Source organism: Biomphalaria glabrata, chromosome 1 (genome assembly GCF_947242115.1).
Source record: "Biomphalaria glabrata chromosome 1, xgBioGlab47.1, whole genome shotgun sequence".
NCBI lineage: Eukaryota > Metazoa > Mollusca > Gastropoda > Planorbidae > Biomphalaria > Biomphalaria glabrata.
In genome coordinates, this window is record NC_074711.1 from 39846437 (window position 1) to 39976262 (window position 129826).

General features: G+C 34.0%; 4 protein-coding genes across 9 annotated transcripts in view; 2 read left to right on the plus strand and 2 right to left on the minus strand.

Moving 5' to 3' along the window:
• The first annotated feature begins 12482 nt into the window (after positions 1–12482).
• LOC106064419 (telomere-associated protein RIF1-like) lies at positions 12483–37743 on the plus strand. Of its 3 annotated transcripts, none has more exons than XM_013222976.2 (33): positions 12483–12668; positions 16091–16244; positions 16905–17063; positions 17261–17399; positions 17678–17769; positions 18352–18538; positions 18910–18999; positions 19677–19809; positions 19957–20108; positions 20262–20316; positions 20808–20960; positions 21613–21720; positions 21910–22067; positions 23110–23199; positions 24051–24124; positions 24239–24416; positions 24648–24743; positions 24961–25104; positions 25741–25971; positions 26056–26250; positions 26846–27048; positions 28069–28183; positions 28289–28483; positions 29265–29347; positions 29475–29558; positions 30218–30275; positions 30394–33129; positions 33360–33491; positions 33572–33646; positions 33981–34141; positions 35075–35244; positions 35642–35713; positions 36078–37743. In XM_013222976.2, exons 2-33 carry the CDS (start codon positions 16156–16158, stop codon positions 36326–36328), a joined length of 6858 nt encoding a protein of 2285 aa, XP_013078430.2. In that variant the 5' UTR covers positions 12483–12668; positions 16091–16155; the 3' UTR covers positions 36329–37743. The 3 variants fall into 3 exon arrangements, with proteins under 3 accessions (XP_013078430.2, XP_055892323.1, XP_055892314.1); XM_056036348.1 differs by having other exon boundaries at positions 33993–34141; XM_056036339.1 differs by having other exon boundaries at positions 16099–16244.
• A 2521-nt stretch (positions 37744–40264) lies between these two features.
• LOC106064420 (uncharacterized) lies at positions 40265–66979 on the plus strand. The gene is made up of 17 exons (XM_013222977.2): positions 40265–40351; positions 48719–48990; positions 49330–49432; positions 50161–50265; positions 50612–50696; positions 54498–54601; positions 55119–55193; positions 55281–55358; positions 55492–55661; positions 59827–60074; positions 60214–60479; positions 61011–61115; positions 61951–62050; positions 62224–62321; positions 63869–63937; positions 64166–64243; positions 64364–66979. Exons 2-17 carry the CDS (start codon positions 48737–48739, stop codon positions 64550–64552), a joined length of 2127 nt encoding a protein of 708 aa, XP_013078431.2. The 5' UTR covers positions 40265–40351; positions 48719–48736; the 3' UTR covers positions 64553–66979.
• A 5952-nt stretch (positions 66980–72931) lies between these two features.
• Positions 72932–75546, minus strand: LOC129927406 (putative leucine-rich repeat-containing protein DDB_G0290503). The gene has a single exon (XM_056036366.1). The coding sequence runs from the start codon at positions 75543–75545 to the stop codon at positions 74451–74453; it is 1095 nt and encodes a 364-aa protein (XP_055892341.1). The 5' UTR covers position 75546; the 3' UTR covers positions 72932–74450.
• Positions 75547–75587: 41 nt separating this feature from the next.
• LOC129927407 (myosin light chain kinase, smooth muscle-like) overlaps positions 75588–129826 on the minus strand; it is a 154786-nt gene continuing 100547 nt past the window's right edge. Inside the window, exons 3-10 of one of the 4 annotated variants that reach the window (XM_056036387.1) lie at positions 113841–113986; positions 92318–92531; positions 85233–85247; positions 83825–83854; positions 81590–81719; positions 79369–79523; positions 78253–78276; positions 75588–77587 (exon numbers count right to left, since the gene is read on the minus strand). In XM_056036387.1, coding sequence (XP_055892362.1) covers positions 77424–77587; positions 78253–78276; positions 79369–79523; positions 81590–81719; positions 83825–83854; positions 85233–85247; positions 92318–92531; positions 113841–113986 — 878 coding nt within the window. In that variant the 3' untranslated portion in view covers positions 75588–77423. The remainder of the gene's footprint in view (positions 77588–78252; positions 78277–79368; positions 79524–81589; positions 81720–83824; positions 83855–85232; positions 85248–92317; positions 92532–113840; positions 113987–129826) is intronic. The other 3 variants (XM_056036377.1, XM_056036394.1, XM_056036400.1) reach the window with 3 other exon arrangements.

Consider the following 129826-nt stretch of genomic DNA (forward strand, 5'->3'; position numbering starts at 1 on the left):
GAGACGATCATAGTTGAAAAAGTTCAACGTACATACTAGATTGCTGAGACGTGCACAGTCTGAAAACGTTACAATACCAGGTATGCTTCTGACAGAGACAATAATGTGAGTTCAAACTGTCATTTTTTTTTATTTATTTTTTTTAACATCTACTTTAGTTTAATAATTTTTTTTCATCAGAACAGAATTTCCAACTTTGCATTCTTAAAATAAAATATAATTTATTTAGAGTAGAGTCAGAACACAAAATCATAGTTTTAAAATATTAAGTAAATTAAGCAAAGCTGTGATCTCTTATAAACATTTGTATATAGACTACACACAATTTAATTATTATTTTTCATCAAATTGCAGGAACTACTACATGTACTTATGCCTATTTGACAATAAAAAACCATAGTCAATGAAATAGTAATACTAGTAAATGAGATAAAAGTAAACTAAATATCATCAATGCTATTGAAGCCTGTTTCATCATGGTCATATTCATCCACGACTCCAATAAATGCAGCAGACAAAATGTTACTTTTACAGCTACTGTTGGCAACATTGTTACTTGTTACTTCAACTGGGGTATAATATTTGATTAATCTGTTTACATGAAACATCTTTGATTTGTTTCCTTTCTTTACTATGTAATTTAAGTCTGATAACCTCTTTTCTATTTTGTACGGGCCTTCCCAATATAATTTGAGCTTATCTCCCTTTTTTGGTTTCAACACTAATACCATTTCTCCTGTATCAAAACTTTTTTTTACAGTGTTTCTATCATATAGTCGTTTTTGTTCTTGCCTCGCTATGTCTTCATTATCACATGCAATCTTAGCTGTACTTTGTAGTCTTTCTTTTAATTCCTCAAGATATTCAAACAAGTTAGTGTAATTAGTGTCAACTTCTTTTTCTTTGGTCATAAGTTTCTTCAAAATTGCCATCGGCCCTCTAATTTTTCTTTCAAATACAAGTTCGTAGGGTGAAAATCCTGTTGTATCGTTGGGCAGTTCTCTTATAGCAATTAATGCTGAGGCTAAGTATTTGTCCCAATCTTTAGATCGTTCAGAACACAGCTTTCTTAATATGCTCTTAAGTGAACCATGTAGGCGTTCTACGCATCCATTCGAGGCCGGGTGGTATAGCGAGGACTTGATTATCTTCACATTGAAGAATTTGCAGACTTCTGTGTATAAATCTGAACCATATTGAGAACCGTTGTCAGAGAGAATGGCCTCTGGAAAACCAATCCTAGTGCAGACCGAATACAAAGCTTCTATCACAGTAGTTGTCTCTATATTTCTCAACGGTACAGCTTCAGGCCATCTGGAGAATGTGTCTATCATAGTTAGGATGTATCTATGTTTACTTTCTGTCATAGGAAGAGGTCCAACCAGGTCTATTGCGATTTTCTTAAAGGGTACACCTTGTCTGTCCATCTTCCCCAGCACTGCTTTACCAGCTCTCCCTGGAACTTTTGCTCTCTGACATGGGTCGCAGCATCTTACTAAGTGTTTTACATCTTTATCAACTCCTGGCCAATAAAATTCAGAGTAGATACGAAGTTTTGTTTTCTTTACAGACATATGCCCTGCCAGTGGTGAGCTGTGTGCGTTTTCCAGTATCAATTTACGTCTGCACTTAGGAACAACTAAAAGATCTTTAACTACTTGAGGTTCTGTAAGGGACGTAACTCTCTTGTAAAGCAAGCTGTTCTTTTTGACAAACGTAATACTAGCTTCTTTAGTCACTTGTGTTGTTTGCTCGTTACATTTTCTCCATAGTGGTGCCAGAGTTTCATCTTCTTTTTGTTCCTTCTCTAGACTCCCTTCTATAATTGTTCCTATGATTGGCGTCTTTACTTGAGTTTCTTCCCTTTCTCTGTCCTTCATTCCTCTCGTCTCTACGGCTGACACAAACAGACCTTTCACATTGCCTATTAACACATCAGCGACCGGCTCAGGAAATAGCACAACGATGAATTCTCCTTTCAGGTAAGGTGTGTCAAGCATTGCTTTTGCGGTTTTGTATCTAAATACTTGCCCGTCTGCCAAGCACAAGGAGCATTTCTCTGGCAAAATATCTTCTTCATTGACAAGTGACTCTCTTACGGCGATAACGCTACAGCCGCTGTCTCTCAGGATCGACGCCTTTCTTCCATTCAGCTTTCCTTTTTCTATGTTTAGCGATCCAATGGACTTGTTCATAATGAAGTTAGCCACACTTTCTGGATTATGGTATATCAGATTGCAAGTCCCTTGTCTTTCAGGCAATTGCACCACGGCACATTCGGCTTGATTGGAGTAGTTCCTTCTAGTATCATTCCTATAGGCCTACCTTCCTTGGTTATTCTGGTACATTCCATTTCCATAGTTGTTTCTTCTGTTGTTAACTTGGTTGCTAAATGTGTAATGTGGCCTATTCCATCGCCCTCTTGCTCTGTTGTAAGAATTGCTATAGCGGGGTCTGATGAAATTTCTTCTGGGCTCATTGTATTCAATGTTTGGCCTGATATAGTTTGCGCTGCTAGGACTGGTTTGGTAGCGGTAATTTTGCCTATTCAAATCTCTTCTGTCACTCACTGCGTTGGCCTGATACATTCTCGATTTCTTGAAAATGCTTTTACTGGCGAAGATTATCTTTCTGTTCTCCAACAAATCAACTAGCTTTTCCAACGACTCAGGTTCTTTATCTAGGATCTCTTCTCTTACCTCCTCGTTTAGGGCACTGAGTATAGAGTCTTTCAATATTAACTCTTCCAGCTGTTCAAAGTTCCGTTCTATTTTCGCCGCCTCGCACCACTGTCGGAAGTTCTTTTGTAATGACACAAAAAATTCTCTTGGGCCATCTTCAATTGGGACAGTCTCATGCCATCTTTTCCTGCAGGCTTCCTCCGTCATTCCCACATAGTCTAAGAGCTCTTTTTTTATCTTCTCGTAGTCAGTGCAGTCCACTAATCTTCTCTGTGTCAGGAATTGCCTTAGTTTAGGTGTTATTTTCTCCTGCAGCTGTGCCACCCAGTCTTCTTCTAGAACCTTGTCTCTCCTAGCTGCCATCTCGAACATGTCGAGGTAACATGGTAGATCTTCTGTTGTCATGGCAGGGAAACCTTTACTCAGTCTTGGTCTCTGGGCCGTGACTCCGGTTGTCGCGCTTGATTGTGTTTTATTTTTTTCCTGGGCAATTAGTAAGTCAAGTTTCTTCATTTCTCTTTCGTGTTCCCTTTCTTTCTCTTTCTCCTGTCTTTCTTTGTCTTTCTCCTGTCTTTCTTTTTCTTTCTCCTGTCTTTCTTTCTCTTTCTCCTGTCTATCTTTCTCTTTTTCCTCCAATTCCAGTTCCTTTAATCTTATCATCTGTTGCAGCTTGGACATTTCTCTTTCCTCCACCCTCTCAGATCTTTCTCTTCTCTGTTTCTCTGCCTCACTCTCCTTTTCCATGTTTTACTTTCTATTCCTTCTAATACACAGCACTCAGTACGTTTGCTACACTAAGTTTACAGAAAATGTTAAAATAACAGTCCTAGTATTTCTTTTACCTTAAATTACTACCTTAAGAATAGTTATAGTTTTCCATTATACATATAATAAGAAAATAAAATCAATCCTAATTTTGAAGAATATTTTTAGTTATACAATAGATTAGGCAAGTAAATGATCAAGACAGAAAAATACAAATTGAAATAATGATCAGATTATTAGATTCAGATAGGAAGTTAGAATACGTTGATTTAAAGACTCTTGCCTTTTTTAAATTGGCAACAATAAAATCAGAATGAAATGACTGAAGCCTTAAATTGAGAGGCTAGTATGACAGCAAAGAAAAAAAGCAGGAAAATATATGATAGTCAAATTGAAACAAATTATAATAGAGCAAGAAAATAGAGGCTAGAGAGTAGAGGGTTCAGCTACACGAGAGGTAACACAAATCACTTAACGTCCACTCCCTGCACGTGATCCAACCTGTCCTCGTGATGCAACTTCGGGCTGTCGCTGTCCTCTCTGTACTGGTACTTCAAACCACCGCCGTTCCTCAGGCCAAATCAAGGGGCATAACACATGAGGAAAAATGTTTTAAAATAGAATGAGTGTCAAATTAACAACAATATAACATGTAGAACAATATTTGTAAGTTTAAGAACATCAATTACATGAGGAAAATGTTTTAAAATAGAATGAGTGTCAAGTTAACAACAATATAACATGTAGAACAATATTTGAAGTTTAAGTACATCAATAACAATTTATAACCGCTATACTTATAAAATTTCTGCGACGAGAGGTCCTGGTTTTCTTTCACAATAGCCCCCAACTGTAAGGGAACTCGGGTGAGTTCTTTACTACACTTACATATGGCTCGATAATCTAGGGTATGATTCTCAATTACACTTGTCAATACTTGCTTAACTCAAATACGAACACTTAGTATACATCAACTCTAACTCCTTATATTCATGAATATCGATAATACTTTAATACTTAATAAAGCACACAATTATATCACTCTTATGAAATACACAAAACACCAGCACCCTACTCAGACCAGGTCAGCTCTCCAACTGCTAGACTGACCGCTAGAAACCTAATTGTGCCCCCTTGAAAATCCCGTGATAAAAACAATTCACACACCAACTAATAAAATAAACAAACACACACACAATCTCACATCTTACACACCCACGCTCTTGACAACCCCCCCCCCCCGCGGAAAAAAAATTATATGTATTTATGTGTGTGTTTGTACATAATCTTTATTACATTCTGACCCTTCATTCTTTCGGAAGACGTTTATTATGCAATAGAATAGGTTCTTCCATGAGTTAGTGGAAAAATTGTAGATTCCCCGCTATTACTAGCAAGGGGGTCTGGGGGAACGCTAGGAGCTCCCTCAGCGCGGGGCGAAGCCCGCAGCCAAGCACTATTTCTGATATTGAAAACCAACAAAATGCATATTCTGAGGTATCTACAGTGCATTTTCCTGCTATTAAAAAGTTTTATTTCAAAAACCTAATGTGCTTTTCTTACTGACTTACACCCTCCCGCGCCGTTCGGCGCATTTGCTGTTAAGCTGTTTCCATAAAATTGTAGATTCCCCACCATTACTAGCAAGGGGGTCTGGGGGAGCGCTAGGAGCTGCCCCAGTGCGGGGCGAAGCCCCGCCGCCAAGCACTATTTCTGGTATTGAAAGCCAACAAAATGCATATTCTGAGGTATCTACAGTGCATTTTCCTGCTATTAAAAAGTTTTATTTCAAAAACCTAATGTGCTATTCTTACTGACTCCCGCGCCGTTCGGAGCATTTGACGTCAAGCTGTTTCCATACAAATCTGTCACTGGTAATGTCTGAAGCCTCATCCCACCCGCCATGAGGACCTCCATGAATGAGTGGCCTCTGACCCTTCATTCTTTCTACTCTAAAATAGGTAGGCTACTTTCTGGAGTTAGTGCTTGCTAGCAAGAGGTCTGGGGAGCGCCGGGAGCTCCGCGAGCGCGTGGCATAGCCCCGCCGCCAAGCACTATTTCCTGTATTGAAAGCTAAAAAAATGCATATTTTGAGGTATCTACAGTGTATTATCCAGCTATTTCAAAAACCTAATCTGCTATTCTTACTGACTTAGACCCTCCCGCGCCGTTCGGCGTATTTGGAGGCAAGATGTTTCCATAAAAATCTGTCACTGGCAATGTCTGAAGCCTTTTCCCACCTGCTCTGAAGACCTCCATGAAAGTGTGGCGCTAAATTGTAATAGGATATCATTGCAACTCTTCTTATGCGCAATTCATTTTGTCGGAGAACATGTCCAGCAAACCTCATGCGTCGCTCTCGCACAATCTTACTAAGGGGTCGACTCCCAGTTCGGCATAGGATTTCCTTGATTTAGACCCGATCTCTATAACTGACTGCAGTTTATTAATGGAGCCCAGCCACTGGTAAAAATGTGTAACCTCTCTTGAATACGCTCTTGGAATTAAGTGACTGTAGTTTGCTTTAGATTTTATATCGAAAAGAGAAGTTTTATCGTCAAAATCATCTGTTGGGGGTTTTCCACCTCAAAATGCTCTGTAAGGGGGATCTTAAACTCAAAACCATCTGGAGGGGGTTTAAACTTTAAAAAAAAAGCCATCTGTAGAAGAGGGGTTTAAACTCAAAACCCCCGATTGGATTGGCTACTCTGAAATAATTTTAGTGTGTAATTTACATTTTTTTTAATATTGAAGAGGTATTTTTTAGCATCAAATCCATCTGAATGGGGGTTTAAACTCAAAACCCCTTTTGGCAACGCTCATAACATTTTGAGTGCGTAATTTGCTTTTTTTTTCTTACACTGAAGATGTATTTTTTATCCTCAAACTCGAACCCCTCTGGTAGAGGTTTTAAACTCGAACCCCCCTGGTAGGGTTTTTTAAACTCGACCCCCCCTGGTAGGGGGTTTTAAACTCAAAACCCCCTGGTATGGGGTTTTAAACTCAAAACCCCTTTGGTTGTGCTGGGGCAAGTGATGGTTTAGTATTAAAATCTCAACTAAAATAAACAAAATCAAAGCAAAAAATCAGTCACTAAATTCCGACTCCCCCCTTCTGGGGGGGGGGGGGAGATTTCTTTTCGGGGGGGCCCCTGGCTACGCCCATGATATATATATATCACCTAAACCTGGTGGTGGCACAAATGGGGATAGTGGTGTGTGTGTGTATAAGAGCGGAGGTGACACAGTCAAGACGGTTCAGAGCCCGGTTCACTACAGTCCGGTGGACTACAGCTCAGTTCAGCGGTGTGGTTCTGTACGGAGCATTACGACGGTTCAGTGCGAGTACTGTCAAGTACAGTTGAGACGACTGGCGTCTTGATCTTGGTCTGCGATCGAGTCCGACACAACGAGCCTAGTGTAAGAAGTCCGTCCTGAACTGTTGAACCCAGTGCAAGCCCGGAACGAGACGGAGAGGCCAGTGCAAGAGTTGATACGGCGGAACGGTGTTATCGGAGAGATATTTGTACAGTGTACGTGTTGCCAATTGTACAGTATTGGCTGTTATTTATTCAACTATTAAAGTGTTACGTTACTTTGGAGCCCTGAGTTGTCAAGTTCTTTAAGTTGGTGGTGTAAGGTGCAGTTTGCAGAGAGCCTGGATAGTGAGATATGTGTATATATAGAGAGAGCTCGGGGGGGGGGGGGCAAATGTCAGAAATGTTCCGATATGTTTGTTTGAGACAAACATCTATAAAAAAGCTAACAAGATCCTCGAAATAAAGAATCACCCTTTGTGTCAGGATTTCGTGATTTTACCATCACAAAAGAGATACAAGACACCGATAGCAAAGACAAACAGACACAAACACTCTTTTGTTCCCCTGGCAATCAAATCATTAAATAAGAATAATCTGGTATAAACTTTGTCACATGTAAATTATGAGTGAGTCTGGTGTGAATATACACTTTTGTTTCTTATAGTTATAATGTTTTTTGTTTGGTGTAGTGCACAAATTGTAAGACAAATTTCCTTACGGATAATAAAGATTATTATTATTATTATTATATATATATATATATATATATATATATATATATATATAACTCTCGAGCCCAACAAGACCATGTTTTTTGACGACAAAATTCGTTTTTGTCAATGTCGCTAGGAGCATTATAAAGATTGATTTCGATCCGAGAATTATATAGGCCTAACTGGGAAGGCGACAAAAATTCATATTTATCTGCCACATCTGCTAAAATGGAGTGATTGTGTCTTGAAAAATGTCCTTCCCACCAGAAGTCAAGAATGTCTCTAATGTTTCAGTGGGCAGTCTCAAATTGACAATTATTTTTTTCTGAAGGTAGACTTGCGCGTCATTTAGAACTATTTCAGCTAATACATGGGCCCAAAACTCATGATAAGTGAGAAAATTTAAAGTTTGCCTAGCAAGTAAAAATCCGCCTGCCTCAGATCTAATAAAAGAATCTTCATCTTTTCTAGTCAATGTGTCCAGAGTTTTTAAAATTTAAAAAAATGTATCCCTAACCATCTTGACGTCTTCTCTAGCGCTCCAGCGTGTTTCAAACAAGCGCTTAATGAAAATACCTGTTATTTTGATGATGACGCCCTAGTGGTGTGTTGAATCCTCATTTTGCTTCCCTTGCATAGCCTACCTACATACTTTTCTCGACAAGATCTAGTTATAGACCTGTTCTGTTGTCACAGATTAATAATAAATAATAATAAAAAAAAGTTAGTTATATATGTCTACCTTGATAAAGACAGTCTCGTTATTATCATTATTAATTAGTAACGTCTACAGTAATGTATTATTAATCTGTGACAACAGAACAAGGCCTACATCTGCATTTAAATCCACGATGGATTCAAAGAGTAATGAAGGTTATCACTGAAAATTAAAAACCATGAGACCAGCAGATCTCACATTGAAAGGAACTTGACGTTTATCTTCAAGTAGGAAACAATATTGACAGCAAGGCTCAAAATTTAATTAAGCAAGAGGGAAAAAGTATAGAGACTACCTGAAAAGAATCTTTGACATCCTCAGACATCGCGAATAAAGTTCCTCATATAAACCAGTGCATTTAAAAATGAAGGAGCAGCATGTAGGCCTACCATGTAGGCCTATAGGCACCTATTAGTGCTTCAGAAGATAGTGGGCATATAAAAGTGAGTTACATTCAGAGATTCAAATAAATTTTTTAAATTTGATTCTAAATGATCTATCGCTTACATACATTTAATTTAAGAAAGAATATAGAGAGGAATGAGAAAACGATAATTAATATTGAATGGTGCTACAACGGCCCAACAGACTAACGGATATATGAAGGTGATCGGGATTAGCAAAGTAGCAAAATAAATACATTTTTCATGTTACATTTTAAATTCAGTAGTTTGTGTTTGTTTGTATGTGTTAAAAAACTTTCTTCTATTTATTGGCTATAAGACTAGGAACCTAATACATAGCCTACTGGAGGGAAGTTTGATGCCACTTACCTCGTGATACCCCGTGCTGCCCGCTCATTGGTTAACATAAGTTTTCACTGTACATTTTTCTAATTAAAAAAACAACAACACATTTATATTATAGAATCTTATTTGAAATAAATACTGACTTATTCCATGTGCTTGATACATTTAATTAAACTAAGAATTTAAAACACGTCTTTTTTTGCTTTCAAATTCCAATTCTAGCTTAGGCCTTTCTTGTGACATTGTTGATCTTATATAATTTTTTAGCAGTTTTAATTTTGAAGATGACCGTTCGACGCTAGTCACCGACACAGGAAGAGTTACAGGTAATCGCATAAGGCCTTATATACAATTATTTTAACAAGTTAAGGATAAATTATTATTTTTACAGTAGAGCCTACATCTATGGGACCTATTTCAGGCTTTTATTAAATTTCTGTTGCTATTAATTCTTCAATAAGTTACTTTCCATTTATATCTGATTGCTTTTCCGTAGGATCAGCTAGTTTTAATTATAATTTGGAACAATGATTCTGCAAATATTTTGGTATAAAATTTATATAAAATTTCAAAACATTTAGGCTATGTTTTTTAAACATCTCAAATTAGTCCTTTATACATAGGCCTATATTTTATATCAAGTATGGGTCTATGGGATACTTCATAATAGGCCTAATGTTCCTAATCTAACGCGTTTTTTTTTTAATATTCTGTGTACGTGTTTATAACAGATGCCAGTTCTCTTGCTTCCAGGATAATAGAGTGTTTAATGGTATATGTTCGCTTATCTCCTCTTGTAATAATTTATGCAACGAATAGTGTTTTTACCAAATATTACTTTCCCATAAAATAATTTAGGCTGCTGTAACAATATGCTATGTTGGCGATATAATGGCGATGTTGCTTGGATCTATATATTTTGCCATATAACAACAGAACAATTAAATGTTAAAATTCTGGTGTTTATTACAAAGACAATTCGAAGCTGTCATTTTTTAAAATAAGCTATTAATTTTTTTTTTAAGTTAACCGTGGAATAATTTGTGTCCGCCCTGAAATTAGTAAGCCTGCATGTAATGCACACATTGCACACTTAGGTCTAGAAGTTGCGGCCCTCAATACAAACACTGTTCACAAAGGAGGTTGTACAAAAAAAATTGTCATTGTTCTGTTCTTTATTGGCCGGTTTGTATGTGTTGAACTTCGCTTGAACCAAAAGATTTTATACACCAAGAAGGATGTATGCTGAATAATATGCAAATCCATTAAGCTTTAACATTAGAGAGTGGTAGCAACGTAATATAGAACAAAATATTGTTTACAATATCAACAATTAATTAAAAGAATTTCGATTTGTAACTAATTATTAACTCAAATTGCGTAATTATCGATGCCCCAAAATCACCCGTCAACCTTAGGGGTTGGGGGTGGTTGTGAAGCGATGAGCGGGAAATCATCTCTATCCCATCTCCCCTGAATCCAGTGATGTCTATATTATATAATTACTCTTAAGCCAGAGCATATTTTCCTCCGCATTGTCATGAGTGCCATTGTTTCCGTTTTTCCAGCTTTTCATTTGTATCACGAAAATGCAGTTAGAAATAGTAATAGTAACAGTTGCATGATGGTATTGTTTATAACGTCACCTGTGCTAATATGTTTATATTGCGATATTGTTTGTTGTGAATGTTTTGTGAGAAAGTAGGATGTGACGGAAATAAAAAAGATAGTCTTCTATGTCTACTTGTATAAACACAAAGTATCCGTTATTATTATTGTTCTTATTAATTAATGTCTACAGTATTTTATTTATTTATTTGTGACAACAGAACATCACCAATAGCTGATAGCCAAAGGATAGATTATACGTTAAATTTAAATGTTCATAATTAAGCTCGCTATTAAAGATTGCCTAATTTTTCGGTGCCTAATTTTCCGACTTGTCAAAAAGAGCCCAATTTACCGGTGCTTAAATCTCTGGGTGCCTACATTTCCGCGTGCCCAAATGTCAAAGTGCTTAAATCACCGGTGCGACAAAGTGCGGACGGTTATCGATGGACTTGCAATAAATGTCGCATGCGAAAATCAATGCGACACGGCTCTTTTCTTATGGGCAGCTATTAAAGCATAAAACAAATAATTATCCTGACCTATTGTTGGGCATGAGACAAGACACAACATGAAATGTCACGAGAAGCCTGACAAATAGATAAATCAATCTTTACAGATTGGTGCAATTTCTTGCGCTAGGAATGTGCACAATGGTCAATGGAACGAAACTCGTGCTCAAAACATTGAGAACTTGTGGATAGTGTGAAACGCAAATTAAAACGCAAAATAAAAAGGCCATTTGGAACAAGTAGTGCGCGCACATTGTTTCAGAGTTGTTTGCAGGAGTTTCAATGGTATGCGCGATGAAGATATGTTTTCTAGTAGGCCTATGCTTGAAACAACGTACTGCTGATAATTAGGCTACCCAAGTCTGCCAGCGGTAGATTTAAATTATTTCCCCATCTGAATCTATCTTCGGTGTTAGCTTCGATCACTGGTATCAAATGAAAGCTGGTGTAATTAATCTATAGTCACGAGTTCTCAAAAACAAATTTCAGATTTACATTAAATTTTGTACACTTAATGTATAGAAATCAGTTTTGCTTTAAAGCTGACGTGCTAACCTTAAAGTCACTCTAATTGATAAAAAGTTTGTACACGTTATTTCTCTCACACCCATTCTCGGATTAAGATGAAACTTTACACAATTATTTATTGTAATTGAGAAAAAAATAATCAATAAAAAACAACAACAATTATTTAATAAATTATTGGTAATTAATTATTTGTTAGTTATCAAAAAGGGGATTAAATAATACTTTTTAGAGATGTGGGAGTATTATATACATGGGCAGTATGTATAAAGTTATCCCTTTTATTATGTTTTGTGTTCGTCCTCCCCTCCCCTTACCCCCCCCCCCCCACTTCCCATTCCCGGATCAAGTTACAATTTTGCATAATTATTCATAGTCTTATCATATCTTATAAAATACAGACGTTGCACAAAAAAAAAAAAAAAGAATTAAGATGACTATAAATGAATCAATAAAAAAATTGACCAATTAATTAATTAATTTGTGGTAATTAATTAATTAATTAAGTGTTATATAGAAAAAAGGAGTTGATTCGTGTAGTCCATTCTGGTCATGCCTTTAGCGGTTATTCCCCTTATATAAGCTGTGTTTTAATGTTTTAAAGGAATATTTTGTAAAAAATATTTAGCTTGTTTTTACATTTAAACTAAGATAATAAATCAATAATATTTATCTATTAAACAACCATTTTAGCGTTTTATTTGATATGATCGAAAAAAACAACTGTTTTGACAGTTTGAAGATTTCTGTACAATGTTATAATTTGAAATGCTAAATTGAAGATCAAAAACATTAGATTTAGATTATTGAATGTGTTGTAGCAGACTATCTGGCATAGACATTGTTTTGATTTTTTTTTAATGCTAGCCACTTAGATATATAAAAACAAATCTGGCCACGTTTATTTCGCGCGAAAGAGGCTGATATACATGGATATTGTTTTCATTAGAAATCTATGAAAATTAGATCTATCTAGAATAGATCTCTAGATCTAGACTATATCATAGAGTCTAATCTATGAACTGTTAAAATATACAAAGGCGATCTAAAAATCAATTTTTGATGCCCAAAGGCCAAGGTATCTAAATTATAAATATCCTAGATAATAGATAAATTTAGATCTAGATAGTTAAGATAGTTATACTGTTATATGGTAGATTCTTATAACTGAACACCGACTTTCGGGAACTAGGTCAATTTTTTATTTTATTTTTTTATTTGGTGAAGGTTTAACTTACAAAAAAACTGAAAGCAGATTCTTATTCTGCAACTAAAGGACTATAAAAATAGCTGTGTTCCTTTGTATTACCACCCATAGTCAAGATTTTATTTTTAAATAAATTAGGTCACTTCATGCTCCTATTTTGAACGCAGTTTTTGGGCTTTCTCCTTTAGTTGAACAGTGAGCACCGGTGTTGAACACCACTATGTAATTGCTAATAAATTATATCGGAGTTACTTAAAAATTATTTAGATTATAGTAAAAGAAGTAGATTCAATTTTGCAATATGTATTTATAGTCTATTTCCTCATATACTCTCTCTATTTCTCTCTTTATATATATATTATATATATATATATCGTGTATAGTTTATTTATTTCAATACCTATATAATCTATGTGTAGAAACAGACAGCAATAAATTTATATAGATTATAGAGCTATAAATTAATTATTTTAATTTAATAAACATGATATTTTCTACTAGGCTACTTGTATTTTCTCTCTGTCTTTCTTTTAACTCCCATCCAAGGACCCTCTTCTTGTTTTCATAATTTGGATGTTCGTTTTGTGACACCTTAACATCCCCTCCCTCCCATAGATGCTTATAATTCTTTTCATGACTCTCTCCCCCTTCCCTCCACTGCCTGTTGGATAGTTTGTGACACTACTCGCTGAGTGTATACCTCTCCTTACCGCCAGCTTATCTTGCGTGATCACATGCAGTGGGCATGGTCTCTGGCTTCAAATTAGCAGCCCACACTTTTTCTTTCATTCATAAGTTATATATTCTAGATATCTCTATCTAGGTCATGTTTATTCATTGAAAAAATCATAGATTTATTAATCCCAATAATATTTCTTAATACGATTTTGCTGTGTTCAAAAAGGAGAATGAGCTGAATTCATTATTATTTGTTTGGACACCCCCTTTTTTAATTTTATTTAACAGCTAACGGTATAAATGTGATTGGAATGTCTTTCTAAAGATGTTTGAAAGCTTATTTTGATATGCCCATCAGCCTACGATCAAACAGGCTCATGATATAGCCTTCATCCCTTATATGGGTATGAATTGCCGGGGGAGGTTAAAACAACAGCTTAACATACATGGTTACCGAGAATCTAAATAACTGCCATCTGCTTTGGAAAAACGAAACAAAATTACCAGAACTTATCTAAAATTGGACATGCTCAGTCCCGAATCGTCGATTTTAGCTCCAAACATAAAAACAAATGAATTACAAACAAAAAAAAGCGACCCGTTTAGAAAGGAGAATCCGATGGGGTGTTCAAACTATAAGAGCCTCCTCTAGATCTAGATTCTAGTAGATAGTCTACAAAGTTAACAGAGAATTTAGACTTTCAGACTTAACTTAGTCATTTAGACGAGTCTACTAGATCTAGATTATTTTATTCATATTGTACTAACTTACTAAGCCTTAGATTAGGATAAGATTAATAAGATCATAAAAAGATTGTCACTGATCATTGTGATTGATTATAAAAATTATAATTGATTAATTACAAGTACGTCTTAGTCTTAGTACACAAATAACACAGTTTGTGAGTTACTCACTGTACAGAAATGATAATTTCAATTTGATAATTATAGTTATAGTCTATGTCTGTAGAGTCTAGTACTAGTAACTAGACTAGTAGTAGTGTAGACTGTACATTAGATTAGTCTAGAACTGTGACTGTCAACTGATCTTCTGACTTTAGATTCTAATATGATTAATAATTAATCATTTTCATCTCTATTAAGTACTATTAACTAGATCTAGAAATAATCTAGATTTATATTAGATTTTAGATTATAATTAGATTTAAGATGATTTAAGTCTAGAGTCTAGATATCTAGTAACTAGTAGATCTACTCACACTCACTCTAGAATACGTCTAGTCTAGTCTAGAGTTAGAGTCTAGATCAGTAGCTCTGAGTAACTCTAAACTCTACTCTAAACTAAAGTCTAAAGTAACTCTACTTACTGAAGTAACTCTACTTACTGCTACTCTACTTAAATATTTCTTATAACTGTCTACTTAGATACTAAGATAGTACTATCATCTAATCTACTATCTAGATTGAACCTAGATACGATCTATCTTATCTATGATCTTGAGTCTTGAATGTCGAGACAATCTAGGCTAGCATTAGAATGTCTAGTTGATAGATTATCAACATAGAATAGTTTAAATAGAGAATCGATCTAATATATATATATTTTATATATATATATTATTTTATAATTAATATAATTTATAGATCTAGATCTAAAATCCGACATTATTCTAATAGAAAGCTCTAGTCACTCTAGACTTTAGACAGTCTAGACCACTAGTCAATAAAAATAGATATAATTTTTATAATAATATATAAAATAAATAATTTTATTTATAAAGCGCTGTTAACAAACAAAATGTAGGCTCAAGGCACTCTAATAACATTACAAAAATGACAAACTAATCTAAAAAAGTTTTAAACAGATAGGTCTTAATGTTCTTCTTGAAAGTGTTATAATATTTTATATACTATAATACTAGTCTATACTATAAAAAAAAGATTAATTAATATTGTTATATTTTTTATTATTAATTATTATAATTTTAAATTTATATTATTAGTATTAGATATTATGGGCTGCAATTATAAATATTTATCTAGATCTAGATAGAAATAGATCTATTATTAAAAATATAGATCTATCTGTTATTATTCTATAGTCATTTTCGTATGACGAACAAGCCCTTCTGTTAAAATTAGCCTTATTTTTAAAGCTATAATGGAACCAGTGGTTAGCCTAAAGTTACTATTTATGAAAAAAGTACTTCTACTGGCACTTTTCTTTAAAAATAACAACCGACATTTTGAATAAACGGATGTTTTATATTCCTTTTTTTAGAATCGCACTATGAATTGATAACAAATCAACTGTCATTTGATTGAGAAACATTTTAAGTTCAGTCAAAATTTGTTGACTGCACAAGTGGGAATTTCAAATTAGCAGAAGTATTAAGTCTTGAATCATAAAAATTAAATTAATATTACTCTTACTCTTAAGTTTTAACTTGTATTAAAAGCTTGAATTTTTCAAAATAATGGACATTATTTTTAATCATTTTTATCAAACATCATTAGCTGGATTTTAAACATTTCTGAGGGCCGGAGTTGACCCGCGGCTGTAGTTTGCCCATAACTGGTCTAGATCTAGGACTGTGATATAGTGTGTAGATAGAACAAAATAGTCATAATTTTTAATTTTAAGTTGTTGTCAGTGTTTTAGGTCTGTGTGAAAATAAAGTCAAGCAGTTTGTTGGGCGAGATTTGGACTTTCTTCAAAATGTCATTAAGTGATATAATTCAAAAAGTTACTAGCTGTAACAGTACAGATATTGAAGCCAAAAATGCAGCATATAAAACACTTTATGGGTAAGTTGAAAAGAATTGTTAAACTCTCAGCCTACTATGAACAAACAAGACTGATAGAGACTGATATACTTTATATATATATATATATATATATATATATATATATAACTATTGTTAATTGCATTGCTGATATATTTGAATATTGATAGTAAAATTCAGCTTCAATGAGCATTTCAATACATCTGTGCCTTTCAGAATCTACACATCTTTTTTTTTCAAAGCTTATATCAACTCCCTCTGTCAGTCTTCCTGTCAGACAAAAAGTTTGTACACATTATTTTTCCCACCCCCAATTTCTGGTTAAGCTGGAATTTTGCACAATTATTTCTTTTACCTGACAACACAAAAAATCAATTAAAAAATTAACTAATTAGTTAATTAACTATTGGTAATTAATTATTTTGTTTGGTATCTTGAACAAGGGAAAGAAATCATACTTATGGTGGTATAAGTTGAAGAAGTCCCCTTGAGGTCTCTTGAACCCTTAGTGAACATTAATTTCATTTAAAAAACAAAATTGTCTTTACTCAGACTCTGCCATATTATACATGATGAGCAACTAATTAATTTTTTTTAAAAATAAAATTTATTTATGTTTTAAATTCTCAGATATCAAGGGTCATTGCCACATTTAATCAGTTTATCATTTTTAAATTCTAGATATTTAAAGAGTGATAGTCTTAAAAAAGGAGAACTGCAGGCAAATGCTACTCAGATTGTTTCTGCTGCTACGAAGGATGTTTTACTCAGTGATTCTGACACAGTCATGATGGTTTTGGAAGTGTTGCTGAAATGCCTTACAGAGTTGAATTTGCAAAGGTATACATGTGTAATATAATATATTATTAATTTTTTTTTTTGCAATTGTATCACATTTTCCAAGACTTAAGTTTTATAAATATTAGCATTATTTTTGCTGGATTAAACAAAAGTTAATTTTGTCTTAGAATTTGTTAACTAAGAATTTTGCTCTTGTACAAAAATTTATCAAATTCACAATTTTTTGTGTGTAAAAGACCTGGTGGGCTTGATTTGTCTCAAGTTTTGCAAGTCCTGCTTGATAGAGCTCGGAAGTATATATCACCAGAGGTTACTATTCTTCTGTTAAGATGTTTGAATCAACAAATATTCTTATCTGATCAGATAATTACTGAGGTAAGCAGAGATGTATTTTTAACATTTGTATTCATTCAACTTTAATACTTAGTCTGCTCATTTCAGCTTTTAAAGCCAAGTTGTTTTTTTTTTTTTTTACCTTTTTAAACAGATGGCTTTAGAGGTCAACTAGTTCAGAGCAAAATTTGCAGCATTTGAATTGACTGCTTCTGAAATCTTAAATATAAGAAGAAAAGCAATACTTAATGATATCCATGGCTACTTACTTTAATGACTTTATAAAGTAATGCAATTGTTTCCTTGTTTGATTTATTCAGATATTAGCAATATTAAATGAAACAGAGGAGAAAAATCTAACTACATTACAGTTTGCCTTACTTGTTGAGGAGGCTGTTGAACTAATATATAGGTCAGATTTTTTTCTTCTTCTATTTCTTTTAGTTTTAAAATGATTTATAATAGTGCTGGAATATTTTGTTTATTCATAGATCTATGACATAAACAGTAACCTAGAATACAATCCAAAATTTAATTATGAGTTAAGTTTATTGTTTAATAAATATAAAAACTTTATTATCCTGAAGGAAATTTATTAAAATAGTGCATTATACATAACGATTTTCCACTTCTAAAAATGAGACGGTTGTCAAAATTTGAGACATTGAATTTGATTTTGTGGATTGATTTCATTTGCTTTTAATCTAGTGAAACAAATTTAAATAATATATTAGGTCAAAAGAAATAGTTGTTATGGTGGTACTTTTTTTGAAAATATAGAAAAACTGGAAGAAACACACTGATTTATATTCCTTATAATGTGGATTGAGAAAAATTTATTCAGATTTCTAAATTGAAAAAAAACAACATGAAATTTCTACTTTTTTAAATTGATTGAAATTGGTTTATCTGACTTTATCAATCTGTGAGTCACATCACAATTTGTACCTGTAGAATTTGATAGTAATAAATAAATAAATTATTCTTATTTCAGTCTTGAAAAGCAAAATGGTGATATTTTGAGAGTTACAGCATCATCTTGGGCTTATTATACCATTCCAGCTTTGGGAAGTCCTTCAAATGAATTAAGAGAAAAGGCATTTTCTTTAATTAATAAATACCTGGACAGTCTTATGGATTTTACACCATTAAGCAAGCGCATAATAAAATGTTTGAACATAGTAAGTAATGAACAGTTTAAATTATTCTTACATTGAAATATTTAGTCAAAACTAGCAAGTAACATTAAAAAAAAAAGACAATTCCTTCTTTGTACAGCTGACCAACCTTTGTAAGAATGTTTATTTTCCTCTTGACAACTTATTAGTGATTTAAAAAGAAAATAGAACATCTTTTATCCCAGAGTTTTCCTTGTGTGGTCTGTCAGCTAGTAATTTTTTTCTCTAAGATATACATTAACTCAAATTTTGAGAAAGATCATTATTAGTTGTTTTTGAGATTTTGTCTTCCCAGATTCCACCCATGAATTTGCAAGCTATTAAGAGAAATTATAAATATAGAAGGTTAACAACTCTTTCTCCTGCATCAATAGGGCATGGCTGTGTCATTGAAGAAGTTGATGTTGAAGGATCCTCTGTATGTAATCAATGTTTGGATTCTACTGATAAAACTTGTTGGAAAGGTAAGTTCTTATTTTTCCCCTTTTTTTTCCTTTAAAATATTTAACATTGTTTCTTAAATTATTGCAAGTTTTTAAACTCTGTATAAAAAGACATATATTTCAAGATATATACTTCAATATTTTTTTTTTTTTACAAAGCTTATATATCAACTCACTTTATCTGTCTGGTTAAAAGTTTGTAAGTATTATTTCTTCGGCACCCAATCTCGGATCAAACTAAAATTTTTGCACGCTTATTTCTTTTACCTGACAATACAAGAATCAATCAAAAAAATTATACAGCTAATTAAGTATTGGTACTTAAGTATATCAAAGTATTTTTATGTTTTTCTTGTTATGTACTAGCTGCAGGTGGAAAAAAAAATGTCCATAGCTAAACTGAGTTTCTGCTATGACCAATGTCATGTAAGATTAGAAAAATATGAACAGCTCATAAAATTTAAACGCAAGTGGAGTCTGTATGTTTTGGTGTAAATAACTGACTTTTCTTGCCAACTGTAAATTAGTTTTCTTCCATTGGAGGATCTGTAAGATTCATAATCAGTACAATTTATTACACTTATTATTTAATCCATATATGTATGTTTTTTACACTGTTTAGTCTTTTTTTAAATTAGAAATCTGTTATCATTGATTTCCCTACATAATATTTTTTGCCTTTATTCTTTCTTGTCTAGGAAATCCATAAAGGCTCAACTATTAATGCTATGCTAGAAATAATAGAGATTGGCTTTAAAAGTTCTCCAGAAATACGTTTAAAAGCATTTGTGGCATGGAGGAGCCTCATTGATAATTTTGCTTTGGATGAAAGTATGTTTAATCTTTAATTATTTCATAGGAAATAGAATAGCTTTTTTGCTTTTATGCAGTCTGCTTGTTTTTTTTCTCTTAGTTTTCACTTGTGCTGCATCAAACCTCCTTTCATTCTAAATTTTTCATGTTTTTCACTTTTACCAGAGGTGATCTCAGATCCCAAACGTATAAACCTTTTAATGCTGGTTTTGAAAATTGACAATGCGAAAAGGGTAGATGTTGCTAAAGAAAAACTTTTAACTTGGTGGCATTTTGCAATTTGCCTAGGATCTCGGCTGTTAACAAGTATTGAGCAAGTAAGTGGAGTATTAGATTTTTTTTTAAAGAAAATGATTTCAATTATTTTAAAAACTAATAATTTGCTCTCTTTTTTTTATTAATGGTTTAGAAATTTTAAATATAATTTTGTGTATAGGCAAGAGATGAAATCTAGTAAATTTATTTTTCAGATTGTATATCCATTAGTTCAGTTTTGCACAGGGATTAGCAGCAATGCCAAATTAGGTTTGAATCTTTAAAAATTTTTTTTTTTTAAAATCAAATGAAAAGTGTTTAAAAAAAAAAAAATAAAGCTTATATTAACTTTTTCTGTCTGTCTGGGTGAATTCTTTTAAACACTTTTTTCTCCCTTTTTCCATTCTTGGATCAAGTTGAAATTTTGCACAATTATTCATTGTCAATGACTATGAATGAATCAATTAAAAAACAAACCAATTAGCTTATCAGTGATTGGTAATTAATTAATTTTGTTTTATATTATAAAAAGGAGATAAACCCTGCAATGTTGACAGTGATGCTCTCTGTTCATATATATATATATATATATATATATATATATATATATATATATATATATATATATATATATATATATATATATATAAGCTTTTTTTTTGTTAAAAGTGTTTTATAATATTTTGATTGTTTCATTATATAAATTTGATGAGCCTACATTAAATATTTTTGTCACATCTTAAACTTTTTTTTATTTTCAGGGTCATCCAACTCCAATAAACTATCATCACCCAAATCTGGTAATCTTGTAACAGTATTTCCTGCTATTCAAAAGTTAGGACTTGAGGTTCTTGCTCATATACTTGGAAAAATGGAGACTCAGTCAACAGTTGAACAATATCAGTGGACGTTAGGTATGAATATTGTTTTTGCTTATATTTTTCAACATTTCTATTATTCAAGCACAAAAAAATTATAGAAACTCAAGATTCTTCTTTTAGTATCAGTTGTCTAATTCTTTCAAAAAAGTATTAATGATGACCCAGTGATGGATAGGAAAGTCTGCAAGTTGATTGGAATATACATAAGTTAAATAATGTAAAAAGTCATTTTAAACCATTTTTTTAGCTTTAATTTTTACAGTAATTTAGATATTTTTCTTATGCAGAAAGTTTAATAAGGAACCATTTCTTAAATAGTCAAACATTGGTATATCAAATGTGATATTTTGAATTTTTTATTATTTGTATGTTTTTCTTATTTGCTCAAGCTATGATTACAAATCAGTTTTTTTCTTTTAGTAAGTCATCTCGAAGATAAGCTTATTTAATTTTTAGGGTTAAAAAAAACTGGCTACATTCATTTTTAAAAATTCCTATAACATGTGGGTTATTTACACAAAAATATGGTAATTCTCTATTTTTATCTATTTTTATTGCTTTTATGAAAATGTGTAATTCAATATAATATTATCAAAAAGTATCATTCCAAGGCTTATCAGCACATATTTTAAACAAAATTTTTTTTTTTTTAATCTGGATATTTATATATACATATATTTATCAGAGGCCCCAAAGTTTTATGATGCGACATCACTAAATTTTGTGAGACATGCTCCATTCATATTATCCAGTCTTCAAGATTTGTTAGATTCAATTGGACAAGAAGCAGATCGTAAGATATACATCTTTAAATTAAATTAGAAACATTTAAATGCTTTTTATTGTTAATATCTGCTTTAAATAAAGCAGATTAAAATGTGTCAGCATTGAACATATAAATTATAAATAAATTTTAGAAAAGCAAAAAGTTTTTAACATTTTCAAATTCGCTAAATTGTATGTAATGTGTTTCTATTTTCAGAATCACTTTTGTTGTACATTTGGACTAATTTAAGTTTCCACATCAAAACTGCTTTAGAAACTAATTCTTCACCAAAGAGTAGAGAAGTTTTCAGCAACTTTTTGAATGTTTTGCATTCTGTTGTGCACCAAGAGAAGGTCAAAGGTGAAACTGTCTTGGTAAATACATGCTTTTTAAAACAACAATTATAAATTTAGATATATCAAAATTAAATATCAATATCACACTACAATGGATCCCTGGACACATTGGCATCATGGGAAATGAAAAGGCAGATAAACTATCAAAGGCAGGATCATCTATGGAACAACCAGATAGACCTGTTAACTACCTCACCCTACGGTTAATGTTAGTCAACAATCACAAAGAGGAGTGGCTCAACCAATGGGTATCAGGAAACACAGGCAGAGTCATGTATAAAGAAATGACTATGCCTAACAAACTGGACAGTATTAACTTCCTCCTCTGCAAAGAGCAATCTACAATCTTCCAACTAAGAACAGGACACACCACACCTCTGTTAAATTACCATCTGAACAAAATAAATTCCACACAACTCCCCCTATGTAGACACTGCGCCCACCCTTATGAAACTGTAAACCATATCCTCTTTGAATGCCCCTTCCTAATCCACCTTAGGCAGACCCTACTTCCACTACAGCCAAACATAACCAACACCATGTATGGCAGTGCTGAAGAAAACAGCACACTATTTTTCCTTGGCACTGTCTGCAAAAGAGCTCACAGCTCAGCAGCAAAAAGCTGGCTAGAAGAAGAAGAAAAAGAATAAATTTAGATGGAAAAAAAATCTTTATTGTGTATTTATACTTCACTATGCATACTTTTTTAATAGCACTTAAGAATAGCTTAGAAGCCATGACTGACATAACCCAGTAGGATCATTGTGGTATTAAATTAAGACCTATTATTCTTATTACAAATGTCTATTATGCAGTGAAGTGTCAGGGGGACAAATCTTTCATTACTTAGAATTCATTTTATATATTTTTATTTTTGTAAAATTGGCTAAGTTCATAAATATAGTTTGAGCATTATTTTTGTGATGGACATGAAATTGAAAAGATTACTTTTTTCTGTATATTACATAATGTAATGATTACATTTATTTGTTACTAGATGTTTGGATAAAAATTTATATCAAAGTAATTAATTTGATTCAATTTAATTTTTTATTTACAGAAATTTATCACCAAAATCTGTGATTATTTCCCTCAAAAAGTTTTGTCTGCAACTTCCTACAATATTGTTGGTAAAGGCGCTACATTAAAAGTATGTAGACTGACATTTTATTGTTAGTTTTTTAAAAGTGTGGGCTGTGTGGCGATAACCGCTTGGCTGCCTATCAAGGTGAAGTTCATATCTGACCAGCTGATGTGCTTACTAAAAGCAGCATGCAAATCTTCCTCTAGATACACCCCCCCCCCCCCTCATGGGTTCACAAAAGACACTGGACCAGAGCATACTGGACCCCCCCTCATGGGTCCACAAAAGACATTGGACCAGAGCACACTGATTCCTCCTCCTCTCCCCCCCCCCCCCCCTTTTTCCCTTCATGGGTCCACAAAGGACATTGGACCAGAGCACACTGAGCTTGCTTTGATAGCATGAAAGTTTTACTGTACAAAAATATTGACAAAAATTTGTGATAGCTGAAATGATTGTCACTGCAATTAAGTTTCTTAAAATTTAGTCTAGACTGTATGAGGTACTGTTTGTCTAAATAATATTCAGCATTTTAAACAGAAACCAGACATGCTTACAGTATTTCAAAAGAACATCTGTCATTTGCTTTAGAAATGTTATGTTGCTCCTTTTTATTAAAACCTTAATGATTATAATGTGTTTTAATAAAATGAAATTAATGTTACCAACACAGCTTGCAATTTCAGCCACTAATCTTGTCAATTGCTGAAACTTAAACCACTAAAAGCAGGAGCTTAGGTTTTGATGTCTAGCCCAAATGTGCTAATCCATGACAAATTATTGGGACAAAGTTCAATGCAATATCCACATTATAATTTTGAAGTAATTATTATAAACTTAGTTGTTGGGAACCTGGAAACTATTAATTAAAAAAATATTCTAATGATTCACATCTTTTTGTGTGTGTGTCTTTCCAGGCCTGTCCTGCACAACTTCTTATAGAGATTCTATTGACTCCATCCATCTTCAACACTTTTAAGTCCCAGTCAAAGTAAGTTATTAAATACTATTCACACAAACAGTACAGCAAATGAATTTATTTTGTTCAATCTAATATGCAGAATGTTGTTTCAAACCATTTTGTTTTATTCATTTGTGGTGTTAGTTGCATCACTCTGTTCAGCAAGCTGATGAGTGATGGAGCCAGAAACACTCAAGGGGCCTTGCACTACATACAAAGTATAGCTGAGATGTTAACAGCACAGGCTGCACTATTACAGCAAGAATTGCTTGGCAAACTCTGGATTGAACTGGCCCAAATATTGCATAATCATCTTATTGAGGTAATATGACTTACAAATAATTGGCTTTGCTTAGTGCCTGTTTAAATGTTACACTTAACTTGCTTTATTCATTAGCTATGGCCAATGTTTTGATATAGTGCATCACACAAAGATGAACAATATAAAATTACTATTTAATGTTCTCTGCTTCTTTGATTTTGAGATTTACTTAAATTGTTTTTAACTAATATCATATACATGATTTAAATTTATCCCACCAATTACTTACAGACTAATGAGGTGAATCAGGGTGATGCTTTGGATCATAATTTTAATTGTATGTATGCTATCCTTGTTCTGCCATTCAAGCATCAACTAGCAGATGGGGTAAGTTATGGATTAACTTTTAGTGCTTATTTATTTCCCCCCACTTTCTGGATTTCATTTGTCTTATAAGTAATCACCTTCTTTTTTGAAGTAACGTCTGTATTATATAAGATATAAGATAAGAAGTAAACTAAAAAAAAAAAAGATGATTTAGAAAATATGTATTCACTTTTTTCTTTTGATTCATTTATTCTTTATTAAATTTTGTCCTCTGCAGAATCAGAGCAAAACATTAACAAAAGTCTGGAAAGAACTGTACCAAACATTTGCACGGCTGTCAGCTCTTGTACCAACAGCAGAAGCAAACATTTGTATGGAGCAGATGTGTTATATGTTAACAGCCTTTTCATCATCTGTTACGGTAATTGCTACTTGTGATTTCCTTTTATTTGTTAACAGTATAAATTTTGAATAGTCTTTAAAGTATCCCAAAACAGATTAAGACAGATATAAGTGAAGCCATATGTAACGTTTTGCATGCTTTATAATGTTCACATTCTTGGTAGAAAATGAGCATAATCTCTTTTCCTATTCAACTTTCTACAACTATGTCATTTTGTGTGAAATTCTTTAAAATAAATTATGGTTTTAAAAACGTATATGTATGTGTATATGTATGTATGTATGTATCTATCTATATATATATATAATATTTATGTATGTATGTATCTATCTATATATATACTCATTCATTCTTTAAATTTTAACTTTTTTTCATGTTCATGAAACAATAAGCAATTTACACGTTCAAAGCAAAAGCATTCCATTTTCCCATATTGGTCTTAAATTTTTGTTTTCAAGTATCCCCACTTTATTGAATTTCCTAGTTAAGAGTTTGGATGCTTGTGCCATATTTAAAAAAAACAACCTGAAAGTTAAAGATTTCAGAGGTCCGCTGTCACTACTGAAAGGGAGAGTTAAGGGTAAAGCTTCTTTGATATATTGTAATGCATTTAAAAAATGTTTAATTTTGTGCCATGTTCTCTTTTCTTGTTAGACTTTGTCAGAATTGGATTTCTGGGTAACAACTTGCTGTCAAATGATGGAATTAGCTGACTTCACTTTATTCTCAAACAAACAGCTTCTTAGTTCTGGAGTCTTCGGTGCCTCACTGCATACTAAGAGAAAAATCCGCCCTTTAGGTCATTTCCATTCTATTATAGTCAATCTGGCTGAACTTCAGACCAAAACTATTGAGCTTGTGTCATCACATAAAGGATCAGTGAAGGTAAGGCTTTTAATAGAATTAGTTTTTTGATTTGAGGCATGTATTGAAATTAAATTTTTAAACTTTTTTTTTTTTTATTTTCAGAATGTAAACTTTAAGAATCTTGTCAGTAGCATTTTTGATGCACAGTTTGAAACATACTCTACACTTTTTAGTCGTATTGATGGAAACAGCTTTATTCAGCAGTGCTTTGAATTTTTAGCAAAGCCATTATCAGAATTGTTCAAGTATTTTTCTCTGGACATCTCCAAGAGTTTTCAAACTACTTGTGCTACAAAAGTAAACTTTGCTACATTTAAAGACATTTTTTTTTATATCTTACTTGTTATAGTAGATAAAACACATTAAAAGATCAAATTTTTGTTATGAGATGTAAGTATGGGTGAAATTTGATGGCACAAATAGTGATACTTGGGGGAGGGGTGTCTAAATAACATTTATTTCTGACATTTCATGGAAATGTTTGGTTCATTCTGGTCATCTACAGAGTTCTCCAAAAAGTAGTGTTTAGAGTTAGGCCATGTCTTGAGCATACTCAATTGAATTGTCACAGAGTATTTAATTCATCAGTTCAGTTAGCCTTTCTGTATATTATGGCAGTAATGACCCCTGACCAGATAATACAGATAAGACTTAAAAAAGGGGCATCCAATAGCAGTAAGTGGGTTATTATTAATTTTGGTCTTTTCAAAGACCAAATTACATTTCCAAGTCACTGACACTTTTGCTTGTCCAAGTTCTGTTAGACAATGCACAAATCTGTTCCTCTTATAAACATTCATTTTTTCCTTTTAAAATATATTTTTATAATTGATTAACTTTTATATAAAACACTTGCTGATTTTGGAAATACATTTATCTTTTTCTGCACTAGCTGGAAAAACTTTGGCGTGAACTAGGTCTTTGTTTAACATCACGCTATTCAGGCCCTCTGGATACTGAGTTCTTATCAACAATGGCTCAACTATTACAAGTCAATTTCATGCACACAAATTGCACAATTCAAAATGAGGCTGTTGCCTTATGGAATTCTACTTTTGGCAATTTATCTTCTCTTACTTACCCTGATAGTCTTAAGTAAGTTTTTTTTTTAAATCTTGCAATATTTTATACTAATAGGAAGAAAAACATTGTAATGATGCACATTTTATGACTAGATATTTAATAATCATTATATTAAGAGTTAATATATAATTCAAAACTGTTCATCAACACCTTGTCATGTTCTTTTTGGAATACAGGGCTTCTATAAAAACTTGCCATTTCCACTAGCCTGTTTTTTTTTCAGTTTCCCTAAGCTTTTTTTTTTCCCTCAACACTGTGTTATAGATCCTTCTCAGCATTATTTGCTTTTGGCAAGCTTAGTCCTAAAGTTGATAACTTTCTTATGGCTAATTCAGTTACCCCAGTCTAGAAAATAAGGCATTTGCTTTGAGCCTGAAGCATTTTATGTGATCATGAAGATGAGCTTTAATCTATAGCCCATGTAACACAGATGAAGATTGTTTCTCTCTTATTTTCTAAGCCTTTTTTTTTTCTACTAGCATTTTAGGTATTGAAATTATGCAGCAAAGATCCTTAGAATTATTTGGCTTCTATGTGTTCTCATTACCAGTAAGAGAAAAGTGGCTTCTTGGAGGTGTCTCTGTTACACAGTCTTTCTTTGAGCTCAACAAACAAGTTCTGCATGCAACCATTTCCATACAACTTAGGTGCCTCCACCAGCACAACTTTTCAATATGAACTAATGTATCTACTGTTAGGCATTCCTCAGAACATCATTATTTTTTAGTAGTCCTACTATTATTATACCTTTAAAAGAACACAGGCACCATTGGTAAATGTGTTTGAGTATATTTAAATGTTAAACATTCAGGACTCAACAGTGCTATCTGAAAACTGATGCCTGATATGCATGGATTTTTTCTGGCAACAAAAAACACAACACATTTTGGCAAATTCTCATGTGATGTCAGTAATAGAATAATATTTAAAAAAATATATTTTGTTATGCAGATGATTTGTTAGGCTTATCTGACATTAAGTTTCTGTTTTGATATGTTAATGTTAATTTGTATTGTCACTTTGTGTCTGCAGCTCTGTGTTGACCAAAATAAAAGAAAAAAAGACCATTAAACTCTTAGGACACGGGTGGATTCCATGTGATGAAAATGCAGTTATAGCAGAGACTCCTTTTAGTGAAATGAATATGGTAATTACAAACCTGTATCTGATAGATAAAATATTTAGAGACTCAATTTCAGTTGTCAATTCAATTACACCTTTTTTTTTCAATTACACCTTTTTTTTTCTTCAGGATGAACTCCCAATTCCCACGATTATGCCGTCTCCCAAACAGCAGAAAGGAAGTCTTCTAAATAAAGATCTTTCTCCTGCACGAGTGTCATCACCAAACTCTAAAGCTTCCCCTGTCAGAGTGGTCAACCACAAGAATCTAAATTTATTGTCATCTGCTAAAAAGAATATAGCCTTGGAGTTCATGTCAGAAGATGTGAGTATATATTTCTAATGGCTTAACAGAGATGACTGCTAGCACACATATTTATGTATTAAAATGCATGAGTATTCATTTCTATGATACATGCAAAGTAGAAATTAAATTATTTTTTTTTATCTCATAGTCAGTGAGGTTTTATGGTTAGTTTTAATTTTTACAACCTTTATGGTCCTGCTGTGTTATTCAGGTAACAATGTATCTCCTTTTCCTTTCCCCCTCTATCAGGTGATCAAGATATTTACATAATTTTTTACCCCACTTGGCCCATTTCTGCCATGTGATGTCTCACCCATTTCTGTAGTCCTTTCATCTCAATATAGGCTGTGATGGTAAAGTGCTGGGGTTATGAACTAAGTGGTCTCAAGTGTAAATCCTAGTGAAGATTTTGATTTTTTAACTTCAGAAATTTCAGCATGCCCTGAGTTTACCCATTTCTGGCAACTTGAAATGAGTAATGGAAATTGAAGTGGCTAATAGTTGTACTGGTCACGATACCCATAGAATCAGATGAGATATACAATATCTGCCCATGGATCACAAGTTCTGCTTTCTTTTAACTGCTAACCATTCACTTATGCAGCATTTTGTCCTTCCACTTTGTTGGAGTAACACTCCACATCTCTTTCTAGTTGGAATACACTCCTCTTTCAGATGAAATAATAGTTAACATTTTCAAAACTTCTAGTGTGGTGACATGGTTTAATACATTTTTGTTTCATGTGTGTTGGACTTAGTTTTTACTTTTTTAATCTATCATTATTAAACAATTCTTCAGGATTTTGTTGTCATTAATTCACCTTCAACAAAGAAGAAGAGAGTATTAACAGAGCATCAGAAAGAGGTTCTTAAAGAAAAACGGTATGCCAAAAGAAGAAATTATCATCCTTTAAACTAATAAGCTATACTTATATTAAGAAGAGCTATGTACTTTGATATTATTATTTTTTAAATACTTTTAATTTTTCTTTTTTCCTTTCTGCTACAGTGTACTTCCAGCCATGTATAATAACTTGGATGCCTCTCAAGATATCTCTCTAGGAGCACATTTTATTACAGACACACAGCATGAGTAAGACAAATTTTTCAGTCATTTCTTTTGTTTTTAGTAGATTGAGCACAAACCAACCGCTTAAATTATCCAAAAAAGAAAAACACTATGAAATATAGTTTACATACGCTTATTAATTTTAAAAATATTTTGTTTTCGTCAAGTCCAATTAAGAAAGAATGCAGTATTTCACATGGCTCCAGCTATGATATGTGATATCCACAGTTGATTTCTCTTTTAGTTGTCATCCCTGGTAGCTTTCCTTTAAGCCTTGAAAATTTTGATCCTGCAACCTTTGTAATAGTTCTCCTGCCTCTTTTTCAAAAGTCATTTGCTTCAGGTGTTTTACTGTATATCAGTGAAGGCTAGCTGAAAACCAAGTTGTTCTGCAAAATGGTTCTGTTGGGGGGGGGGGGGGGGGGTCTCACGTACACTAGTCACTATCATACTTAAATCTCTCCAAAAAAAAAGATCACAGCTGTTGAATAATAATTAGTTAATTTTCCAGAACATTATTATTTGTAGTAGTCTTATAATCTTATAAAAGTAATATCAATTATCAAATTGTTTATTTACCTATCTAGTTGCCATACGCCACTACAATCATATCTGATCATATCATTTTAAATAATTAAACTAAAGAAACATTAAAGCTATTTGTTTTGTTGTTCTGATTTAAGCACTGAGTCAACGGTTGATAATTTGACTGACAAATCAACTACACAGTCAGACCAACAGGTATGCTATAAGTTCTTTGCCTTATGGAAAAAAAAATTATTTGCTTGAAGCATATTTAAAAATTTTTTTTTTTTTATAAATTTGTCATTGAAATAGCATTTATTTGTTTTTTTTCTAGGATGCCAAAGCAACTTTCCATGAATCTACAGTGAATAAATCAAACTCTGTTTCGAGGAGATCATCAGTGCGTATTAAAGATATCAACAACTTTGCTGCTCTTTCTTCTGAGATAAATCAAGAAAAGTCATCCAGTGATAATTTAGATTCAAAAATTCAGAAAGAAACTAAAAGAGGTGCATTCAAGAAATCAGCTCAAGATAAGAAAGAAAGTCTCTTGAAAGTTGAGATTGAAGCTAATCCAGAATTAAATTCTGAAGATTCTGGAAAGAAAGCAGAAATCAGTTCATCATTTGGAATACTAAAGTTGGAAACTAAAAATTCAAACGAAAGTGGAATTAGTCTTAGTCAGGATTCCAGTCTGTCAGTCATTTCTAAACCAGATCTCAAGACTTCATTGAGAAAAGTTCAAAGTCAAGATGAAAGTAAGTCAGATGACTTAAAAAACAGTGAGGTTGAAAAAATTAAGCCTCCTCGTAGGGTGCCATTAAAAAAAATTAGTGAACTCAACAACAAGACAGAGAAGGTTGCCTTGGAAAATGATAATGATGAATCACCAACCAAATCTACAAGAAGGTCAGCCAAATCTAAATCTTTCAATACCCCACACAGTGCGAGAAAGCTTTTTTCAGATTCCAAGCATGATTCATTAGCTGACTGCAGTCATGGTACAGAAGTAACAGAAAAAGTGGCAGCTCCTACAAATGAAATGGAATCCTCCCAGGGTTTCAGCACAGACACAGCTATTAACTTAAAGGAACAGGTGAGTGTTGAAAGCCCTGAAGATTTACCCTGTGTGATACCAGAAAGTGAAAATCTTTTCTCCAGCAGTCTAGAAGCTAATAATTTTTCTTTAGAACTGATGCCGACTTTGATGTCACCTTCTGAAATGGTTCCCAATATTAGCAAAGATGTGAAGTCTTCAGTGGAAGAGAGCAGTACAACATCAAGTGGGGATGATAGTGGTAAATTGGTTTCTAGTTCTGAGTCTTCCTTCAACCCATCACAGTCAACTCTGACAGAAGATAACAGCTTTAAGCAAATCAGAAAAAGAAAGAGCCAGGTACCAAAAAAATATTCGCCAGAAGGAAATTTAGAGAGACGAGGACGCAGAAAAAGGATTAGCCTTGATGTAAAAGATCTATCTAGTCAGAGTGTTCTTTCAGAAACTAAAAAAGTAAAAAGGAAAGAGGTTTTAATGAATGCACCCGAAATTTCTAAATCAAAAGCTGTGATTCAACCTGATGAGCAATTAGATGATGCCAAGAAAGACTCAGAAACAGTTTTTACTAAGTTAATTGATGATATTTCTCCCAAAATTGGGGAAGTCACTCCTGATGTCAAATCGCCTAGTGTTGCTAATCCTACCCAAAGGCGATATACAGCTGTGAAACGAAAAGGAAGACTGTCCAAAAGACTAGCAAGAGAGTCTACATCACATAGTCTGCATGGATTAGAATCTGTTGCAAGTGACAATTCAGAATCTGATGAATTGTTGACAAAATCTGATATAAAAAGAAAAAAAAATTCCAAAGAAAGCTCACCATACAGGATTAAACGAAAATACACCAGAAAATCAGTTTCTCCAAAGCTGCAACAAATGATGAAACTCAAGCTAAGGGCAGCAAGGCGCCTTACATCTGCAGCTGAATCTACTTCTCCTCCAAAAAAAAGAAAGCTTAATGCAGACCAATTGGATTTAAGTGATGATGATGCACCACTCATTGTGACAAAAAGAGCTTTGCAAGCTAATCAGAAGACAGAAAAGAACTGCTGCTTAGTGAATCCAATGCAAGGACCTAGTACAAGCATGAACTCAAGTTTTAAATCTCAGCTGATTGATGACGCTTTGACTAATGCATTGTCTCAGATCTCAGCTTCTGTTAAAAACACCAGTGCTCATGCTGGCACAGATTTATCACACTCAGCTACATCCAGTAACCAAGTGTCCCCAAATCTTGTTCCAACACTTGAACATTCTGCCACATCTATCAAACAAATTTCTGTGTCACCCTCTGCTGTAGATACTATTTCAACATCTCCTAATATTGCCCCATTAGTAGAACATTCTGGGACATCTATTAATCAAAATTTATCTGAATCTTTAACCACTGCAAATGAAGGGACAAACCAGCCTGATATTGATCTTGCTTCTTTACCCCTTGAAAGTAAATATACAAAAACAAATGAAATGTCAGCTGTAACTGACAAGACTGACATTCTAAAAGATTCAACAGAAAATGTAATCAAACATCAAGAAATAACTAATACTTCCTATGAGATTCAGGTTCCATTCGACTCTACAGTTGCTGTGAAACAAAGTAAAGAAAATTCATTCTCTTCACCTATCTTAAAAGAAAATTCAGAAAAAGAGGATGCAGTTAGTCTCATAGATATTGTGTTGCCTTCAGAATCTGTCCCTGAGTCCAAGCATGATGTGAAAAAGGAAAGTGTTAGTGCATGTGATGTAGAAATGCAGGAGAGTAACTCATGGGAGAATGAATTAGACTCTAACATAACCGTTTCAGACTGTAGCAGTAAAAATGAACCAGTGACTAATATTGAAAACACTGTCACAACTACTGAATTCAGCCATCGTGATCCTAATTTGAAGTCAATGAAGATTAATAACTCAATGACAGAAGTGGAACTACCAGTTCATAGCTGGTCACCTTCCAAATCTCCCAACTGCAGTATTCTCAAAAAGTCTATCACAGAAACACCACCTTCTGCACAAGTAAGTACTGCTCAGATAATTTATTAACTCATTGATACTTGGCCCAAATTATTTATTTATACAAGTATATGTAGACCAGATTAAGCCTATAATTGCACTGCTTAACCTACTTTTGTATCTGTCAAGAATTTTTAAGGCAATGAAGCAGTGCTTTGTTTACTTTTTGGTCATCTAGTCTATATATAGACTTTTTTGTTTTTAAATATTTTTTTTAACCCAATTGTCACCAGAACCGAAGAGTTTCTTTTGCTGAGCCTGTTGTAAGTGGTTCAAGTCCTGTTGGAGAAAAATATCACATAGAAAGGTTGTGTAACTCAACTCCTCGAGAGGGTTCCAAAGCAAGAACTTCACTATTCTCTAGGGTAAGAAATGATGTGAATATAATAATTTGAATTACACTATCTTTAAAAAAAATTCTTTTACATTTTTTAAATTATCACAGCAATTAATGCGGTCATTAGGAAGTAAAAGAAAATTTGAAGCATCTCCAAGGAAATTAACCTGGGACAAAAACTTGGTAAGTTGCACATAAAGTTCTCTTTTGTTTTGCTTATTTAAAAACCTTTTTTGTAACACTTATGATTAGTTCACCATCACTACACCAACTTAGTAGCATAACCTAAGTACTTTGGTACTATTATTATTAAATACTATATTATTATGGGTACAAATTGTTATGTCACCAAAGTTGATCTTAATCTATAAGCAAAAGAATGTGAACCTGCACCTACATTTTTTGTTTTTTTCAAAACTTATGACTGGTTTTCTTCTGAAATTTAAATTTAGACAATTTTTAATGCTTTAGAAATGTTATTTTTATTCTGCCTAATATTATACCTCTGTAACTCGAGGATTCAACCAAGAATGTAGAGTCAAACAGCCAGTCTCAAACAGCTCTGTACAAGGCTACTCAGGAATCTCAACTTAACAACACAGCACCAATATTTCCAGATTTGGTAGATTGTAAGAAGCCATTGGATGACATACTGCCACAACTCACTTCTTCTTTTTGGTATGTCCATTATATGCTTTGTGAGAAGTAGCCTTAAAATATCAAGATTCTTATTCTAGAATCTAGATGCTATTGCTAACCTAATGGTTGCAAAAATTTTGTATGAATGATAAAATTGTTAATTGCAATTTAAATGTCAAGTCTGTCAAAAAGAGGTTTGAACACACATTTTTATTTTCATAAAAGCTATATTATTGGTTTGATTGTCTGTAAAAATAGATGTCATATGTAATTGTCATTCAAGATAAGTCTGTATTTGAAGAAAAAATATAGATACATAAAAAAAAATATTATTATATAAATAAATCCATTTATATATTTTATCAATTCCAAAGCAAGAAATGTGTCACATCTTTTTGGTTCTGACTAATTGTGTACCTTTTTTTTAAAAATAGTTTTTGTATAGTACATCTTTCATGATATCTCTTTTGTGGACATGAAAAGGGGGTAGGGGGTATCTTAAATTGGGATGTTTAATATTGTTTGATGTATTGTTTATTTTTGACCTAATAATTAAAAAAAAACACACATAAACTTTTAACTACATTTAGCACTTATCTTGATTATAACAGTAGATATAAATAGTAGGCATTAAGTAAGTTAGAGGCTGTGGCTCCTCGATTTACAAGTTTTTGGCTTCAGTCTGCAAATGTATGCAGCCACCCAATTTTCAGGCCCTTCAAAAACGCAAAAAGATCTTGCCTAGATTTGATAGAATAAGGTAAGACTTAAAAGTCTGAATGAAAGAATATAGCATATTACAGTTGAAGCGTAGAAAGTATTAACCAGGGACCAATTTTTCCAATTTTATGTGTCTCTTTGCTAATACTGTTTGCAGTTTGTGACAGTAAAAAAAAACATTTGGAGTTCTTCCTCGTCTTCTTCATACTTATGAGGAAGAAATGAAAAGTGTGTTGAATAAATTTTTTTTAGGTACAGAGGCCTTTGTCAGTTGATGAAAGGAAGGAACTTGAATACAATTGGAGATTTATGCAGCCTTACAGAATTACAAATAAACCAACTACCTTTCCGCACACCTAAAGTTCAAACAGTGAAGACAACTCTAACAGCATACATGAATCATCATGGATTAAGTAAAACCAGTAAGACTATTGAATCATTTTACTATTTAGATTTGTTTCTCTTGTTAGAGCTATTGTTAAAATTACTATGAAATGAATCATCATATTTTAAATTAACTAATGCTTTCCTGAATAAAGCTTCATTTATTTTGAAAATGAAAAAAAAATATTCGTTTAATTCAATTGCAGCTGTTACTTAGGTCTTGCTAAGGGAAAAAAATGGACATATTATGCATTACAAAAGATCTTAGAACTTTATTGTTATGGTTCATACCAAAAATTTAATTTAGACTTCATTCATCATCCTTTTGATTTACAAATATTAGATAAAAGGAAAAAAATATATTTTTGCTTTTTCAAAATTTAGTATTTCACTGTTTAAACATAAAACCTTTACATTAATTTTTTCTTTCTCAAGAATCAGTTCCATTAGAAGATATTGAGAAAGATACTTCTCAGGATGCAGCCAAATGTCTGAGCAGTTCTTCTGGTAAGTGTAAAAATAAATAAATAAATATACAAGTTTTCTAGATTATGTAAAATTAATACATTAAAAATCTATTTCATACCTAATTGTCCTTCCTTCCTTTTAATTATCATTTAAATGGTTTCAGTTATTTTAATCAAACCCATGTAACAAACTCAATTCCTCCATTCAATACCGGTACTTATATTTGCTGGGAAAACAAAACAGCCTGATAAACCAATCTTTTTGTTCACTAAGCTTGTAAATTCTAATGAAGGCACTGGGGAAATTCGATAAAAATTTTTATAACTTAAAAATCCTACACAATTTTTCTTAGTTTCGTATTAAGTGTTTAGAAAGTTTTTTAATAAATTATCTGATGTTTCAGATACTTGTACAACTTCTGCAGTAATGAATGAAGATGAAAGTATTCCACCAGTTCCAGAGATTGAGGCTGACAGTAAACGTAATCAAGAGTCGCAATCTCCATTGTTAGCTGGTTGTCACAAAATTCTTACTGAGTCTCGTGAATCTGCTCTGAGATCTTTGACGACAAGTGAACTTTTTGAAATTCAAACAATAATTCATGAACTCATGGTAAATGTTAGTAAGGAGATTAAACATCGATTAGTGAATTAAATGAGAGCTAGAACAAAGTAACTGCAAATGTGTACATTTTTTAGTTTTATTATGCTGGTGGTGCTGTTAGCGTGAGAATTTCAATGAACAATTTGGGTGTGAAGCAGGACTTTTTGGTGTCACTGTTCTAGCACCATGGTTATTATTGTGGCTCTTGTTATTATCGTGGTTCTGTTTTGGCGCTGGATATTTTTTTAGACAGACCTTTGAACTCTGGCTTTTTTTTCTCAAAAGATTGATTCATTAGATTACGTGTGTATGGGATTAATTTATAATATTAATAATTATTTTGTTACAATAATTTTTTATACTTCAATTACTATATTTTAGCTTTTTATAAATATAAATTTTTAAAAGGTCTCCCATAATAGATAACGCTGAATTCTTTAGTACTTTATATATCTGAATCTTTTTTAAAAAAAATATCACACCCCAGAATGTATTACCCTTCTGTGTCTTTTATTTGGTATTTTTACCTCCTCTTACCATTTACAAACAGAAATTATCCCCCACTCCTGCCTTTGCAACTTTCATGGGATGATCAATCTACTCCAAATAGCTAAATGTTGATCTGTAATTTTACCCCATCTTGATTTATGAATCACTTACATCACTTCTAACTTTCATATGCTATATTTCACATGTATCTTGGAAGGTGGGGCAAACATAATGTTAATTAAGTTAATACTTAAAAATAAAAAGGGAGATAGCTCAGTAAATCATATAAGAAATTAATTGTTTTCAAACTTAAAAGTATTTTTTTCAACACATTAGAATGGGTTGGCGAAAGAAACCAAAAAATGTGTTGTATGCGTTTTTCTTTATGCTGTATTACCAAGGGCCAGAACAGTGAAATAGTTTTCAAGAGGAAGTGACAATTGTTTAAATGTCTGTTGTTTATTGGGTTTATTGATCTTGTACATATTTATTAATTTGTTTAGTTTTACATGAAAAGTTTTATGTAATGAGTCTTTAATTTCCACACATTAAAAAAACAAAGATGATTTTGTCAATAGAAATAATATGCTAAAAATATCAATAATGAATTTTAAACATGTCTGTTATGTATGTCAAGCATGTGTATTAATAATTTCTGATGCCACCTCACATATTTTTTTGTTTGTGAGTCTGACTTTGCAATGAGTTTCAACTTTCATTTGTCAACATTGTAAGATAATTGTGCTTCATATACAACTTGTATTTGCAATTAGTACAGTATTTTAAAGTTGAATACTTTTATGTACTCCAATGTTTTTATTCCAACTGTATTTTGTCAAATGTCATGTGTTGTTGTAATGTATTTATTATATCTCTTGTTTTTTAAAGTTTTAGTTGATTGTTTACATGTAACTTTTTTTTTCTTCTCGTTTAGTATTTCTAAACTGGAATAAAATTAATACATTTTTGTTTTTAAATTGTATTTCTTATCTAATATATAAAGCAGAAAGTAAGGCATATGTATGTATGTCCCGCACAGAAATCAAAACCATTTGACCAATCTTGATAAAACTTGGCATAAATGTTCCTTAAATCATGGCGGAGACTGTAGTGTTAGTTCAATGTCCCTCCCACAACTGGAAGGCCCTAAAAATGCTAAATTTATCTCTATTTAAAAAACAACTTATTAACTAATCGAGTAAATCCGTTTTACAGTATTTTATATTTGATATGAGTATGTCAGCTAAACTTTTATTTGTATGACAAAATCTAAAAAATGAGAAGGGAACATTCACAATGTTAGACATAGATTGAAATCCAATCCACTAGATCATTAATACCCAAACTAAGACCTGCAGGTCGCTGCTAGTTTATCACATATATTCTACTTGATAGGCACCCCTAGAAATGAGATCTTAAAGAGGTACCCCTAGAGATTTGATCTTATTAGTGAACTTAACATGTTTATGTCTGTGATGCTGTGGAAACTAGTTGCTTGATATTTAAGTCCAGTTTGAACAAATAAATATAGGATTATCATAAGATCTATTATTTAAAAAAAAAGAAAAATGTATGTGTTCATAATAAATTCTGAAAAATTTTTAAAAAATTGGCATTTGCATAATGCTCATTTTTTACTTTGACATTCATCCAAATATAAAGTTTTTGTCAACTCCTAGAGTGTTGAAAAAACAACATTAAACAAATCATCATCATCATCAAACTCCATTAGAGTGAGGGCTTGAGAGGCTCAAATCCTCTCTTGCAAAAGCCCTGGACAGAAACCCTGCTGTCTTGCGTAGTGCATAGATGTCGCCATACAGGTTGAGAATTTTGGTTTTTAGATCAGCAAGTCTGGGGCAGTCAAACAGAATATGAGGCACGGTTTCCTTTTCTTCCCCGCAGCGGTGCACAGTGAATAAAAATTTGGCCATAGCTGCGAGAAATATGAGCCAACAGGACAGTGGCCTGTCCTGCACTGTGCTACAAAAGCTTGCTCGAGCCTGGAAAGCCTCCACCACGGTTAAGTGCAGTCAGGGCGCCTCATGCGCTCCCAGACTCCACTGGCTTTTTGGGACTTGTCCCAGCACTCAAACCACTTTTCCATTTCTGTTTTTTGTATTATAGCCAGGGCTTGATGAAAGCTTACAGCCTGATCAGTGGGTGGAATTTGCCCTCCCTGGTGGGCCAAAGAGTCTGCAATTGTGGAGATAGAAGTCACCCATAATATAAACAAAACCTGCATTTTTAAGTTTTTCATTAAGTAATGAAAGTTGATTGCATAATTCTTGCCGTAGTTTTTTTTTTTTATTGGAGGGAGTTTTTTTCCTCAAAACTATGCTCGTGGAATTTGGTGACTAGTTTTTCTAGTGTTTTATTGTAGGGAGATTTAACCTCAAACTCTTTGTTGGATACACACCAAAGTGGAAATATAAACTGCACTTTTGCTAAAGAATTCACATTTTTAAAAATATCAGAAACATTGTGTGCTTTGAGGGAGAGCCAAAAGTATTTGTAAGGACAAAAAAACTGCACTATATTTATTCCATATTTCAGCATCAATCCTATGAAAACAACATTATTTCCAATATTTGTTTAATCAAGATCTGAAGAATAACCATGGAGTTTCATGTGTATGTGTGGGAAAATGTTGAACTACTGAAAAAACAAACACTTCAGTTGAGAAATATGATAATATAGTAGTTTAAAGTGCACTACTGGAATTTTTATTTTTAAAAGTACATTACCAAAGTAGAAAAACATAAAAAAAAAAACCAAAGCATATATTAAGTGTAATTATATCAATTAGTTTGGATCATTCCTGTAATTATAGTCATAACTAACTTAAGGAGTATTCAAGGGGACTAATTCAACTTATGAAAGATAAAGATAAAGGCACATTCCTCGTCCCATATGCTAGGACAAATTTGTACAAATACTCCTTCTTCCCTAGTGCTATTAGAGCATGGAATGGGTTGCCTGAGCTAGCCAGGAAAACCAGTGACTTGGCAGAATTTAAGTCATTGGTTAATATGCATGACTAAATGCATGACGCGTAGGACGTAATCATCTTCTTTTTTGAAGTAACGTCTGTATTATATAAGATAAGATAAGATGAAAAACTGTCATGGAATCCCCATATTGAAAATAAAACATCTTAGAGGGAATGTAGATACGACAACGATGCGAACAGGAAAATAAGGAATGGTACAAAAATAGATTTAAATTAAAGAGCGCTTTGAGTACAATAAAAATACAGTAAAATAAAAAGGGGGGGGCGGCCACAACCCTCGCGACGGCCCTGTCTATCAAATGTGTTTTCACCCATTGGAAGCAGGAACGGTCAGTTTTTTTGGTGTTTTTTCAATTCCTAGAACACGATTCTTGTAAATTCTTATAATGATTCTATATTTAAAAAATTGCAACACGTCGGTAGATGCTTACAACGACGGAAAGGGAGACAATTATCGTAAAAAATTGCCGGATATCGATTAGCTTGTACTTTTTAGTTTTGACACATTTTTTTTTTCAAAACAAGGGACGATAACTAAGAAGAAATCTAACCGGTACAAGAAAAATTAAAAGGTAACTTAACTATCTTTGTATCTAGATCTAGATCTAAATTATTCTAAATCTAGAGTATAATCTAGATCTAAGGCTAAGTTAATTTAATCTATCTAGGCTCTTAAATCTCGACTAGATTTAGATTCTAGAAGAGAGTCAAAATCTACAGAATTACCATAATTCATAATCAAGATCTACACTCTAGATCTAGATCTAGAGCTCTGTGACACTCTGTCTATCAATTCAAGTTCGAGGTATACACTCACTTTGACACTTGACACTCTACTCTAGACCTAGATCTAGATAAACACGAGTAGATTGAACTAATTTTTACTAATCTAGATTCTAAATAAACTCACAACTTAAGTAAAGCACTAACTCAGTAACTGACTTTTAGAAGCCTGCCCAGCCTAAGTAGACCGTCATTTTTGTCACTCTAGACTCTAGGTCTACTAGATCTAGATTCTACTAATTCTAGTACTACTACTATTATTACTAGACTCTACTATTAATACTTCAACTGGACTACTTAGTTTTTCAAGCCACATCCTAACCAAATTAACTTTTAATTTATATAAAAATTATAATAACATTAAACCTTAGCCTTAAGACTAGTTTAAGTAGTTAAGTAAGGCAATGTTGAAGGTAAAACTTTACATCGAAGGCCCCTAGTTTTTCAGGTCAGTTATTTGGCAGCTGTCTATCCGCACGTATGATGACGTACTGACGTGACCTCACCTGCTCCAAGAATTACACATTATGGTATAAGGCGGAAAACAGATTGAGCTCTCAACATTCTACTTTAAGGACCATTTTTTTGACCAATTTCAAAATTACTTTTATTGACATATTATATATCAAATTTATTGCCCAAGAATAGAGGAATTCAAAAAAAATAAAATCAGAAGCAACAGACAATTATTTAACTTGAAAAAATGAGGTCAAACACACTTACCCCTAATAATGAAAAATTCATCACTCACAGAAGATATGTCCCATAATCCATGAATTTCACAAATTCACAATATTATTAATAGAAAAATATATCCCAAAGTAAAGTATATTTATAGAACATTTGAAAAAAATATAAAAACAAGTTTTTTAAGTCATTTATGCAAATTAATTGAGCCACCCCAGACCCCACCCCCTCCGTAAAAAAAATTAGGTTGCAAATTATACTTTATCATTATCCTAAATAACAAAAACATAATCAGTTTAGACATATTATGTATCAATTTTAATGCCCAAGAAGAGAGGAATCCAAAAAAAGTAAATTCATTATCATCAGGCAAGTATTTAACATAAAAAAATGAGGTCAAACACACTTACCCCTAATAATGAAAAATCCATAATTCACAGAAGATATGTCCAATAATCCATGAATTTCACAAATTCACAATATTATTTGCTTAAAACTGTGTCACAAAGTAAAGTATATTTATATAACATTTGAAAAAAAAAAAAAAACCTTAAAAAGTATTTATAATTAATAAATAAGCCCCCTCTTCGGCCCACCCTACCAATAAAAAGTCTTTTTTTTTCCTCTTATCTTCATGTTTAAACATGATACTATTTATATCAATTTTAGATAAAGGTTATAGATATGTATAATTTTAGACTAGAAAAGATCTAATATTAAATGAAATATTATCAAGATTTAGATCTATTCTAGTTCTTGATCACTTTTTAGATCTAAATCTAGGTCTAGAGTACTCTACTTAGACCTAATAAAGCTTAACTTGCATGGTGCATGATCTATATCTATTGACTATTCTGTTTATTATCTCAAATAATCTCAATCTTTGTATCTGTTGCTGAGAAAAGAAATAAAAACAACTTTTATAATTTGGTTAATATGTGTTTGTTGTTATTTTTAACTATGTCACTATGTCTATATTGAATCTCTTCTACTCTTGTTTATAATTGACTAGATCTAGATTTTTTCCACTTTAACTTTAAGTAATTTAAGATGTAGATCTAGAGATCAGATCTAATTTAACCCTACTGAGTTTATAAGATCCTATGAATTAGATTTAGATATATAAAATCTTAGATCTAATCTACATTTAGATTCCTAGATCCACACGTGTACATCGCTAATTGACTATCTACTAGTAGTACTAGTTACTAGATCTAGAAATGACTAGATGATAGATCTAGATAGATTTAGATCTCAGATTTTTTTCCATGTTAAAATCTTGTCCTAAGTCTTACTATGAATTATATTTAGACGTAGATATAAGGCTATATAAATTATATAGATCTAAGACCTAGAGTCTACATTTAGACTTAGACTAGGTCACTAGGGTCTTGATTCTTGATCCACGTGTGTACATCGCTACTTGACTATCTACTAGAAATGACTATATAATATATAAATATAGATCTAAATCATCTAGTTCTAGATCTAATCTATCTTGATAAGAGAATTTAGATCTAGATCAGTAAATATTTAAATAATTTCACGCTTATTAACTCTAATGACTAGATCTAGACTAATCTAATCTCAGAGTCTAAGTCCAGTGACCTAGATCTAGTCCTAGACCTAGAGATCGATCTATGTCTATAATATATAACTAATCTAAAAGCATTTCGCTAGATTGATTTAAAAATATGGTTAAGATCTAGTCTTTATAGATCTAGATCTGTAGAAACTATTATAGATCTAGAGGTAGATTAATTTAGATCTAAAATCTAAGTTCAAAATGTGTCCCCCCCCCCTCGCGCTGAAACATCGCATTGCCGGGCCGATTTTATGACGCATGCAATGCACCAATATTAAAGTAAAATAATTGCCGTAATAGTCGATATTAATTTAAAAATTATAGGTTTTTAGCTTTTACAGACTAAGATCTCAATTCAGAGGTGCGCCTTCAGGTTGACTAAGTCAAAACGTGTGTTTGTTTGTTTTTTTATCGCGCGCGCCTGGCTAAAGATAGATACCCGTGTTCCCGTCCTTGAAGTTAATTATTGAAGAAAACGACATCCTATTATTAAAGCAGAATAATTAACTAAGCAGTTGATATTATGAACTGAATTATCTGTAATAGATTCTGTCTATAATTACCTTTGCTAGAATTATCGCTTCGAATATTTCTGAGCGAATGACAAAAAAAAAAAGCACTTTGAACGGGAGGTCATGAAGTCAATTCCGGCGACCTCCATTCTGATTGGTGTTTAAAAAAACGAGATTTTATAAATATTTTTTTATTTTAAATAACCAAAAAATAAAAAAAATAATTAATTATGATGATAGAAATACAAAAATAAGTGTTTTGCAACGAAAATCGGCAAAATGTAAATTATATTTAAAAAAAAATGTACACATTGTTTGGCGACATCACAACTTCAAAAATTGCATCGAGGCTATTTTTTTTCAAATTTAAGACAAAAGAAGCATTTTATTTACTTTTTTTTTTCTTTATGGTGTATAACAATCATTTTTAAATACTAAGTATGTATTTTATACATGAGTTATATTTCTAAAATATGTTTCTTACCTTTTGAAATGGGATCACATAAATCCAGAAGTAAATGTTGTCTGTCTTTTTGGCAATACTTCATGATATTCACAAATGCACAAATTCCATATAAAAACGAATTTCAAAAAAATTTTGCTAATGAAGCTTCCAGAAACATAGATCTATCCATCAGTAAAAGCAAATATACCACAGATGGTCTATATTCAGAGATAATGAATATTGAACTCGAAAAATGCATTTTCAATAGAGAATCTGTTTTCCGCCATAATGCTGTCTAAGCGGGCTCAGAGGGCACTTATAGGATGAGAAGCGCATGGACCACGGATAATAATAGCCTCATTCCATTCAGTGAAGAAGAGGATTAACTTAGATATTGTCTTAACAACAAATGACAGTGAAGAGGAAGAGAAGGATAATATTTACAACAGACTGACTATCATCATACTCGACAGACTTAAAAAGAGAAAGATAGGGACGGCCCAGGAATATATGGCGCCGCAATTTGGAAGCAGATGTCAAGCTACCTATCTATCCTCTCTCTGTCTAACTTATCTCTCTCTCTCTATCTATTTATCTCTCTATCCATTTATCTATCTATCCTTTATCTCTCTACCTCATCTCTGTCTATCTATATATCTAAAATGTTTCTTTTTAAAAGCTATACAGTTGAAGATACATGAATCTTTTTAAGTAATAAATGTAGGTTTACATACTCCATACATACAATACATCATGAGCACGCAGGCCATATAAGACAGATGGACATGTTGCGTAACTCCCTCGCCACATGCTAGACTGTCAACATCCACCCATCCCTTCCTATCACCCCACCTGCTGTTTTTTCATGTAACCCTCACTTAAATGGTCAAATCACACACATTTGGATAACCCACGACAGATTTGCATGATTGGTTTGTTTGTCTTAAGTCACGTGTCCATGTTTTAGTTAGGGCAGTTTATTATCAAGCTATCCAACAGTGAACATCGCATCGTCGCTTTCCCTTTTTTATTTCTGATTGATTCGGATACAAAACCCAGTGTGAGTTTCAATCTTTTCAATTCTTTAGTTGTCTCATATAGTTTCATGTCATGACATAATAGATTCCGTTAGCTTATCTGCTTCTCACTTTCCCGACTGATTATTTTTTTCATAGTTTCCTATTCACTTAATGCTTACTTTATTATATTAGAAGTTAAAACTTACGTCACTTGACTTTGTCTCTATAAATATTTCTTTGATCATAAATTGGTACCTAGCTGTAATTCACTTAAACATATGTTTAAGGTTATGTTAGGCTACACACTACTCTTCATAAACATCTAGCTACTGTTATTGAAAATGCTTGGATTTCAGATAAATATCTGTACTTATAAGGAAACCCATTAAGTTTAATTTAATTTGAAAATAAAATAAAGAATATGTTGCACATATACGAAACCCAGTATGATTGGTTTACTTTAATTTTAAAGTAAAATTACATTAAATCAATAAATTAAAAAATAATAATTTAGGTCTGTAAAACATTACAAATGAAAAAAAAAATAGTGTCAGCAAAAATATATAAATATAGGCCTATAACCCGTACATATATAGGATAGCGGTACCATACATTTGTGACACAAACAAACAAAAAAAAAACAAATTAAAAAAATAAAGATTAATTCATTCTCATTATTTATTTTTTATAGCCTTTTTAATATTTTTTTTATTACATAATATAGATCCAGAGTTTTCATGTCATTAGCTAATGACTAGATCTATCACGAACTATTAGGCCTACATGATACTACCGACACCGTCTAGCCGGTAGTGACCTTGTGACCTGATTACCGTAGCGATAGACAGCGCGGTGCTGCCACTTGCGTAACATTCTTCAAAAGGGTCCTTCGATGTAAAGTTTTACCATGTTGAATATAGGCAATATACTTATTATAATATTATAGTTATAAGACTATAGTAGAGATCTATATTATATAAAATTATAATTAGATCTCAGCAGAAGAAAAACCCCAGTGCAAAGCCCTTAGCCCCTTGGATGACAAAAGTGGTCATCATCAAGCCACGATGGATGAACTATATATACAGATCTAGACCTATAATGCAGGGGCGGGCTGGGTATTAAAATTGGCCTGGGCTTTACCCTATGAACCGGCCCACAAATGAATTGCATGTCATATCATGGGCGTAGTCAGGATATTTTCGGTGGGTGGGTGGGATTTTTTTCTACCCCCTCTATAATGTATATGTGCGTAGTTAATCTTCATTACATTCTGACCTTTCATTCTTTCTGGCATTTTTTTTTTAGCCTAGAATAAGTTCTTCTTTTAATTAGTGGAAAAACAGTACACACCACCAAGGACAGCTAGGGAGCCTGGGGAAGCGCTGTGAGCCCCGTATCCAAGCATTATTTCAAACCACAAAACCCCTTTTGGCTACGCTTAGGAAATTCGGCGACTGTAGTTTGCTTAAGTTGGCTGCACTGGGGCATTAAGTAAAGTTTCCTTTTCAGACAATGAGGTCTGAGGCAAGTGATGGTTTGAACCCCCCCCCCCCCCCTCCTCCCGGCTAAGACCATGTGTCATATATTATAGGTGTAAGCCTAATTGTCTTCAAAATATATACAGTTTGATAACGCATTGAAAACTAACTGTATGCTTGCGTAGGATTACATTTAATAATGTATTTTATTTATATTATACATGCATGTAGTCTGAAAACTATAGGCCTAAACAATACAATAGCAACCTTAATGAGTCTGAAACTTTTTGGTATTACTTATAGATTACAGACGTTTCTTCAAAAATTAGACAGTTACGTCCTACTCATTTCATCTGTCAATCTAGTCATGCATGTTGATCTGTGACTTAAAATATGCTAAGTCATTGGTTTTCCTGGCTGACTCGGGCAACCCATTCCATTAAAAGATAAGAGAATGCAGAATGGTTAGAGGGGCACTTACAAGTAGCCTACATTCTCAAAAACGCGAACTGTATATGAATATATCATGACCCATTATTTAAAATATAAATATAAATCTCCTTTCATTAAATATTGGATGTGACAGCGCTATAGGCCTATATATTATTATAATTATTATAAGAATTTCCATCATTAATGACTTCATACTATGCATAAGTTTGCCATTAATTATAATAGTAAAAAAATGATTTAAATCTAGATTTTTTTTTATTAAATAATATTTTTTTTTGTAAGCCTTAAGTGTAGTATTTTTATATCTATAGATCTATTATTAAAAATAAAAAGAAAACTTACTTTTCTGTACAAATCTCATAAATAAGAACTCTATATCCAATTTGAGTTGTGAATAAGTTGGGTGGTTTGCAATTTCGCAGCTGTGTGTGTATTAAAGTTAATTCCTATTAAGTATTGTTAAAGAGCTTCTTCTTCTTCCTCATTCTCATTTTTTTATGTTGGAGCATTCAGATGACTAGACCAGTATATGAGATGAACTGTGCAGTGGTTTCCAAATCAGGGAGCTCTCCATATAGTTTTCTTTCTATTGGGGTGTTTTCGGGCCAGTGTCTTGTACGGGTCTCATAGTAAAGACAACAGTTTTGAAGGTCATGTTGTCTCGTTCTGTTGTGTCCGGTCCTGAATCGTAAGATTAGACGTTGATCTTTTCGGGATAGCTTATAATAAGCATCATCTTTCTTGTGCTTCGGTTGAGAGCTTGTCCATTTCTCTTTTATTTTATTTACTATTAGTTTCTTCATTTCTTCTGGATAGAGTGCAATGTTAAATTGTGAGTTTGTTCTCCCACTCTTGCCGAGTGTGTCAGCCTTCTCATTTCCTCCTAGTGCTATATGGGCTAATATCCATTGTATCCGTTAAAGAGCTAATTGTCATCCCTATTTTTTTTCTGCGTTATATCAATGTTTTCTAAATTAACTTCTCTCATCCCTCTTTTTCGTTAACTGACAATGGAACCATCAAAAGACGGGGGAGGGAAGGAGCAAAAACAAAAGGGAGAGCAATCAAACGTACATAATGACCAGTAAAATGATTAGGCCAAACACAACCTCGAAGACATCAAAGCAGTGTTGAAAGTTCATGCCGCTCTTGCATAGCAAAAAGTACGGTCTAACGTTTTGCAAATGATAATACTTAGGCTACAGTGTATAGTGTAATTTTTTGGGGATATTTTTGTTGAATTTCAAACAAAATTAAGTGTAATAAAAATTAAAAAAAAAATAAACGTTTTCGGGGATTTGTGTCTTGCTGCTGTCACTTTTTTTCCTTTGGTTGCGACCAGACCGGCCCATTTGGTACCGGCCCACCTGGCATTTGCCCGCTTGCCCATATAGTCAGTCCGCCCCTGCTATAATGTATAATAGCAATATAGATCTATTTATAACTAGTATAACTATTAACTGGGACTGGCAGACTGGGTCTTATAGTTATAATACTCCTAGTCTTACAAAGTCCTACTCCTATGTCTTACTCTTTTAACTTAAGACAAGCTAACAGACCAGTTATAGACTGAGTTAACTCCATTATAAATATTGAACTCAATAACTGAGTAGTCAAAGTAGATTATAATTTTTGTATTATTATTATTAAGTATTAAAGTATTATATTATCATTCAACATAAATCAATTATCTCCAACTTGTTAGGAACATCCCAAACATGTGAAACATATTCTGTATACTCACTCCTTTGTGCAAAAGTCTTAAGACCATAAAGGCCACCCTTTAGATTGTTAGCATCTCTTCGTATTAATTTTTTTCCTAGTAATTGTTAGGAGGAGCTTGGTAATAGCACCCACTATTATTTCCTACCAAACATTTAAACGATTGTGGCCAATCAATCCAGGTGCTACTTATTATATAAGAATAACCTATTTATGTTTATAATTAATATTGAAAAATTAATATTTCCTCAGAGAATTTGAATCACAATTATGGCAGAGTCCAAAAAAGAACCAGCCAGTTTAATTGGTTGTGATGAAAAAAAGCGAGATAGACCTGCTACTTCAGCTAATAATGCTAAAGATGAAAGAAATGCTTCCAACAATTCCTCTGCTGTTAAAAAGAAACAAAATGAGACATCAAAATGTATGAAATCCAGTCCTAGCACAATAAATGCTGAAAGGTGCAAATCTTCTGCACGGAGCCAGTCAGCAAGACGAACAGAGCTTTTGGAAGATCAAAGAGGGTATGACAATATTTAAAAAAAAAAAAGGCTTCTCACAGTGTTATTATAAAGCTCTTTTTTTTCCACAAACTTGCATGTCAGATGGGCAGGATAAGTTGTGTGTGATGAATGTTTGGCCTGCACAATAACCAACATGTATTATTCCTATCTATTTCTATTACTTTAATGTGCTGCACTCTTAACTTTTCTGAAAACATATTTTTAGCTGATTTTTTGTATTTGGGTTACCAAATGATGTATTAAATAAGTTACCTTTACAGCAAATATAGACAATGATTTAGTAACTTATATGTCACTCATTCTGAAATTGATAAATGTAAAATTTATTTTTAATTCCAGAGATGCTTATGTTTATAATGAGAACACACAGACATTTCTAAATTTCTTGACTAAAAACAATGTTGATGTCAGAGATGTCAAATCCAAAGTCTTTAAAAACCAGGTAGATTTATGTGTTTTTTTTTTAATTTCATGCACATTTTATATTCTTTGCATCATATTTTAGTTTCTTTTATAGTCATTTAAAAAAATTATTTATAGAAAAATTGAAATTTCAAAACCCAATAAATTATTAATTAAAAATAAATAAATTATATATATTTGAATTAAATTTTAGAACTATTGTTTAATAGAAAAAGAATTAGAAATCAGTACTAAAAATTTGTTTTTAAAAGTGTAAACAAAATGATTAGAAGAAAATCACTAAACAAAAGGATTTAATTCAAAATACTATCTGGGCATCTCTTCCATTCTTTTTACCACACTGTTTAGCTGTTAGTTGTTTTTTTTTAGTAGGACCACGTTCAGAGTCACTTGATCCAAGTAGCAAATGAAAAAGTCTTAGAAAGGTTTGCTTCTATTGCTTCTTTAGTTAAATGAGGTCAAATACTACCATGTTAAATTTGTCTTCACAAATGGAGGCATGGACTATACCAAGGACTGATTGTTAGAATAACTAGATGAAAACTAAAACTAATTATAAGTGAAGTCAGTGAAAAACTTTGACTGTAAATGATCACTGTAAGAAATAATAGAGACTAGTCTTTGAGTTTGAAGGATCAGGAAGAGTGCAGCAATGACCTATTTATTTTACCATTGTAACTGCCATATATATATTGTACAAAACTCAAGTAATATTTTCCTTTTCCTTATAAATTCATGAATCCAAAGCTCATGTTATCTGAAACTATGGAAGAAGTTCCATCTAGTTTTGCCAAAAACTGGCTTATGTTGGTGTGTCCTGCAGGATCTCGCTGCTTGGTTGTAGCCAGACGGGTAGGTTCTTGTAAATATAAATTATGACCTTACAAACTTTGTGAAAACTATTTCACTTATATCTGTGTCTCATGATGTATGGCATTTTGTTTAAAAATTGATAATGAGTAAATATATAAAAAGATAAAAGTTTCTTTATTCAAATATGTCATTCTGTAATAGTTTTTGTAACAGATTAGAAGATGAATATGTAGGTTTGAGAAGTTGACTAAACAGACTTCATACTACAAAGTTGAGTTAGATAAAGATTTTTCTCTAAGACTTTCCCATACTCAATTTAAATTATAGACAGATAATTTTCTTTAAAGTTTTTTCTTTATCATTAAACTGTGTGATGTTTCCACAGGGCTACACTGGTGCATATACAAGAACTGGTTATCACATCATTAGTCATTCTTCTAATCTGCCTATGGGAAATAAAATGTTTCAAGGTAAATGATCTCCTTTTCACAAGGAAATACACTAATTTAGAAAAATTATGGGCATTTCATTATAGAACTAAAAGTTGTTAGTAAATTTGTTTTAAATAATGAAGCATTGTTACACTTTTCTAATGACTTTGAATCACAAAGTGTATTTTAGTCTAATTGATACTACAAAAAAAAAAAAATGAATAGCCTTTTTAGCGGCCCCATAAGGGAAAAGCAGCTATTAGGTTTATGCAAAATGTCTATCTGTCTGCCTGTCACACTGAGATCTCGAAAACTAGAAGAGAAATGAAAACTATTTTTTCACCTTGTGATGCAGCTTGAAAAGTTTAGGTGCAACGGCTACTTTTGGTTTTCTAAAAGCAAACCGTTTAGTTTATAAAATCAATTATGCAAGCGATTTTTTCATAAATATACACCAATTCTAAAACAATTACATAAATGTAAGGGAGGTAATGTTACAATATGTTAACAAAGAAAATATAAATATTAGTTAAAGGTGTTTTTTCTGGTCAACTAGCTGTTAAAATTAAAAGAAAATATTTATGTTTGTTTATAAAGGCTAAGAATGCACTTCGTATGTAAATATCATGCACATTTTTTAAAATGGACTTTTTATGCTGCGACTTTCGTACAGTTGTGTAACAAACAGCAGCAAAACATGGTACTAATCAGTTTCCTCAAAATTTTTTAAATTATCAGATTTTATTTATTTTCTGTTTAGTGTCCACATCAGGATAAAAGACGCTTATTTTTGTGCATTTTGATTGCCGGTCGGTCTGTCTGTCACTTTTAGATAAGCTCACAAAAACAACTCTAAAAGCTATTGAAAATCTGATTTAACCGTTAATGTTCCTTTGACAATACATCACTATAGTTTATTTATCGATATTAAATTGTTCTGTATTTTCAACTTAAAACAAATTTATGTCAAATGACTTTATTTTTTCAAAAATATCGACAATAGGTTGTTCAGGATTTTAAAATAAGAAATTAATTTACTAGAAACGATTATTGGAAATAACTTTTTAGACTTTTTTTACAGTATATTTACTTGCTGAAACAACAAAAGTTGTTTAATCGGTAAAGAATGTTCCGGATTTTGTTTTGAAAAAGAAATCGACCTACATTACTTTAATTTTCTTACAAATCGCCAAAAATGTTCAAAATCGTATATGAAAAATCTACGCCAAATAACTGTTTGAAATCCCTCTTCTAATAAATAAAACAGATAATCTTCTTCTCATTTACGAAAATTGGTTGTTCCGGATTTTTAATGAAAATTTTTGTAACTTTATTTATGTAAAATTGCACTTCCCTCTTACATTATATTTAATTTTCTAGCTAGAAGGTTAGAATATCTAATTATCATTAATATTATGTTCCTAATTTTAAGGAAAAACAACTTCCTAACACCAAAGTATGGTTTGAAAATCTCTCCACAAGGCTATGGTACATCTAATTTTCATACGAGACCATCCCAAAAATTTAATTAATAGTATTTGATTTATCTGGAATTCTTATTTTCTCTCACTATATATGCAAACATCAGGAACAATCTGTTTTTAATAGCTTTTAGTCTTTTTTTTTCAATATTAACATGACAGACAGACGGAAAAAAAAAACTCACAAAAAATGAATCTTTAATCCTTATATATATCCATACATACAAATTTAGTCTAACTAAAGGATTTTTTTCTTTGGCGTAATATGTAGTTAATTCTTCTATGAACCCTCAACAACTTGCTCCTATTGATGACATTTTTTAGTCTAACTAGGCTGTGTGGCATAGTGGATTTTTTTTCTTTCATATGGAATAAATTCTTCAAATGAATTGCTAAAAAAACTCGGTATAGTAATGTTTATTAAACCTCAATATCTGACTCATATTTAAAAAAGGCATAATAACTAGATTTAGATCTAATCTATATTTTTTAAACTAGATCTAGATTTTTTTTTACACTAGAGCTAGATTTTGTACACTAGATCTAGATTTTTATTACACTAGAGCTAGATTTTTAAAACTAGATTTAGATTTATATTCTAATTAAAATCATTGTAGATTCTAGATCTAGAATTTCTAGGTCTAGTTTAGAATGTTTGTTGTTTTACATGTTTAGGATGTTCCTTCAGAGTTGAAGATGTTTACTTCCTACTCCCGCAGGACCACGGGGGATGGGAGCGGGCAGGGTTTGAACCTGGGACCATCGATTAATCCAAACCACAGTCCAGCGCGCAAACTGAACGACCAGGCAGCCATGATTTAGACTAGATCAAGATCTATAATTTCAATTTCTAGACTTAAAGTGTAGATTTTTATTTCCAAATATCTAGATCAATATTGTAATGTTATAAAATACTAAAACTAATCTACTATTTTTAAATTTAATATTGCATTCAGTCTATTAAATTATTATCTAGGCTTTTTTTTTTTTACATTAATCTTATCTAAATTACATATACATTATTCCAAATTTATATTTTAGATCTAGATCTAGTAGATATAGATCTTAAGAGTGATAAAATCAGAAGTTTAATTTAGGTAGATCTACATCCCCATTCTAGTTCCATTTATAATAAATGAAAAACTGTCATGGAATCCCCATATTGATGAAACTATCAAAAAATCAAACAAAGCATTAGGGTTTATTAAAAGAAATTTCTATAAATCAAATAAGAACATAAAACTAAAATGTTATTTAACCTTGGTCAGGCCAATAATAGAATATGCATCCTCTGTTTGGGAACCTCAACTCAAGAAAACATTAAGAAACTGGAACAGACACAAAACAGAGCAGTGAGATTCATAACAAACGAGTATTCACATTTGACTAGAGTAACACCTTTAGTTAAATCACTTAATTTAGAGAGCCTTTCAGGACAGAAGACGCAAAAGTAAAGTAGCAATTATACATAAAACACTAAACCATAATCTTCAAATACAAAAACAAAATTTAATAAAATACTCAGAAAGACACAAAGATAAAGGCACATTCCTCATCCCATATGCTAGGACAAATTTGTACAAATACTCCTTCTTCCCTAGTGCTATTAGAGCATGGAATGGGTTGCCTGAGCTAGCCAGGAAAACCAGTGACTTGGCAGAATTTAAGTCATTGGTTAATATGTATGACTGAATGCATGACGCGTAGGATGTAATCATCTTCTTTTTTGAAGTAACGTCTGTATTATATGAGATAAGAAGATAAATGAAAATGCCAATAGCTCTGTTGGTAACTGTGCTTGGACATCGAGCAGACTTTGCCGAAGTACAAGCTCGATGCCTTGTTCTTTTTCTTTTTCAATTAGCCTACAAATCAATACCAAAAGATTATCTAAAATCGCTCGTCTGACATATTGTACTTATCCGGTAGTTGTCATGCCGTAATATGTAATATATCTCTTTATCAATATTAGTTTGTAACCAGTTTGTTATTAAGAGCAAATGCCTGGTCATGCAGTTAGCGTGCTGAACTGATTATCTCGACGGTCCCGGTTTCATACCCTGCTCACTGCCATCCCCTGTTGTCCAGGGAACATACAAAACATGTAAAGCATTTTACAGGAAAAAAAAATCATTTTTTACAACACCAAATGAATCTTTGAAACATTATTACTTTTGACAATCAAAACAAAATCACGTCTTAAATATTCCTTGCAAATAGGCGGATCCAATAGGGATCCGACTCCAATGGGGGCTGCCTCTGAGTTTGTGTGACAACACAAACTCTTTTTGTAATCTTGTTAAAAAAATATTCTTGCAAGATTTATTAACTGAAACTCAATCTTTTTTTTTTCCTTCAGGTTTTGGAGCCTGTATTTTGGACTGTATCTACTGTAATGAAACACAAACCTACTATGTTTTGGACTTAATGTGTTGGGATGGACAATCTTACTATGAGTATCCAGTGAGATCTTTAGAAGATTTATATAAACAATGAAGTTAAATGCTAAACTGCTTTTTATTTTTGAAGTGTAAAGGTAGAATAGTTTTTTTTGGTAAAAATTCTTGCTATATATTGCAAGGTAGAATAGTTTTTTGGTAAAAATTCTTGCTATATATTGCAAAGTAGAATATTTTTTTGGTAAAAATTCTTGCTATATACAGTATTGCAAGGCTATTGTCTCATGCCATTGTCATTCTTTTCTTGTTTCTCTTTCATAAATCAAAATCATATTTGTAATAAACAAAAACATGGTACTTGTGTTTTTTAACAATATGAATTAGTTATTGTTGATACTAATTTTAATCCTTGAACTTTACTAATTTCATTTATCGAAAAAAAAACAAAAAAACTTCAAATGTATATGTTTCAATCTTGCACATGAACTCCAGTTTATTGTCTTAATGTTCTGTAGTATGTCATACATTTTTAATGGGTTAGAAATATGTTATTAATTATTTTATGAATCTAAAAATTGCAGACTCAGACAAGATTGAAATTTTTACAAGACAAAGTTTGGGAATATGATCTTAGTCATCCATCTGAAATGAATCCAGTAAGAAATAGTTCAGCTTTTGTTTTGTTGTTGTTTTTTTTCAAAAAAAAAATGGAGCAATGCATGTTGTAACTTATTTGCTTGCAGTATCCATTTGTGCCCTTGAAAACCTTCACACCAACAAAGACTAATATAAGATCTTCAGTAATGGCTGCTCCATATCTTGTAAGTTTATTAAAGCATTTAAAACAGTGTTAAATAAAAAAAAACAACTTGTGTTGAATTTTGTTTTCATTCAGTCCAGAACATTGATGAGATTTTATTCTCAAAGAAACCTTTGACTTTTGTCTTTCATTAGATTGATGGTCTACTGTTTATCTACAAACATGCCACCTATCAACCAGGAAACTCACCATTTGTTTTATGGTTAACTTTAGATCATCTCCCTTCCAAGCTAAAGATTGAAATTCCAGAAATGGGAATAATTACTGCAGTGAGCTACAAGGACCCAGTTTCTCTGGCACTAGTGTAAGTTGAAATAAATAGTAGAGAAATAAATTCAATTTCAAAAACAGAATCTAAGTTTCTCCTTTAAGTACATAGATACATGGGTCAGATGATGTTCCAATCATCTTTTTTATAGCTAACTGTAGATGAGAGTAGAACAAGAACCAACTAGCTCAGTTAACGCTGTGTACTTATATATATATATATATATATATATATATATATATATATATATATATATATATATATATATATATATATATATATATATATATATATATATATATATATATATATATATATATATCTGATGAAACCTTGGATTCAGGCCCATACCTACCATCTTGAGAAAACAATCCTGTTTCCTCTAACAGTTCTCCAAGATGAGAATTTTTTTTTGCAGTTGAGCACTTTAACATTAAAATACCATAAAGAAACAAAAGCCAAGACTGTTGCAAGAAATTGTCTATTTCCAAAAAAACTAAATATTTCAGTACAGATGATGCAATCCATTTTATGAAGCTTAATTAATTATAGGGTTGCTAGGTATTATATGAAACAAGGAGGACACCAGAAGATGTTTAGAGTTATGTGTCATGCCTCAGTGCGCAAGCCAGGTGAGAGAGAGCTGATCAGATTTTTAGGTCTGATTATATATGTGTAAGAGAACAAATTGTTTGTCAGACCAGATTTATAGAAGACCTAGAATAGATGTAAACAATTGTAATTTAGAAATACTTAAATGAAAAGGTTAAGAGGATTGAAAAAAGCTATTAATTATGTAAACCAGTGTTTCCCAAACTGTGTTCCACAGAACTCGAGGCCTGAACAGGTGTTCCATGAACTACTGAATTAATTAACTAGTAGGTCACCATTAATCTCTCTTAAAAATAAGCAAAGTGTTCCGCTAAATATTCAAAATGAATGAAGTGTTCCATTAAGGAAAAAGTTTGGGAAACACTGATATAAAAGCACGGCAAACCAAGAAATAAACTGGATAGCTACCGTCCCATCAGCCTCACTAGCTGTACTTGCAAACTGATGGAAAGAGTGATAAATAGAAGGCTGACATGGATCCTTGAGTCAAATAACCTACTCACTGAAGCCCTGGCTGGCTTTAGAAAAGGCAGATCAACAGAAGATCAAATTGCCTTCATCACACAAGAAATAAAAGATGGCTTTCAAGAAAAGAAACCAACAACAATTGTGTGGGTTGACTTAGAAAAAGCATTTGACAAAGTCTGGGAACAAGGTCTCTTGCTCAAGCTAATCCAGCATCACATATCCCACAGAATGTACAACTGGATAAAGGAATACCTAAATAACAGAAAAGCCGTAGTTTGCATGCAAGGACACAGAAGCCACACAGTGGGTATAAAAAATGGCGTCCCCCAAGGAGGAGTCCTATCCCCAACACTTTTCCTAATATTCATAAACAATCTAAATCAAAACCTACCCAAAAAAGTTAAAAGCAGCATGTATGCAGATGACCTTGCCTTAATTAGCACAGAAGAATATGTAGGAACATCGAAATTTCGATTACAAGATGCTCTTGATAAACTCAATAATTGGTCCAAAGACTGGGGCATGTCCATTAACACAAAAAAGACAACATATACCATATTCTCACTGTCAACAAAACAACAAACAATAAAATTAACATTAGATAAGGAAGCTTTAGAAAAAAAATGACAGCCCTACTTATCTTGGAGTCACCTATGACCCGAGACTAACCTGGAAAAACCAAATAGATAAAACACAGAGTAAAGGCATCCAGAGACTATCCCTCTTGAAAAAATTAGCTGGCACAGATTGGGGAGCTAATCACAACATCCTGAAAAAGACCTATACCAGTTATGTAAGACCTGTACTAGAATATGGTGACACAGCATAGGGCTCAGCAGCCCAAACCAACCTAAGAAAAATAGACAAGGTTCAAAATATTGGTCTAAGGATAATGACAGGAGCAATCAAAACAACACCCATAAGAGCTATGGAGGAAACCGCTGCCCTGATTTCTCTGGATGAAAGAAGAGAAATAAAAATCCTTTCCCAATTCACTAAATTGGAAACCTTGGAGAGGCACCCACTCAGAACAAAAATCCACAAAACTGGCACAAAAAAACATCTCAAAAGGACCAATTTCATACAGGAATCTCTAAACCTAAAAAAGAAACACCAACTTGAAAAAATTACTCTGGAATCCTCGATACACTATAATGAATCTCCACCCTGGGATGAAAGCCCTCTTCCTACTATAAGGGACCATAATGAAAACATAAAAAGAAAATCTGATTACAGACCAACAGAGCTCAAGGAAATAGTGAACTGTTTTTTACATACCAATTACCCTAGCAATCAGTGGATCAGAGTTTACACGGATGGCTCATCCCATAAAGCCACCACAAATGGAGGAGCTGGAATACTTATCGAATGGCCAGATGGAGGAAAACTAGAAAAATCCATTGCAACTGGAGAGCTCTCTGACAGTCACAGAGCAGAAAGGGAAGCACTAGCACTAGCTGCTACCATGCTAGCAAATCATCCAAGTTCCCCTCACAGTCAGATTGTCTTTCTAACAGACGCGAAAACAACCCTCCAAAGCTTGCAAAACTCTGATTCCCCTTATATTAAAAACCTCAGAACAGCACTTACAAAGCTCAACAACAACAGCAAAAAAACTGTTATTCAATGGATACCAGCTCACATACAACTAGCAGGAAATGAGAAGGCTGACACACTCGCCAAGAGTGGGAGAACAAACTCACAAGTAAACTCTGCACTCTATCCAGAAGAAATGAAGAAATTAATTGTAGATAAAATAAATGAGAAATGGACGAGCTCTCATCCAAATCACAAGAAAGATGACGCTTACTATAAGCTATCCCGACAAGACCAGCGTCTAATCTTTCGACTCAGGACCGGACACAACAGAATGCGACAACACATGTTCCGGAAGCTCAAAATTGGAACCAGTGAAATCTGCCCATGTGGAGTATCACCAGAAAATGCCGACCACGTCCTCCAAAACTGCTCTCTCTACCAAGAGGCCCGTATAAGACATTGGCCCCAAATCACCCCAATAGAAAGAAAACTATATGGAGAGCTCCCTGATTTGGAAACCACTGCGCAGTTCATCTCATGTATTGGTCTAGTCATATGAACACTCCAACATAACAATGAGAACGATGAAGAAGAAGAAGAAGAACTGATATAAACAATGCAGAAAAGTCTTTGTATGAGACTATAAAAGGGAAGCAAAATTATTATTGTTCAGTGTCATTGTACAGTGGTCATTATTCTTTGATGGAAAGTTAATAATCATCAGTATCTTTGCTGTGCTTTATTTATTCAATGATAATATATGTTAAACTAAGTTTGAAAGCATTCAACTCAAGGAACTTATATTCTACACTGTTTTTCTTCAGGGTGCTCATACAGAGGCATCTCCAAACTTGCATTGGTCACATAAGTTGGGAGATAACACTGCTCTCCAAAATAATGACATTGTTATTCTTCTACAAACTAGTCTGCTGAGTTACATTAGAAATTTTGTTCAGAGTAATACAATTGCAAGTTATCATTTTATTGAAAGGGTTCCAGCATCTTCTTCTTGGTACTGGAATAGCATTCACATTTGTTGCTCATCTGTGTTATTTCATACTTTGTTTAATGTGATAAGAACCTTTTGAATAGCCCCTGAAAACTTTAAAAGCTACTTCAACTTTTTATTGTACTAAGATTCTTTTGGTCCTCTGCTTTTGATTTTCAGGGCTAGAGCTGTGTATGTTCATTGTCAAGCACCCTTGGAGCTTTTTCTCTCAACAGGTGGCTTTGGTAAATGTTACTCACCTTTGGGAGAGTAGGTTAATTTGGCAATCTTTGCCATCCTTTCCAGCGTCTATCTGATTAGGTTTTCACCCACCTTTTATTACTAAGTAAAAAAGTTATACCGTCAAGCATATGAAGCATTTAAGAAAGACAAAACGTTTGGAGCCAAAAAATATTAATTTATTTTTTGGCCTTCTACTTTATTTTAATCTGATTAGACAAATAGAGAATTATGTAAAGAACACATTTTGACCCATTCAGTTCAACTTTAAAAGCCTCAATATAAACATTTTACACAGCTGAAATTGTTTTCTTTTGTATTCAGAAACTTTTTAGCGATTGTTTATTATTTCAGCCATGGTGTTAGTCCAGCTATTATATCACAAGTATATCCTGCATATTCTAGAGGATACCCTCCATTTTCACCCCTTGGAAATAAAGCTGGTCACCAGTATTATCCAGAGCATCCAATATTTGTGAAACACTTGAATCAAGAAAGTCAGATGCTGGATCATCCAATGGCTGGCTTTAAGCAGGGCTATTTCAGTCATAAACCTCGACAACCCACTGGACCAATACAGGATGACTTAGTCTATTTATCTGGTATATATTTGTGTTGTTTTTTTTATGAACCTCTCATAGATTAATGGTGTCATTTTTGTCTAATTAAAGTAAGATAAGTTGACACAAAAATAAAAAATGTAAAATTAATACATCAAGGATAAAAGTTTATTATCAACAGATAAGATGATGAACTGCAAGATTAGTCATGGACGTCAGCGACCATCTTCTCAGTATGACCATCACATGGCATCTTTCAGGGCTCCATTTTATGACAACATCAGCAACAACAATATGTTCAAACATAATCATTTTGATTTCCAAATGGATTACTTGGATTGGAACTCTTTTGAAGAGAGAAGTTACTTATCAGATACCTTGCCTGACCAACAGATGAAGAGTAAAGATCATAACACATTGAAATTAAATTGGGATGAACCCCATAAAGTATGTCAACTCTGATTATGTAATTTATCAATGTTTGTATTTTATTATCTTAGGTTTACTATTATAACTTTAAAACACAAACATGTTCAGCAAAAATAAAACAAACTAAAAACAATGCTCTTAAGCTTTCAATTTAATTTTTCTGTTGGAACAGGAGTATTTAAATTCTTTGTCTGAATGTGTTTAATTTGTGGAATCAGTGACAAATTTAAGTTGTGAAAAGATAGTTTTGAAATGGGTAGTACTTTACCTACATATTTGCATATGCTTATGATGTGGCCATGTCAATTTTATTGAAAGTTAAATTAATATTGTTTAGAGTTTTTAAAATTTAAAAAATGATAGAGAAGGTATTAGTGAACACACCAATGACCAATAAATACATAATTTCACAGTTTTTATTGCGTTTCATATTTTTTCACTATTTCTCATAATTGTCCCCCAAAGTTTGGTTTTCATTCATTGTAGTATGCCACATTAACCCTAAGTGAGATTGACACTTAAATAAAAATAATGTTTAAACATTTCTAGGTGATGAACTCTCAATGGATGATGATAAAACCAGAGAATTTTGAGTGCAACTATTTGGCTTGCATTTGTCCAGTGGCTAAAAGAAGGATTTTGGTTGCAGCTAATGTAAGGCTTTTGTCATTAATCTAAATCAAGCATTTTTTTTTTTAGTGTAAAATGCAAAATAAAAAAGTATACAAGTCAGTATATAAGTCAGTGATCTAATCGACCAGTTTAAGGTGATGAGGGGCTTTTTATCCTGAAATAAATTTTAGAATATTTTTTACTTAAAATCAAAGTTATGAAATCTGACCTGCTTTTTAGTATCTACCTTGTAAAAATGATAAAGAATATTTACAATGTTAAGTTTCACACAGGAATGCCATATTGAGCATTTCATTGTATGTCTGAAATAATTCCACTTGTTCTCCATAATTAGTTTTGGCAGTTTTCTTTTTTTTTTTTTAGTACATGCTTAGGAAAACATACCTATGTAATTTTGGTAGCGTAAAAAAAATGTTTTGATATACACTTGTAGCGTTTCTGAGTATAGAGCTTGCTTTTGACTATTATCATTTCTATATTTCTGTCTAAGGTGTTGGGATCTGTGTATAAATGTTTCTGTCATAAGCTTTTCAATATCGACCCTTGCAAACGTATGTGATGTGTATGAGAAATGGGGAGGTTTTTTCAGGATGCAAAGAACTCTTCAAGACTTTATGAAGATTGTCTGAAAACAAATCTTAGTAGCATTGCATAAATAATAACATATCTCTATTTTTCTAGAGGAATTTTGTCTTACAATTGTGCATTTATTCCAAGCCATAAAAAATATTATTATGCTATTCAAGTGACAAGAAATAGTCAATACATTAAATTATGTCAATATAAGAGCTAAGTCATTCTTTCTCCAACGTATCTTATACCCTGTACTTAAAGAAAATTTATTGTGAACAAATAGGGCTCAACTTGTACGTACAACAAATATGGAAAATTGATAGAGAGCTTCACTTCTTCTCTCCCTTGTGGCAATCCATCGCAGTATATGAAAAATAGTGCAGGTATGTAAATAACCTGGGTATGTAATGTAAACTTCTTTTTTTTACATTCTAGATCTTCATTCACATGTTGATATTTTCCTCACCTTTTTATTGTGTGAAATTTCATTAATTGTTAGAACAGCAAATAGTTGTAGTAGACCTACTGTGTATTAACTTGGTTTATTCTCTTCTAGAAATGGTCATTCTGGACTGCTTATGGTCTGGCGCATTGCAAAAGTTCTATGTTATTGATCTGTTATATTGGCGTCAACATTCACTTTATGAATCTGAGGTATAGTACTCTGTGTAGAGAAATTGCACTCTAAGCATGTGAATTTCAAATTTTCCTTTCAGACCAAAGAATGTAAAAGAAACAAAGAGTTCTCTCGTGTTGTATGTCATAAGGCAGCCTTTCTCAAACTGTGGGGCTAAGGAGGTTGGGGGGGGGGGGGGGGGGGTGAGGACTGGCAATTTATTTTTGAAGGGATCTAAAAAAAAATATTTTTATTGTAGCTATAAATCTATGTTCAGGTATCAACCAAGTAAAATGACATTATTATCAGTGTTTTAAAATGAAAAATATTTTAAGTAAGAGACATTGTAAAATCTTCTATGTAGAGCCTTTTTAAATGTATAGGCATCTGCAACAATATTGACTCAAACTTATTGAAGAAGTCATTTTAAAACCTCGCTCCGAACATGATTGAACTCCTCATTTTCTTTTATATCAGAATGGTCTCATTTCTCCCTTATATCATGGTATACATCATTATGATGAAGACTTTTGCATGACAAATAATAGGGTAGTGACAAGACATCTTACTTAAAATGAAGACGATCTTACTATGATCACACCCTTTGCAGTCTTAAGTGGGCTATATGTGTCTCTAATGCCCCACACCTAGTAGTATTGGCCTTCTTATTTATTACACATAATTTAACATGTTTATTGGCCCATCTCACTCCCTTTTCTCTTACTGTTTTTTGTATGCATTCTTCTTACTATGAGAAAAATGTGTATTTTAGAAGCCAGGAGAATGAATTTCTGAAGCTCAGAATGCTGGACAACGCATAGTGTCAGGGCTAAATGTGTGCCCTTTTAGTTTTTGTTAAGCATGAAAATAAATGTAACCATTTTCAAAACAAGTTGAGTAAGTTAATGCAATTTAATAGTTGTGAGGGATTTTGGGTGGAACTTTGTTAAGATCCAACATCCAAACACATTAAGTTGTTGGAAACTTTGTCTTTTTTTACCCATTTGCTATATCATTTCATCTAGTTGTTTGCATTACCCACCCTTTAATACACATTGCACAGGTATGTACTTATGATATATTTACTTAACATAAAGTTAGGTCAGAGGACAAAACATGTTAACAAGATCTCAATTTTTTCCCCTACAAACTCTGTTTATAATATTGGTTTTTTATTGGTTCATTTATTGTCACTTTACAGACTCACTGGCACAGCTTAGGATTTTCTGTTACTCCAAATCCCTTTGCTACCATGCTGTTGTTTCATCATTGAACTAACAAACATATTAATAAACTAAGTAAAACACTACACGAGCTGCAGAGAATATATAGTTAAACTAGGGAGAGCACACCATTGAGTCTAGGAGAACACATTATTAAACTAGTAAGAACTCATTATTAAGCTAGTAAGAACGCAATATTAAACTAGCAAGGACACATTATTAAACTAGCAAGAACACATTATTAAATTTAGAACACATCATAATTGGGGACAACATATCCTAGAGAGAACAAAGTTATGCACCTTTTCTTTACATTTATTTTCATTATATTTTTTTTTATAAGAAATTTTTTTTTCTTTCAGGCAGAATTTCGATTCTTTTGGCTAACAGACCTACTATCTAATGTGATTATCAAATCAGGAAAAAAAGAAGTATGTTAAATTGAAATGTATAATTTTTGTCGAAATTGCAAAAAAGAATCCTTGATTGTATGTGAATATTGATTTTTTTTTATAGCACAAGTTAATCAGTACCATTTTGAATTGTTCTGTTCTAGCTAGCCATCAGAACACTTAAATCTTACCATACACCTTTAAATTGAACAAAATTGATTAAAAAGTTTAATAACATTTATCAAATATTATTTTTCTTTGTTTTAGTACTCATTAGAGGTGTTACCTAAGTACAGTTGCACACAAGAAGACATCTTGGCAGCTCTCTGTAAAACTGAATATAAGGTACTTATTATATACTGACTAAATTATAAAGAATAATATAATGAAATTATTTTTATAATTTATTAGTATTAGTTTATTTAATTTAAAACATTTTCTGTTTTTTTTTCCCCTTGATTGTAGGTGGATGGTTTACTATTTTTTGACAAGACTGGCAACTACTCCCTGACTTCTTCCTGCAATGCTTTGTGGCTTAAACCTGACATGCTGGAAGAAGTGTTGGGCTATCCTTGCCCTTCAAATGTCTTGTTCAAAGCCACCACAACCAAAGAATGGAAACAAAGGAATTATTTTAACAGTTCAAATGCTTAAATGTTTCTTTGCCTGAAGTTTGTGATCTTAGTCATGTTATTTATTTTAAAATTAAATTCTGGACAGTTTATTGTTCTCAACAGGGCATCCTGTCATGTACATTTAAAACTTTAGTCATTTCAATTTATTTAAACTGGCATCTATTGATGTACATTGAGCAGTTAAGTTGTATCTACTCTCTTTAACTCATTTTGCCCTCAAAGTTTGTAGACAAAACCGTTTTTTATTTACAAAGTACAGTAAGTTCTGTGACTTTCACATAGATAGTTATCTCACATTACTGCTTTCAACTTTTTTGCATAAAAAAAAAATAGAAGGACTACAGTGTCAATAATTGAAGAAAATGAGTTTAGGAACTTTTGATCATTCCAATCAACCAAAATACATGTACTAGTGCTTCTTCAATGATTCAAAAACATTCTTTCTAGTTTTGTTTGTCTTGAAATCAAGATTTTCTTTTAACAGAACTTGTTTTAGTATTTTTATATATTAAACTGAAGATTTGAAATCTGACAAAAATGAAAGTATTATTTTGTATGTTTTACTAGTCAGACCTTACAAAGAGGCATGTTTTATTTGTGTTTGTCTATTTTGTGATGATCTGCTTACAATTTAATTTGTCTCTAAACATAATGATTTCTGAGATTAACATGTCAGTTTTCTGTTATGCTCTTGATATTCTATTTATCAACTTAATATTTCATGGTGATCTGTGATATTACTTCAGACCTGGGAAAAGATTTGTGAATGATTTTATTACAGACTTATCTAGAACAACTGAACTAGATGGTGCTCATTCATTTTAACAACAGATCTAGATGGTGTTCATTCATGTAAACAACTGAACTAGATGGTGTTCATTCATGTTAGATGGTCAGCAGTTGTTGATTTTTTTTTCTGTTTTCATGACTATTATTTTTTTTTTTAATTTTTTTTTTAAAATTTTATTTTTATTACTGGTTACTACTTGTATATTGTTACATTAAACATCTTTCTTTCTTGTTCATGAAATTGATCTAGTAAGGAACTTCATACATTTGGTTGATTTTGTAAAATTAAATATGCTTACAAAAATTAAAGTAGTTCAAATATTGAGTTAAAATTTAATTATGGCCACAAAACTAGACTGTTAGCTGGCTAGAAGCAAAGTAGGAAATAGGATTTCTTGGTGATTTTTACATTTCTTGAATAATTAATAATAATATTAATAATATCTTTATTATACTAAAGGAAATTTATTTTCCAATAGTGCAACATCACACATAAAATATTAAAACACTGAAAAAAAAATTTTCATTTATATTACAATTCATTTGGAGTTTACAGGAGAACTTATTCAGTGTTATAAGTTATAGTGAAAAGAAAAAAAACAACAACTGAATTGATGAGACATTGTTTCCTAGCCTACAACTTTATGCTATGTTGGTGTTTTTAAAGATCAATCCTTCAGTCAAACCTTTAGAAGTTATGCATGTACATTATTTGATTTAAATACTATTATTTGCCTTTTTTTTCTTTTATCTGTAACAGTAAGACCAAAAAATGCTGCAGGTTTTTGTCTTCTGCTAGACCTAGCTGATGAGACTGTGCAGACTTTCTATATCATGATAGTTTTAAGAAATTAGTTGTCATCCACCAATTAAATGTAATCATTAAGTTGCATGTTGGATGGTCCGGCTACACCCCATTATTTTCTACTCAACTAATGAACAGTTGGTGCAGAGGTATGCAGTAACTGATGGAGCTTGAGAAAACCAAAAAGGATGAAGTGGGGGAAATCCATGTCCTGTCTGTTACCTAGAAATCTTGGGTCGTCGCAATACTTATAGAGATGTATATTGGATTATGCATTTGATTACCATTTAATTGAGATTTATTCTGGTTTCTTATTTTAAATTACAAGTTGTTCCCCTGTTTTGTTTTAGATTTCCAATGCGGTACACTTCTATGTGACGTTGGGTTCATTTTTTTATATTAACATTAAGTAAGATATTTTGGATCGTTGAATCATTTCTTTGATTTTAATAACAGCTGTTGTATATTCCTATTTGATCATACTTGGCTTGCCATTGTTAAGTGTATACACCAACATTCACTTTTATTTTCACACCCCAAAATTGTTTTCATTGTTGATTGAATACTTTGTCATAGTTTTCATTTTTTCTTCTTTTGATCAAGTTAACTTACTGAACTCTGTGTGTGTGTGTGTGCGTGTGTGTGTGTGGGTTAGTATTTGATTTGTTCTTCTTTTGATCAAGTTAACTTACTGAACTCTGTGTGTGTGTGTGTGCATGTGTGTGTGGGTTAGTATTTGATTTGTAAGGAATAAAATTTTGTTTGACCATTGGACATTTTTTTAATTTAAAAAACTTTTTGTTGATCTTACAAAAGAAAAAATAAATTTCTTTTTTAATATTCCAAGACAAATTGTGTGTTGTTTGAAAAGTCCAAGATTCCAAGACAAATTGTGTTGTTTGAAAAGTCCAAGATTCCAAGACAAATTGTGTTGTTTGAAAAGTCCAAGATTCCAAGACAAATTGTGTTGTTTGAAAAGTCCAAGATTCTAAGACAAATGGTGTTGTTTGAAAAGTCCAAGATTCCAAGACAAATTGTGTTGTTTGAAAAGTCCAAGATTCCAAGACAAATGGTGTTGTTTGAAAAGTCCAAGATTCCAAGACAAATTGTGTTGTTTGAAAAGTCCAAGATTCCAAGACAAATTGTGTTGTTTGAAAAGTCCAAGATTCCAAGACAAATTGTGTTGTTTGAAAAGTCCAAGATTCCAAGACAAATTGTGTTGTTTGAAAAGTCCAAGATTCCAAGACAAATTGTGTTGTTTGAAAAGTCCAAGATTCTAAGACAAATGGTGTTGTTTGAAAAGTTCAAGATTCCAAGACAAATTGTGTTGTTTGAAAAGTCCAAGATTCCAAGACAAATGGTGTTGTTTGAAAAGTCCAAGATTCCAAGACAAATTGTGTTGTTTGAAAAGTCCAAGATTCCAAGACAAATTGTGTTGTTTGAAAAGTCCAAGATTCCAAGACAAATTGTGTTGTTTGAAAAGTCCAGGATTCCAAGACAAATTGTGTTGTTTGAAAAGTCCAAAATTCCAAGACAAATTGTGTTGTTTGAAAAGTCCAAGATTCCAAGATAAATGGTGTTGTTTGAAAAGTCCAAGATTCCAAGAACGTTTGTTGAATTGTTCTGTCTGTTCTCTGGAGCTTAGAGAACATCTCTTTACCATCCTAGCTTCAACATTTAGAAAAGATTTTAAAGCTTAGTTTATACAAATAGTTTTTTAAATACAAATTTAATGTGCTTACTGTTTGGTGCACTATCGTTGACCTTTCTAACCTCTCTCACTTGGCCTTTAATTTGTCCCCAAAGAAATCATTTTGAGGTGATGTGTGCCTGGAGACTGCAGCCATCCTAAATGTAAGCCACACTGTAGTCAATAATCTTTTGCTTGTGCTACTTTTATGTCACATACCCAGTAAGTCATCAGACATAAGTCATTTTACTTTGCATTTTTTTGTTTAAATTATAGATAACACTACTTTTTACATTATAGATAACACTACTTTTTACAAAATGGTATTCACCAAGATTGAAGGCAACAAAAGTGTATAAAATGGATGTGTTGAAATGCCGCCATTTTCTGTACGGTAGAAGCTCTTTAAAAATCTAAATAAATGAAAGACTTGATGGTCTAAGTAATAGAATATGGAGTAAAAAAATAATATTAAAATTAACATTCTTTTTTTTTTCGACGAAGGGGACATAACATATGTATACATTTAGCCTAACACTGAAAGGAATTTTTTCCCCTAGATGGCTTTTTAAAAATGTAATGTCAATTCCACATACAGTGTTTTCAATGTTAAGAGAGACATGGATGGCGTTTGGACTGTTGCGCTATTGTATAAAACATTATTGTAAAACAGATTAGCTCGAGGTTTATTAAAGACAAGCCTTATTATTATTTGTGCACATGGATATAATGACGGCATCACGAAATTCATGCGGATTAGCGATTTTTTGCATAATAGTCTGAAAATGTCTGCTAGCCTTCTCTCTAGGGCCACACTTCTGCCTGAAAGCAACCAGAGCCAGGTGATTTGTGTCATTTGAGTTGCCCCGTTGCAGTTTCAAAACTTTTCAAACGTCAATGGGGGGGGGGGGGGGTCAAGTTTACATTTTAAAAAAATATCTGCTAGACACTCCCCATTGATAAACCTTTACCTCTGTATAATGGGCTAGAACATGTGACAAGTCTAATTGCTTCCAACTTTTGTGACATTACTGTTCTATAAGTAGCAGAAAAGAGACCTACTTGACCAAGTGACCAACTCTATAGTTAATGGGCTGCTTGTGGAGTTGGTACACGTGACAAGATTCATGTCATGCGACAGATGCAAGACACATCCAGGGAACATAACTTGGATGTAGATGCTGCCTTTGTCTTACTATGGCCGATGTGTGTCACGATGGTTTGTAGAAGATTTGTATCCAAGCTAAGATGACCTCAGTTGGAGTAAGACAAGGCTGCCTACTTTCACAAATACTTTTCAATATCTTCCTTGAAAGGATAATGGAAGATGCTCTCGAGGGTTATGAAGGTACTGTAAGCATTGGAGGAAGAAGAATTACTAACTTGCGCTTCGTGGATGACATTGGTGGCCTAGAAGGGACAGAACTGCATAGTCCACAACAGCCCTTTCAAAACTTAAAATAATATGGAAAGACAAAGGCATAGCATCAAAATCAGACTGATGCGCTCCCTGGTCATGGCCACATTTTTATATGCTTGTGAGTCTTGGACGCTGACTGCAGAGCTAGAGAGGAGGATCCTAGCAATGGAATTGAGATGCTACAGAAGGATCCTAGGTATCACATTTAAAGACCGCAATACAAAGCAAGAGATTAGAGACAGGGTTACTGCAGTGATTGAACCCCTTGATGACCAGCTAAGTATCGTAAAAAAAAAAAAGGGAGCTAAAATCTATGGCCATATTACAAGGTCTTCGGGGCTCGCAAATACCCTCCTTCAGGGAACTGTACCAGGAAAAAAAGAAGAGGCAGACAGAGAAAGCGATACAATAATTGAAAGAGGTTCTAACTTTCGCAAAAGACAGAGAGGAATGGAGAAAGACGGTCGACGAATCCTGCATAGTGCCCCAACGGTCCAACAGACTAAGGGATAGGTAAAGGTAAAAAACTTGATGATGAACAAAAAGGACACAATGTTGACCTCTCTTCTCATTTCGCATTAGAGAATGGAGGGATGTGTATGTGATCCATTTCGCTATCTTCTATTGAGTTATACTAAGTCAAACAAAGAGCCGCTTGCACGAAGACATCTATTAGCTAGAGGTTCCGCTCAGACGGGCAATTATTCAATATGTCCAATACTGAAACTAAAACTATGATCGTCACAAAGTTTCTCAATGCGGATGTTTGTACATTGTACTCTACATACTCACACTGAACACGAGCTTCCGATTACTTACATTCCCGCTTCGTTTGGTTTAACGGCCTAGGGAACACATACATTATCTTCCAGAAATCTCCCAATGGAGTCTGCTCAGCCCTACACATCATCGTGTCATCTCACGTGGTAGACCAGGTTGAGCTTCAGAATATGCTTTTAATAATTCCTAGTCCTGATAACTCCCTCTTGTATCCATGTAAGAAAGCTTTTTGTTTCGGTGTATAAGTGTCCAACTGTTAAGCATGTTAAGCGTGCAGCCTTATCTATCTCATTGCCTTATAACAAAGCAGGAAATTGTTTGTGTAATACATTGTCTTCAGGCGTATTATTATCATTATTATGTTTAAATGAATAAAAACATCGAAAAACATGAGTAATTGTTGCATTTGTATGGAGCACAATGAGACTATGTAGGATACTCTCAACATTCCTGTCAAGACAAATGTGAGCTTGCGCTCCCAGAGCTATATTTTTATATATTTTATTTTTATAGGCTAGTGCCAAACTTATTATTTGTACTTCCGCTTTTTGTGTATAAAAAGTGATGCCACGCTGTTTTAAAACAGTTCAGTGTACAGTTGACCAGTGGTCAGTACCATATCTGTCTGTGTGACAGCTGAAGATCGTTGTGGTCTGTCGTCTAATTATATTTTTATTCCTGTACCTGGGACGGCCTGTAAGTGTAGAAATATTTTATATTTTTACTAGATCTATACTATGTGTAAGGTAGTTATTTTATTTTCTACTTGGACTATTTGTCATAATAGTTGGCAACATGCTGTACGGAAGATGGCGGCGTCCATCAGTCCTAATAGAATATAGATCTAATATACTTTTGCATTTATGTATTGCAGGCTATTGTTACTGCTTTTAACTGCTGATTTTGGCTGCTGCTGTTGAATATTGCTGCTTATAATTGCTGTTGTAGATCTATTCTAATTCTAGGGAATCTAGTTTTATTTTGTTTCTCTAGTGTTGCCTTATTAGTGGCTTAGTTATATTTATTTTATAGTCTGTTTCTCAGTTCTGTTCTTAGTGAATAGTAATGTACTGAGCCTAAGGCTAAGATGTTCTTGTTTTAGATATGGGTTGGTTGTAGTAGTATGATATTGTAGATCTAGACTAGTTTATTGTAGTTTGTTTGTCGATCTAAGTCTAGGGTAGTAGTTGTAGTGATTTAGTTAGATAGTTGGTTTGGTTAGTTTGTTAGTGTTTGTAGTGGTGTAGATTTAGAGGGTTTTAGTTAGTTGATGGGTTCAGTAGTAGTAATTAGTCAAGTTAGTGTATATATTATTTTTTATTATTGATTTATTTTTGTATGTAAATAAAGTTTCTTTTTGTTTTATTTATCGTAAACTAAAGTTTGTTATCTTGTTTTCATTTAGTTGAGTTAGTATAGTTAGTTGTCTGGTTACTTAGGCTACTCTAGCCCCTTGGTCACCATACCGAGGTGCACAGATTGAGCCCACCCAGTAGCGCAAACATCTGCCTACTGTTGGTAAATTTTAATGTTGAGCAGCAGAGAATAGGTCCTCTCTCTATCCCACTCGCGCCTGCCTGACCTGCTCACACAAAGTTTCAAATAAAAACAACCAATTTGATACAATGTTACACCTTTTACTGAAGAAGAATAGCGAAACGTTCACAACCAACCAATACTTCAATGTAAACGTACATGAGAGCATGTAGGCTCAAATACATCTCCAGGCATTCATTCATGGATTTAAACAGCAGCTTGCAAAATACAGCATATATATATATATATATATATATATATATATATATATATATATATATATATATATATATATATATATATATATATATAAGGGAAGTAACACAGCAATATATCCTAAGTGAAAGAGTGACAACCCCTTGTTGGTAGTGAAGAGAGAGAAGTGCTATAGAAAAAGTTGCATATGAAAGTAATCTTTAGATATTATACGGTTTTAAAAAATAGTTTTTTTAGATCTTTCTTTTTAGGTTGCAAATATGATTAATTATTTTATTTGGACTTAAAAAATTTCACAAAATACTTGTAGCTCATGTGGTCATTTATAGATTTAGAAGAAAACGCATCATCAAGTTGTCATAACAACCAGATCGCTTTTAATTTACAACAGCAGCATTCCACTTTTTTTTTTCTTATCTAAAGTTGAAGTCCTAATTTACAGGTAGTCGACATCACGTGACTATGTCCTACTTTACAGGTAGTAGACATCACGTGACAATGTCCTAATTTACAGGTAGTCGACATCACGTGACTATGTCCTACTTTACAGGTAGTAGACATCACGTGACAATGTCCTACTTAACAGGTAGTCGACATCACGTGGCTATGTCCTAATTTACAGGTAGTCGACATCACGTGGCTATGTCCTAATTTACAGGTAGTCGACATCACGTGACTATGTCCTAATTTACAGGTAGTCGACATCACGTGACTATGTTTTTTTTTTTAATTTTGAAGTTGACGAGTTATCATTCTAAGCTGCTACTAGCGTCTGGGAAGCGTGGTCGAGAGGCTAAGTGCGCTTGAACTTGGCTTGGCTAGCTATGAAGGGGCCTCGAGGTTCGACACCCGACTAGCACTCGAGTTGTGTTTACTGAGCGCCTGAAGATACCCACTACCGCCCCCCCCCCCCACTGGTCCACAACTGAGATTGGACCAAAGCTCTCTGAGCATGCTATAAGCATGAAAGTAGCGCTATATAAAAGCCATAATTTATTTATTTATTACTAGTCAAAGATTTGATAATAACGTTTTGAAAGTCATTCCTACATTTAACTAGGAGCAAACAATCTTTTCCAAACATCGTATATAGAGTGTTTTGATTTGGCTAGAACTATTGTAGGACATTAATATTACATTGTATAGAAGTAGGAACAATAGGTTTTAACCTGTTAAAATTCATGTCAGTGTTTTTATATTGGCATCTAACTTGGTTTAAGTTACAACTGCAAACAAAATAACTTGAACAGGATTTTCTAAATTCCATACATCTATTTATATATATATATATCACCTACTTTAAAAAAATAGTGCCAATGTTTCTTGTATACTTAAAGCAAACATACATTCTTTTGTTTATCAAGTCCATACAAAACATTAAGACATTTTTATCACACATGTCTAGAATAAATAAATAAATAAATGCTGATACATGTTTCCTAAGTCGTAACGCGGACTTAAATAACACGTAAAGAAACAGCGGCGTCTCCCTTCGAGTGGGTCGAATAGAGAAACACGTAGAGACCTTATTGACAACTTGGTTAAGTGCCGCCTACAACAACTAACAAAAGAACATAACATCAGGATGACATTCAGTCATTTAAAATAGCTCTTGTCATCGCGAATTAGGACTACCGTGCACCGCATTAAGGACATTTTCTCAACCACCCAAGACATACAACAAACCTAGTATACTATAATAGGCCTATGTAGGCGTACTAGACGTAATATACACTAACAGACCTAGTATATAATCATTACAATAGCATGTAGACCTAATTTATCATAACAAACCTTGGTTACAACAGCATGTAGATCTAACACATTAACAGACTACATACCTAGCATACGTTAACTTAGAGACCTAGTAAACAATGGCATACGAAATAGACCTGGTATACTATAACCCAGACCGCTGGTAACAAGAGTAGGGATATAATGTAAAAACAAAAAAGGAAATCAAAATGTTTTTAAAAAAGCTATATAACAATAATGATAGTATTATAAGCATTTATATAATATGTCTTAATCCTCAACCTATGTTCATTTTTTTATAACAATTACTCTATTCAGCTTTGCAAATTTTTCATGGGCAAAATCTATAAAACGGCTCTAACGATTTTTCTAGAAATCTGACAGTTTATGTATATCTTTGAAAAAAAACAACAACACACAAAACAACTAGCTAATGGGCCACGCAGGGAAAACTCTGGTTTGACCGTTATAATTTTCAAACTATAATCATCTTAAAATTTAATTTGGCCTTCCGTCTGGAGATCTAGACGATATACCTTGAACGTCAGTTGAAATTCCCGCTTCTATTCACTAAAGAGTTTAGACAAATAGATGTTCAGGAACATTGTGCTCACCGTCTCTAGTGGCATTCAGTATACGATTTTAAAAAAATGTTTATAAGTCTGGATCTTTATTGCCAATCTACAATTTTATATACTCTGAGTAGATTTAGGCCTATACAAGGGCGTAACCAGGAATTTCTTTCGGGGGGTAGGGCTGGTTAATAAAATTTTATTTTCTAAAAAAACTATTAAGTAGTTATGAAGTGGAACCTCTTATAAAAAGTCACCTGCTTCATAAAGAATGAAATGTCTTTAAAAAAAAAACAACACTTTGAAAACATAAGTAGGCCTGATTGTTGAGAACTCTTTCAGAAGCAAGGGAAGTTAAGCATTGCTTCTCTTGCTCATCTCATTATCTCTCTTGCTCATCTCATTATCTCTCTTGCTTATCTCATTATCTCTCTTGCTCATCTCATTATCTCTCTTGCTTATCTCATTATCTCTCTTGCTTATCTCATTATCTCTCTTGCTCATCTCATTATCTCTCTTGCTCATCTCATTATCTCTCTTGCTCATCTCATTATCTCTCTTGCTCATCTCATTATCTCTCTTGCTTATCTCATTATCTCTCTTGCTTATCTCATTATCTCTCTTGCTCATCTCATTATCTCTCTTGCTTATTTCATCGCTTCTCTTGCTCATCTCATTATCTCTCTTGCTCATCTCATTATCTCTCTTGCTCATCTCATTATCTCTCTTGCTCATCTCATTATCTCTCTTGCTCATCTCATTATCTCTCTTGCTCATCTCATTATCTCTCTTGCTTATCTCATTATCTCTCTTGCTCATCTCATTATCTCTCTTGCTCATCTCATTATCTCTCTTGCTTATCTCATTATCTCTCTTGCTTATCTCATTATCTCTCTTGCTCATCTCATTATCTCTCTTGCTCATCTCATTATCTCTCTTGCTCATCTCATTATCTCTCTTGCTCATCTCATTATCTCTCTTGCTCATCTCATTATCTCTCTTGCTTATCTCATTATCTCTCTTGCTCATCTCATTATCTCTCTTGCTTATCTCATTATCTCTCTTGCTTATTTCATCGCTTCTCTTGCTCATCTCATTATCTCTCTTGCTTATTTCATCGCTTCTCTTGCTCATCTCATTATCTCTCTTGCTTATTTCATCGCTTCTCTTGCTCATCTCATTATCTCTCTTGCTTATTTCATCGCTTCTCTTGCTCATCTCATTATCTCTCTTGCTTATTTCATCGCTTCTCTTGCTCATCTCATTATCTCTCTTGCTTATTTCATCGCTTCTCTTGCTCATCTCATTATCTCTCTTGCTTATCTCATTATCTCTCTTGCTTATTTCATCGCTTCTCTTGCTCATCTCATTATCTCTCTTGCTTATCTCATCGCTTCTCTTGCTCACCTCATTATCTCTCTTGCTTATCTCATCGCTTCTCTTCCTCATCTCATTACTTCTCTTTCTCAGCCCCACCCCTCTTTTCCCAAAAAGAATGATGTTTGGGGTCAAAGCTTTGCACACTGATATACATTTGATAAATCTACTTTGTGTACATGTATAAACTGATGAGCTTGAAAGTCACAATGTCTTACACATTTCCCCACATCTTGTTATTGGTAAGTTAAAAACTTGAAATTGCATCATGACATCGTGGATGTAGATTTTATTGTTTAGAAACCAATGCTGCACCGAACACTGGAATGCTCTTATACAGTGGCAAAAATATTGATGCACTTACTCTCACATTTGAAAATGCGGCTTCCCATTTAAACTTTCACGAATTAAGGATTTGATATGTAGAAAGGGCGGCCTACCTATAAAGTGTTGGTAGACACACACCCTAGAATCACACAGAGAAAAATTAGAAATATACAGACAGTGTACTACTAAATAATATAGCTAGCTAAAGTTATATTGTTCCTTTTTGTTATTAGAATAATCTTTTATTTCATTTAGAACTAGAGATATTCTCTACATTACACTGAGAAGTGAAAAATAAGGTTTGTTTCTTAAATATATTATTTACTACATGGTTTAAAAAAATATATTTAAAACATATCTTACAAATATCATAGAACTAGTCATCTTATAACTATAAACTAATGAGTTCTCGAATGTAGAAGGGAAACAACTGTGTCAGGATATTAAAGTTTCCAATGCCAACTACGATGAAAGAGAAGCGGCTTTTGTTCTGTTGGAAAGGTGCACAGACCTAGCTGGAGAGTAAAATGACTTCTGTCAGCGACTGTCAAAACGATAAGAAGAAAGAGCTTTGAAATGTTGAGTTGAGATTTAAGTGAATAATAATATCATATTGCTAAATTTTTAAGTAACTTATATAATAGGTGAATTACACTTTATTAAAGCATAAAGCAATGTTGTGAATTGAAATCTATAAATAGTTTAATCATACATACACTCAGAGGTAATCACTGTTTTAATTTATGTAAAAATGATAGATACAACATCACTGCTGAGGTGCATTAACAAAATTTAAGGTTGTTCTTATAGATCTATTCGTAGTTTACCAATTATATTTCTATAATCATACAAATAATTTCAACTTTACTAATTACTTCATAAAAATTCCATATAATTTTAATTACAATGATCAAAAGGAGGAAAGCTTTAAAAACGTTTGAGAAAGCCTTCCTACTGAACCTTGTTACGCTTTGATTCACCAAATACTGTATCTTGCCAGTGTTGGGCTGTGAATCTGAGGTGCTAAGATTGTCATGAATGGTGCAGAGCAACAAAATAGTACAGTGAAAGCAACACAGACAATGCCTATAATGTCTAATGCAATCCTGTCCTTTGTTCCTGAGTCAGAATCACACCAAGTTTGAATTGTCCACCTGAGTAAAGTACTAGAGTCAGTTATTGGTCATCTGTGCTGGCTGCAAACGTTCCTGACATTATCACATCCTAGAGAACTAAGATATAGTCCATTGCAGGTTCTCCTGAATGTATGGATTTTGTTTTGTTCAATGAAGGGATCCAAACATTTAGGGTCACAAATAGAACATTGTTTGAGCTTTCGCAATGCAGACACTACAAATAGAACATTGTTTGAGCTTTCGCAATGCAGACACTACAAATAGAACATTGTTTGAGCTTTCGCAATGCAGACACTACAAATAGAACATTGTTTGAGCTTTCGCAATGCAGACACTTATTCTCATGGAAACGAATCATTTTTTCTCTTTGAAAGTCCGACTCACTTTCTTAAGATAACGGGACGCTCTCAGTGTGCGCCAGTACCACCATATATCCAGTCTTAATATTCTGATCCAATGGCATGAACCAATAACCGCGTTTTTACTTTCAAGAAGAATGTTTGCTGATAAAGTTCTTTCCCCTGAAACATACAATGGTCAATAAAATCATGGCAAGTAGAAGACGTCTAGAAGGCTCTGAGCCACGAAGGCAGCTGTTCCCGCTTCGGCTTGGACCGGCTGTCATGTCGACTGATTCTGGAATAAAGGGAACTAATATTCAGAAGTATAAAGGAAGTTACACATGATGGTAGGCTTCAACTAGATGGACTAAAAATAAATTAATCTAAACGTAAGGAAAATAACTTCAACTTTACCAGTAATCACAACAAACAGTATATCTAAAATTAACCAATTAATAATACAAATAGAACAGATCATTTCCAGACTTAAAATGAAATTAAATTTTGTGAACTATTGGTACATATCAAATAAGGGCAGTTTGCACATATCTGTTTTAATTTTTTAACAAATATTGTTTATACATAGACCTGAAATGGGGAATGACACCTCCTCATGGTCGCTATGTTTACTTTCTTCTACCACTCCTGTCTTTTGTGTGTATTTCCCCCTGGTACGTTTCCCACGTTGACGTAAATGGTAGAAAAACAAACAAACAAAGAAAACGCTTTGAAGAAAGTCATAGGCCCCCTAACAGTGTGTTAAGTTCTTCTAATCTCGTTATAACTGGTTTCTGGCTCAAACCTTACTTACTGAAATCCATTGCAGTCCTGCAGAAGGTTTGGGCTAGAACTTCATAATCCTTATTTCCGAAAGAAGCCACGAAACATACCGACGTTAGTTCTACACATATCTAGACTTTTAAAGTACATAACTAAGGGAAGTAGCTTCTAAAATATTTTCAATTCTAAACTTACCTCTCTTTTCGTTGTTAGTTCCGGCTGTAATGACATAAATATATAAAAAAAAACTGTTAATAAAGGCGTCACAATGGTTGCAAGTCTTATAAAACTTAATTCCATGCTTAAACCACTGTCTCACATCCTTGCAATATTTTAGTCGCTGTCTTTATATATATTATAGAATGCTAAGTGTTTACTCATGTAGAATTAGATGCATATTTTATTCTGAATAAACAAATCTAATGAGCAGTTTCTTACTTTCTCGACATACGCACCAATATCAAATTTGAAGCCTTTAATGTTAAATGTAAAAGTCTACATTCTGCTAAAAGCATTACAAGGTCGATAACATTTTTTTCCCTTCTTCAATGCGCTCTGCCAATATTTTATAAACTTCTTGATATAGCTACATCAAATTTTTCCTTCACTACTTGTATATGTGTCTAATACTCAGTTAAATCAATGCAGCCAAAGGAAAAAAATATAAATCCTAAACGATTTCTGGATATTACTTAAAGGATTTTTAACCCAAACTGACAGGAGAAACCACCGGCTGTTGACTTTTTAGGGAAGTTTTATATCTGGGGCTTTAAAAAAAAAGTTTGACTCACATTAGAAGGGATGATAAGGATGAATCCAAACCAGATTTTGAACCACAGAGCTACATTTTTTGGTAACACCAATCACAATTTCTTTTCAATCTAAAGAATCTCAATCTATTGCTCAGGTCTATTTGCTTTGTGGGATCACCTTAGTTGGTTCCCATATCAATTAATTCGATCCCTTTTTGGAATTCAAAAGTCGTTAATTTGGTCAGTTCAGCAGGTGTTTTACAATGTATTGACTCGAAATCGATTGTGATTCAAGAGTATAAAGTGGATTCCTTAATTAAAAAGATTGAGAACCAGCGAACTGAATGCTAGTTATTGAACCCTTTCTGAAAAGCGGTTGCAGAACCCCTGACAATTTTGTCTGGATAGCAATTATTCATTGCGCCTTACAGCATTCCCAAAATGAGAGAGACTGTCCTAGATCAAAGACAATCATTAATTCTCAGCGCCAGTACCAAGTGCTCGCTCCAGTCACCTCAGACAGTCAATACAAAGTACTTTAGTAGAGAGCTCAACTTACTGTTCAGAATATTGACTTTGGCACTAGTCACAAGATTGCCAGGCGTCCGGCAGATGTAGGTGCCAGCATCCGTCATATTGCCACGTTTTATTGACAGGGTGCTGCTGATAGTTCTGTCTGAGAGTGAGACGTCACTGCTTAATGTCACTCTGTCACTGTTGAGAGAAGGCAATTAAATTTTAAACACTGACCTGAAACACATTTAAAACAACATATTTTAGTTGCCGCTTTAACACTATTTGAACTAGAGTTGAAGCTTATTAATTGATATGACATAATGAACAAGAAAAAAAATACTTTAAATAAAAAAAAAGCTTATACGAAGTGTCATTGTATTAACTAATTTGTAATATATAGTCTATGATTTGACTCAGTCATGTCATTGAATGTCTAATAGATCTAGACCAACAACAATAAATCTGTTCGATTAATAATTTTTTTAGCAATTGTTTTTGTATAGCGCTATTACATGCTTTTAGCTTCCTCAATGCGCTACGATCCTATCACTTCTCTGGACCAGTTGGGAAAATGGATGGGGGGGGGGGGGGAAGAAAGAAAGGAATATCTATATGGAATTTACCATAATCACTTTTAAAAGCATTTTTTTAAAAAAGGGACACGTCCTGAATTCGAACTCATGGTTCAAGCCTCCTCAAGCCGACACACTAACCACTCTGCTAGCAAAGTGCGGTGAGGTAGTGAGGTGTAAATATCTATTGTCTGTTTCAAAGTTACTTTAAAGCGGCGACATATAAAGGGGACTAATTTAGTTTATACCTCCACTTCAGTCAAGTACAATTTCTTTCCCTTGTTCGAGACATAAAACAAAATAATTAATTACCAATAGCTAATTAACTAATTGGTCATTTTTTCTTTTATTGACTCTTGTGTTGCCAGGTAAAATAAAAAAAATTGCAAAACTTCAGATTGATCCCAGATTGGGTGTCGAAGAAATAACGTGTACAAACTTTTTACCAGACATACAGAGTGAGTTGATATAAGCCTTATAATAAAACAAGGTTACAAAGACAGTTTGTGTGGAAACACAAACTCAAAATCGGCCCCTGAAGTGGTCCACCCAGGCAGGTAAAAAGGCAGGTTTAAATATTTTCAGAAAGAACATCAGAATGAAATTCTATCAAAGAAAAATAACAGAGAAGAATGGAGAAAGAAAGTTGACAGATCTTGTGTGGTGCCCCAGCGATCCAGCATACCAAAGGATAGGTGAAAGTGAAGTTAGATTTGAACCTGGCCTAACTAATGTCTTATAATGAATATCTAATTGATCTAATTGTTTTGTAAAACAAATAAAAAATCAAATCCTCAAGAAAAAAAAAAAACAACTTCGTAAAAAAATAAAATGTCCTCTAGTCAAGTGTTTTAGAGCGATATGTACGTCACCGCAGTTCACGCGATAATATGAAAAACTACTTATTAATTGTTGTTTTAAATTATGTACAACTTATTTGCATACTAAATAGATTTTTTCTCTTAAAAAAGTAAACATTTTTTGTGTAAATGAAGTATTTAGTATGACAGAACTTATTTAACTTTGCAATACATTTGTAAAAAAAAATCAAAAAAAATCTCACCCCTTCTAAAGAGCCTCTAGTGTTTGTTACTATTAATAGTGAATAGTTGTAAAAGTAGTGTATTTTTATGAAAAAACTGCTTGCATAAGTGATTTCAAAAATTAGATTTTTCGCTTTCAGAAAAGAAAAAAGTAGCCGTTACATCAGAACTTTGAATGGTCTAAAATATTATAATGTCGGATTTTCACTATCTTTTCTAGTTTACGAGATCTAAACGGGACGGACGGACGGACAGACATTCCACACAAAACTAATAGCGTCTTTTCCCCTTTCGGGGGTCGCTAAAAATGTATATCACAACAATAGTTCCATTTCAAAAGCAGCAAATGTAAAACTATGTCGCAAAGGTGAAGGTTAGAAGTGTAGAAAGAGGAAAGAGAAATGAGAGATTGAGAAGAGACGGAGGAAGAGTAGGAAGGAGAGAGGAAAGATGGAATGAATGAAAGGATGAAAAGAAAGGACAGAAGGAAGGAAAGAAGGAGAGGATGAAAAAAATGGAGAGAAAGAAGGAAGACTGATAAAATACGGTAAAAGAAAAAGGACTGAGAGAGGAAATAGGTCGAAAGGTAAACAAGAGTGAAGGACAGAAAGAAGGAGGAAAGAAATAGATACGAAGGGAGGGTACTTACTTATTTTTTATTTTGTCTCCATCTTTGAACCAATCAATAGCGTCGGGTGGATACTCACTTCCTGTAGCGTTGCAGGTCAGCCTTAGGGTGTCACCTCTCTCTACGAACAACGTTCCATGAATACTTATTTCTGGGGAGGAGGAGGAGAAATGTGGAAACAAATAGTCTACAAAGTCTACAACACTTACACAAATAGTTGGGATAGTTAGGGTCTGTCTGTTTCTCTCTCTATCACTGAACAAATCAATCTCTCTGTCTCTCTCTCTCTCTCTCGCTCTCTCTCTCTCTCTCTCTCTCTCTCTCTCTCTCTCTATATATATATATATATATATATATCTTTTTTTCTCCAGTTCTCTTTAAAAAAAAGTAAAACAAAAAATGTAACAGTATCTCACTATCAACAAGATGCTAATAGTGTATTATCAGAAGTTAAAAAAAAACTATAAGTTAAACATATGATAAATTAACACATACTGATAAGTCAATAAGTCAAAACCGATAAATAAGTAATACATCACTAATAAGTTAAACATACATTACTGATAAGTTAACACATTACAGATAAGAAGCTAACACATAATGCTAAAATCTAACACATTTTTGATAGGACACATTACGAGTGATACAGTTTTTTTCCCAAGTTTTGCGCACAAGAACACTGTTACATTAGTTAACCCTGGGTCCCTCTCTTTTAGACGTATGCCTGAGACTTTACATTGCCATATGCTGGAAGCAAAATAATTTATTTTTTTAAAGGGATTGGGGGGGGGGGGCGGCGGCTGAGTTTAGGTTAAAACTTTGGGCGTTTGTCTAACAGTGAGCTGAGATGCGGGTGGTTGGGAGTGGCGCAGGGGAGTGCTGAATGGTTTTCACGGGGGGTTCTTGGCAAATATTCCTGCTTGTACCAGAATGTCACGAGAATGCCTCTTTGCCAGACTTTTCATAACTCAATGAATGTGTACAAGAGCCAATGAGGCAGGGTCTTACTGGCATATTTTCTTTGAAGGAGATTAAAACGGTTTTTCATTCTGTAAAAAAAAAGGTGTTCTAACACGATTACTTATGATTATTAATCGTGAGCTTGTTGTCATTCTTTGGTTATGTCAGGAATTCAAGATGAAGATTTGTTAAAGGGAGATAAATTTCATTGTATTCTCTCTTGACATCTCTCTCTATATAATTCTCTTCGTTGTCCAACCACGTGGGGTACCACGATGAAAAAGTCATTTTTCCATAACTCTGTTATTTCTGCAAGTGGGACTAGAGTTACCCCACGTAACTTTCACAGAGAGTGAGGCTCAGATAAACACCTTACGACAGGGGTTCTCAACCTGTGGGTCGCGACCCCCTTAGGGGTCGATTGACGATTTGCCAGGGGTATTCTAAGACCATCGATAAATGGATTGTTTTTGTCAATTCTTCTATTGCTGTATGTGTGTGAGTGGGTGGGGGTCGCGGAAGAGTGAGGCGTTGTAAAAAGGGGTCTTCGAGCTTAAAAGGTTGAGAACCGCTGCCTTACGAGAACTATCAGACTGTTTAGTCAATAAGCTTCTCGCTTCATGTTAAGTTTATACTTTTGTAAATCTATTTACGAAATTAAATTATATTTTGTGTGAACAGTGAGTGTTCAATTATCAGGATTTCTACTTGGAGAATTAAAGTATTTTATTGGATTGAAAGGAATTCTGCAAAGATTTCCAGCCGTACTTTGGAATTAGGGTCATCGGTTTGAAGTTCTAAAAATACCAAAACACATTCAATTCCACAGTAACAGTTATTATTATTATTATTATTATTATTATTATTATTATCGTTATTAGGCCTATTATTATTATTTTAACATTCAGAACCAATTGTACTCGGACACTTCCGGAATCGCTAATCTTAAACTTAGGCTATTATATTATTCTTGAAAGCGTCCACTGTGGTCATTAGTATTAAATCTATACTTATTGGTGAACATTTTCAATTGGTCGTGACCAATGGTTCATTCCTGTTGATTCATTTGTTACGTTTGGGAAATACGAACATATTTCCTGTCTCTTCAAGTGAACAAACGAATAGACCGATGTTCTCTGGGATTGAAATTGGCATTCCAAGCTCAGACCTGGAAGTATTTTCTAGTTGAACCACCCCTACTCTTTCCCCTCCGCGTGCTCCTTGCCCGCCCCTATCCCTTCACCCTCCTCTTCCTCTCACTACCACTCCACAGACACCTGTAATTGTGATACTCACCTGGTTTGGAGGTAGATTTTTCTGGAGCTTCTGAAAAGAAAATAAAAAATACTTGAGACGTGAAGAAAAATAAAATGTGCATCTTCCCCCCCCCCCCCCCCCAGACAATTTCCCTTTTTAACTCTCCCCCTGCGTATCATGTAGATAGTCATGCACATAGACGCTGGAGTGTGAACAAGTACGGAGTAGATATTTATTGTCCCACAGGGGCAACTTTCAGTGTGGTGGTGACGTTTTAAACCCTGCCAAGGGCTGTTACTCCACTCGTAAATCTACCATGTTAATTTCCAAACTTAAACTTGCTCGCACAAGAACACGCAGACGGATACAAAGCATTCATCTTGTTTTTTTTTATTTTTTATTCTTCAACTCTGGCTTAGTTCACACCATTTATTAGTTGACGTTCATTGTTTTAGACAAAATCCATTAAAACAAAATAATTATGAAGCATGCTAAACTGAGATAATTAGCTAGAAATAAAAAAAATAAATCTAGACATAATTTCGCTGGACCATGTTTTCTACTATAGTCTAAATCAAACATGCAATTATATTATTTACTAATTGAGATCCATTAATTAATGCTCAACCCAACATGGTCTCGTAAAAACACCTAATAGATAAGATAGTCACATCTCTTAGACCTAATAACGCATTACTGAGATTTTATTGTTTTGTTTTACATATTTCGGATGTTCCTTCAGAGATGAAGATAGTTTACTTTCTTGTCCAAATCTCCTGCTGGACGACGGGGGATGGGAGCGGGCAGGGTTTGAACCCTCGACCGTCTATAAATCCGAACGACAGTCCAGCGCGCAAACCGCACGACTAGGCAGATTTTATTAAAGTGTTTAAATAGGTTAGACATAAAACTGTACAAAATTAGTACAAATCATACTATATATTTATTAATTTAAAATTATTTAATACATTTTAATTAAATAAAAAAAAAAGAGCAACTACAGAAAAACCAAATAAGGAAGTTGTTGCAATAATCTAGCGATTACGGATGTGTCATAAACTGCAAATCTAAGAATGACATTCCTTAAACTCGCTCAACTTATAATTTACCAACAAAAAAAAAACAACAACTAGATCTATATAAGAAAAAGAAAAATTAAAAACAAAACAAAACAAAATAAACGAAAGAAAAACACTACGTATAGACCTCGCTGCTCATTTGACATCATCTATAGCATGTGTGTGTGTGTTGATATAGTTTTACTTAAGTTGTTCATTTCAACTAAATACAATTGTCATAATTACTATTTAGACTGCGCTGTAACTATGAATATTGTGGTCAACGTTGTCAGAAATGATAGCAGTGCTGTGTTGTATTGCGGACATGTGAAATCTAGTTTTTATTTACTCGAAACATCAAAATAAAATTAAAAAAAAAGCATAGCTACCTTTCCGAGGTAAAGCTGAAATAAAACAAGGAACCGAAAATGTCAGTAAGAGTTGAAATGAAATAATTCAAAAAAAAAAATAAAAAAATATACAAAAGATGTGTCTTATAGACTAAACTAGTAGGCCATATAGATGTTGAAATAAACTTGTAAAGTGTGTCTAGGTGTGTGTGTGTGTGAGATAAACAGAAAGGAGAAAGAGGGACAAAAGAGAGAGAGAGAGAGAGAGAAAGGAGAGAGAGAAAGATGCAAAAGAAAGAGCTATAGAGAGAAAGGAGAAGGATATACAGTTAAGAAATAGAGAGAGAGAGAGGAGAAAGAAGTAGAGAGGAGAAAGATGTATAGAGGAGAAAGATGTAGAGAGGAGAAAGAAGTAGAGAGGAGAAAGATGTAGAGAGGAGAAAGATGTTTAGAGGAGAAAGAAGTAGAGAGGAGAAAGATGTAGAGAGGAGAAAGAAGTAGAGAAGAGAAAGAAGTAGAGAGGAGAAAGATGTAGAGAGGAGAAAGAAGTAGAGAGGAGAAAGATGTAGAGAAAAGAAAGATGAAGAGAGGAGAAAGATGTAGAGAGGAGAAAGAAGTAGAGAGGAGAAAGAAGTAGAGAGGAGAAAGATGTAGAGAGGAGAAAGATGTAGAGAGGAGAAAGATGTAGAGAGGAGAAAGATGTAGAGAGGAGAAAGAAGTAGAGAGGAGAAAGATGTAGAGAGGAGAAAGAAGTAGAGAGGAGAAAGAAGTAGAGAGGAGAAAGAAGTAGAGAGGAGAAAGAAGTAGAGAGGAGAAAGATGTAGAGAGGAGAAAGAAGTAGAGAGGAGAAAGATGTAGAGAGGAGAAAGATGTAGAGAGGACAAAGAAGTAGAGAGGAGAACGATGTAGAGAGGAGAAAGATGTAGAGAGGAGAAAAATATAGAGAGGAGAAAGATGTAGAGAGGAGAAAGAAAGCGATATTGAGAGAAAGGAAAAAGATGTAGAGAGGAGAAAGAGGTAGAGAGGAGAAAGAAGTAGAGAGGAGAAAGATGTAGAGAGGAGAAAGATGTAGAGAGGAGAAAGAAGTAGAGAGGAGAAAGAAGTAGAGAGGAGAAAGATGTAGAGAGGAGAAAGATGTAGAGAGGAGAAAGAAGTAGAGAGGAGAAAGAAGTAGAGAGGAGAAAGAAGTAGAGAGGAGAAAGATGTAGAGAGGAGAAAGATGTAGAGAGGACAAAGAAGTAGAGAGGAGAACGATGTAGAGAGGAGAAAGATGTAGAGAGGAGAAAAATATAGAGAGGAGAAAGATGTAGAGAGGAGAAAGAAAGCGATATTGAGAGAAAGGAAAAAGATGTAGAGAGGAGAAAGAGGTAGAGAGGAGAAAGAAGTAGAGAGGAGAAAGATGTAGAGAGGAGAAAGATGTAGAGAGGAGAAAGAAGTAGAGAGGAGAAAGAAGTAGAGAGGAGAAAGATGTAGAGAGGAGAAAGAAGTAGAGAGGAGAAAGATGTAGAGAAGAGAAAGAAGTAGAGAGGAGAAAGATGTAAAGAGGAGAAAGACAGAGAGAGAGAGAAGAAAGAGAGAGTTAGAGTCCGCCGAAACCGCCACATGTTTGGAGCGTTTACTTGCCTCTACTAATGAATTCTACTTTTTGTTTTCTGCAGTCCAAAAGGTTAGTATAAAATTGACAGACATATTGTGATTCTAAAAGTCTTGCCACAGTACGGTGCAGAATTTCTTCTTGGCTACAAATGGCTACCATCCTCTTAATTTGCATATTGGAAGCCCACTACCATATAGTGCTTAAAAACAGAGTAAACAAAGAAAATGAACCAAGGATTTTCATATAGATTTAAACCCAGAACCCTTCCCTGCCCCAAGTCAAACGTTTTCCTGCAGTTTAATCTGCAATTGGATTCTTCTTTCGTCTAAAGAAAGAGTAGGGGACTGCAAGAGAGAGACAAGCGCTGTACAAGTCTGTATTGGGAACTGCAAGGGGCCGATACTAAAATGAGAGAGACAAGCGCTGTACAAGTCTGTATTGGGAACTGCAAGGGCCGATACTGAAATGAGAGAGACAAGCGCTGTACAAGTCTGTATTGGGAACTGCAAGGGGAGACAAGCGCTGTTCAAGTCGGTATTGGGAACGATCGTCGTAAGATCATTGTCGTGGTCAAGCCAAAGACATCGACAAGACAACGGTACTACACTGGACACATTGGACCGTTCTGGCTTAAGAAAGACAAACAGAATCGTGCCATTCGTGACAGTTTCAAATTTTTTTTTTCAAATGCAATTTTTTAGGCTGTAGGTCTTAACTAGAAGATGAAACGGCGCCTCTTAGTCTATTCATAATTGTTGTGAAACATCGGTATTTATTGTGTTTTATTTGATCAATATATTCAAATACAAATGTATAAATACAACGCAAATACAAAACAACATTTGGTCCCATGAAATAACAAACAGACCGCGAACATTTATCTACAGATCGTTGTCGAGTCAACTTTAGGGGGTGCACCCCACAGTTTGTGAAACGCAGGAATACGCCCATGAATTCTTTGTTTTAAACAGAAGATTGTGAGAGGATTGTGAGAGGGTGGTTGATTGTGGATGTAACATGAAGACTTCTATTGTTTTAGAAAATGATAATTATTAATTTTAAAACATTACAATCTAATGATCACAAGAAATAATGCATTAGTTGAGCCATTATGTTAATAAAGAATCGGTACGTGACGTTTTGGCGCCGCCGTTTTGGCGACGCCGTTTTGGCCCCGCCGTTTTGGCGACGGGACGTTTTGGCGCGAGCCGTTTTGGCGACGGGACGTTTTGGCGCGAGATATCATTTGACGATAATTTAATAATCACATAGCTTTTATAACAATGTTTATTTCACTCTATCATAATATTGTATGTATAGTATGAATTCTAACACCGTTCAGCGAATTGTTTTTTTTTTAATTATAAAGGTTTTGCCTATTTCATGAATAAAGGCCAATAATAAGTCAGATTCCTGAATGGTAATGACATGCTATATGTGAGTTCTGCTAATCGCACTGGATGACATTTTTGGATTTCTTTCCAAAAGATTTTTTTTTATTTGACATTAGTGTAACATACGAACTAGCTAGGTGTCACACTTTAATATAACAAAAACCATGTTAACAACTTAAGCTCTATTACGCTGAATGACGACAATAACTCCACACATAGTAAAGATCAAGACACGGAATGTGGTCAGTACAAACTCTAACATAAAAAGGTATATTTTGATAAATTGGGTAGGGGTGGTTTGGGTGACACATCTCGCATTGACGCAGGTAGAGTTAAACAAATGAAGACAAGACCAGCACCGAGCACTGGTCGTTGGCGTCATGAGTCTGGCGATCACCTCCTTGGGAATGGTCATTACATGTGGCACCTATCCCGCCCCCCTCTTCTGCTCACATTTCACTCCTTGTATATACTCTTTCCTCCACCCCTCCCCTCTCTCACGCGATTTTTGTTTTTAATTTTAAAGTAATATCTTTAAAAACTTTTTTGAAAATAAAAGTGTGCCTCTTAATAAGCACACATACACAAGCCAAAATGTTTAAGAAAATGATGTGAAAAACAAACACACATTTACATTTAGTACGTGAAAAATATGTTTTAACACAAACACTCATGCAAAACATAGATATGAATAATTCTTTTAAAAGAAATAATACAATAAACGTACATAATGTATTATGTATTTCGCGCCAAAACGTCCCGTCGCCAAAACGGCTCGCGCCAAAACGACCTTCGCGCCAAAACGGCGGGGCCAAAACGGCCTCGCCAAAACGGCGGCGCCAAAACGTCCTGCTTCGTAAAGAATTTAGATATGTTAACATATTAGTATACAATTGTCATTATTATTATCTGCTGCCTACTCTGTACATTGAATGTTCAGTTGGAAAGAATTTTGTTTGCATTCCTTTGTCTGTTAAATAAAGTTAGATGTGAATGTTTATTTTATCTCAATGTATTTATACGATTTTTTTTACTATTATATATTGTGAAATCTATAATTCAAAGCGAAATATGTTTTGTTTATTTCTTCAAGTAAATGTCCTGAAGTGTTCCTAATCATTAGTATTACATGACATACAAAATAACAGCAGCAACAAAAACTTTTTTGTATTATCAGGTGAGAGAGACAGAGAGAGAGAGAGAGAGAGAGAGACTCACAGAGACAGAGACTCTAGAGACCAAGAGACAATCAAACTGATAAAGTTAGATAGATACAGAAAAAAAAAGAGTCAGAGAGAGAGAGAGAGTCAGAGAGTGAAAAAGATATTCAAAGAGAGAGTCAGAAAGAAAGTCAGTGTGAGAGAGTCAACCAGAGAAAGAGCGATTCAGAGAGAGACAGAGTCTTAGAGTTACAGAGAAAGAGAGAGCTGTTTGTTTATGATTCTCATCATTACACTTTTGCTGCGCATTGTCTCACTTAAATGGATTGTATATTATCCAATCTGAACGTGCTAAGTAGAGGTCAGGGGTCGTGAAGCACCTGGCCACGCCCGCCGTTGAATTCCAAGACTCTCCTCTCCTAATGCAACGTCTCACTTAACCTTTGTTTGTAAACACTTTGGACTATCACTCCCGAGACGGATCTGTTACGACCATGTTGTTAAAAGCATCGAGCGAGAGTTTCAACAAACAGGCACAATGGAAAAGCATTTACTTGGTGGTAAAGCAATTGAGTGATTTACAGGCAGACGAGTCCTAAAATACCTTTGTATTCATAGTTCTTACGAAGTTAAATTGCCATCCCGTTTGCACAAGAGAGAGGATGGGAGAACATAGCGTTGGGCTGCCCGAGGACCGCTTGAGGTTTTATGCGGACCGCCAAGACATTTTACAAATGTGTTTACATTGATACTTGCTGAGCTCGTCTAGATTGTAGATAGATGCAAATATAGTTTGCTCAAATAGTAGATTAACTCTTTCTCTCCTAACTGACATACCAACGTTGATTCCACCAGAACGTGGTAAATAATTACGGAAAGAAAGAGTTAATACAAGTTTGCTCAAATAGTAGATTAATGCAAGTTTGCCCAAAGAGTATATTGACGAAGGTATTATTTACCCAAATAGTAGATTGATGCAACTTTTGTTTGCCCAAATAGATGTTGGTATAGTTTGGAATCCAAAGCCATCCTTAAAAACATGAGGTAGCGATTTTCAGTGCGCCCAGCAAAAATTATTAGCGACAAGACGATAGACTATAAGCCTACAAGTTCGTTATGTGGGCCATACAATGTTTCGATACGTGTGCCACGGACCACTTCGTAAAAAAAAAATATATTAAAAAAAAAAGGGGCTTATTGTGTAATGCAAGCAGAGGTTTCGATGGGCCTGATAGCTTATCGCCAAGGACCGGATAAAGTCCTCGAGCCGTAAGTTGTGTATATCAGGTTAATACGTTGCATACTAAGAATTTAGATGGAGATTGCTATTTAGACTCACTCCAGGTCTAGTGTACATCCACAAAAAGTGGATCTACGCAGAAGTGAAGAGAGATACTAAGGAGAGAACAGATCCCAGTCTTTGAAGGTCATGCATAGCATGGGGGTGGCCTAGTCGAAGGCTCTATTCCTGATAGAATCACTGTTTTCTGTTTTCTTTTATATATAATTAGGAAGTCCTTGACTCGAACAGGTCAAATAGGTTCTTGGCTTCCGAAGAAAGGGGTTCGGGGAAAAAATGTACGTTTGAAATAGAAAGAGGGGGCAGCACCACACAAAGAGAAACCGAAGGTTAGGAATCCCTGACCTATATGCTAGTACACGTAATATGTCCCTCATCACATAAGTGGGCACCCTAGTAGGAATGCTGTTTCCGCCCTAGCGCAAATATTTTCAGTGCTCACTTTTGTCTGTTATTAAAACATTCACTCATTGGATTTGAACAGCGAGTAACAAAAATGTAAAAAAAATCAAAAAGTTTTGTAAACATTTTACATTTAAACACAATGTTATGTTTACATTATTATAAGGATTTTAATTGAACAAAACTATCTTGCTATCTAATGACTAGTTTGAAGAAGTTGATAGGGAATGCTCATCTCTGCACTTTGGCGAATGATTGCATTGAAGATAAACACTGTCTGGCATTGAAACGTGATACTGGTTCTTATCTAACACAAAAATAACACAAGCAAATCTCGCATGTTGCTTATACTGCCACTAGGTGCAAAATAACATATTTGTATTTTAGAGAAAGTACTTTAATACTAAGTATGAGGTGACTGAGTGGTAAAGCGCTTGTCTTCCAAACCTAGGGGTCACGGGTTCGAATCCTGGTGAAGACTGGGATTTTATTCGGGATCTTTAGGGTGCCTCTGATTCCGCCCAGCTCAAATGGGTGCCTGATGTGTGTTGAGGAAAATTAAAGGCGGTGGGTCGTTGTGCTGGCCAGATGACACCCTAGTTAACCGTGGGCCACAGAAACAAATGACCTTTACATCATCAGCCCTATAAATCGTAAGGTCTGAAAGCGGAACTTTACTTACGAGGTGACTGCACCTAGACCAGCATGTAGGTTACTTTTAATGAAGAAATAATAAACTAGTAAACTTTTTTTCTCCTAAGTAAACATATGGGTTACATTTGTATGTCTCGACGTTCTGTACCCCACTAAAAAAACTGGCTAGTTTGGCTCGATGTATAAGGAGTATGTTTGAAACAGTCAAACTTATAATAATGTACTGAAAGATGCCTATGTCCCTCTGTGAACCTCAGTGCTTGGAAGACCAGAAGAGCCCAAAATAATTACTTTTGAATATAAATTCTCTAACCAAAATGTATGTTTCTAACACTAAATAAAGAAAGAAAGAAAGAAATACAAAAATGGTCATCTTCTGACCGAGATTCAAAAGTTATAACGTCTCACTGCCCACGAGAAGTTCAACCATTACCAGTCTATAGAACGTGAAGGACCCTAGACATAAAGATAACTTCCGGCAAAGCTCCTCCCAAATATATCCAACGGCGTAAAGATAGTTTTTTTTTGAAGTGGCATTTATGTAGAAGTAATACCTTCTTTGAACTCTAGCTTTACTGCATAAATGTAAAATAAAGATAAAAAAAAACAGTACTTACCTTGTACAGTCAGCATAACATTTTGACGGATGTGACGTCTTTTGGCCGACACCTGGCACTCGTACACGCCGCTGTCCTCCGGCGTGACGTCAGAGATGTGAAGGTTCCACTCCAATGAGTGCTTCTTATGTATGACCTTGAACCTGGAGTCACCGATGTACGTATCCATACCTATAGTTAAAGGATTAGGATCGGATGCCCTTCTCCAAACAATCTGTGAAACAAAAATTGTTATCACTAACAAAATCCAAACCAAGATAACAAAGGGATAAGAAAGGCCTTGACAATCTCTCGTTTCATTTTTTTATTGGATATTCAAATAGGGACAATTATGGTATCTTCTTCTTCTTCGTCGGAGAGTTCAGATCAGTATTGTTAAATCTGAGATGAACCGCGCAGTGGTTTCCAGATTACGTAGTTCTCCGTATAGTTTTTCTTTTATACGAGGGTTTTGGGACCAGAGTCTTGTTCCGGCCTTTTGATATAGTATGCAGCTTTGAAGGACATGGTCAGTATTCTCTGGTGATGCTACAGAAGGGCAAGCTTCGCTAGTCCCGATTTCTAGCTTCCGGAACATATGTTGTCTCATTCTATTGTGTCTTGTTCTGAATTTAAAAAAATTATGCGTTGGTCATGTCGAGATAACTTATAAAATGCATCCTTTTTCTTATAATTGGGATGTGAGCTGGTCCAATTCTCATTTATTCCACAAATTAGCGCAATTTTTGTTTATATCTCTGCTAGTTGTTATGATTAACAGCAAAGACTTTTGTAAACATTATACAATTTATGATTTAAAAGGAACATTTCAATGAGTTGAACCAATGAGATTGGAACACATATCTTTCCTTTTTCCTTGCTTTTTGTGACCTTTTCTCAATGTCAAACATTTTATTTATTGGCAAAGACGATACATGAATCAATAAAAAATTAACAAATTAAACTAATTACTGGTAATTCATTATTTTGTTTGATACCGACGATGGAAATTAATTCTTCGGTATTTAGAAATATGGCTAAATATTTAGGGTTTTGTCCCCTTAGATAGTTGTACACGTTATTTCTCCTACACCCATTCTCGGATCAATTTGAATTTTAAGATAATTATTTATTGTACCTAACAAAACATGTATCAATTAAAAAAACTATTTGTCAATTAACTATTTGTAATTAATAATTTTGATTGATATTGAAGAAGGAAAATAACTCCTCCATTATTTAGATATTTAGTTGTTATTGCGGAACTCTTCCCCTTGGATAAGCCTTTTAAAATTTTGTTAAAAAAAATTTCTTGTTAAACTATAAATTGAATCTCTCTCTCTTTCAGTGGAAATACGACCCCCCCCCCCCCAATCCAGGTAAGTCATTGGTTAATTAGGTCACGAAGCTTCTACCAAACCATGTCTCTGTGAGAGGACAGAAATACAGTGTAAAAACATGCATAAGTCAAGACAAAAACGAATAGCTCTGGTACATCTAGATCCATATGGGAAGTGAATTTGGTGCAAAGTCTTATATCCATCTCGAAAAAACTGCTTCTAATTCACTTCATCCCATAGGAATCATTTGACAAAAAAAAAAAAAAGAGGAATGTTGACAGTCTCAAGATAACAATGACAGTTAAACATAAGAACTCTTCTTGGGTAGAGATCGGGTACGTTACAGTTAAATAAGCCTCTTTTCCCCCTTATTTATCGCAAAACATTTCACGGTGTGAAATTCGTAGTTGGCAACTTCATTCACTCAGCCTTTAAAAAAAAAAAAAATCAGAGGAAGTAAGCTGTTGAGCAGGGGGTCTGAGTTGTTTATTTTTCGAGCTGTGTAAAACTTGCCAACTATAGTTTAATTGTATTTTTTTTTAAAGGCAATGCAGAAATGCTTATTAAAATCTTTTATGTCTTTTTGTGTAGGTCGAAAGAATGTCTTGATTGAAATAACAGCCACGACTTTCAAAGTGAGCCAAATCTACGAATGTACAGCTGTACAGTATTTTTTTCCCCATATCACTGACTTAAGTGGGTTTCTCTAAATGCGGTTAACATAACGTCTTCTTTTTTTTTTCATACGCTTTGTTTATAGGAGATAATTCAGCTGAAAAATAAACATAAGTTAAAATGTACCATAAATACTGAAATTGCTAATCTCTCTTTCTCCATCTCTCTCTCTCTATATATATATATTATAAGTTACTACTCACTGAATGATTGATCAAGAGAGCTCTGAAACTAGTTATGGATTCGAATGAAATTTCGTACACAAGTTCCTTTTATTTCTTATGTGCTTACTAAAACAATGTTTTGACAGATTCTCAACCTGAACACCGCAATTAACAAAAAAAAAAACAACAAAAAACAACAACTTCATTTTTTTTCGGTAGTTCTCCAAAAGGCCGCACTCTATATAAAAAGCATCAAAAGAAATAGCACACATGTTCCGTATTTTTAAAGTAAATTCTTACTTTGCCTTACGTGATTTTCTCTTTCTTTTAGAAGCGGTACAAATAAAATCAATAACGAATCACATTAACAGAAAAAAAACAAAGATAAATCTACAGTGAGAATGATATACATCTCTAGTCTTGATTCGCATATTTCTGATGTGGTTACATGCGAGCGAAGTTTTTTTCAGACTATTAATTAAGAATTTATTGCGATCAACAATGAAAAATTTGCGACTCACTAATTTGTCAATTGATGGGGAAAAAATAGATTTCAGGCCTCGTGGAATACTAGGGCTCTGGGGAACACAGTTTGGGAAAGACTGGTCAAGTATATCGTATTTTTGTTACAGTCTAGCCAGTATTTGGAACTTAATTTGAAAAACAAGCAAACTGATTATTTATGGAAATATTTGTTGTTAAAGTATTTTATAAATAATATATGTAACAGTCAGTAGTATAATAGAATGTGTATATTATACTTGTAACTGTCTAGTTATCTTTCCTAAATAGTGTCTTCCCCAGAACCCTAATATTCCATGAGGCTTTACTAGGTCTACTCCAGTATCATGTATTGCAGTTAGGATGTGTCTATTTATTAATTTCCTTTTATACTTATAGCCTATAGCTATATATAAACTATACCCAGTATATTGTACTGTAGTTATATATTGTAGTATAGATAAAGAGTGGTTAAATTAGCACTATTCCAACTGACGGGTTCATCAGTCACGTGACTACTTAACTGTTGATCTCTGTGTAGATTCTACCAAATACTTAAACTACTTTTTTTGTGTGTGCTGGCACGAAGAGTTCAATTTTTGAGCTCCCGCTGTTCCAGGAATGTTCTAAAGTTACCAATGTTTAGTATACGATGTGAGCAGCTGTAACAATAGTAGCAGGAAGAGACTCACTGGCCAATGGCTGAGTGCCCATCTTGTTCATCTTTACTATTGGTTGAGTACTTTTGAGATAACCATTTAAACGCTGTTTGTTTTCATTCCGAGAAAACCTGTTTTGTCAATCAATAAATCAATCATTTAATCAATCAATCAAGCAAGCAATCATATTTCTTTAAGACTTTGTTAAATGCCCATCTGTCAGTATCATGGTCTATTTGTCTGTCTATACGTCCGTCAATTTGATTGTCTATCTATCCGCCTTTCAGTAGGTCTAGGTAAGAAAGTTGTCTTATCAAATTTATTTAGCACAACGTAGCAGATCAGACATTTTCTATTGTCGTAACCATGTGTGTCACTTAGCCTTGAGTCTGTATTTATCGAGCTCTGTTATGTGACTTTGATTGATTCTAAAATTAAACAGCACTAATGTCTGTTTCGGAAATAATGACATTCTAACTTTTCAAGAACTAAAACATGAAAAAAAAAGGTTATTGACAGATGAAAGTGTTTACGAGTCTGTATAAAAAGTTCAAGAAATCAAACTTACCAGCACCTGACAGAGATTATATTACAGATAAGATAAGAGACAATCTGATTCTGTGATATCAATAACTCTTTCATGAGGGAAAGATTCTGGTGTGACAGTTTCACAATTTGTTTTGCCAAAAAGCACGAGTGTTACAAAGACAGTCCAAATTACAACTAATAACAATGTACACACTATCAAGTCAAAATTACAACTAATAACAATGTACACACTATCAAGTCCAAATTACAACTAATAACAATGTACACACTATCAAGTCAAAATTACAACTAATAACAATGTACACACTATCAAGTCCAAATTACAACTAATAACAATGTACACACTATCAAGTCAAAATTACAACTAATAACAATGTACACACTATCAAGTCAAAATTACAACTAATAACAATGTACACACTATCAAGTCAAAATTACAACTAATAACAATGTACACACTATCAAGTCCAAATTACAACTAATAACAATGTACACACTATCAAGTCCAAATTACAACTAATAACAATGTACACACTATCAAGTCCAAATTACAACTAATAACAATGTACACACTATCAAGTCCAAATTACAACTAATAACAATGTACACACTATCAAGTCCAAATTACAACTAATAACAATGTACACACTATCAAGTCCAAATTACAACTAATAACAATGTACACACTATCAAGTCAAAATTACAACTAATAACAATGTACACACTATCAAGTCCAAATTACAACTAATAACAATGTACACACTATCAAGTCCAAATTACAACTAATAACAATGTACACACTATCAAGTCAAAATTACAACTAATAACAATGTACACACTATCAAGTCCAAATTACAACTAATAACAATGTACACACTATCAAGTCCAAATTACAACTAATAACAATGTACACACTATCAAGTCCAAATTACAACTAATAACAATGTACACACTATCAAGTCAAAATTACAACTAATAACAATGTACACACTATCAAGTCCAAATTACAACTAATAACAATGTACACACTATCAAGTCAAAATTACAACTAATAACAATGTACACACTATCAAGTCCAAATTACAACTAATAACAATGTACACACTATCAAGTCCAAATTACAACTAATAACAATGTACACACTATCAAGTCCAAATTACAACTAATAACAATGTACACACTATCAAGTCCAAATTACAACTAATAACAATGTACACACTATCAAGTCCAAATTACAACTAATAACAATGTACACACTATCAAGTCCAAATTACAACTAATAACAATGTACACACTATCAAGTCAAAATTACAACTAATAACAATGTACACACTATCAAGTCAAAATTACAACTAATAACAATGTACACACTATCAAGTCAAAATTACAACTAATAACAATGTACACACTATCAAGTCCAAATTACAACTAATAACAATGTACACACTATCAAGTCCAAATTACAACTAATAACAATGTACACACTATCAAGTCCAAATTACAACTAATAACAATGTACACACTATCAAGTCAAAATTACAACTAATAACAATGTACACACTATCAAGTCAAAATTACAACTAATAACAATGTACACACTATCAAGTCAAAATTACAACTAATAACAATGTACACACTATCAAGTCAAAATTACAACTAATAACAATGTACACACTATCAAGTCAAAATTACAACTAATAACAATGTACACACTATCAAGTCAAAATTACAACTAATAACAATGTACACACTATCAAGTCAAAATTACAACTAATAACAATGTACACACTATCAAGTCAAAATTACAACTAATAACAATGTACACACTATCAAGTCAAAATTACAACTAATAACAATGTACACACTATCAAGTCAAAATTACAACTAATAACAATGTACACACTATCAAGTCCAAACTTGCCTATTCTGGAGAGTGGCCGCGAAGCAGACGTTGCCTGGAGATATAGATTTTTCTAGGAGAGATAGACATTGCTAGGTGAGGTAGAATTTGTCAAGAGAGGTAGACTTTGCCAGGAGGGTAGCATTTTTAAGGAGAGGTAGACTTTGCTAGCAGTTTCTGTAAAAAATGTTTCTATCTTAGCGTGATCCTATGGCAGTGATCCCGATACAGCAGGATGGTAACTATTGTACCGATCTGAGGACTTCAGAAATCTCTTGCAAATATACCAGGGGAAGCCATTGGTAACATTGGAAATGTCAAATTCAAATATAACAACATCAAAGCACGAAGAAAGATTTCTTCAGTAGTAATCAATAATGTTATTCTCCCAACATTCGTAGCGCTAATGAAAACTTATAATAGATAAAAAGATATACACATTCAAAAGGTAAATATGCTTCTTTTTATTTAATAATTTTATTTCTTTAGTGGAAGAATAATATGAAATTTAAACATTTATCGTGTTCTGAGTTCTATCGAGATATTGATAATTGCTGCTGCGACGGAGAAGCTAATCGCTACATTCTAGTTATCTTGTGAAAAGAGAAACCGGAAGTGACGTGGATGTCATCCAGATTAAGCAGTTACTATTATGTCACTGGTTAGCTCAAGTGTCCATTGATTGAGTCCGGAGCACACTAGACTATAATGAACCTGTCCAGTCTATTGTCTGCTAAGCCAGTCAGACGATAACAGGCACGGACTGACGGAATGGTCATTAGTGGATCTAGTGGAAGTCTGAAGTGTGAAAATAGTTGTGGAGCGGAGGGAAATTGTGTATGACCATTTGGACTTTTGGACACATTGTCATTTCTAAGTATTTTATTGTAAAAAAAATTATGTTTATAATCGGAACCAATCAATCATAGATTGCGACAGAACAGACTATTAATGTCAATCTCTTTGATTACGAAAAATAAGGATGGGTGTAGTGTTTCACATGGCTACGCGAACCCACAGAATAACATAGACCATTCAATAACATCAATATTATGTAGATACAAGTCTATCTATCTATCTATCTATCTATCTATCTATCTATCTATCTATCTATCTATCTGGACATTGTTGCGCACATGTAAGTGCGTGGAGAAGGCATTAACATACCAAAAGCTTGTATTAGAATAGCGTGTAGTATTGTTCGGACTTTGGTTACAGAGAAGAACTAACAAAATCTAATTGTATTTTATTTTCTGCATTTACTTTGTAGCTAATTTACGTGCAGACCTACTCGTCAATAGTTCGTTGAACACCTATCTCAGACCTCGCGGAACACAGTATGGGAAACACTGGCCCAGGGGGAAATGTAAATGTCCGAAGTGCTTATTGACGGTCGCATTACTGCCAGTGTATTAGTCTCTAACATGCACGATTATCTAAACATGGATACATGTAGTTATCGTCTCTTTTGAATGAACGTCTGTACTTTATAAGATAAGAAAATAAGATAAGCTTGTATTCACAAAGTGAAAAGAATCCCACTTAACTATATAATATTAATGAAGAATTTGCAATAATAATAACTTGCGCTGTTAACAAACTTACCGTGAAGAATAATGTACAATTAATCTAGAGGCAGGCAGACAGACCGAGTGAGATACATAAATAGATTGATAGACAGAGAGACACTGACAGACAGACATACAGACACTGACAGACAGACAGACAGACAGACAGATAGATAGATAGATAGATAGATAGATAGATAGATAGATAGATAGATAGATAGATAGATAGGTAGATTGATTGATTGATTGATTCATTAAGTGATAAGGAGAGAAACAGGCAGACGAGTTAGAGAGATAGATTGATACATATATATATATATATCTAGAGAGAGAGAGAGACAGACAGAGTGATATAGATAGATAGATTGATTGAGAGAGAGAAAGAAAGAGAGAGTAGGTAAGAAAGTGAGGGAGAAAGACAGAGAGTGAGAAGGAGTGAAGCTGCGAGGGAGAGGCAGGGAAGGGAGATATAGAGTGAAAGATGGAGAAAGAAAATGAGAGAGAGAGAAAATGAACGAAAGGGAGAAAGAGAATGAGAAAGAATGAGAGACGGAGGTAGTGAGAGAGAAGTAAAATTAAAGAAAGAAAAAGAAATCCAATTCACAAGGGAGATCATTCAAATCATTCCAGTTATAACAAGGGAGTTAAAAAAAAAACAACAAAAAAACCCAGCATATTTTCTGTTGAATGTAAGAATTGATGTCTCAGAATCTCCCCCGGTGTAGGACACTTTTATCTCTAAACAAAATGTTCACACAGACAGAAAACATGGGGGAAAAGTTGATACACGTAGTACAGTGGCGTAGCTAGAAATTTGCCATCATTTGTGGGCCCTGGGGCCTGACCTCTTTGGGGGCCCCTGCATTTTGTATAATATTTGATGTAAAAAACAATTTCAAACACACATTTGCCCCCCCCCCCTTTTTATGTGGGGGCCCGGGGGGATTTTCAAATTCCCCCTTCCCCCCACCCTAGCTACGCCACTGCTGGAGTATAATGGTTTTATGACATGCGTGTGAACTTGCAAGTTAAGATAAGAATTAGGGTTATACGGGTTTGATTGCATCACCTAACCCTAACTTGTGAACAGAGCTAATCGCTGAGTTCTATTAAAAGAATTCCTATCTTTATTGATAGCGTTATGTCGTCTGCAGGAGAGTGGACTTCAAATTATGGTTCTTTTTGTATTGCATTCTTCTCGTGTCAAGATCTCGGAAGACAGGAGATCTATTCCATTTTTATTTTTTAAACTTCTGAGAAGTTCTCCGAAGAAACTTTCAGACGTCTGTTGAAGTTTCCGGAGCTTATGAGAATTGCAAAACAAGCAAATACACTAACCTCATTCCAATCATTCTAAAAAGAATGTGACGATAGATGCTATATTTAGATATTAGGCTAGTGGCTAACTGTGGCTTAGTACATTCTCTAGAATCAAAGTGCCTCTTTTGAATGAGTTGTAGTTTTTAAATGTCTGTAGTCCAGTTTTAAAATCTTGATTCAAAATAACGTTACAGACTCATATTAATCTGGCGCCAAAATAAGGTAAAATTGGTGATTAGCTGATGTTCAATCACTTCAAGCACTGTACAGCCACAATTTGTGCTTTTGCTTCTACAAGCAACATTTCTTTGTCCAACTTCCAAATATTTAATGAATCAGGTCTGAAACATAAACATACACACATACGCAGAAATAAATGCATTCCAATTTCAGTTCCTTCTAGTCCCTTTCTAGCTATTTCCAGCTATTTCTAGCTATTTCTGTCCATTTCTTGTTCAGAGCAAAATTAGGTGCACGAAGAAATCTGGGTAATCGCTACGGAAAATTCGTTGCTCGTCTGATCATTCAAGAACAATAACTCTGGCATTTTAGGCCGAGTTCTATCGTGTTAGGAATGTCACCATGGAAACAGCTCAGTCATGTGTCTAAAGTAAGTACATCTAAGTTTCTAGTCTTAAACTTTTAAAATAATTTTAAATGGTGTAATTTTCTCTTGCTTTTCAGCGAGGAATAAGTGCATGACAAGCACCCTTATCACGTGACACACTGTAAGCGAAACAGGAGACAGCTATTAATGGATCTATAAAAATGTTTGAAAAATGTTTTCATTAAAAAAGTATTGAACATCCTATAGAATCTGTTTCTCCCTCGGGGATTGTTCTTTTAACAGAACGTTCGAGAACTCCATTGAATGTCATATTTGTTTCGTTTTGTTTTTTTAATTTCTTTTTCTTCTTTCAACACAAACTTATTTTACTTTAGGATGACATAGAACAGCTTGGTAGTTAATATAAAAAAAAACAGCTTTGTATTTAAGAGGACAAATAACAGCCTTGTATTTAAGATGACATAGAACAGCTTGGTAGTTAATATTAAAAAAACAGCTTTGTATTTAAGAGGACAAATAACAGCCTTGTATTTAAGATGCATAGAACAGCTATGCATTCTCAGCTGATTACCAAAATTCACTAGACGCTAAATGAAAGAGAGCTATTAACAGGAACACATATAAAGAAATTCAAAGAACACACTAGAAGCTGTTAAAGGGTATGCGTTACATTGTCAACATACAAAACAAACACATATGTTCAATAACCTCATTAAAAGGTTGAGATAGATGGGAAGTATCGGATATTTCTTGATAGCTAAAGGAAAACTCTTTGGGGACATCAAGAATGATAAAGTTTAGCAAAAATGTTCACCCAGAATAATTTCCTGGATGTAGCTGGACAAAGTTCCTTCAATCAAGATTGGATTGGGTGCACTAGAGAGAAAATGGATAAGCCAATAGAGCAACACATTAAATAGAGCATCCACCTGTACTTATAGTAGATCTATACATTCCTTTAACCAGGAAAGGGGGAGGATGGCCCGGGGGGGGGGGGAATGTTCCATTTAAAAAAATCTAATATTCTATAGTTATTAAAAGAAAAATAACCGCTCCATAAATTATATACATGAGGTATTGTATCTTTTTTAAAAGTATTTTTTATAAATGTTTTTCTTGTTGAAACATAAAAACAGCCAAATTGCAATTTTACTTTATGCTTCTTTAAATTAGATAACGCACAGTTTATGTAACTGTCTGAAAATCTAAATGCTCTTGTTTTTACAAAGCTTAAATCAACTCACTCTGTCTGTCTGGTAAAAGTTTGTACACATTATTTGTCACAAACCCAATCTCGGATCGAGCTGAAATTTTGCACAATTATTTCTTTAACCTGACAAAACAAGAATCAATAAAACAAAAATTAACCAATCAGTTAACCCATTGGTTCTTCTTCTTCTTCCTTGTTCTCATTATTATGTCGGAGCGTTCAAAAGACTAGACTAATATATGAGAGGAACTGCGCAGTGGTTTCCAAATCAGGGAGCTTTTCATATTTTCTTTCTTAAGGGGTGTTTTAGGGCCAGTGTCTTGTTATGGCCTCTTGGTAAAGAATGCAGTTTTGAAGGACATGGTCAGTATTCTCTGGTGACACTACACATGGTCAGATTTAATTTCTTTCTTTGAGCTTCCGGAACATATGCTCTGATTCTGTTGTGTCCGGTTCTGAGGCGAAAGATTAGACGTTGATCTTATCGAGATAGCTTATATTAAGCGTCATCTTTCTTGTGATTCGGATGAGAGTTTGTCCATTTCTCATTTATTCTATTCACTATTAGTTTCTTCATTTCTTCTTGATAGAGTGCAGAGTTTAATTGTGAGTTTGTTTTCCCACTCTCGGCGAGTGTGTCAGCCTTATTTCCTTCTAGTTCTATATGTGCTGGTATCCATTGTTGTTTCCCTTTTCAGACCTTGCGATCTATGGGGCAGGTGATGTTAAGGTCATCTGTTTCTATGGCCAAAGGTTAACGTACAGGGTGCCATGTGGCCAGCACAACGACCAACCGCCTTTACTTTCCCCAACTTAAGTCAGGTACCCATTAGAGTTGGGTGGACTCAGGGACGCCCTAAAAATCCCAGCCTTCACCGAGATTCTAACCCAGGAACCCAGGTTCGGAAGCCAAATGCTTAACCACTCAGCCACTGCGCCCCCTGGTATCCATTAAATAACTGTTGTTTTTTTTTGCTGTTGTTGTTGAGATTTATAAGTGCTGTCCTGAGTCGTTTCATATAGGAGGAATATGAGTTTCCAAGCTTTGGAGGGTTGTTTTCGCATCGGTTAGAAAGACAATCTGACTGTGTGGGGTACTTGGATGATTTGCTAGCATGGTAGCAGCTAGTTTTAGTACTTCCTTTTCTGCTCTGTGGCTGTCAGAGAGCTCTTCCGTTGCAATGGATTTTTCTAGTTTTTCTCCATCGGGCCATTCGATGAGTATTTCAGCTCCTCCTATTGGTAATTCATTATTTTGTTTTGTATCTCAAACAAGGGAAAGAAATTGTACTGATACGTTGAATAAGCCCCCTTTATACTTTGTAGAAAGAAAAGTTTGAAACTAGCAATAGATAGCTATAAAACCTTCTATTTTTATAAGCATTTCCCTGGCATTGTGGTTAATGTATTGGCTTGAGGAGTATGAAAAGGCTCTCGAGTTCGAATTCAGGTCGTTCACTTTTTAGCGGCCCACGAAAGGGGAAAAGACGCTATTAGTTTTGTGCGAAATGTCTGTCCGTCTGTCCGTCCGTCCCGTTTAGATCTCGTAAACTACAAAAGATATTGAAAATCCGACATCACAATATTTTAGACCATTCAAAGTTCTGATGCAACGGCTACTTTTTTTTCCTGAAAGCGAAAAATCTAATTTTTAAAATCAGTTATGCAAGCAGTTTTTCAAAGAGAAAAAGCTAATTAGTATACATTATAAGTTAAACCTACTTTAAAAGAAATAGTAATCTTGTAAACTTCATTTTTATGTACCATTTTTATATTGCGGAAATTTATTTAAATAAAAGATTGAGCGGTAAAGCGCTTGGCTTCCGAACCGGGGTTCACGGGTTCGAATCCTGGTGAAGACTGGGATTTTCAACTTTGGAATCTTTGGGCGCCTCTGAGTCCACTCAGCTCTAATGGGTCCCTGACATTAGTTGGGGAAAAATAAAGGCGGTTGGTCGTTGTGCTGGCTACATGACACCCTCGTTAACCGTAGGCCACAAAAACAGATGAACTTTACATCATCTGCCCTATAGACCACAAGGTCTGAAAGGGGAACTAGTTAGGCCAGGTTCACATCTAACATCACCTATCCTTTGATCTGCGGGACCGTTGGGGCACTACACAAGATCTGTTAACCTTCTTTCTCCATTCTTATCTCTCATTTGTCTTTGATATAATTTCATTCGGATGTTCTTTCTGAAAATATTGAAGCCTGCCTGGGTGGACCACTTCGGAGGCCGATTTTAAGTTTGTGTTTCTACACAAACTGTCTTTTGTAACCTTGTTTTTTTAAAGAAAGCTAAAAGCATGAAATTTGCGCTAAACAAAAGAAATTGGTAAAAATATTTGTAATCGCATAGATTTATTATTGTTAGTTTAGATCGACTAGATCTATTACAAATTTAAATTCCATGTCTGATGCAAAATAATTGATGCAACTACACTAATATAAGCTTTTTTAAATATATATATATATATATATATATATATATATATATATATATATATATATATATATATATATATTTACTTTTGCTTTAAAAAGTAAAAAAAAACAACAACAAACAAACTTAAAAAATATATTGTTGTATATGAATGAGCTGTTACAAAATAGGACATGTATTAAAACATTACTTGATATCACAGTGCTATATGGCCTTGCATTCTGCAGCTTATATGTGTTTAATACTTTCTTCCAATGGAACATTTGTTTCCTGCCTAAAGAAGTGTAGATGAAGTCACGTGATCCAGGCCAATGGTCATTGTTTTAACACATCAATGGGCACTCGTCACATAAAGGCTCTTTCATAATAGCCTCCCTCCCATAAAAGCGTGTCTGATCTGGAACAAGCCACACGACCAGTCGATAATTTATCGTCTCTTCAAGACCGGGATTAATGGACATTGCCATAGATTTGGGACTTAAAATATTTCTGAAGAAATAGATGGGAGGAGTTGCGCGGTTGTGCGGTGCATTTGTTGAATTGGTAATAAGAGAGAGAGAGAGAGAGAGAGAGAAAGATACAGAGAGAGAGAGAGAGAGAGAGAGAGAGAGAGAGGGAATGTGTGGGACAATATTGCTTAGTGTTTTGTGAGTGGCTGGAAGGGATTTGAGAAATATGCAACACAAAAATCTGGGATTTTAGAAAATACGACGGACGTATAGTTTGTGTGTGAAAATGACAAATTCGTGTACAAATTGGCATGGGAAATGATGAAACATAATTCATTGGAATATGGGAAATCGCATTTTCGATATTTCCATCCAACAAATTAGGAATATTTAATGTAATGTAATGAAATTACTTCAATCTAGTTTCTGATGTCTGAAAATATGAAAACATGAACTCTAAGATGTCTGACTCATTATAAATGTTAGTTATGTTAGCTGCAGGGTCCACGTAGCTGTTGGCTTGTAGATATAGCGACAAACACTCTGCTATGTAGACACACAAACACTCTGGTATGTAGACACACAAACACTCTGCTATGTAGAAACACAAACATTCTGCTATGTAGAAACGTGACTTTGCTAACTTCAATAGAAAAAGAAAAGTTTGATATTGAACATAAAGTGATGAGACAGTCAAGTGATAACATTGTAAGAAATTTTAGGCTATAGCTAAACGCTCAAATGTGAGGCAGAAACAGTTTGGTTACCCGAGAGGGACGCAAGTTGGAATCCGTAAGTACGCTAGAAATTATCAATAGGAGACTCGAGCTGATTTGTGTTTTCTGAGCTCCAAAAGGCAGCAAGAAAGCCTTCTCACATGTCCACAAAAGACCAGAGCGTACTTAGCTTCCTATAATAGAAAAGAAGCGCTAAGAATTTGTATTAGGATAGAGCAGTGGTCTTCAACCTTTTTTGGCCCACCGCCCCCTTTTTGTATTTTTTCTATTAAAAATTCCGTCAGCGCCCCCCGCTAAGAAAAACACTTACAAAGAATCGTGAGAAGGCATATATGAACAAAATATTATCTATTTATTAATTGCTTTGCTGTCAATAACACTTATCCCACATGGAAGACGACCGCATGCCAAAGGCGATCTTCTTTGGCGAGCTTAGAGTAGGACGGAGTTACTGAGATGCCTCCCGTAAGCGCAATAAAGATCCACTCAGTAGCCATTTCGCCCTTACTGGCATAGACTAAGGTACCTGGCATCATTCTCTGGCAGCAGATGGCCTCTGAGAGAGGCAATTGGAGAGCTCTCACAAAAGCTACGGGACAAACATTTAAGACTCAAAGAAAAGCTATTATTGAAGACAGGCTCAAAAGACATAAAAAAAACTTAAAGCTTTATCTGCTTAAAATTCGGGATAATATGTAAATCGCAACTGGTTTTGCGTAGTTATGTGAAACACTGCACTCAGCCTTAATCTTCGGAATCGAAGGCATTGCCTATTTTATCATTATAAAAAAATTATGTCAAATAATTTTGAAGTGATTACACACAAAAATTAATCTCATTGTCATGACTTTCTTTCAAATCCTAAGAATAGTTGAATATTAGGGCCTACTGTTTTTCAGTTTAATTGTAAATTTAGGTTTATTTTTAATATAAACATTATTATTGCTGAATTTACTACAAAATGAAATTAAGCAAATGGGAACCCCGTGCCTCCTGCAGTCTGACAATGTTAGAAATTTCAAGCTTTAAATTAGTCAAAGCAAGGCGAAAGTTTCATCTAGTGGCTACATCCAGCCTATTTCTATACTTATTCATTAAGTTTGTTACGCACTAAATCTAGGTTAACCATTTATGTTGGGATAGCTAAAACATAATTGCATTTTCAACCAAAGTTTGGAATTTTACTGAAACATTCAAATGCAGATGCCTACCATAAAAAATATTTTTTAGCCTGCTTTAAGTCATCGCCAACCGTTGAATCTTCCTCGTTCTCAAAAAAAATATTTCAAAATGTTATTTAAGAGCTTAACAAAACGATAAATAACAAACCCCTTTAAAAATCCAGAGAACTTCAGTTTACAACAAGCAGTAGCGGCCTTAGGGGTGGCAAGTGGGGCAACCGCCCCAGGGCCCGAGCCTAAGGGGGGCTCAGCGATAGGAGATTCATTTGTCACCGTCAGGTTCGAAAACCAGACCAGTTCTCATAAATTAGGACTTGTTGCTCAATATTACTGGGCATTTATATGATACCAATTACCTTTTAAACTCTTAACATGACATTTTTGGTTTCGAAATACTTTTCAGTTTCGATTAGGACAACATCTGTACATTATATGCGGCAATTACTGTTTAACAGTTCACCTTGGCATAAAAAAAGCGCATTTAGTGGGAGAACAGAGAAACTTTATGCGCAGAACAATGACCAGTTTTGAGGCTTGGTTGAAATGCTTGACAAAATTGAAATAACCTTGCAAGAACTTCGACGAATTAAAACTCTGAAGCTCACGACCAGTACCTCGGATATATGATTCAAGACGAGATTATGGACCTGATGGTATATTTTCCCGTCATTCTTGATTGCACGATTGATGTTAGCAACAAAGAGAAGATGTCTTTTACTTAGCATTTTGTTGACTTATCAAATTCAGAAGTTAAGCTGGAGAACATTCCGAATGTATGTAGTTCAAGGGCAAATAGTACAGTAATTACGAAGATGTTTGGTAACAAACATACTCTTCAGTGTTAGTGGCGGACGATCCCGTTAGCCTGACATGGTACGATATATCTACAATGCTAAGGCCGCCTCTGACCACAATTTAAGAGCCTAACATCTTTTTTTTTATCTAGTGGCAATTCACTAAAACTCTTTGCAATATTCCATTACATACCAGCGAGTTTTCATAACATTTTGTCAATGTTTGTTGTTTTAAAAAAATATTAAATTAGTCTATTTAATTGTTAGCTTTAACGTTTTTCTTAATTGACATTTACATATCAATGTATTAACATAAGTTAATAAAATAAACTATAATCTAAAAGGAGTATTGCCTAGTTTGTTTATCAAATCATGAACGTTTATGCGCGCAAGATCTAAGGACACTAGATATCCTCCGATTCCAGCAAAAAGAGTAAGAATTTAATTAAAAATAGAAAATGGGATTCCCGAACTCAATTTCTAACGTCAAATTAGAAGCAAGTTAATTATTTGTTTTGTTTCAGTGCACCTTTAGTTCTTCTTTCCCCCTTTATGCCCAGCGCCCCCTTACCGCCCCTTTGGCTCCCAGTGCCCCCAAAATCTCGAAAACGCCCCCCAGGGGGCGATAGCGCCCCCGTTGAAGAGCGCCGGAATAGAATGTACAACCATAACAATCACATTTGTACAGATGACAGACAAATTATTGTAAATCAATCACAGTTTTCAGTTTATTTGTAATAAAACAAATGCAAGCAAAAGACTTGAAAGATTGACGCTTTAACAATTGTCCTCTATTCGGAAGGAATGCACACATGCTACACTTCTCTTGACATCTCTGGTTGCTTAAAGGCATTGCGAAATGTGTTTTATTTCCAGGTCGAGTATGAGCAACGATATCAGAACACATCATTGATGTACTAAATACCCACATGGACACGAAGTTTCTGTCTGGACACGTTTGAGACTCACTCAATCAGGGTACATTTCCATAACTTAGGCTTTGTAGGTCAGAAACACGAAAATAATTCGGAAATAAGTCTAAAACTAATACCAGCTATTAAAATCATCGATAACATCTCTCTACGTGCATGTAAAGCTTCAAGGTGACGCCCGATGTCATGCCAAACTCAAAATAGGTAGCACAAAAGAGATAGCGCGTGTATGATGGTAACTACAGGGTAGCTTACCGGAACTGTAGCTCAGATGGTGGGAGTTAACCCACGCACTCCGACTGTTTATCTTTCTGACTATTTAAACTGCTGAGTATTACAATTTTAAAAAAATCGTAATTAAAAAGAATAAAGTCGATTGATAGAAATGTAGGAATGATGAAAGAGCATTATTTCGCAATGAAGGATGTAGCCTACTAGGCATTGTTCACGTTCGATTTCTGAAAGTAAATATTTGAATGTGCACAATGTGATTACAGAGGGCTTGGTCAGGAATAAAAGTAGGTTTTGTTTTATCCGAAATCCGAAAATGTCTGTCTAAACGGTATAGAGCTGATTTAGGAGAAACACAATGTGTCGTATTTCTTATGATATCTCTACTGACTGAAGTATATGTGGCAATTAGCCAAAAGTTGATCTAAAGTACAAGATCTCTACTGGCTGAAGTATATGTTGATCTAAAGTACAAGATCACTACTGGCTGAAGTATATATGTGGCAATTCACCAAAAGTTGATCTAAAGTACAAGATCACTACTGACTGAAGTATATATGTGGCAATTAGCCAAAAGTTGATCTAAAGTACAAGATCACCACTGGCTTAAGTATATGTGGCAATTAGCCAAAAGTTGATCTAAAGTACAAGATCACTACTGACTGAAGTATATGTGGCAATTAGCCAAAAGTTGATCTAAAGTACAAGATCACTACTGGCTGAAGTATATGTGGCAATTAGCCAAAAGTTGATCTAAAGTACAAGATCACTACTGGCTGAAGTATATGTGGCAATTAGCCAAAAGTTGATCTAAAGTACAAGATCACTACTGGCTGAAGTATATGTGTGGCAATTAGCCAAAAGTTGATCTAAAGTACAAGATCACTACTGGCTGAAGTATATGTGGCAATTAGCCAAAAGTTGATCTAAAGTACAAGATCACTACTGGCTGAAGTATATGTGGCAATTAGCCAAAAGTTGATCTAAAGTACAAGATCACTACTGGCTGAAGTATATGTGTGGCAATTAGCCAACAGTTGATCTAAAGTACAAGATCACTACTGGCTGAAGTATATGTGGCAATTAGCCAACAGTTGATCTAAAGTACAAGATCACTACTGACTGAAGTATATGTGGCAATTAGCCAAAAGTTGATCTAAAGTACAAGATCACTACTGACTGAAGTATATGTGGCAATTAGCCAAAAGTTGATCTAAAGTACAAGATCACTACTGACTGAAGTATATGTGGCAATTAGCCAAAAGTTGATCTAAAGTACAAGATCACTACTGGCTGAAGTATATGTGGCAATTAGCCAAAAGTTGATCTAAAGTACAAGATCACTACTGACTGAAGTATATGTGGCAATTAGCCAAAAGTTGATCTAAAGTACAAGATCACTACTGACTGAAGTATATGTGGCAATTAGCCAAAAGTTGATCTAAAGTACAATATCTCTACTGGCTGAAGTATATGTTGATCTAAAGTACAAGATCACTACTGGCTGAAGTATATATGTGGCAATTCACCAAAAGTTGATCTAAAGTACAAGATCACTACTGACTGAAGTATATATGTGGCAATTCACCAAAAGTTGATCTAAAGTACAAGATCACTACTGACTGAAGTATATGTGGCAATTAGCCAAAAGTTGATCTAAAGTACAAGATCACTACTGGCTGAAGTATATGTGGCAATTAGCCAAAAGTTGATCTAAAGTACAAGATCACTACTGACTGAAGTATATGTGGCAATTAGCCAAAAGTTGATCTAAAGTACAAGATCACTACTGACTGAAGTATATGTGGCAATTAGCCAAAAGTTGATCTAAAGTACAATATCTCTACTGGCTGAAGTATATGTTGATCTAAAGTACAAGATCACTACTGGCTGAAGTATATATGTGGCAATTCACCAAAAGTTGATCTAAAGTACAAGATCACTACTGACTGAAGTATATATGTGGCAATTCACCAAAAGTTGATCTAAAGTACAAGATCACTACTGACTGAAGTATATATGTGGCAATTCACCAAAAGTTGATCTAAAGTACAAGATCACCACTGGCTTAAGTATATGTGGCAATTCACCAAAAGTTGATCTAAAGTACAAGATCACCACTGGCTTAAGTATATGTGGCAATTCACCAAAAGTTGATCTAAAGTACAAGATCACCACTGGCTTAAGTATATGTGGCAATTCACCAAAAGTTGATCTAAAGTACAAGATCACCACTGGCTTAAGTATATGTGGCAATTCACCAAAAGTTGATCTAAAGTACAAGATCACCACTGGCTTAAGTATATGTGGCAATTCACCAAAAGTTGATCTAAAGTACAAGATCACCACTGGCTTAAGTATATGTGGCAATTCACCAAAAGTTGATCTAAAGTACAAGATCACCACTGGCTTAAGTATATGTGGCAATTCACCAAAAGTTGATCTAAAGTACAAGATCACCACTGGCTTAAGTATATGTGGCAATTCACCAAAAGTTGATCTAAAGTACAAGATCACCACTGGCTTAAGTATATGTGGCAATTCACCAAAAGTTGATCTAAAGTACAAGATCACCACTGGCTTAAGTATATGTGGCAATTCACCAAAAGTTGATCTAAAGTACAAGATCACCACTGGCTTAAGTATATGTGGCAATTCACCAAAAGTTGATCTAAAGTACAAGATCACCACTGGCTTAAGTATATGTGGCAATTCACCAAAAGTTGATCTAAAGTACAAGATCACCACTGGCTTAAGTATATGTGGCAATTCACCAAAAGTTGATCTAAAGTACAAGATCACCACTGGCTTAAGTATATGTGGCAATTCACCAAAAGTTGATCTAAAGTACAAGATCACCACTGGCTTAAGTATATGTGGCAATTCACCAAAAGTTGATCTAAAGTACAAGATCACCACTGGCTTAAGTATATGTGGCAATTCGCCAAAAGTTGATCTAAAGTACAAGATCACCACTGGCTTAAGTATATGTGGCAATTAGCCAAAAGTTGATCTAAAGTACAAGATCACTACTGACTTAAGTATATGTGGCAATTAGCCAAAAGTTGATCTAAAGTACAAGATCACTACTGACTGAGTTGTATGTAGTCATTACTAAAAGTTGATGTGAAATACAAGATCTCTACTGACTCAGATATTTGTAGCCATTACCAAATGTTTATCTAAAGTACAAGATCTCTACTGACTGAGATATATATGTAGCCATTACCAAAAGTTTAAAGTACAAGATCTCTTCTGACTTAGATATATGTAGCCATTACCAAATGTTTATCTAAAGTACACGATCTCTACTGACTTAGATATATGTAGCCATTACCAAATGTTTATCTAAAGTACAAGATCTCTACTGACTTAGATATTTGTAGCCATTACCAAATGTTTATCTAAAGTACAAGATCTCTACTGACTGAGATATATATGTAGCCATTACCAAAAGTTTAAAGTACAAGATCTCTTCTGACTTAGATATATGTAGCCATTACCAAATGTTTATCTAAAGTACACGATCTCTACTGACTTAGATATATGTAGCCATTACCAAATGTTTAAAGTACAAGATCTCTACTGACTTAGATATATGTAGCCATTACCAAATGTTTAAAGTACAAGATCTCTACTGACTTAGATATATGTAGCCATTACCAAATGTTTATCTAAAGTACAAGATCTCTACTGACTTAGATATATGTAGCCATTACCAAATGTTTAAAGTACAAGATCTCTACTGACTTAGATATATGTAGCCATTACCAAATGTTTATCTAAAGTACAAGATCTCTACTGACTTAGATATATGTAGCCATTACCAAATGTTTATCTAAAGTACAAGATCTCTACTGACTGAGATATATGTAGCCATTACCAAATGTTTATCTAAAGTACAAGATCTCTACTGACTTAGATATATGTAGCCATTACCAAATGTTTATCTAAAGTACAAAATCTCTACTGACTTAGATATATGTAGCCATTACCAAATGTTTAAAGTACAAGATCTCTACTGACTGGTTATTACGTGTTGAAAATGTTTGCTGTTGTAATAAATAGTGGAAAAGTTCACACTTCGTTTAAGACTTGAATAGACGATTCTACAAAGTACGTTAACAGGCAGAAGTAAGAAAGGCATGGCGAGGAGACAGTACATGGAACTTTGACATATAACAGTAAATGTCAATTTCGAAAAACGGCAAGCACTAATGAACTATTTGATATCAAGTTTCTTCCTTTAGTCAAGCCAGTAAGTAAATAAAGAAGGTAAATAAAACATGCTAAATTGTGTCTGGAGAAGTCCTAAGACTTACCGTTCGTGTTCCCCTGTTCTCTATGGCACACTGCAACACCGCCTCCTCCCCTCTGTTGTAGGTGATGTTACTCGGTGTGGGCAGAAATGTCGGTAAGAAATGATTCTTTCTGTCATACAAAGTATCCAGCTCTTCGGAATGGTCACCTGTGACAGAACAGAAGCAACTCTTTTTTAATAATACAAGAAGACTAAGACTAAGACTGCTTTATTGTTGTGATTACAAGGTCTCTTTTCTCATATAAAGACAACACAACAGAAAAATACACATAAATACAACAGACAACATAAAGAGTTCATTCAGCGACTACACACAGGTATCTTGGTGCATTTCATGTTCCCTGATCAATGAGTGGCGGTGATAGAGTCTGACCGAGTGACCTAGTGAGGTACGAACGAGTTTTTGTACCGCTCCGTTCTTGTTTTGATTGACAGCAGTCGCCCACTTCGCCATGACCTGACGTACTTCTGATGGAGCGGATGGCCGTTGTCTTCCATGATTTTTTCGATTTTTTCGATTTTTCTTAGGCACTTTTGTTCAAAAAGTTCCTTTAAATGTGGTAATGTTGTGAGTGTAATTTTTGATGCTTTTTTAATAATGTTTTCTAGACGTCGCAACAGTTTAGATGAGGCGTTGCCTTGCTAACAAGTTATTCCGTATGTTGTATAGATTTTGTATAGTCGCGCCGTAAAAAGTCTCAAGGATCTTCTTGTTTAGTTTAAAGCTATTGAGTTTGTATAGAAAAAAGAGTCGCTGGGCTGTTTTCTTTGTCAGAGTTCCAAGGTGGTCTTCCCATGCAAGCATGTTGTTGATGATAACGCCTAGATATTTATATGCGTTTACTTGTTCTATAGATGTAGTGTTTATTTGCAGTTTAGGCCTACGTATAGTTTGTTTTTTCTTTCTAAAATCTATTATAAGTTCTTTAGTTTTTATGACATTCAGTTCTAGAAAGTTGTCGGTGCACCAGTTTGTAAACTCTTCTATCGAGCTTCGATACTGAGTTTCGTCTCCTGAAATAAGACCGACTATGGCAGTATCATCAGTGAATTTAATGAGCTTCACTGAGTCATAGATGCTTCTTATGTCATTAGTGTAAAGAGTGTATAGTACAGGAGAAAGTACACAACCTTGTGGAGCACCCGTACATAGTACTCGAGTTGACGATTTGGTGTTCTAATAGAAGATCATGGAATTTAGTAACATTTTATTTATTGTTTATTCTTTTGTATGTATTACAACATGCATATAGAGTGCAGTATTCATTGTAATAACATTGAATCATTTGATTTCTGCTTTAGTAAACAGTGCACTTGAATGTTGAGACTAAAGCTAGAAAGTAAAGCTAGAAAGTAAAGCTAGAAATGAAATTGACATCTATAAAGTAGCCTTCTTATAGAGAGTAGGCTATATCTAAAAAATGACATCTATAAAGTAGCCTTCTTGTAAGAGAGTATATCTAAAAGAATGACATCTATAAAGTAGCCTTCTTATAGAGAGTATATCTAAAAAAATGGCATCTATAAAGTAGCCTTCTTATAGAGAGAAGTTCTAGAAATGAAATCTATAAAGTAGCCTTCAATTAGAGAGTAGATCTAGAAATGACATCCATAAAATAGCCTTCATATAGAGAGTAGATGACATCAATAAAGTAGCCTTCAATTAGAGAGTAGATCTAGAAATGACATCCATAAAATAGCCTTCATATAGAGAGTAGATGACATCAATAAAGTAGCCTTCCTATAGAAAGTTTATTTGGGAAGTAAATTCTATGTGTACATTTAGAAATGCCATCTATAAACTAGTCTACATTTAGAAATTATATTCAGAAAATCGAGCCAGAAGGAAGATCTTTAATTCTTGTAGTTTCTTAATTTTTTTTTTCACATCATATTATTAGCTTATATTTTCTTCATAGATGGAAATATAAACCAAGCAAAAAAAAAAATCTTTTTAGAAAACAAAGCTTTTCCAAGGGAAAGAAATCCGCATTTAGAACTATATCTCTAAGTAATGTATAAGTTATTTCCCTTATTCGACCTCAAACAAGATAATTAATTACCAGTAATTAATTGACTAAATTTTTTTTAAAAATTGATTCATGTTTAGTCAGGTACAATAAATAATTGTTTAAAGTTTCAACTTGTTCCGAGAATGGCTGTGGGAGAAGTCAAGTGTAAAATGATCTATGAGGACCAAACCCACCTGTTTAGCCATATCTGTGAAAACTGAAGTATTAATTACCATTGTTGCTATCAAACGAAATAATTAATTACCAGTAATTAATTGACTAATTGTTTTTTGTTTTATTGATTCATGTCTTGTCTATGCCAATGAATAATTGTGCAAAGTTTCAATATTCTACAAGACAGACAAACATACAGCCAGAGCTAATTTTCTTTTCAATTTTATATTACTTGTTACAGAATTCCAAGGAAAGAAAAATTTGAAAAATGAAGTGTTTTTGTCGTGCTATTAAATTAAAATAATAACATCAACAAGAAACAATATTACAAATGAGCAAGAATTGATATGTCGAAATGTCATTAAATCAAAAACGAAAATAATTAAAGAAAAAAAATTAAAGAATCCCTGCATGTTGTTTAATAAATACAAGGCCATTAAAACAATTATTTGACAAAGAGATGTTTTGAACCACATGCCGAGGACGAGAAATGATGCATACAAATTATATACATATATATATATATATATTGTTATAAACCTGGTGGTGGCACAGATGGGGGTAGTGGTGTGTGTGTAGTAAGCCAACGCAAATCGCCCCAGGCCAGCGCTAGACGAGCGGTCAACCATGACGAGCTACGACAGTCAGCCGAGTCGAGTGTCAACAGGACGGTTCGGGAAGGATCGACGTCGTGAACAGAGCTCAGGAGCGTCACGAGAGTTGTAGTCATCTGACCACCTAGAAACGTCGAGCGGCGTTCTGTCCGGTTCGAGAAGGCCAGCAGGGACCCTATCTAAGAGCGGGGGTGTCGCACTCAAGACGGTCGAGAAAAGGGCCTCAATATAGCAAGGTTCAGAAAAGGGGTTCACGACAGAAGGTTCACTACAGCACAGTTCAACGGTGTGGTTCTGTACGGAGCATTACGACGGTTCAGTGCGGAGTACTGTCAAGTACAGTTGAGACGGCTGGCGTGTTGATCTTGGTCTGCGATCGAGTCCGACACAACGAGCCTAGTGTGTGAAGTCAGTCCTGAACAGTTGAACCCAGTGCAAGCCCGGAACGAGACGGAGAGGCCAGTGCAAGAGTTGATACGGCGGTACGGTGTTATCGGAGAGATATTTGTACAGTGTACGTGTTGCCAATTGTACAGTATTGGCTATTATTTATTCAACCATTAAAGTGTTACGTTACTTTGGAGCCCTGAGTTGTCAAGTTCTTTAAGTTGGTGGTATATGGTGCAGTTTGCAGAGAGCCTTAGGTAAGATTCGTAACAATATATATACACATAAATAAAAGATATATAACTATGAAATACATATATATATAAATAAAAGATATATAACTATGAAATACATATATATGTATTTACGAGGACGAGAAAGTTCTATTCACATTTATTTAGTCCAGCAATGTCAGCTCGACAGAATCGAATGGTTTTGATGTTCCATCATTTCTTAGGAGTCTTTCAGTCAGGAAGTTAAATGACTTGATCTACGGTTTGAACTTACTTGATACTTACAATGACAACAATTTTAAAACTCTTCCTAGTAACATATCAACACAACTGCATAATTCCATCAACTTCTATATAGCAATTTATGTAATATGTTTACCATTGTTCAATCGACAGATAGAACCATCTAGACCTCTATTTACCCTCTGATGTAAGATTACAACGATACACTGACAACAACAAGAATTGTCACGACAAACTAAACCCTGCATGGCATTTCAATGCTGCCAACTACAAACAGAAGAGCTCAGAGAATAAGATTTTGCATTGCTAAAAGTGCACACAAATTAACATATAACTTTACAAAGCTAATTCATCAACACTTTCTTTATGCTTTACAGCCTGGTATTTCTAGTTTTCCCGCCATAAATGCAATTTCTAATAAGCAATGGGCATGCGCACTACGTGGACAATCAACTCTATATGATCACAGAAGTTTTCAACCTGTCGTCTGCTCTCTGATGGTAACACCACTTTGCCATTCGTCAAGGTCACCATTTTTAGCGGTGAACCACTTCAAGACCAAGAAAAAAAAGTTTTTTAGCAGCAATTGTGTGGGAAGCATTGCTTTTTTTCGCCCCAGTATAGCAGGGCACCTCTGAGTCCCCCCAGCTCTGATGGGTACCTGACATTATATGGGGAAAATTAAGGGCGGTTGGTCGTTGTGGTGGCCACATGACACCCACATTGAGCATAGGCCACAAAAACCGATGACCTTTAATCACCTGCCCTATAGACCACAAGGTCTGAAAGGGGAACTTTTTTTTTAGAGCAGGGTTGGAGCTACGCATAATAAAGTCATTTTGATCTCATCAGAAGTTGAATAAAGTACCTTGAGTGTAAGTTCTAGAATTGTCTAATTATCTTGGATGTTAATGAAGCGAATATCTAGGCTAAGTGAAGCATTGCTGTTTCTAGTCTCCCTCTCTGGAGGTGAAAGGTGAGATTATAATAAGAAATATGTTTACTTTAGACTCCGTAGAAGGCAATTTGCATAAAGACACTTCAAAACTAGGAGTTCGCCACCTCTTTTCCCGTCTCTTTTTGTCTCGGCAAATTAGGAATTCCAAGCCCGGACTTGTTTTCCCAGTAGGAAAATGACGGATCTGAGAAGCAAGGAATTTATGCATGTAATCTGCCTGTGTTCTGAGTCCGCTGAAATCTCGTCTCATTAATGCTTCATACTAACATAGAAGAGAGACAGATAGAGAGAGAGAGAGAGAAAAAAAAAAAGGAGAGCGAGAGAGAGAGAGAGAGAGAGAGATAAGGAGAGAGAGAGAGAGAGAGAAAGAGAAAAAAAGGATATTTCACAAATGAGAAGTAATAAGACATAAATCTGAGAAAATGTCAATAAAAGAGATAAATTGAAAAATAAACGAAGAACTAAATCAATGGAATGAAAGCCAAAACGACAAAATGGAATAAAGTTAAAGGGACAGACGTGGACAGAGAAACAGAAAGAGAGAGAGAGAGTAGGAGAGCGTAGAAACGAATGATGGAGACAATGAGATAAAGACACAAAAAAAGAAGGATAGATAGAGAGAGAGAGAAAGAGAGAGAGAGAGAAAGAGAGAGAGAGAGAGAGAGAAGACGTTCTATAAAAGTGTAACATTATATTACATCAACATATTGGGTATTCACCAGGCCTCTTTTAAAGTTTGATTGTACAATAGCACATAGACACTAACTTGATAAGAATGTTCACATTAGGTCACACAGCTTACTAAATACAACCAATAGACTAAGACAAAGGATTAGAAACCTTTTTTAAAAATTGGAACAGTGGCGTCACTAGGGTCGGTGTTACCCGGCGAGGTAAGCTCAGGCTGTCAACCTTACACCCTTAACCTTCCCAACCAAATTCCCAAATAAAAACTATTTTTAATGTGTTCTTTTTGTTGACAATAATAAGTGTCGATTATATTTTAACATTGTCTTGTTTATGACTTTTATCAATAGTTATTAGATATGCATACATGTACGATTATTAAAATTAGAAACGGATTTAATATCAACTGAATATGGAAAGCATTAAAGACTTTACAGATAAAGTTTTACTTGATACCAGTGTTTCTCAAAATTTATAACTGACACCCAGTTAGACCCCCCCCCCTTTTTTTTCTCAAATATCTAATGTGATTAAAGATTGCTAAGCATTATTCTCTACATATTCAATAAAAAAGCCGAGGAGGTCCTTTCCGAAGATCAGGCAGGCTTTAGAGCAGGAAGAAGCAATGAATAATGCCTTAACTCTTTGGCTCCGCACCAACGCACAGGGCGTTGATTTTAAAAAAGGGGAAAAAAGTCGGACCAACGCTGGGGGCATCGGCTATTTCAAATTTTTTTTTTTCGTTTCCATTTCTCCAATTCTTGTTTTTTATTGCTTAATGTTTATCTAGAATAGTTTCCCTTTGCTAAACATCCGGAATTTCCTTCATTTAACGTGTTTTTATTTTGTACGAAGTTTGTAAAGAGATGACATTTATTTTTTCTGTGTGCGTGTTTTTTTTAATATGGAGCTTCAACCAAGGCCATATAAACTTTGTAGATCTAAATATTTCTTTGATAAAGAAGTATAAGAATTCAGATGACAGTGGTTTTGTTTTATCTGATGGTGATATTGATAAATCTAATTATATAGATCTAGATCTAGTAAATTAATTTATAGGTCTAGACCTAGGCCTAGGCCTAGTAATGATGAAGTTTATTAGCTGATGAAGCAGCTCCACCCCCAGCTAATGTTCAATGTAGATCTAGAACTAGTTTAGCTGTCTCTACATTATCTAGATCTAAATCTAATCAGATAGATGTAGATCTCTAGATCTATCATCTAGGCACTGAAACAGAACAATTTCAGATTTATTCCACCAAGAAATTGGGTTGTCAACCTAGACTTAGTCAGCACTGCATCTATTGAGATGGAATGTTTTTTTCATTGACAATCACATTGTTGATAGTCTTGTTAGCAAAATAAATAGCTATGCTGACCATAGGATTAAATGGAACACCCCTGCTAGAATAAGATCCATTTTCAGAGAATGGAGACCTATAACTATAAAGAAAGACAGAGTATGTAAACACTTTGGGTCAGGGAGAACGGTTTATGTTTGCGCTGGATGGGAGTCGAACCCACACATTCATATTGACTGCTTCCATGAATATCACAACTAGAAGGAATATTTATATACTAAGTACATGAAGAACTTTAGAAGAAAATACTATAAATATATATATGCTGTACAGTTAGACTAGTTTTAGGGTAAAAGTGTTTTGTTCCAAGCGTGTTGCTTTTTTTATGGGCTTTTTCGTTAAAGTAGTGACATTGGATTATTAGTTCCAGTTTATTATTTTTTGCATCTATTGCTGTTTCTTTTGTGGTGTTCTGTAAACAAATGGATAAAAATGAGAAAAAAAGCTATTTCAATTCAATTTGAACAATAAATTTCTTTAAACATGCACTTGGATGGATATTTTCAATGTCAGTTGGTGAGTTTTTCATTTTTAATTTTTATATTCAAAACCCAAAATTACAAAAACAACATAATTTGCAAACTAGAAAACATAAGAAATGGAAAGAGCATCCATTTCTCTTTAATTCTATATCAAGTTTATTATTTTCCAATAATAAATAAAAAAGTTATACAAGTTATATCGAAGCAAAGTAGCGCACTCTGAAATGGCGGAAAAATTAATTCCGTCCAAAAGTGGCAAATAATTCCGAATTAATTCCGGAGCCAAAGAGTTAAACACTAAAAGTAATTAGTATACAATTTCATAGACTTCAAAACAGTTTTTGACCGGGATGCATTTTCTCTACAGCTTTTTAAAATTTATTTCTGGAGCATATTATAATGCGAACTCAAGAACAATTTACTCCTAGCTTGACCATAAATGGGCGGCCTATTTCCAATCCCAGGTTTGCAGATGATATAGACATCATAGGAGAAAATGAAGATCAAGTACAAGATCTTTTATCAAAACTGGATGCAGTAGCTAGAGCAGGCGGCATGGAAATCAGTGCTGAAAGAGCAAAATACTAGTTTGTGGTGGAGATAGTACAAGATGTTGCATACAGTTGAATAACCAAACATTAGAAGAAGTTAACTCATTTTAATACCTAGGGTCAAACATAACAAAAGATAGAGGATCAATAAAAGAGATAAAAACCCGATTAAGCTTGGCATCTACTGCCATAACCATACTGTGGAAAATCTGGAAGAGTAAGACCAGCTTCCCAGTAAAATGAAAACTGTATTTTTTTAGCTAGAGGTCTCTGTACCCCAATATGGATGTGAAAATTTGGGCACTGAACGCTGAGGCTGAAAGGAGACAAGCCTTTGAGGGTAAATGCGACAAAAAAATGCTGGGTATCAGATACCAGGAAAAGAAGAATGAGTTTGTTTTTTTACAAGTCAACACTCTAGCTGGCAAGTAGGAAGAACTCCTCAATACTGTGAAGAGACGAAAGCTGGGCTGGTTTCTCTCCCTTAGAGCACAAATCTACAGTGGAGGGCGCAAGAAGAAAGGGTCTTCCAGAGAAAAGCTAAATGGATAACACAAAAGAATGGACCGGCCACTCTCTTAATATCCTGCTAAGAACAGATGCTGACCCTGAAAAGTGGAGGGATTTGGTAACGCGAACAGTCACAGCCCCTCCTACGACGAAAGTGAAAGGACTGGTGATAATGAGGATCCAGTTCTGGACTGGGGTTTTGAGCTTCTGGATTTTCAGAACATCCGTAAGTCCACACCAATCTAAATGGGTATCTGAAATTTAATGGGGAAAATAAAGGCCACTGGCCGTTGTGCTGGCCACATGAAATTTTCATTAACTGTTGGCCATAGAAATTGTGCAAACCTTTAAATACCTTGGTACTATCCTAGACAATAAACTAAATTTTACTGCAAATACTGCTTATATCAGCAAAAAAGGGCAGCAAAGATTACGACTATTAAGAAAACTGTCCTCGTTTAATGTTAGCGAAAAGGCCTTGGCTATGTTTTATCACGCTCACATCTGCAATATTTTCAGTTTCAATATCACTGCCTGGTATGGCAATCTGAGCATTAAAAATAGGAATAAACTTAATAGAATCCTCAATGCTGCTGGCAAAATCATTGGCAAAAAACAAACCCCATTTGGGCAGTTGTTTGAGACAAACATCTATAAAAAAGCTAACAAGATCCTCGAAATAAAGAATCACCCTTTTTGTCAGTATTTTGTGATTTTACCATCACAAAAGAGATACAAGACACCGATAGCAAAGACAAACAGACACAAACACTCTTTTGTTCCCCTGGCAATCAAATCATTAAATAAGAACAATCTGGTATAAACTTTGTCACATGTAAATTATGAGTGAGTCTGGTGTGAATGTACACTTTGGTTTCTTATAGTTATAATGTTTTATTTTGGTGTAATGCACAAATTGTAAGACAAATTTCCTTACGGATAATAAAGATTATTATTATTATTATTATTATTATTATTATTATATATAGAGAGAAAAGCAAAGACTGAGAGAAGAAGAAGATAAAACTTGTTTTGTTTCGTTCAAAAAGAAATGTCTGTTTTATTTTTCTTGGATTGTTTCGGAAGCTCAACTATTACGTCATTTCCCACCTTCAGCAGGACGGATGACGGCAAGCGGGGCTCGAACACTGTACGACTGGAACAATAGTCCGAAGTGCACAACACACAAGCGGGTAGCCATTGGCAAGATGCCACATAATAAAAATTAAACAGCAGAAAGTACTGTAAGAATCAATAGTAAGATATATTTACAGTGTGATGATTTGAATCTATATCTCTTCAGCACAAATGACACATACACCGACTAAGTTTTCAACACAAATGACTGTTTATCTTTTACTTCCCTTTTATTTGTAGTTAATGATACAATTTATAGATACACAGGGAAAACTAATTTACCTTGTCGGTAGCCACTGTCGCAGTTATCTATGTAGTTGCATAGTAAAAATGAAAAATGTTTTTAATCTGACAGCGCCGCTTTCATCAATAGTGATGACGTCATTATCAGTATTTTGTTTGTGTGCAGTAGGTGATCTCCCCTTGTTGCTTCGTCATATTTTGTTTATGACGTAGTAGACTTTCGTCGTAGATCGTTTGGTTCTTTCTCTCCATCTTGGGCTGTAGAGTCAAGCTGTATATCTTTGGAGTTCCTTATACGTTTGTCTTTGTTACTGGATAGCCTTAGCGTTGACCCTGTTATATAGTCTTGGATTATTTGACCCTGTTTAGGGTGAGTTTTATTTCATATTGTATAGTTAATTTTTATTTGGATTCGATCGTATTCGTATTTTGTAATTAGATTAGAAGATTAGCAGATTCTGTTCTTTATCTTTCTATAGGGTTTCAGTTTCAGTCTCAGGTTTCAGTGGTGAAATCGCAAGTCTCAATTCTAGGTTATAGACAGGACTGAGGTTTTTCATCTCAGGTTTTCTGTCTGATGTTTTTTCAAGTTTGATTTACGAGTCTGGGGTTCGAGATTCCAGACTGCGAGTTGCTATATCCAGACATGGCGGTGCCTTGTGTAGTTGTGAGCTTTGGATGCTACTTTAAACTTTTACTTATGGATATGGATCGTCGGTGAACAGTATCTTGGCTGGAAGATAGATCTACTTGTATTGCCAGTTGTTATCTTGAAAGATTGTCACTGTGTGGACAATATTACTGAACCTTATATTAAAGGTCATCATTTTATTTTAAATACTTATTAAGTATTTACTAGAATCTTACTATATGTATTGATTTTGCATACTATACTATATGCACTCATATTTCTTTATCATTTTTATTGATCATATGTCATTGTATAAATATCATTAGATTAAATTCATATTTTAATTTAAATCATCATACATCTCGTTTATTAGTTTATGCACAACTGTGTGTGTATGGTGTGACTGTCGGGCTGTACTTGGGCCTAAAATATTACAAGTTCTAAAGTAATTTTAATACTTAAACACAAGAATAGTTCAGTAATTCAACAACTTAAAATATGAAGTCCTGACAGCCACTAAACTATATGAGCGACTTAGACAAACTAAAATAAGTCCATGCGATTCCTATAACTTAGAGGAACGCTATCCTAACGTGAACCTATAAATCCTACATCCGCCTGAAATAATGTTGTGGGTGGGCGATGGTCTAGGTCAGAGACTAGTGAACCGGATCGAATTAAGACCTTCAGTTTTCTAAGTACACCATTCATCTGACAAGAGCCCGTTATGTTGTGGGCTGACCCTCGGTCTTTATGGAAAGTAGCAGTGTAGAAACAAGTTAGATTGGAAATCTGTTTTTTTGTATTGCCTCTCAATTTTGCGGTTCCACGACAATTCGTTCACTGACATTTCGTTCACCGACAAATCGTTCACGACTTTTCGTTCACGCGACTATTCGTTCACCATACATTTCGTTCACCCGACAATTCGTTCACGCGACATATCGCTCACGGACTATTCGTTCACAGACAACTTGTTCACCGACAACTTGTTCACCGACAGTTGGTTCACGACAAATCGTTCACGCGACAAATCGTTCACGCGACTATTCGTTCACGGCACGGACAAATTGTTCACAGACAAATCGTTCACTGGATAGTAACATATTGTTAATATTATATATTCTCGTCGCGTGTTAAATTTATTTACATTAAAACTATTATTTCCAAAAACAAAAAATTTCTAGAGATCAGGTTTAATCCGAGTTTATTTAATTTCGTTGTTGTTGTTAATATTTTGTTAATGAGGACAGTATGTGATAAAAATAATACTTAAAAGAATAAAAGATCTTACAAGCTAGCTGAAAAATGTAAACGGGTCCTCACTTTACAATAGGTAACATTTTTACTTTCACCTTTAATATACCTTTACCCCCCCCCCCCCATCTTTTTTTTTCATCTACCGGGAATCTACCAATTCATCTGGATACTCTAGTTAACACCTAGTGGAGTGCTAGACAGACTGGCTCCTCTGGAAGTAATAAAACTTTATTGCACATTGCCTATACACATGTTCAATCTGTTAACATTGAAAATATCTACTAGACACTAGTATAGTACTTTCCATCAAGTTTAAAAGGAGTTCTATTTTATTTTTATTTTAGTTAACTTGTTTCTATATGTGACCACCCATTGGTAGACTAATTTTATTGCTTGGACTTCAATATCAAATTTATGGAAACAATTTTGCTTTGTTGTATTGCGATAAATTTATAATTTTTTTGATAGGGAACCGAAATATTTCCTAGTGCTGTATATGTAATTAGTTGTTTTTTCTTAGATGTCTTAATTGATAAGTATTAACCTTAGATATGTATCTAGTATGTGACGTTCAGAGTTGAACAGTGAAACCACACATATTGTAACAAATCTAGTAGGCTACCATTGTTAAAAATCTAAATTATCTCTCGTAAAAACACTGACAGGATTGTGGAAAAAAATACTAGTGTGTATGTGCGTATATTTGTTTTTGTTAATAAGATATCAATAAAATGGGTATGTTAATTAAACATCTGGACCGCAATTAAGAAGATAAGTAAATATGGGTAGGGCGAACAAGACTACATGACAGACATGAGTGTAAAAGAAGGTCTACATGTTGAAAGTAAAAATGTTACCTATAGTAAAGTGAGGGCCCTTTTAAATGTTTCAGCTTGCTTGTAAGATCTCTTTTTTCTTTTAAGTATATATTTTATCACATACTGTCCTCATTAACAAAATATTAACAACAAACAAAAAATTAACAAAGAATTTCGGATCAGGCCCTATCTCTAGCAATTTTTTGTTTTTGGAAATATCCAGTGAACGATTTGTCTGTGAACAATTTGTCTGTGAACGAATTGTTAGTGAACGATTTGTCTCGTGAACGATTTGCCGTGAACCAATTGTCGGTGAACAAGTTGTCGGTGAACAAGTTGTCTGTGAGCGAATAGTCCGTGAGCGATATGTCGCGTGAACGAATTGTCGGATGAAAGAAATGTCTGGTGAACGAATAGTCGCGTGAACGAAAAGTCGTGAACGATTTGTCGGTGAACGAAATGTCAGTGAACGAATTGTCGTGTCCCCCAATTTTGCAATTAATATTTATATGAAAAATAATTTATCTCAATGGAGTTTTTTTTTTTAAATCGATTATTTTATACAATTGTTTATCAAAGCACATAATTTCATGCACTAGATCAAGACCAGAGATGTTTATTTATTATCACTGCACGAAAATGTGCCTCAAACGGATGTTGTTTTGTACTGTAGTTCACCTTCAGATTCACCTACCCATTTGTTAAGCCGTTGGGGCACCACACATGATCTGTCGTCAGTCTTTTTCCATCCTCAGTCTTTTACATTAGAATCTCTTTCAATGACAGACCCGTCCATTTTTTTAAAATGTCTTCTTTCCATCTTCTTTCTGTGCCTTTTCTTCTTTCCTGGCATTGTTCTATGAAGGAAGGTCTTAGCGAGCCACGAGGACGTTGTGATACGGCCATAACGTTTCAAACTGCGTTTTTGACAGGCCCAAATGCCTTATATATATAAGTGAATTAGACACTATATATATATATATATATATATATATAATTCACTTAGCTATCGAATTATCGATATATAATAAAGTGACTTAGAATAGAAGCTTTAAAGGGTATGGGCCTCCACTCTAATTCTACACAAACCCTCCACTTACTAATATCCGGCACATAAACAATGTAATGAATGTATACATCTTTCATTAATACACAGGGGTGCATTATTAACAGACATATCATCTTAAAACTCACAAAATATTTCCTATCCATCTTTTCTCATTTTTTTCCAAGGCCAAGATGAGATTGAAATACAATTTTGTTAAAAAAAATAATCAAAATTAAAACAAATGTAAAATTATGTTTCAAAAAAATTGACATTAAATTTTGTTGTCCAGGACGGAAAGAAGAAAATGAAAACGAAAGGAAAACAAAGCTATTGATTTAATGGCCAACAAATAGGTAAAAACATCTTCCTGCAGAAATGGAGGCTGTTTTGTGTTTCTCCAGTTTTAATGAGTGCATGACCTTGCTGGTGAATGTCAGGGCAAGTCACGTGATAAATTGCAGTACATTTATGCCCAGATACATGTAAATAAGCTTGCGGTACTAATTATGTCCCGTCCTGGAGGTCGTCCTTCAAAGATCAATACCCAATGGCTAATGATCAAAAGTTTAAGTAAAAGTACCCTTTTCAGACCTTACGATCTATAGGGCAGATGGCGTAAAGGTCATCTGTTTCTAGGCCGACGATTCACGAGTGCGTCCTGTGACTAGCGAAACGACCAACCGCATTGAGTTTCCCCAACTATATTGAACTAATGTCAGATACCCATTAGAGTTGGATTGACTCAGGGGCTTGCTAAAATCCCGAAATTAAAAAAAATCCAACTCTTCCGCGATTCGAACCCAAGATCCCTCGGTTCGGAAGCCATGCTCTTAAACACTTAGCCATCACACCTCCTCATGGTTATTGCTAATAGTACAAACGGTAATTCTGCAGGATTTCAAGGGGCAGCCATCTTTGCTACTATTTTGTTATTGTTTATGTTCCAAAGAAATCCCAAGATAGTGTCTTAAAAAATACCAAGAATTAACATTATAACTTTTCTGTGTTTTCAAAGTCATGCTATTTTTTCTTTTAATTAAGACTTGGTGTCAATACAATACGTTTCTTATTGTTCTGTCTTCTTTTTAATTGTTAAATATTGTCTATATCTATTCTAAATTATTCTGATTTTTTTTTGTCACTATTTAAGTATTTTTATCGTCCTTTAGGCCCTATATATGTCTTTTGAAATGACCCAGACTAAATGTATGGATCTTAAAACTTAAATTTATATTTAAATTTAGATCTAGATTCTAGATCTATAAATGTAGATCTAGAAAATTCTAGATCTATAAATGTAGATCTAGAAAATTCTAGATCTATAAATTTAGATCTAGATCTATAAATTTTGATCTATAGGGGGCCTAAATCTAGATCTATATATAACATATATGTATAGATCTAATATGTTGTTATCTTTGTTGTTTTTAACAAATGTTTGTACTTTTTAATACTCATTTTTCTATTAAATTGTTTTAAATGTAAATTTAATCCTATTAAGACTATTAGAATTTCGCCTTATGCTAAAAAAGGGGGAGTCTTGTGGGAGCGCTGTTACCTCCCCCATTGGGAGTCAAGCATTAACCTGTTTTGGTGTCTATTAGATTATGAGTCTAATTAACAGACTTATTAGGACTAGATGATACCGGTATAGCTAGATCTAGCATATTTTTTTGGCTACAAAAATAAAAACAAACAAAAACCCAAATCTGAGAGAAAAACCAAGATATAAGATTACAGTCTAAACAATAACAAAGATGGCTGCCCCTTGAAATCCTGCAGAATTACCGTACAAACTTTACAGGGACATACGTTTGTAGTAGATTAGTCGATGACTTGCAAATAAAAACTCCAATTTGTATCTTTGCACTAAAATGTGTTTTTAAACAAATATGTATATGTTTTAAAATGTGATAATTAAAGGTCTTTTCTTTTTTATTTTGATTCCATTTTAATGAGACAACATAAAGATTTCTTTTTTCTTCGTTTGTGTCTCCCCATGGAGGTTCTAGGAATTGTGGATTACTGCGCTGCAACATTAGAATGCAAAGCATGTGTTCATCTGTTGGAAGAAATATGCTTAGCACGCCAGGCAATGATGGACATTTGTGATGGGCTGAGCTCAATACATTCAGAAAACACATTTAGAGCGTCATATAGACGAGATTGCATGGCTTAATGATTTTAAATGGGTATATTTTGAAACGAATTCGTCAGAAAATTTCAACACAATAAAAAATTAGCTGATGAGTGCATGGGCGTAGCCAGGATTTTTTTTCGGGGGGGGGGGGGGGGGGTTGGGGGGGGGGGATTTTGTTTCTCCCCCGACCCCCCCCCCCCCCCCGCGAAAAATAAATTTATATGTATTTATGTGTATGTGTGTGTACACAATCTTTATTACATTCTGACCCTTTATTCTTTCGGAAGATGTTTATTGTGTCCTAGAATAGGTTCTTCCATGAGTTAGTGGAAAAATTGTAGATTCCCTGCAATTATCAGCAATGGGGTCTGGGGGAGCGCTAGGAACCCCGGCCGCCAAGCACTATTCTGATATTGAAAGCCAACAAAATGCATATTCTGAGGTATCTACAGTGCATTTTCCTGCTATTAAAAAGTTCTATTTCAAAAACCTATGTGC

Coding starts and splice junctions, on each gene's coding strand:
- LOC106064419 (XM_013222976.2), top strand. CDS start 16,156: ATGTCATTAAGTGATATAATTCAAAAAGTTACTAGCTGTAACAGTACA. Junction 28,184..28,288: donor CTTTTAGTGAAATGAATATG/GTAATTACAAAC, acceptor TTTTTTCTTCAG/GATGAACTCCCAATTCCCAC. Junction 29,559..30,217: donor ATTACAGACACACAGCATGA/GTAAGACAAATT, acceptor TTCTGATTTAAG/CACTGAGTCAACGGTTGATA.
- LOC106064420 (XM_013222977.2), top strand. CDS start 48,737: ATGGCAGAGTCCAAAAAAGAACCAGCCAGTTTAATTGGTTGTGATGAA. Junction 50,697..54,497: donor GGGAAATAAAATGTTTCAAG/GTAAATGATCTC, acceptor TTTTTCCTTCAG/GTTTTGGAGCCTGTATTTTG. Junction 54,602..55,118: donor AATCTTACTATGAGTATCCA/GTGAGATCTTTA, acceptor TAAAAATTGCAG/ACTCAGACAAGATTGAAATT.
- LOC129927406 (XM_056036366.1), bottom strand. CDS start 75,545: ATGAGGAAGAGAAGCGATGAGATAAGCAAGAGAGATAATGAGGTGAGC.